This window comes from Drosophila ficusphila, unplaced genomic scaffold (assembly GCF_018152265.1).
Source record: "Drosophila ficusphila isolate 14025-0441.05 unplaced genomic scaffold, ASM1815226v1 contig_106, whole genome shotgun sequence".
NCBI classification, from domain to species: Eukaryota; Metazoa; Arthropoda; class Insecta; order Diptera; family Drosophilidae; genus Drosophila; species Drosophila ficusphila.
Genome location: NW_025063993.1, coordinates 1009040 through 1153218, shown reverse-complemented (window position 1 = coordinate 1153218; position 144179 = coordinate 1009040). Strand labels below are relative to the sequence as shown.

Here is a 144179-nt window from a genome sequence, read left to right as displayed (position 1 = left end):
TTATTGCGTGTTTGTAAAACGAATTTCGGACAAAATTTTTAAAATCTTATTTTAGGAAAAGTTTTCGCAGGAATTACTAAACCAATTACATTTTGCACTATGTATTTTAAATATATCTCAACCTACAACTTAAAAAAAATTTACGACGCTTGTTGACTGTCACGTCAATACATTTGCGCAGTCGAGACTACTTAAAGTGCTGTTTACCTCATTTAATTCGAAAACCGAGAAATTGCTGATAATTGGATTATTCTTGTTGGCCAGTCTATTGTTCAAACTCTTCCTCTCTATAATTTTACTCATACACGCATTGCAAGGGAAAAGACCATTACGTAAGCACGTAATCAGTATTTATCCTTAGCAAACAGAAGAAAAAGTCGAAGCTGCGTTGTGTAGTCTGAAAAAGAAACGCGGGAGGAAATAGCATAATGAACCCAAAATAAAAGTGCGCTCACAGAAACTTTGGCCTGCGCGTGAACTTTTCCCGCTTTGCCGCTTAACACTTTGCCACAACAATTTATCGTTTTTGTTTCTGCTGTCGTTGTCATTGGCGGAAGTGCTTGGCATTGCCAAAAAGAAAATGCTGGTGAACGGAAGATGGTGTTAAGATTCCGAGGACTAAGTTTTTTTGTAGAGCCAACAAATCCGTTACATTACTAATAATTTTGGTAAAAGACAAACTTGCAATGTGCATTCAATTTACAAATGCTATCGTTTTATACTTGTGCCCCAGCAAAGTGAAAAGGGGTTTCTGCACTGTGGCATAAGTATCGAACTAGTCATAGAAACAAATATATGGAGGACTTAATCGATAAGTTATAAACTTGGGCTGTATTTTGGCTTTTTATTAGTTGTTTATTGACATATATTACCTACAATTAATTTATTTAAAACAAGGAAGGAATCTAGCTTCGGCAAGCCGAAGCTTATATACCCTTGCAGTCATTACATATGTCGAAAAAAATACATAAAGGCTAAACAACATCGAAGCTATGACGAATTTAGTATACATTTTCCATATTGTTCATATGACAGCTATATGATATAGTCGTTGATGAAATTTAATTTATAACTCAAGACTCAATAGAAAACTCTATATTCCAAAAATCATGATTGTCTGATGAAAAACAACGAGGTTATAATTTTATTTCCGTTATTTCTATATAGATATTTCGATCTTTCCTATGGCAGCTATATGATATAGTACTCCGATTTTTATGAAATTTTTTTCTTGATTTAAGAGTATTTAAAAAACTTGATGTTCAAAAAATCATGCTCGTAGGTCTAAAAACAACGACATTATAATTTTTTTCCATTACTTATATGTACATACCTATATATTTTTTTTTATCTCTCCTATGGCAGCTGTATGAAATAGTTATCCGATTTTAATAAAATTTAATCCGAAATTGAATAGCAGTTAGAAAACGCCATCTGGAAGACATCAAGTCGATCTGATCAAAAACAGCTGCCTGAGATCATTCTCTCTTATAGGAGCTTTCCGATATAGTCGGCCGATCCGGCTCGTTCCGACTTATATACTGCGTGCAATAATTACACACGTTTTGCGAAAGTTTCAGCGAGATAGCTTTAAAACTGAGAGACAAGTTTACATAGAAACCGACAGGAGGACATCTTTGTATTGTGTTTTAGAATTTTACATAGGGGAGAGTGGTCCCATACCGACCGGTCGTACCATACCGACCCCCCCCCATGTTTCTCAGAGATGGCGATGCTAGCCGAATTGTCGGTAACTTCAGTGAAAAGCTGTTATAACACAGACATTTTGGAGATAGATAGCCAATTTGACTTCTTTTGTTTCACTGCAATTTTTCCGTTTGTTTTGTTTCAACGCCTGTGACATTCAGTTTTTTTTCTTTACTGAACTTGAGCTTAAATATTTTTAAAATTTTTTTTCTCCGCATAAAAATCGGAGGGTAAGGTTTTCTGATAGTTGATAGTCCTAGCTGTCATTCACGCTATTAGAATTACATCGCTCTTTGCGTCATTAGATAATGGCGAGCAGTTAATTAGAAAAGGTTGTGGTGGTCCGAAACCGACCGCGAAGTGATGGTCCGAAACCGACCCCCATTTATTGGCAGCTTAATATGTCATAGCGTATTTTTGAGGGAAAATATGAAAAAGTAAACAAGATTCAGTAAAGAAAAGTAACAGAAACATCAAAAACATCAGAAGAAAGCGAAGAGACAGTCATCAACGAGCGGCTTTCGAAAAACAACGCGAAAACAACGCGAAAACTTACTATGAGAAAGAGGACAACTCAGACTTCATCAATTGACTACAGTGCCCTTTATTTCATACATTAATTTTTATTTTCTGGAAAGAACCTTCAATATATTTCTTTATAAACGTCAAAATCATTAAATTTTATTTTATGTTATTAAATTTTTCTGTTAAGAAATAGGGGGTCGGTTTCGGACCACTACTTTTGAGTACGACCAAAAAGTGGAGTTTTATATTTGCCTGAATATCTAACGCTTCAAAGCACCTACGCACTTACTAATCAATTAGATGTATAATAAACTGATCCCTCTACATAGTAAATTTTTAAACTGAACTGAAAAATTGATTTTTCTCACCTTTATCGCCTTTGCCATTTAGGGGGTCGGTATCGCACCACCCTCCCCTACAACATTGTGCACATCTGTTGAGCCGCTAGCGACTTTTCCAGAAGGTTTTCCCAAAATTTGAGCCAGATCGGCCTAGCCGATCTCATGTGATGCGATTCCGCACATTTTTTGTCTCCATTTTTATATATATATAGATTTAATTTAAAATTCGAGAGTCATTAGAAAACTCTATATTCCATAAATTATGATTTCCTGACGAAAAACAACATAACATCGTTGCTTGAAGAGCAAAGGGTATTATACAGTGGAGGCCATAAGTATTTTGTCAAAATAAAAGTGAAATATACTCGAAACCCGAACTTGCTTCTTTTAACTTTTGGTATCAATGGAAAGGTAATTCAAATGCCTTTTGAATGATACCATACTTTTCTCAACTCATTCGATATTTATTGAACAGGGCAATTTAAAAAAAAAAAGTCAAAAAAAAACTTTTTCCCTCGGCTTCAAAACTAAAATTTTTGGATGCAAAAAGTTTCTTTAATCAAAAATAATAGGAACTGCAAAAAGAATTTTTCAAAAATAATTTTTCTTCTATTTTTTATGATTTTTTGAAAATGACTAGAAACACGCTTTTTAGCCATATTTTTCTCTTTTCCATACAAACTTTTTCGGACATTGTCACCTTCAAAAAATCATAAAAAATAGAAGAAAAATTATTTTTGAAAAATTCTTTTTGCAGTTCCTATTATTTTTGATTAAAGAAACTTTTTGCATCCAAAAATTTTAGTTTTGAAGCCGAGGGAAAAAGTTTTTTTTGACTTTTTTTAAAATTGCCCTGTTCAATAAATATCGAATGAGTTGAGAAAAGTATGGTATCATTCAAAAGGCATTTGAATTACCTTTCCATTGATACCAAAAGTTAAAAGAAGGAAGTTCAGGTTTCGAGTATATTTCACTTTCATTTTGACAAAATACTTATGGCCACCATTGTAATTTCAGTCAGAAGTTTGCAACGCAGTGAAGGAGACACCTCAGAGCCCATAAAAAATATATATTCTTGATCAGCATCACGATCAGAATTCAAATACGTATGTACGTCTGTCTGTCTGTCCGTCTGTCAAAACTAGTCTCTCAGTTTTAAAGCTATCTTGCTGAAACTTTATCAAAAGGTGTGTAGTTATTGCACGCAGTATATAAGTCGGAACGAGCCGGATCGGCCGACTATATCGAAAAGCTCCCATACGAGAGATTGAAAAAGAAAAATTCTCACTCCGTTGTTTTTTATCGGATCGACTTGATTTCTTCCAGATGGTGTGTATTAACTACTGTCGAATATCGGATTAAATTTTATCAAAATCGGATAATTCTATCGTATAGCTGCCATAGGAGAGATCGAAAAATATACATATATAGAATTAATGGAAATTATTTGATAACGTCATTGTTTTTCATCACACGACTATGATTTTTTGAGTATCAAGTTTTTTAACTAGCCTTGATTTATAAAAAAATTTCATAAAAATCGGAGTACTATCGAAAGATCGAAAAACTTATACAGAAATAACGGAAATAAAATGATAACATCGTTGTTTTTCATTAGACAATAATGATTTTTAGAATATAGAGTTTTCTAATGAGTCTTGAGTTTTAAATTAAATTTCATCAAAATCGGACGACTACATCATATAGATGTCATATGATCAATATGGAAAATGAATAGAAGAATCGTCATAGCTGCTATGTTGTTTAGCCTTTATGTATTTCGTATTAAATTTTATCAAAATCGGATAACTCTATCATATAGCTGCCATAGGAGATATCAAAAAATATATATTTAAATGATTGAAAAAAAATTATAATGTTGATTTTTTTTAATCCCACCAGCATGATTTTTGAAACATCAAGTTCTTTAAATACTCTTAAATCGAGAAAAAATTTTTATTAAAATCGGAGTACTATATCATATAGCTGCCATAGGAAAGATCGAAATATCCTCGTTGTTTTTCATCACACAATCATGATTTTTGGAATAAAGAGTTTTCTATTGAGTCTTGAGTTATAAATTAAATTTCATCAAAATCGGACGACTATGTCATATAGCTAATTAACAGAAAAATCGTCATCGCTTTGATGTTGTTTAGCCTTTATTTATTTTGTTCAACATATTTAATGACTGCGAGGGTATATAAGCTTCGGCTTGCCAAAGCTAGCTTCCTTTCTTGTTAAATGTAGAATCAGGCCTAAAAATATGATTTAGACTTCAAATTAAGAATATTTAATGGAGAAGTCTTGTTTTAAGCGTCATTTGTCACTGGAAAGGCCTGCAAAATGCTGCAGGAGACATTTAGAAAAAGAAAGGAATTGGAGGAAGGAAGGTATGCTTTACTTGGTTTGTCCCAAGAAGAGGGAGAAGTAAAAACTTTCGCAGCAATTTAGACCACTTTTCGCACTCTTCCTTTCAGCTGTGCTGAAGGGAATTGTCAAAGGAAAAGAAACGTGACACAAACGAAATGAAATGTAGCAGTAACAAAAGGAAAGTGCTTCAAGAAGGAATAGTAGCTGCTTTAACCTATTCTGTCTAGCAAAACTCTTTTCCTTGCAGGCGCACAATTTCATTTCCGCTTTTTATTTACACGGAGTATCTTAAGGCCAGGTCGACGAGTGGAAACAAGCATGATAGCCAATTCTTTAAAAACAGCATAGAAAAGAATTTCCTTTGAGTTTGCTTTTTCAAGTTAGCACGAGTGAGCGGACAGTTTCTTAAAAGCTATAAGTGTGTTAGGACAAACTTTTTTCCATTTCCAACGCCTTAAGGTGAGTTTAATGAAAAGTTCAGCATGGAGAGGAGTCCTTCATTCAGATCCAGAGAGACACCCGTTCAAGGGAAACCGTGATGCCCGGTACAATAGGTTAGCCGGCGCTGGATCAATATCCTGTTGCCATTTTGTGCTATTTACAAAATGAAATACGCCGCAAGTTTGGGGTAGAAACTAAAACAGAATGAAAAACAAGACCCAAAGTATCCACAAAAATTAAACTTTTGTCCTGCTTATATTTGCTGTTGCCGGCGAGAAAAAGAATCCTTAGTGTGGAAAAGTTTTCACAAAAAGCCAAAAAAAACGTCAAAATAATTAAAAATAAAAGTAAACAAGAAAAGAAGCTAGCCGAAGCTTATATACCCTTGCAGTCAACAAATATGTCGAACAAAATACATAAAGACTAAAGCTATGACGATTTTTCTATTAATTTTCCATATTGTTCATATGACAGCTATATGATATAGTCGTCCGATTTTGATGAAATTTAATTTGAAACTCAAGACTCATTAGAAAACTCTATGTTCCAATAATCATGATTGTCTGATGAAAAACAACGAGGTAATCATTTTATTTCCGTTATTTCTAGTACTCTTATTTTTATAATTTTTTTTTCTCGATTTAAGAGTATTTAAAAAACTTGATGACTTATATACTGCGTGCAATATCTACACACCTTTTGCGAAAGTTTCAGCCATGCTAAGCTGCAGTATTTAGATTCTTCTTTGGAGCTCTGTATTTGACTTACGCTTAACATGTCTGGCTCCATCAGACCCGGAAATATAAAGTTTGGACTCGTCTTCAAAATTAGTGTGTTCCAAAAACCTAGTTTCTTGCACAAGTGGTCGTTGGCAAATTTAAGGCGAGGAATCTAAATACTACAGTTAAGCATGGCTGCGGTAGTGTCATGGTATGGGCCTGTATGTCGGCAGCTGGCGTCGGAAGACTGCACTTCATAAAGTCTACGATGGACAAGGTTCACTATCTTGAAATTTTGAAAGCCAATTTTTCTTCAAAATGCGGTAGAACTTGGAAATCGGGAGGATTTTCGATTCAACCAAGACAATGACCCAAACCACAAATCGGATATTGTTCAGTCTTGGCTGATTTGGAATTGCCTACATGTGATGGAACCCCCCGCCTAGGCACCAGACATAAACGTAATGAAAAATTTCTAGGCAATTCCATACCAAAATATCAGAAAAAGCCAGTTTTTTAACAAATCTGCTCTAAAAAACGCTATAGTGACAGAGTGAGGAAAATAGTCCTATTGGGGAGAAAAAAGCTGGTGGAATCGATGTCAAAACGGCTTAAAATGTTCATTGACAACAATGGTGGCCAAAACAAGTATTAATTTTTCTTGTTTTTTCATTTAAGTCAGTTAAAAAATATATTTTCTCAGCTGGTTGAAATAAGCTGCTGCAGTATTTTAAGCAGTATTTTTGTTTACAAATTTTTATTAAATATTTAAAAAATGCTAAAAAAAAAATGTTAACAATGTTAAGTTAAAGGCTCACACTACAAATCCCCATTTGAATTTGTATATCAGCTCTCATGGTTTGCTAGATATATGGCTTCAAAGTTTTTTTGAGTGGCTGGTTGAAATCAGCTGCGTGCCACTGTACGTATTTGTATTCTGATCGTGATGCTGATCAAGAATATATATGTATACTTTATGGGGTCTGAGGTGTCTCCTTCACTGCGTTGCAAACTTCTGACTGAAATTGTAATACCCTTTGCTCTGCAAGGGTATAAAAAGAACACAAATCAAGGAAATGAACCATTTAAGCAACAAAAGCTCATGAAAAATGTAGTGTTATTTGTAAGTCAGCTAAGCATTTATTTTATTTTTTGAATGTGTGTAAGGAATTACTTGTTCTTTAAAATCAACTTTTAACAAGAAATGAAGCAAGCTTCGGCAAGGCGAAACCTAAACACCCTTGCAAACTTCAAATATTTCGAACAAAATACAGAAAAGGTCAAACAAAGTCGGAGCTTTGACGATTTTTCTATTATTTTTCATTTTTTTGTTCATATGACAGAAATATGAAATTGTCGACCGATTTTGATGAAATATTATTCGAAATTCAAAGGTCATTAAAAAACTCTATATTCCAAAAATCATGAATGTCTAAAGAAAAACAACGATGTTATCATTTTAATTCTATATCGATTTTTTGATCTTTCCTATGGCACCTGTATAACAACGTTAGGGAATTTTAATTTTTTTTCTCGATTCAAGGGTTATTAAAAACTCTGAATTTTAAAAACCATGCTTGTGGGATTAAAAACAATGACGTTATCATTTTTATACCCTTGCAGAGCAAAAGGGTACTGACTCAGTACTACTGAGGTCTGAGGTCTCTCCTTCCCTGCCTTGCAAACTGCTGACTGAAATTATAATACCCTTTGCTCTAAAGCAAAGATTGCATCAGTTTCCTTGGCAACGGCAAAAGCGCTTAGCAGCCGGCAGATAGGAATTTAACTTATCTACTTGAGTATCTTCTAACCACGTATCTAAATTTGCTTAAAACAGACTTTAAAGTTGTCTTATCCCTATTCAGAAATATTTCAAGAAATAAAATATGTAAGTGTATATTGCAAATTTAATTTCAAGCCAATCGTGCTTTTAAATGAACATTTAAATAAATAAACTGGCAGAAAAGGCGCAATTTAATTGTGGGAATGGTACAGACCTACGGCAACGATCGGTAACACTGGTTTATTATCTGAGGTGCGAATGTATTGCAGGTTTTATTAACGCTAAAAGAAGATTACATAACTGTTTAACCTTAGGCATTTTATTTTGTTCCCTTATTAGGAATGGAGCTCAAGGGGAAACGTCTAAAAGCAGGGTAGCAATTTCCATCTTGTGTTGACTTTGGTTTCATTTTTTGAGTTTCTGAGTAGTTTTCTGGCACGTTATTCGATTTTTTCCCACCAAAACAATTTACTTATAAAAAATAGATCTGCACGTCCCTTCCCTGTTATTTTCCAACCTCCAATTTTACGCCGTTCTTGGCACACTCTTGAATAGTGCCTTGCATTTGTTATGTATACTCAGACACCCCCTAATTCGTGTAGTACGGACCGGTTGCAGCCGGAATGTGCGGTGGGTATACATAAAATTCGTGCTGCAAGCAGTGGCGTGAGTTTAAAAATTATGCTGCATACTTTTAGCGCAACGCGTATTTTTACCCACGGGGATAACAGTAGTCGGAAAGGGCACGAAATGTGATAAAGGTGTGTAGATATTTAAAGTGGGGACGCTAAAATTGATTTGTGCGCGCTTGGTGAAACAATTTGAGCAACTAACCAGCAGACGAAAAATAGGATTTTGTGCCAAACCGAATTGTCAGTGGCACTTCCAAGCTCGCTCCCATGGGACAACACAGTTCGCTTTCTATCATCGTTAAAAGAATTAACTTAAAGGTCCTCATAGTTATTTATTGTGTCTAACGAATTCTGTCATAAAATAGCATCCACAAGTATTATTCAATTATGAATTAGTTGTTCCGGCTTAACGGTGGTGCTGCACTAAAGTTTTGAGCGAGCAAAACAAAATTTTTAATGGGTTGAACACCAATTAAAATCATCTTTAGACAAGAAATTTATTAAATTTAAATGGCCATAGAGCACGCAGATGGGGTGGCAGGCAAAGAGTGAGAGCAACTGGTCATGGGCATGTGTTCGGCAACTCATGAGAACCCGTGGATTCGCCTTAAAACCTGCGCTCAATAAAAACTCGAAATGAGAAAAAGGCACGCAGGCTAAAGTGAAATCGCATGTTGATATGTGTGGGCGCGCGCCACTTTGAAATATCCCACCGTACGCAGCCTAGCCCCAAAGAGGCCCCCTTGTTCCTATTGTTCGCGGCGGAAAATGCCGGCCACACGTCCACAAAATGTCCTCCTGCTTTCGGTTTGAGTTCAGAAAAACGAAACAAAAACATCAGAGTCGGCTCCCAGTGAGAGCCAACTTGGCAACTTTATTAAACGAGCTCGTCTAAAAGCTCAGAAGACATGTACTCTGACTCACCCATGTCCTTCGTCTCCCCACTCGCATCCTGTGCGTGAAATTAATTTGTGGTGTCGGCCTTTGGTCAACTACTTGCGGGCCGGGAATACGGATACTGGTCTGGCCTGGTCATAAAGCACCTGTTCGCTGCCCGCGCCCCTGAATATATGCTACAAAATGCCTAATTCGCTGATGAAAATAAGTTATTCCGTTTACGTTCAAACATGTTTGAGTGTGTTTGGATGTTTCCATCCCACTCACATGGGCGGTCACTACGTTTCCTGTGTCACCTTGGTCGGCTATGTTTTGAGTCTTTTTCTATTTTAATCTTTCTTGTGGTTAGTTTATTTTTAAGGGATTTCACACTCTTAATTATTTGTTGGAGGTCTATTTGCTATCTTTTTATTTGGATTACTGTTCGGAAATTGTTTTTAGAGTCTTCTTCAAAATGGATTAGGGTATTTTGTGCTTTGCATACGTAAGAAGTTTGATATATCTCATGGTCATGGTATCAGATTGTCCCTTTGTGAACAAGTTTTAGATAGGGGTAATGCAGTGGTGAACTTTTTATATGATGAACAATAATTTGTTAACATTTATAGAGGGTATTAAAAGATTGCAAGAATTGATCAATGACATATATATTTTTTAAGTGGCCCAACCCAAAATACAAAGTTCGTTTTTTAAAATTTGGTTAACAGCGACTTGTTTTAACGTCGACAAAATATTGAACCTAGAATTAAAATAAATACAGAATCTAACTGTTAAAAGAAATTTAAATTATAAAAAATACGCCCTCTTTAACTCCTGATTGAAATCATTTGATAAAAAGTAAGTAAGTAACAGGCCGAGAGAGCACTTGCGACCCTGTATTCTTGAACAGACGAATCGTTCCATGACTGTCTCTCTTTCTTGTTGTCCGATTGAACGTCGGCTTTCGGGAATTATAAGAGCTAGATTTGTGCAATTTAAATTGTGAATACTTATTATTTCTACGCAGCGCAAGTTCTATTAGGGCCACAAAGCCCAAAAATATGTGTCAGTTTATATAATACAAAATAAGAAATGAAGCTAGTTTCGGCAAGCCGAAGCTTATATACCCTTCAGTCATCAAATATGTCGATCAAAACGCAAAAAGGCTTAACAACATCGAAGCTATGACGATTTTTCTATTCATTCTGTCATTCCATATTTTCGACAACTGTTCATAAGATAGCTATATGAAATAGTTGTCTGATTTTAGTAATATTTAACTCGTTATTGCAAACTTCTGACTGAAATTATAACACCCTTTGATCTACAAGGTTATAAAAAAGCGACACATATTAGAATTATTTTTCAGGGATTTATGGAATCCTCAATGATAAGGATTTATTATAATGTCGACATTATATACCGAATTACTTTGATAGATTTTACATTACCTTTGCTGAAAATTTATGTACCATTCGCAACAACTTTAGTTTAGTCACAAAGAAAGGGTTATATGTAATTAATTGTTTTCCACGCTGGAAATAGGCGAAAACATTTGGTTGCAGGATTAAACCATTTATTGGCGCTAAGTAAACGTATAAAGTCCATATTTACTTAGTATTGCTTCATTTGTGTTTTAATCTAAAGATTAGATATTTTGTTTATTTAAAACTATCAAATTATTTTATTTTTATTATCTTCAGATTTTTAGTGCACCTTATCTTATCTTATAATTAGAACTATATGTTTATTAGTATACACAGCATAAATTTAACTGGCGCCTGCTTGAATTGCTACTCTGCTCGAAATTGATAAAACCGAAGCAAATCTTAAGGGTGCGAGGCATTGTAGAAAACTTTTCCCCTTGGCAATTGGGTGGGCTTAACAGACTTTTTTGTGCTAAGTTAGTGGATCAGTATGGGCGTGGCATTGGCTGATTTAGCCTTAATCAGCTTAACACGCATTTTTAATGCGGTTTCCTGCTTCGCAGCTGACAAAACTAAAAAGGTTTTCGTTTATTGCTTTTAAATTATTGCTCATTGCTTACACAAGTTTTCAGCTGCGATGGCTTTTGTGGGAATCGAAAACAGTTAGCCGGCGGAGGAATGAGTGTAACCAGTGAAATAAGAAATCAAGTCAAGTCTGAACAAAGAATCTATTTTTTTATGTTTCCTCAGCCGTCGGATGATGCCTTTTAGACATTTCAGAATTATTGGGGCATTAAAGCATTGACAACGAATGTAGGGTTCAGGCTCCTAACTGATTGAGTTGCGGTGGGAAAAACACCAGCGGAAGTTGAATTAATCAAGCAGAAGGACCAAGTTATTTCATGCTAATTGGAAGGGGTTAACATGAACTGGTCCCTTTGTTCCGGGTTATTTACAAATCTCAACTGTGGGCCACCCGCACAAAAGATTTTCTAATTCTTTTGGTTCCAGTGCCCGGTCAATAGTTATCCCACTCTGCTTGTCAAAAGCACGCATCAATTTTTCTTCTTATCCGTTTCCATCAAAAGGCTTCGAATCGAACCGAAAATCTGCCAATAACACTCAAATGCTTTTGTGGATCTCTGTATCAAAATGGGTTTGCCTGTCAACGTCAAACACTTCTTGTTAGCAAGTGTTATATAAGTTCACGCTGCTTTTCAATTCCTATACATTGTCCGGTCCCTTTATTGTTTTCTGCCGCATTGGCATTTTTCGACCTTTTCTTTTTTTCGATTCCCTTGCAATTTTCGACGGAATTTTCACGTAAACAGGGTGTTTAGGTAGTCTGTTGCAATTATTAAGTATGCATATGCTTTGATTAGCAGTTTTACTTTACATAGAAAATAACGATGAGCAGTGGCGGACTAAGGACTTTTGAGGCCCGGGGCGGTTTTGTCTTGGGCCCCCCCCCCCTTCTCATAAATTCGTCATATAATGATTATGAGATTATCAATAAATAAAATTCTTTAACAAGAAATAAATTTATTCACAATATGAAACTACAATTCGACACGAGCATTTTACATTCAAACAAATTGAAGTTTGTGTTTTCTTGCTTTAATTGAAGAGAATTTGTTGATCACTTCGTCGAAATCTATTGTGGACGCGATTTGTCTCTCGATGGACAAGATGGCCAGACTGTTCAATCTTTGTTCACTCATCGTCGACCTCAAGTAATTTTTAATCAGTTTCCATTTCGAAAAACTTCTTTCGCATGAAGCCACTGATACACATATCGTCAAAAAATACTTCAGAATGAGGCAAAGATTTGGCAAAGATTCATTAAAGTCCCACGTTATGATAAACTGAAGCGTTTCCTTTGTCGTCAATGAACTGGCTGCTTCGATCGTTGTCAGCGAAACTTTTTGATTTTTTATGTTTCATGATCGCACATGATTTTTAGCATTGCGAATGATACGTTAACAACATTTTTTTCAATTTTTCAATTAATTGGGGGCCCCTTGCGGGGCCCCCTTGATCGCGGGGCCCGGGGCGGACCGGGAAAAGTGGGAAAGTTTAAGCAAGATAGCTTAGTTTGCGTAGAAACAAACAGACGGACAGACGGACAGAAGTACAGACGTATTTCGATTCGGATCGTGATGCTGATCAAGAATATATAATATATACTTTATGGGGTCTGAGGTGTCTCCTTCACTGCGTTGCAAACTTCTGACTGAAATTATAACACCCTTTGCTATGCAAGTGTATAAACATACACAGTTCCCACGCGTTGGCCATCGTTACTTTGCGGAAAAATAAACGCGTTAACAACGATTTTATTGAATCCCCACTATAAGACGTGTAATCAAACTGGCCACGTTTCACATACCCCAAGAATTTCCACTCAGTAATTCCATTTGCTCGAATAAATTCACTTTAGCTGCACTAAAACGGCTTCAATTATGCTGTCAGCACAGAAGTTTTTATCTAGCCTGAGGTCAGGTACCCAAGCCCAGCACGATTTCTATTAGAGCCCATGACATTGGTGGGTCAAGCGGCTTACGACTTAATTTCCTGTTTCCACTCATAACCAGGTAGGTAGAACACGATTCCTTGCCTGCCATCCTTTTTGCTAGGCTCTTTGGACTTTGTCAAACACGCAAGGGGAAAAAGCGAAAAAGTCACTTAATTAAATGTTGCCCATACGCAATGGTGCTCGGGAAGCAAACAGCTTTCTACTCGCTCTATTTGTCTGCGAAGGGTTTCTTTGCAAATCCTTTGAGTGACTTTAAGCCATCGTCGCCCTATGCAAATACACTTGGCTAAACAAGCCAAAAAGGCTACACCTGAAGATCCTGGCACTGCAGCTGCAGCACGAAATCCCCTAATTAAATGTAAATTACAAAATGCTTCAATGAAATGCTGTAAAGGGCGGGTTAACTAGGATGGGGCGACACGGAGCGGGTTGAGAGTAAACAGCAAGTGGCGTTGTCAACCCAAGTTGAAAATTGTAATTTTCATGCTTATTACAATATTTATGCGCACTAAGCAGCTGCGGATCCATAGACGTGTCCTTGTCTGGTGGCCTTGTGTTTGACTTCTGCCGCCTCTCCTTTTTTGCGTTGTTTTCACCCCGTTGAATTGTTTTCTTATCATTAGTGCTGATGAAATGTAAGCCAACGAGGATGTCAAAGTTTTGTCTTCGCAGCGTAATGGCTGCCATTTCCGCTATGCCGAGACAACAAGAAAGTCAAGCTGGCGGGGCGTTTCGCATCTTGTAGATAGCGGATCCTCATTCCCAACTTTCAGCCACAGCATCCTTTTGCAGCGTTCGGTGCCTTGCTGCGTTGGCATCTCCGGGCTTGGCAGATGCAAATCCCCCGCACTGTACCCTTTGTCCAATGGCTCACACAAAAAGTATTAGTTTTCAAGAGGATTTCTTTAAAATGGTCATTTACCCCAAAGTGTCAATATAGCGACATATTTGCATTTACACATGGAACTTCTTGCGGGAGGGAAGCCAGAAAAAGTGGGGCAGTAAGCCCAAAAATTAGAAGTCTGGTGACTAGTTTACGTGCTGCGTGGGAAGCCACACTCGTACAATAAAGTTAATGGGCTAGTATATAAATAGGGTGTGGCCATAACCATTTTCGGGCCGGAGGGAGAGGCCCTGCAGGTGGCAGTCACTGGAAGTTTGACAGTTTTTCAAAAATTTTTACAATTAGATGCGAGATAATTGCAAAATGGTGGGTCGGTAAGATTTTAGCTCCAGATGGCTTCCAGCCACTACCAGCCACACCCGAAGGATTTGTATTGTCTGTGACACTTGTCAGTTGTAGCTCATGCGTTGACGGCAGCTCTTGTCGATTGAATTAGGACAGAACCCTTACCCTGACAAGAACCCTTTTGTTGAAACAGCCAAGTTAATTTTGGCTTATTAGCGAGGTGATTAGGGCACATTAATTTTCAGTTGAGCAGAAAAGTTGGTCTGGGGACATGTAAACTTTTATGAATGGATAAAACAAAACTGATCTTAGTTTTTTGATGTGTTGAAATTGACAATCCTTATCTCTTTTACGGAAATACACATTATAAATACTATAATACACATTATAACTTTGTTAGCGTATACACACATAATATGCGAAACAAGATTTCTTTGGGGTCCGTCATTACCTGAGCCACCATTGTGTTTTTGTGTTTAGTGGCTTAAACTTAAAAGTAATATATTTTTTTTTTAATTTTATATTAGCTAATTTTTTAAGTATAAATAAAAATAAACTTTAAAAATGATCAGGAAGTTACCAGATATAACGGGCAAAGTTTAAAAAATTAATTAAATACTTCATTTTTTAATTTTATGTTTGTAAATTTTTAAGTAATTAAGTAAGCGAAAAGGTTTTAAATTATACGGAAGTTTTAGACATAACACGGAAAGTTTAAAATTAGTTTTTAGGTTAGTAAGAGATAGTTAGAGTTAGTTTAGAGATACATACATAGTTTTGACATTAAAGACTAGTTTACATGGAAATGGAAGGACTTTTATGCCTAAATCGGTTCAGATGTTGATGCTGATCACAAATAAATATAATTTTAAATAATTAATTTTTTTACATATTAGTACAAAAATCATTAAATTATGAAATTGTCTTTTTACTACACAGGCATCATTTTTAGGGTATTGAGTTTTCTAAGGTTATGGACTTACGATTATTAAGCCAGGTTCTCACCTTGTGGGGGAAAAACGGGTTTTTTCGGCTTATCGAATAGATATACCGTATGTTCAAAAAATGTGCTCAAAAAATTTCAGATCAAAATTTGAAAAATTAAAAAACTGTTAACGCGTTTTTTTTCAAAACCAAGTTTTTGGACCTAACGGAAATGATTAATTATAATGATCTTTACGGTTTTTGTGATTTAGATTAAGCATGAATCACTTCCGGTAGCGGGACACCTCCTCGCCGACATGCAACCACTCACGATTTTCAATTTCAAAATTTTTTTTCTAAAAATAAATGTAAGATGTTTATATACAGAAAAAAATTTTAGTTCTGTATCTTTAACCGTTTTCTCAAATAATTTTCTAAAAACAAGAAAGAAAGCTAGCTTTGGCCGAAGCTTATATACCCTTGCAGTCATTAAATATGTCGAACAAAATACATATAGGCTAAACAACATCGAAGCTACGACGATTTTAGTATAAATTTTCCATATTGTTCATATGACAGCTATGTATATATAGTTGTCCGGTTTTGATGAAATTAAATTTGAAAGTCAAGACTCATTAGAAAACTCTATATCATTATTGTCTAATGAAAAACAACAATGTTATCATTTTACTTCCGTTATTTCTGTATAAGTTTTTCGATCTTTCCTATGGCAGCTATGTATATGTTATAGTACTCCGATTTTTATGAAATTTTATGAAATGATGCGCGACGTCATCATTTTTTTCCATTGTTTTTTTTCGATCTTTCCAGCAGCGGCTTTATAATTAATCCGTTATGCGATTTTGGTCAAATTTAATTTGAAATTCAATAGTAGTTATGTATTTTTTCCATCTCTTATATGGGGGCTATCTAATATAGTCCTCCGATATGGCTCGTTCCGATAAACTGCGTGTAAAACCTACATAAAAACAACACAATACACTAGTATACGTAGAAACAGACAGTCGGACAGACTTGCTGATCAGAGTATACATATGTATATATGTACATACATATGTGTATACTGTATACAAAAACAGATGAAACGTGAAGGAACTGATTCGCAGATCTTCGCAGCCGATTTTCAAAAATAATACTTACTAAATATTGATTTATTTATTAGGGGCAACTCAACTTTTACCTTTGCAGAAGATACAGTGGATGACATTTACTGTTACAATAAATTATAGCATTCATAATTAATAAAAATTATAAAAACACAATCTACGTACCTCTAACTTTAATGTTCGTTCCACTTTCGGATTTTAAATGTTTGTTTTTTATTGTTTATATATGGGTAAATAGATCCGCCATTTTTGAAATTAAAATTCCAAAATTTTCAAATGGATTTTTGGCCTATGGGACCGACCACTGTGCAGCAGTTTGAAACTACCCATTGCAGTCAAAAGCTTGCAGATGTTTTCCCAGCTGTAACGTCAAACAGTTTCGACGCAATTCATGGAACAAAACAATTTGATGTTTGATTAATTCTAAAGAACTTAACAATGATTGCAATTGCTAGGTATATAAAAGGCAAGGAAAAAGCAACTGAATCAGTTTGAGTCTAGCACTGTACAGCTACAAAACACGACTTTGGCAACATAATAAGCTCACAATGCAGTCTTTTTCAGTACTTGCCGTGCTCATCCTGGTCGCTTATACCGCCGCCACTCCTGTGGATCATGCTCACCACGCTGGTCCAGGCAAGCAATCGGGAAACTCCGGCGAACTTATTCACTGGACTACCGGAAGCCAAGCCAAGGGTGCGTCCACTTTTAACGAAACTAAGTCGGCCAGCTCCACAGATCAGCCAGCCACCAGCGTCGAGCCAGCGGAGCCAGCCTCTGGCGTTCCATCTCGCCTGAACTCTACCTCACAGCAGGAACCCTTGCCGATTGCCGAGGATAAGGAAACAGAGGTTCCCGGTATCCAGGGGTCTGCAGCTGCCCCTACCCCAACTGTTGAGCTTGAATCCACCACCTTAGCTCCACCTTCTAAGTTAGTTGATTTCTCCAAAAAGCACTAGGAAAAGAAAAGTGGACGCATAAATATTATAAATGACAATGGGAAAAACATAAAACAAAAAAACAAATCTTGTTAGACAGCAAAAGTAATAATTTTATAAATTCTATTTGTCAAAACGACTAATAAATAAAATAAAACGCGACAATGACCGAACACTTTCATTGCGTTTCCATTGTAATAAATTGGTAAGTCGTCGACACTATGCCGCTTTTTATAAATCAGTGCTATGTTGTATATGTGTAGATAGGTATAATATTTTTCCCAAGATGCTTGCCGGTTTGATATTTCCGTTTGATATTTGATGTTTCAGCTTGTTACTAGGGCATTCCAGAGCAAAGGGTATTATAATCTCAGTCAGAAGTTTGCAACGCAATGTCCCGCTGCCCCCTGTTTTCCTTTCTGTTTCTATGTAAACTAGTATCTTAGTATTAAAGCTGCATCGAAAAATCGACATATGTAGCTTCGATGTTGTTTAGCCTTTATGTATTTTGTTCAATATTTTTGATGACTGCAAGGGTATACAAGCTTCGGCTCGCCGAAGCTACATAGCTTCCTTTCTTGTTAATTTGTTTTCTGGGCGTACGTGCAACAACTACAAACCTTTTGGTAAAGTTTCAGCAAGAGTTTGAACTGATCTAAATACAGTAGAATCCGCTTATAGCGACTTTCAAGGGACCGACGATTTTTCGTCGTTACACCCGGAAGACGCACTAAGCAGAAGGATTTAAGTGTATAAGTCTGTATAGGGACCAATCAAGCCATGGAGTTTTGGTCGCAAAAACCGGACGGACACTATAAGCGGAGTCGTTATAACAGGATTCTACTGTATATAAATACATACAGCTGTGTTCATAAAAATAGCAGTGCTATGATGTAAATGTTTAAGATAGAAAAATCCTAGTATAAATACAAAAATGGGACAAATTTGGGTTACATCAACATAATATATATATTTATAATTATATTAACATTTGTTTCAGTTTAATTACTCCATTTTTTTTCGAAAATATAGATACAGTAGAATCCTGTTATAACGACTCCGCTTATAGTGTCCGACCGGGTATTGCGACGAAAAATCGATGGCTTGATTGGTCCCCAGACAGACTTATACACTTACAGTAGAATCCGCTTATAACGACTTTCAAGGGACCGACGATTTTTCGTCGTTATACCCGGAAGACGCACTAAGCAGAAGGATTTAAGTGTATAAGTCTGTATAGGGACCAATCAAGCTATGGAGTTATCGTCGCAAAAACCGGACGGACACTATAAGCGGTGTCGTTATAACAGGATTCTACTGTATATCCTTTTGCTTAGTGCGTCTTCCGGGTATAACGACGAAAACTTGTCGGTCCCTTGAAAGTCGCTATAAGCGGATTCTACTGTAGTAACAAAATAATAACGACAAAATATGGTGTTCATAATAATAGCAGTGTTACCAAAGAAATTTAAAAATTCAACAAATCTTAAAAATACATAACTTAATACAAATAACAATATGCAGCAAGAAAGCAACGCTTGAGGGGAATCTGCGCCCACGCGTTCTGTACAAATTGCCAAAGCTGCGGCTTTGAAGTCGTGGATTTCTTTGCCACATATCGCTTGATGTCCCCCCATAAATTTTTAATCGGATTTTAATCCGGGGACTGTGCTGGGCACGACATTAAATAAATGTTTTGTTGACTAAACCAGCTCTTAGCCAATTTGCTGGTATGCTTTGCATCGTTATCCTGCTGGAGTGTCCATTTTTTAAGGGCATATCCCACTGTGCATAAGGAAGCATAACATTTTTAAGTATGTCCACATAGACGTGTTGGTCCATGATCCACTGTACGAAAAAAAAAGCACATACCAATATTAAACTTTTGAAGAGTAATAGAAAAAAACTTCTGACTGAAATTATAATACCCTTTTGCTCTGCAAGGGTATAAATATTTAGAAATAAGCCTGTGGCTGTAAATCTTCCGAAGCACCTAAAGAAAATATTGTTTTGCGGTGAACATCATAACTCGTTAACGGATCATCTTAAAAAAAAAAGTGATATGCGCTGTAAAGATAATGAATTTCTCGAGGTAATCAGGAAGAGTGTTTTAATTTTTTTTTGTCTATTTTTGGGACCACTTGAAAATGAAAAGTCGGATTTTAGCTAAAAAATCGCTGTTAATTTATTTTTAAACAAGAAAGGAAGCTAGCTTCGGCAAGCCGAAGCTTATATACCCTTGCAGTCATCAAATATGTCGAACAAAATGCATAAAGGTTAAACAACATCGAAGTTAAGACGATTTTTCTATGCATTTTCCATATTTTCGACTATAGATCATATGGGAGCTATATGATATAGTTGTCCGATTTTGATCAAATTTAATTCGTAATTCAAGAGTCGTAAGAAAACTCTATACTCCAAAAATCATACTTGTCTGATGAAAAACAACGATGTTATCATTTTATTTATAAACAAATCTATATAGTTTTTTCGATCTTTCCTATGGCAGCTATAAGATATAGTCGTCCGATTTTTATGAAACTTTTTTCTCAATATAAGGGTTGTTAAAAAACTTGATGTTCAAAAAATCAAGCTCGTGGGATAGAAAACAACGATGCTATCAATTTATTTCCATTAATTCTATATATATTTTTCGATCTCTCCTATGGCAGCTATATGATAGAGTTATCCGATTTTGTTCAAATTTAATCCGAAATTCAATAACAGTTAGAAAACGCCATCTTGAAGAATTCAAGTCGATCTGATCAAAAACAACAGAGTGGGAATTTTTTATTTCATTCTCTTGTATTGGAGCTATCCGATATAGTCGGCCGATCCGGCCCGTTCCGACTTATATACTGCGTGCAACAACTACACAACTTTTGGGAAAGTTTCAGCACGATAGCTTTAAAACTGAGAGACTAGTTTGCGCGGAAACGGACAGACGGACAGACGGACAGACGTACAGACGGATTTCGATTCTGCTCGTGATGCTGATCAAGAATATATATACTTTATGGGGTCTGAGGTGTCTCCTTCACTGCGTTGCAAACTTCTGACTGAAATTATAATACCCTTTTGCTCTGCAAGGGTATAAAAATAGAAAAAATTAAAAATTTAAAAAAATTCTTCCTGATTACCTGCGTATTTATGTGGAGAATTTGTGTTAAAAATTTGAAAAGGATCGGTTGAGAATATTTTGAGTTCTGATGTACATACACCGACTTTTAAAATAATGTTTTAGGGAAAACGGATTTAAAGTATTTTTATACGTCAAAATACGGACAAATTCGGTCGTTTAAAACGTTGTAACTCAATTAATTCGGTTCTAATTGATTCAAATGTTTACAGAATGTTCTCGACGTATTGCTCTTTTTGTTAAAAATTTGTTTAAACCTTAAATAACTGATAAGGGACTCCTTTATAATTTTTACCAACTATGCACCTCCTATCCTGATGCCGTATTAAATTGCTTACCCCCGAGTATATGTACTTTCTTGCTGATACTCAGACAGTCATGGGTATAGTTTTCACATCTAATTTTTTCGGCTTTTTGCGCAACTCGATCATTGATTTTTTATGTGCAAATAGCGTTTCTGCGCAACTCGGACAATAATTTTTTATGTGCAAAAACGTTTTTTGCGGAACTCGGACAATTTATTGCAATTTTTTGCGCAACTGGACTAACTCCGTTCATATTGTACTATCTAATACAATTTTCAGCAACTTTGGCAGCTGTGCTCACCCAAAAATATAGTCAATAGGAGTAGTGGGGAGCCCACGGCTAAGCAATTCTACTTCAATCATCCGGGGTACCCACGCCCCTTACAATGTCGTCTTCCTTCGTCAAGCTGTAGCTATTCATCAATTTGTTTAAATTTTATGCAAGCCGCAGAACTTGACAGTTGGCTGTAAGTTGCGCTGCCGGGCAGCCGCAGTAACTTCTCTATTCCGCCTAGACTCGCTAACAGAATTACCCCCTGAACTCAATTTTATGGCGAAAAGGAGTGATGGCATTAGGGGGTGTTGCAGCAGCCTCTTCCTTTATTAAATCATATTTTCCGCCTCTTTCTACTTGGTCTGTTGCCAAACTCTAACTTCGGTTCGAGTCAGAACCAAACTTTTATTTCGTCAGCATCATATTTGCGAACTCATAGTCTTTCTTATATTCGCTGTCGATCCTTCTCCTTTCCTTTTTTTAACATGCCGATGAAATGCATTTTGTAGTTTTGCAAAAATCTTGTAAGAGCATTATCCTCAAAGTCTTTATGTGCATTTTAATTACACCTTCGCGCAAAGTGCCTTTGAGCAAGAAACGAAGCGAATGATAAAAAATGAAAAGGGTCGACAGCTTCCTTAGGCGGGCGTGGAACTATATATAATTTTATCCACATTGTGAAGTAAGAATCCATTGTTGCTGGCAATTTGCATCATTTTGTTGACACCGTCTAAAAGTCATGCTCTTTAAAAATTATGCTCGTGGGATTTAAAACAACGACATTATCATTTTTTCGTTTTTATACCCTTGCAGAGCAAAGGGTATTATAATTTCAGTCACCTTCAGACACCTCAGACCCCATAGTGTATATATATTCTTGATCAGCATCACGATTTGATTCGAAATACGTCTGTACGTCTGTCCGCCTGTCCGTCTGTCTGTTTCTATGTAAACTAGTCTCTCAGTTTTAAAGCCTTGTTTTCACATAACTCTATCATATAGCTGTCATAGGAAAGATCGAAAAATATATATATAAATAAAGGAAAAAAATTATAACATCGTTGCTTTTAATATTACGAGCATGGTTTTCAAAATATGGAGTTTTCTAATAACCCTTGAACTGAGAAAAAATTTCATTAAAATAAGACAACGTTATCATATAGCTGCCATAGGAAAGATCGAAAAATCTATTTGATGCAGACAAGAACTTTGAAGGACCCTTTGCTGCTTCTATATTACGATATTTGCGTATTAATAACTTTGACTATGGTATATACGTAAGTGGGTTGAAAACATATAACAAAATTTACAATAGTCACCACGAAAACAAACAACAATATACACAAACAAAACAAAATTATACAGTTGTTTTTCCTATGTTAATTTTATTGTGTCGCACAACGTGATCTATTCGGACTTTATTTTAAAATGTACGAAAAAGCGCAAAAGCAAGCGATAATTTTGCTGATTACAAATATACATAGTTGAATATTGCATTTTTTGTTATAACTTTGAACAACACAATCAGGTTATAAAAAACAAATCGAATGTTGTCCGCCCAGAATCGCTTTGCGGTTGCAAAGCGTGATTTTCACGTACAGACGCACGCCTTCTCCCTTCTGCAAACACAAATAAATATGCTCACGTGCGCACACAACGGGGTGCCCCTTAGCCCGCCCACATACTTCAGGAATAAGTATTACAATTTCATTTCAATTTCCTGCTGCTCCTGCCTGTTATGCACACTCTGAATGCAACTGTTCGGAGAAACTGGGCCCCCAAACCCAGAAAACCTCTTTCGGAGAGGGAGGAAGCTCTGCTTGTGTTTTGTTTACTTAGGGCTTAAGGTTTAAAATGGATTTGTTTGACTGGCAGCAAGCCGACTTGAGCACGACTACACACAAATCGTGGCTCTTCCAGCCTTCCGGCTGCCACCCAACATCCCATTGCATCTCAAACACATGTCGTACGCGCTCAACGCCATCTAAGCTATTTAACAGCTTCCTCGAGCTTTCTTGCTCGACGTTTCCTCTGCTAGTTTTCAATTTTCTTTAATTCCTCCGGCCGTTTCCATTTGCTTTCATATCTGGCATGCTTCGCACCATTCACATTTGCAATGGCTTAATTAGCTTTTGTTTCTTGGCAAAATGTTCCTTTTTTACTGGTCTTATTACTTTCAAGAGCTTTTTTTTATATGAAATTTTTATGCTGCTTGTTTTCTCCAGTGGTGCTTATTTAGCGGTTTCTTCTTTTTGGGGAACTCTGTCTTACTTTTTTTTGGTTTTTGCTGCATTCAGGATTTGCAATTGAGCCTCAAGTGTAATGGCGAAGGTTTAATGGGAATTGTCTGCTTATTTAGTGGCTTAAGCTGCATTTGGGGAAGGATAAATAAAATCGTATCTGTAGCTGAGCAAAGGGTATTATAATTTCAGTCAAAAGTTTGCAACGTTTCTTGATCAGCATCACGATCTGAATCGAAATACGTCTGTACGTCTGTGCGTCTGTCCTCCTGTCGGTTTCTATGTAAACTAGTCTCTCAGTTTTAAAGCTATCTCGCTGAAACTTTTCCAAAAGTTGTATAGTTATTGCACGCAGTATATAAGTCGGAACGGGCCGGATCGGCCGACTATATCGGATAGCTCCAATACGAGAGAATGAAATAAGATCGACTTCATTACTTCCAGATGGCGTTTTCTAACTACATACCATTGAATTTCGGATTAAATGTTATCAAAATCGGACAACTCTATCATATAGCTGCCATAGGAAAGTTCTATATAGAAATAATGGAAGTAAAATTATAACATCGTTGTTTTTCATCAGACAAGCACGATTTTTGGAATATTGAGATTTCTAACGACTCTTAAATTATGAATTAAATTTGATCAAAATCGGACAACTATATCATATAGCTGCCAAATGAGCAATAGTTGAAAATATGGGAAATCAATAGAAAAATCATCATAGCTTCAATGTTGTTTGGCCTCTATGTATTTAATTCGACATATTTGATGACTGCAAGGGTATACAAGCTTCGGCTTGCCGAAGCTAGCTTCCTTTCTTGTTATACCCTTGCAGAGCAGAGGGTATTATAATTTCAGTCAGAAGTTTGCAACGCAGTGAAGGAGACACCTCAGACCCCATAAAGTATATATATTCTTGATCAGCATCACCATCTGAATCGAAATATGTATGTACGTCTGTCCGTCTGTCTGTCTGTCCGTCTGTCCGTCTGTCCGTCTGTCCGTCTGTCTGTCTGTCCGTCTGCCCTCCTGTCGGTTTCTATGTAAACTAGTCTCTCAGTTTTAAAGCTATCGTGTTGAAACTTTTCCAAAAGTTGTGTAGTTATTGCACGCAGTATATAAGTCGGAACGAGCCGGATCGGCCGACTATATCGGATAGCTCCCATACAAGAGGTCAAAAAAATAAAGGATAAAAAATTATTATGCCGTTGTTTTTGATCAGATCGACTTGAATTCTTCAAGATGGCGTTTTCTAACGGTTATTAAATTTCGGATTAAATTTTATCAAAATCGGATAACCCTATCAAATAGCTGCCATAGGAAAGATCAAAAAATATATATAGAAATAATGGCAAAATAATCATAACGTTGTTGTTTTTTATTCCACGAGCATGATTTTTACAACATCGACTTTATGAACTACCCTTGAACCGAGAAAAAAATTTCATAAAAATCGGACAACTATATCATATAGCTGCCATATGAACAACAGTCGAAAATATGGAAAATTAATAGAAAAGTCGTCATAGCTTCGAGGTTGTTAGCCTTTATGTATTTTGTTCGATTTGTTTGATGACTGCAAGGGTATATAAGCTTCGGCTTGCCGAAGCTAGCTTCCTTCCTTGTTTTCTTTTAAATTATTCGCAACTGAGGCCAATTAGCCTATTGATCGGTAAATATCATCACAAAAGGGGCAAGTGCCAAATCTAAGGGGCGCAAAATCGTATTTGACTTACACTGTATGTTTCGAAAATTTGGGGCTAGCCGAGTTGAGCAGAAAATTGCAAAAAATTTTCCGAGTTGAGCAGAAACGCTTTTTGCACATAAAAAATGAACGTCCGAATTGAGCAAAAAACCGATAACGGTAAAAAAAACAAGAAAGGAAGCTAGCTTCGGCAAGCCGAAGCTTATATACCCTTGCAGTCATCAAATATGTCAAACAAAATGCATAAAAAAAAAAAATAAACAACATCGAAGCTATAACGATTTTTCTATTCATTTTCCATATTTCCGACAATAGATCATATGGGAGCTATATGATATAGTTGTCCGATTTTGATCAAATTTATTTCGTAATTTAAGAGTCGTAAGAAAACTCTATATTTCAAAAATCATACTTGTCTGATGAAAAACCACGATGGTATAATTTTACTTCCGTTATTTCTATATAGAATTTTCTATCTTTCCTATGACAGCTATAAGATATAGTTGTCCGATTTTTATGAAACTATAATATAAGAGTTGTTAAAAAACTTGATATTCAAAAAATCATGCTCATGGGATAAAAAACAACGATGTTATCAATTTATTTCCATTAATTCTATATATATTTTTTGATCTCTCCTATGGCAGCTATACGATAGAGTTATCCGATTTTGATAAAATTTAATCCGAAATTCAATAGTAGTTAGAAAACGCCATCTATAAGAATTCAAGTCGATCTGATCAAAAACAAAGGCCTGAGAATTTTTTATTTCATTCTCTCGTATTGGAGCTATCCGATATAGTCGGCCGATTCGGGTCGTTCCGACTTATATACTGCGTGCAATAACTACACACCTTTTGGGAAAGTTTCAGGAAGATAGCTTTAAAACTGAGAGACTAGTTTGAAGAGAAACAGACAGACGGACAGACGGACAGACGTACAGACGTATTCTGATTCTACTCGTGATGCTGATCAAGAATATATATACTTTATGGGGTCTGAGGTGTCTCCTTCACTGCGTTGCAAACTTCTGACTGAAATTATAATACCCTTTTGCTCTGCAACGGTATAAAAACATTCGAGTTGAGCAAAAACGCTTTTTGCACAAAGGAAATCAATGTCAGAGATGCGTCAAAATCATAATTTATTCATATATTTTTTATTTATTATTCACTTATTTGCAAATAAATGCGCGCGCACTTTTGCATTGATACATATGCTGTAATACGAATACGAGTATATGCATTATACCAGTGTTTCCCAAACTTTTCGGGACCGCGACCCACCTACACAAAAAATTGCAAGATCTATATGACAATTAGTACCCAGCAAAAATCTAACCGCGACCCACCAGTGGGTCGCGACCCACACTTTGGGAAATACTGCATTATACGGTAGCCTTTAATTGAGTAGCAACTATAAAATCATAGATAAGGAATCAGAAATTTGATTTATAATAATATCTATATTCCAATAGTGGCATTGAAATAAAAAGGAAAAATAGATGCTCTTATGAGACTCAGAAAATCCATATGTTTTGGTGTTAAAAAGGCCATATTTTTTGGAGTGCGTGTGTCACGTACAGGGTACATTTTTTTGTTTTTAAAAACCTTAATTACAATGACAATTTTTATTAAACTTGTAAAGCATTGTCAGGACTTATAAGACGGATTAGGGTATCAGTGATGTTTTGGAGCCCTAGTTCTCAATGTTCGAAACTTTCCGTTCAGTCTTTTGCCACTTTTGAAGGATGGAGTTATATTCTTTTTCACATTTACAGGGGGTAACGTTCTTGGCGCCTCAGTTGTCGTATTTAGTGCATCACTAAGCAAGTTAGCGTAAGCTAATCCCTGGAAGCTCACATGGGGAACTTCTACGTCGCGCTGTCGCCGAATTATATTCTTTAAAACTTTTGGCGGCTCTTTAAAAAAACTTCTATAAGCATCAGCGGGTGCCATGTTGATGCGATGTTCATCTTGTGTGGTTACCACCGTAATATAGACGAAAGCGAGAAGGAATACCAATTTCATGTTGTCAGTGGTCGCTGCAAAGAAAGAACTAAACTTTCAAGTCGACTAAGCTGCATTTATATAATAGAATCGTTTGTGATTATTGGTTTGTAAGTATACCTACATTGAGTAAGATGTCTGTGTTTGGAAAACAGGTGCTAGTATGTTTTTTTGCAGTTACTCTATTCATTCAAAGAGTCTAGCTTTCTATAAAAGGTGCGATTTAAGTATTTTCAGTCAGTACAGTTCTGGTTAGAGAGCGTTGGAGCGTTGTTGATTCATCATGCGTTCGATACTAGTCCTGGCTTACTTTTTAATTATTTCTTTCCTATTGGTACGGAGTAGTCCTGAGGCAGTTCGAACAGATTCGGTATCCTACGAGAAAGCTTCTCTGAGATCAAAGCCAGCTTCACAGACAAAGATCACAACTACAGCTCCGTCAAATTTGTTCTTTAAGGCCATCTCAACATCTGAAGCAACAACTACTGGCAGACCCAAGAATGCTAAAGGCAACACGAAAGCCCAAGCTCTTGCTAAAAAAACCAGTTTTCACGCAAAGACTCAACCAAAGAATAATAAAAAAAAACGTCCTAGTCATGCCAATGCATCTTATAAGAAGACTACACCCCAAAAGGGATTACAAAGTCACAGTACGTCAAACACAAAACCGGTTCAGACTGATCCTGTAGGAGCTGACATCAATAGTAGGTCATATGTCAGCGAAAAAAACCCAATGGCAGCCAACTCAACATTTGACGCTCTGAGGGTCAATCCCTGATGACTTTAGACACCTGCTTTTACTATATACATTTATATAAAACTGTAATAAAGAAATAACTAAAATGTTAACCTGCAATTATTATACAAAGAAAATGTTTTTGAAGTGAAACTTCTTTAGGCGCGTTATGGATTTTCGGGGACGGAGTAAAACCGATTCATGACCGTCACGAAAATTACCGTCACGAAAATTGCCGTCACGAAAAAGCGAGGATCCCCATCCCTTTCTAACCGCTGACGAACGATGTCTCTATCCTCCTCTATCCTTTCTCGCTCTCAGCGCGCTCGCACAAAGATGCAGTTGAAAAAGGGGTGAGAGGTGTGAATGTCAAAAGGAATTCAAATCGAACAGGTTGCATACAGATATTAATTGGCACCATAATTTCTATCCATTTTATTTGACCTAGAAATGAAAACACATATCGATATGTATTTGTCTTCTTCTTCTTCTCAATCGGTTTGTTAACTTTTGAGAGTCGCCAGCACATTTCGAGACCTCTAAAATGAAGCGTATAATAAGGCTTTTATTCGGTTTCCTACAGAATTTCAATTTTAACAAGAAAGGAAGCTAGCTTCGGCAAGCCGAAGCTTATATACCCTTGCAGTCATCAAATATGTCGAACTAAATACAAAAAGGCTAAACAGTATCGAAGCTATGACGATTTTTCTATTCATTTTCCGTATTTTCGACTATTGTTCAAATGTCGACTATATGATATAGTTGTCCGATTTTGATCAAATTTAATTCGTAATTCAAGAGTCGTAAGAAAACTCTATATTCCAAAAATCATACTTGTCTGATAAAAAAACAACGATGTTATAAATTTGTTTCCATTATTTCGATATAAATTTTTCGATCTTTCCTATGGCAGCTATAAGATATAGATGACCGATTTTTATGAAACTTTTTTCTCAATATAAACGTTGTTAAAAAACTTGATATTCAAAAAATCATGGGATAAAAAACAACGATGTTATCAATTTATTTCCATTAATTCTATATATAATTTTCGATCTCTCCTATGGCAGCTATATGATAGAGTTATCCGATTTTGATCAAATTTAATCCGAAATTCAATAACAGTTAGCCATCTTGAAGAATTCAAGTAGATCTGACGAAAAACACCGGCGTGAGAATTTTTCATTTCATTCCCTCGTATGGGAGCTATCCTTTATAGTCGGCCGATCCGGCCCGTTCCGACTTATATACTGCGTGCAATAACTACACACCTTTTGGGAAAGTTTCAGCAAGATAGCTTTAAAACTGAGAGACTAGTTTTGACAGACGGACAGACAGACAGACGTACATACGTATTTGAATTCTGATCGTGATGCTGATCAAGAATATATATACTTTATGGGGTCTGAGGTGTCTCCTTCACTGCGTTGCAAACTTCTGACTGAAATTATAATACCCTTTTGCTCTGCAAGTGTATAAAAATGAGTAGTGATGAAGAAGTTTCACTTCTGTCGTGCGTAGGCTGGACACACCCCTTTTTTTTTTTTTTGGCGGTTATCTGTATTCCTCTGTCCTTTTTGTCAAAGAGGAAAGAACATCTATGTCAAACAGATTTTTTCGTTCCGTAAGGTTGATCCTAAAAAGGACAGCGATAGCGACTTCCGTATAATATTTTTCTTGGTATTTTGAATTTTTAATTAATTTCCCAACTTTTTTGTGGCAGCTATTTAATAAAGAGAAAAGGTTGACTTTACCTACTACAGTAGAATCCGCTTATAGCGACTTTTAAGGGACCGTCAAGTTTTCGTCGTTATACCCGGAAGACGTACTAAGCAAAAGGATATATGTAAGTGTATAAGTCTGTCTGGAGACAAATCAAGCCATCGAGTTTTCGTCGCAAAACCCGGACGGACACTATAAGCGGAGTCGTTATAACAGGATTCTACTGTACAATTCATTCCTTTCTCGTTCGTTAGAAAAGTAGGGTTATAATGTTCAAATTTTAACAAGGATCCCTTTTTTTTCAAAATGAAATGTAGCCTAAAAAACTTGAGTTATAACTAGAGCTCGGATAGTCATGCAAATGCATTTTGCATGCATATTGTGCATATTTCATTCCTTAGAGCATATTTTGATCGAAAGTGCATGTTCGAGCATATTTTAATATTTCATTCATCAAAACTGATAATAATTTAGCTGTGACATATAAAAATCATTCTGATAACAACAAAAAACTTAATACATTCTATTACAAATCTATCTACATAATTGTGTATAAGATTATTGCGTGGAATTGAAAGTAAATTGACTTTCACGTTGTTTATTTTCATCAAATGATCAACACTAGGTACATTGATAACTTATTAATGGATTCTCAATGACTAATCATAATAAACGCTTTATTATATTCTTAAATTATCATTTGTCTCGTGACATTCAAAGTTATCGGTTGTTTCAAATCAACTTCAAATCAAATTTATATTGCATATGAAAGTCGAATTTCCCAATGTATGTATTTCGGTCTGATAGGTCAGTTTTATTTGTACGTATTGTAAATGTGCAGTTCACCGAAAAAAAAATTCCAAGTAAATTAGCATATTGCATCATTAAGGGGCTAGCCGAGTTGAGCAGAAAATTGCAAAAAATTGTCCGAGTTGAGCAGAAACTCTTTTCTGACATAAAAAATGAACATCCGAGTTGAGCAGAAACGATTTTTGGACATAAAAAAATGAACATCCGAGTTGAGCAGAAACGATTTTTTAACATAAAAAATGAACGTCCGAGTTGAGCATAAAACCGATAACGGTAAAAAAAAAACATCCGAGTTGGGCAAAATCTATGTCAGAGATGCGTCAAAATCATTACTTATTCATATAATTAATAATCATATATCATATATAATTATTAAGTAATTTTTCTAAAAAAATCTAAACTAAAAACTGAAATAATAACTGAAAGTAATTTTTCTAAAAAAAAAAAAACTAAACTAAAAACTTAAAAAATAAAATTTTTTTTTAAATTTAATTATTAAATTAATAATGAGTTTGTGGCATCTCTGACATTGATTTTTTATGTGGAAAAAGCGTTCATGCTCAACTCGGATGTTTTTTTTTTTTTTTTTTTTACCGTAATCGGCTTTTTGCTCAACTCGGACGTTCATTTTTAATGTTAAAAAATCGTTTCTGCTCAACTCGGATGTTCATTTTTTATGTACAAAAATCGTTTCTGCTCAACTCGGATGTTCATTTTTTATGTCCAGAAAGCGTTTCTGCTCAACTTGGAATTTTTTTTTTACCGTAATCGGCTTTTTGCTCAACTCGGTATCGCCCATCATTAAAACACAATGGCAACTTTGTGTTTGAGATAGAAGGAAGGAAAATGCCGATCAGGAAAGCCAATCGTTAAAATCGGATCTTGAAACAAAACCACACCAAATTTGTCGAAGTTCAATGTAAATCTGTGCAAAACTTTAGCTTTTAAATAAAGAACCGCCTTTTCCAACATATTATGACTATTTTTTGCATGATTCTTTCACATTTTATTGTACATATTTTTGAATGCATATTCTTGAGTATATTTTGCTATTTTTCGTGCATATTTGCATGCATATTTTGGCCTTTTTTCGTGCATAACTATTCGAGGTCTAGTTATAACATTTATTAGCTGCCCCTCCCAGACCCCCCCTTGGCGACGTCCTTGACCACATGGCTATGATTTGTCACCAGAATGATCCTTTTGAGTTAAGGCAGGTTCTCACCTTGTAGGGCCGAAAAATTGACATTTTTAAAAAAAATTGTTTTGAGAAAACAGTTAAAGATAAAAATCTGAAATTTGTAACTTTATTTGAAAACATATTTATTTTGCGAAAAAAAATTTCAAAATTGAAAAACCAAAAAAAGGGCGGGATTGGGCGTTGCTCAGTTGCGGATTTTGGAAAAAAAGGTGTCCCGCTTACGGAAGTGATTCAGCCAAAACGGGTAATCGGAAACACAAAAACCAAAAAGATTCTTAAAGTGTACAGTACTGTGCATAAAATGAACTAGGATCAGAAAAAAAAAATGAAAATTGCAAAAGTTATTAGCTTTTGAAACAAAAATTTCGATTTTCGCGCTTTTTTTCTCACTAATTATTTTCTCAATTTAACAGTTTTCAATATTTTTGGAATATCCTAGTTCATCAGTTAAAGGAAACAATTAGGAACATTTAAAAAAAAAATTGATGGCGATTGGTTAACCTCAGCGCCTTCAATTACTTCCGTAAGGTCCGAAAACGTGGTTCCGAGATAAACGCGTTTAAACTTTTGGCTTCCAATGGCCGGTGCTCGCCATGTGCTCCATGTAAGGTCCTTTAACTTTTGTAATATTTCAAACTCGGATCTGAAATTTTTTGAGAACATTTTCGGAACATATATCTATACGATAAGCCCAAAAAAAAAATTCAATTTTTTTTTGCCACAAGGTGAGAACCTGCCTTAATCTAGGTCGTCATTGACGTCATTCAATAGCTCTTGAGCGATGGTCAACATTTTGCAATTTCGGTACAAACTTCGCTGACACACGTCTCATGCCCAAAACGTTAGACAAAATTTCATGGCACGAGCCAGGCGATATACCGTCAACCTCAGCAACTTCTCTAATATTAGTTCGACGATTTTCCAAAATATTATTTTTCACTGCTTGAACGTTTTCATCAGTTCCTCATCAAAGGTTCGTTTGTACCACTTATAAAGTTTATTTTAATCAGAAGAAATCAGATCGTGATGCTGATCAAGAATATATATACTTTATGGGGTCTGAGGTGTCTCCTTCACTGCGTTGCAAACTTCTGGCCAAAATTATAATACCCTTTGCTCTGCAAGGGTATAATAAAAAATCGATAATCGATACGATAAGTTGCCCGCGAAATTTCACCTTACTTTTAAAAAACACCTTGTACAATCTCCAAAACTAAAAAAAATCTTCGTACAGTTTTAGTGAGAAAAAAGAATTAATAAATTAAAAAGAAATACATTCGAATCCCGATAATTCGTACCCCGCTAAATCGAAAATCGCGATAATTCGTAAAAAATTCTGTCCCCTTAAAAAAAACTCGTTAATTCGTAAAAATTCCATACATTTTGTTCCCCTCGTTAATTCGTAGTATTTGGCGCAACGCAAAGAATATTGAACCTCTTATAAGTCGTAATAGATTGAAGTTCATTGGGATAGAAAGGCGGATAATCAATTCAAAATGCTCAACCGTCGAAGCTGTATTGGCCGTGAAAGTGAGCAACGCAATTTTAGCGTTCAGCCTAGAAGTATACTCTTTTTGTGGAGCCGAACCCTGGCGTTTACTCTGATTGTTATTAAGCCAGGATTTTAACTGTGTAGATTTTTATTCCCCTGCAGAGCAAATGATATTATAATTTTGGGAAGAAGTTTGCAACGCAGTGAAGGAGACACCTCAGACCTCATAAAGTATATATATTCTTGATCAGCATCACCTTCTGAATCGAAATACGTCTGTACGTCCGTCCGTCTGTCCGTTTCTGCCCAAACTAGTCTCTCAGTTTTAAAGCTATCTTGCTGAAACTTTCCCAAAAGGTGTGGAGTTATTGCACGCAGTATATGAGTCGGAGCGGGCCGGATCGGCCGACTATATCGGATTCTTCCCATACAAGAGAACGAAATAAAAAATGTTCACGCCGTTGTTTTTGATCAGATCGCTTGATTTCCTCCAGATGGCGTTTTCTAACCACTATTGAATTTCAGATAAAATTTTATCAAAATCGGATAACTCTATCATATAGCTGCCTTACAAAAGATCGAAAAATATATATACATGTAGGACTGCCATCTTGCATGAGCGATTCCAGAAATCTTGATTTAACAGAACATCTGATTCTTAGCATTAGGTTTAACAGAAGAGAACGTCAAGAGAGGGAAATATAAGAAGTTGAGGAGAGTAGAGAATTAGATTGAAACGAAGAAGGTCGTGTGTCCTCTAAGAAAAGAAATTTGTAACACGAAGTGGAAAAACTGTAAAAGCTGTATATCATATCTATATTAAATAAAGTGCTTATATTATTAAATGTATTGGAGTGAAGAAGCGATTCTCTACAAATTTGGGGGCTCGTCCAGGAAGAATCTACGTGGAAAGTTAACGTGATATGCGGCCAACAAAAACCATTAAGTTTTGTGCTAAAAATCCATCGTTGACGCAGTAAAATGAGAAAAACCAAAGGAAAAAGCAAGAAGTTATGAAGAGAAGTGTTTTAATGCAGCAGCAGAGTTAAAGAAGAAAAAGAGAATTTTCATATTTCGCAACCGCCATCAAGCTTTGCGAAATATTCTGAAATTCTGGAGGCGTCGCGTCACTTACCAACCACAAAGCAGAGAGAAGCAGAGAAAAGCCGAGAAAAGTCGTGAGAAGAGGAACGAGGATCAGAAACTGAGCAGAAGGAGAAAAATTAAGAGGAAACAAGAATTCTCGTGTTTCGCAATTCCACAAAGCATTGCGAAATACTGCGAAATTCTGCGCGCTGGAAACGAAGACGAGAGAAGAGGAACGAGGATCAGAAGCAGAGAGAAGGAGAAAAATCTGAGCAGAAAGAGGAAAGGAGATTTTTCGTGTTTCGCAATTCCATCAAGCATTGCGAAATATTGCAAAAAATTCTGCGCACTAACAACGAAGAAGAGAGAAGAGGAACGAGGATCAGAAGTAGAGAGAAGGATAAAAAGCCAAGAGGAGAAAAGAATTTTCATATTTTGCAACCGCCATCAAGTAGTGCGAAATATTGCGAAATTCTGGAGCTACACACGCAAAGAAGTTCAAACGGAGGCGAGATACGAAAGCGGTGACGTCATTAATCCGTCTTCGCTAAGGCGACAAAAATTGGCTACAGTGACAGCTTGAGGAGGTTAAAGCTAACGTGGAGGTGCTGAAGAAGATCAGAAGAGGAAGTCGACCAAAGAGACGAAGCGACGAAGTTCAAGAAAAGGTGTCCTACGAGAGCAGCGACGTCATCAACATCGAGGCAAGAGGTGGCAAGCAGTTCAACAGGAGGCGCGCAACGGCTGCGAGACAAATCGCAACGACAACCCAAGCAGTCAAGGCATCCAGGGGTGCATCAACAAAGACGACCGGAAAGAAGCAGTGCGCAAGTATAAACTTTGGACGACTTGTGACATTTAATTGAATTTCTATATAACTTATTTTATTGCAACTTTAACCATATATTATTCCCATTTAAATTGTTCTTTAGTTTTAAGAGAAAAGTATTCAAAAAATATTAATAGACGAAATAGTGTTTTAAGAGTTAGATTTCAGTAAGAAGAATATGAATGTTGAAGAGATCACACGATTTTCTGTTGCAGAGCTTAGAGATAAACTAAAAGAATTGAATTTGAAAAGTTCAGGGAACAAACCAGAGTTACAGCAGAGACTAGTATCCTATTTTGAGGGAAATAATATAGACCCAGAGGACACTTTAGAGCACTCAGAGGACTCATCAGTGTATGAAGAATCACACACACTTAATACTCCTTCAACCATGGCGTTTACACTAAGAGACATTGAAGATTCCCTTTCTGCATTTACTGGAAGCGGTTCTCCCAATATCGATGAATGGTTGACAGATTTTGAACTAAATTCTATTACAGTTGGGTGGACTGATCTTCAAAAATTTATTTACGGCAGGCCGTTAGTGAAGGGAGCTGCGAAGTTATTCTTAGGCAGCCAACCAGGAATAAATGATTGGAATTCATTGAAAGAAGCCCTAAGAAATGAGTTTGGGGAAAAGCTCACAGCAAAACAGGTCCACAAGTTGCTGGAAAACAGGAAGAAGACTCAAAAAGAGAGTTTAATTGAATATTTCTACAGCATGACTGCCTTGGCTAATCAGTCCAAGTTGGATGAGGAAAGCATCATCGATTATATCATAGAGGGTATACCAGACTCAAAGCAAAATAAAAGCTGCTTATACCAAGCTTCTAATCTTAAGGAGTTCCGTGAAAAACTTAAGATTTATGAGAAGATAAGTGCGAGTCAGAGCTATAAGCAGAAGCCAAGGTTTGAAATTCCGTTAAACAGAGAGAAATCCAAGAGACAAGACGCTGTTTTAAGTGTGGCGGCAGCAACCACATCGCAAAGGACTGTAGAGAAGCAAGCATTAAATGTTTCAAGTGTAACCAGATAGGACACAAGGCAAATCAGTGCGGTACCAGAGAGACTCGTAGGGAAATAAAAAATGAAAATTCCAACCATCAACAACTGTCACAGTCGACCTACAATAGAGCATTCAAGAACATAAATATTGGAAACGGCCAGATTACAGCATTATTTGATTCTGGCAGCGATATTTGTACCATTTGCGAGACAGCTTACATGCGAATCCATCCAGACATTTTGAAACCAAATATTAAGGAGCTAGTTGGAATTGGGGCAAAAAGATCTACACTTTAGGCTCGTTTATGATTGCTACAAAGTTGGACGACGTTGCCATTGACATGTGTTTCCATGTGGTCCGCGACAAAGATACTCTTTATGAAGGTGTGATTGGCAGTGATGTTTTGGACAATGTAAACGCAACTATTGGAGCAAAGGGAGTGTTTTTCCATAAAGTATCATCTGCAAATGTTCATGATCGCACTGTAGTCGAGGATCGAGTAGTTAATAGCCGGAACAATAAGATAAACATCACTCATCAAAGTGATTATCAAAAAGTTGCTGAGGAAGCTTCAACTATACCAGACTTGACAGAAACGTTTCACCAGTTAATGACAGCAGATTTTTACGAAGAGATTGTGCCAGATTTAGATCTCATTCACCTGTGCCATGATTTAAAGTCGGAAGTGGTGGAGTTAGTTAAAACATATCAGCCACGGAAGCCTGAATCAAGCCCAGTAGAAATGAAGATTCTTCTGACAGATGAAATTCCAGTGTACCAGAGACCCAGACGTTTACCGTTCGAGGATAATGAGTAAGTTGTTAAGCAGATCAAGGATTGGCTCAAGGAAGGAATCATTCGCCAAAGTGTTTCGGAATACGCCTCTCCCATTGTCCTAGTGGCCAAAAAGGACGGTACTAAAAGGCTCTGTTGCGACTATCGGAAATTGAACCAAAAGATTATTCGCGATAATTTCCCAATGGCACTGATTGATGACGTTTTGCAGAAGCTTCAAAAAGGAAAAGTATTTTCAACATTGGATTTATCAAATGGATTTTTCCATGTCCCCGTACACGAGAGTTCCAGAAAATATACCTCGTTTGTCACTCAAAGCGGACAGTACGAATTCTGCTTCGTACCATTTGGAATTTCCAATTCTCCAGCTGTGTTCATGAGGTACATATTTGCGGTGCTCAGACCATTAATTGAAGACGGTACTCTGATTTTGTACATGGACGATCTGATAATTCCATCAGAAGATGAGCGTGAAGGACTGGAGAAATTTAAGAAGGTTTTGAGTGTAGCACAAGAGTCAGGTCTACGCATTAAGTGGGAGAAGTGTCAGATTTTACAGAAAAGAGTTCAGTTCTTAGGGTATATAGTCGAAAATGCCACTATCCAACCGTCAGCAGAAAAGACGTGGGCGGTCGAAAATTTTCCAGTTCCGCGAGACAAGAAAGGAGTTCAGCGATATCTTGGCCTAACTTCCTATTTTCGGAGATTTGTGTAGGATTTTGCCATTATTGCTAGACCATTGTCAAATCTGCTCAAGAAAAATGCTTTCTTTAAACTTGGCGAAGAAGAGTTAGCATCGTTTAACCAGTTAAAACTATTCTTATCCAGATCTCCAGTATTAAAGTTATTCGACCAAAAGAGTGCCACAGAAGTGCATTGTGATGCAAGCATGTACGGATACGGAGCTGTGCTCTTGCAAAAAGATTCTGTCGGTCAAGAATATCACCCGGTGGAGTACATGAGCCGCAAGACAACAGAAACTGAAGAGAAATATCCATCTTATGAGCTAGAAGTACTCGCTATAGTACAGGCTTTAAGAAAGTGGAGAATTTACTTGCTCGGAAAGAAGGTAAAGATCATAACAGATTGCAATGCCTTTGCCATGACAATGCGCAAAAATGATGTTCCCGTTAAAGTAGCCCGCTGGGCAATGTTCTTGCAAGATTTTGATTATATCATTGAGCATCGCCCAGGCACAAAGATGAAACACGTCGACGCCTTAAGCCGAGTTCATTGCTTGTTAACCCAGGATTCTGTCAGACATCGAATTCAGCAGGCTCAACTTCAGGATGAGTGGATAAAGGCTGTTGTGAAAGTTTTGGAGACAAATACCTATGACGATTTCTATCTCAAGCACGAAATTCTTCACAAGGATCCGATAAAAGAGCTTATCGTAATTCCGTCAGCCATGGAAGTCGAAATAATCCGCATAGCCCACCGACAAGGACACTTTGGAGTCAAAAAGACGATCGATCTGGTTCAGCGTGATTATTATGTCCCAGAACTAGATAGAAAAGCTCAAGCAATTGTGAAGTCTTGTGTAGAATGTATAGTTGGTGAGGCGAAGTATGGGAAAAAGGAGGGTTATCTTAATACGATAAACAAGTCAGATGAACCTTTACAAACGTACCATATCGACCACGTTGGCCCGATGGACTTGACCAAAAAGCAGTACAATCATATCCTAGTAGTAGTCGACGCTTTTTCTAAGTTTGTGTGGCTTTATCCTACCAAAAGCACTGGCGCCGATGAGGTCGTGGACAGGCTACAAAGGCAATCGGAAGTATTCGGTAATCCAAGCCGCTTGATAACAGATCGAGGAACAGCGTTTACAGCGAATGTCTTTGAGGAATATTGCAAGGATAACAATATTCAACATTTGTTAGTAGCCACAGGAGTACCCCGCGGCAACGGCCAAGTTGAGCGTATCAACCTGATTGTCATCACCCTACTGACCAAACTTTGTGCAGAAGACCCGAAAGCCTGGTACAAACACGTAGGAAGAGTTCAACAGTTTATAAACTCCACACCACCTAGAAGTACTAAACTATCTCCGTTTAAAATCTTAACTGGAATGAACATGAAGACTAAGTACGATACTGATTTGGGAAATTTACTGGAAGAAGACTATTTAAGTGAGTTGCAAGAAGCAAAAGAAAATATTCGTCGAGAAGCCAAGGAAAACATCTCAAAGATTCAGGATGAAAATCGCAAAGCATATAACAAGTCTAGGAAACCAGAAACAGACTATAAAATTGGGGATTTAGTCGCTATCAAACGGACGCAGTTTGGAGCCGGTTTGAAGTTGAAGAAGAAGTTTTTAGGACCCTATGCCGTTACACGCAAGTTGAGACATGGAAGATATCTCGTGGAAAAGGTTGGAGATGATGAAGGTCCTATCAAGACAAACACAGTTGCGGAATACATGAAACTATGGTCGCCGTCATTCGGGACGAATGAATTGTCAGAATAGCCGAATGTAGGACTGCCATCTTGCATGAGCGATTCCAGAAATCTTGATTTAACAGAACATCTGATTCTTAGCATTAGTTTAACAGAAGGGAACGTCAAGAGAGGGAAATATAAGAAGTTGAGGAGAGTAGAGAATTAGATTGAAACGAAGAAGGTCGTGTGTCCTCTAAGAAAAGAAATTTGTAACACGAAGTGGAAAAACTGTAAAAGCTGTATATCATATCTATATTAAATAAAGTGCTTATATTATTAAATGAATTGGAGTGAAGAAGCGATTCTCTACATACATATAAATAATGGAAAAAAAATTATAACGTCGTTGTTTTTAATCTTAAAAGCATGATTTTCATAGATTTGAGAAAAAAATTTCATTAAAATCCGTCAACGTTATTATATAGCTGCCATAATAACGATCGAAAAATCTATATAGAAATACGGGAAAGAAAATTATAACATCGTTATTTTTCATCAGACAAGCATGGTTTTTGGAATATAGAGTTCTATAACTACTCTTGAACTACTTATTAAATTTCATCAAAATCGGACAAATATATCATATTTGTAGCTGCCATACGAACAATAGTCTACAGCAACATGTATAGATATATGTATAGAAGTTCGCTATGGATAGCGATATTTGGATAAAAATATGCCGATACCGGCAAATACATAAGTTACTGTAATCAGTAGCAGTTTCAGCTGCGGCGAACATGGCCTCCACTAAAGGCCTCGCTCTATTTAAAATGATTTTTGAATGTAACCGGTCGTTGAAAGGCGGTCATCGAAACATTCGCAAACAAAAAGCTCGCAGGGTTAACTTACATGTCTAAAATTAAATGTATTTGATTCAACTGCATAATTTTCACATGCAACGAATGTAAATATTTTTCTTCTAATTACAAATAAAGGCTAAACAACATCGAAGCTATGACGATTTTTCATTATTTGTCTATATTTTCGACGATTGTTCTTATGAAAGCTATATGATGACTATACGTCAGATTTTTATGAAATTTAATTCGAATTTCGAGAGTCCTTACAAAACTCGATATTCAAAACATTATGCTCGCCTGATGAATGAACTTTATGAACTTGTTTTTATAATTCAAGGTTAGTTAAAAAACTTGATACTCAAAATATTATGTTATCAATATATTTCCATCAGGGGCGGACGCAGAAAAAAATTTTGGGGGGGGTCCGGTCGAAAAATTTTTTCGTTTGGGGGGGTCCGATCAAAAAAATTGTAGTTCATAAGGTTGAAAGGCCGTGTGCTGTAAGGGTATTTGAAAAAGTCTGAGATTTTGGGGGGGGTCCGGACCCCCCGGACACCCCCCCTGCGTCCGCCCCTGATTTCCATTAATTCTATATAGGTTTTTCGATCTTTCCTATGGCAACGGTATGATAAAGTTGCCTGATTTTTATGAAATTGTTTTCAATTCAAGGGTTGTTAAAAAACTTGGTATTCTAAAAATCATGCTCGTGGGATAAACAAAAAACGACGGTATCAATTTATTTCCATTAATTCTATATACAGTAGAATCCGGTTATAACGACTTCCAAGGGACCGACCATTTTTCGTCGTTATAACCGGAAGACGCACTAAGCAAAAGAAGGAAAAAAAATTTTTTTTTTGATTATTTTATGGTTGCTGTGTTTGTTATAGGTTTTTAAAATAAATCAAATAATTTTTTTATTTAAAACAAAAAATTTAATAAATTAAATTCAAAAACATAGCTTTTTCTAAATACTGAAAACTGAATGAGCTTATTATTGCACATATTGCATTTGGCAAATTCAAACATTCAGTTTTACTCGGAAAAAAAGCAGAAAAAACTAGAAATATAACGGGACATCTCATGGAATTGACTATGAGGTCTGCACACACAGTGTTACGTCGGCATTGCACTTCGACTCTCTCTCTCTCTCTCTCTCGCAGCAGCGTTGTTAAGGCGACAGCTAAAACTAACAGAAAGTTGTGCCAGTGCAAGATCCTTCGTGTCGCTGCTACGCACACAAGCAAGGGTGCCGATCACTGACAAATACATACATTTCTAACAGCGTGTTTTGATGCTTAAATTTTGAACTATGGCACTGTATTTTTTCCGGCACGACGCAATATCCGGTTAAATTTTCCAATTTTCCTGAAAATTTCATTCTTATAAGCGGTTTGTCGCTAAAAGCGGAAACGCTTTAAGCGGAGGCCCTTTCATATAACTTTGTATGGGGACCAACCAAACCATCGAGTTTTCGTCGCACAACCCGGACGGACACTATAAGCGGAGTCGTTATAACAGGATTCTACTGTATATAACGTTCCATTATCTATATATATAAAAATGGAGACAAAAAATGTGCGGAATCGCATCATATGAGAACGGCTGGGCCGATCTGGCTCAAATTTTTTTTCAGTCGTTTGTACCTGCCAGAAGAAGGTTATACCATAAGCAAATTTTGGGAAACCTTCTGGAAAAGTCGCTAGCGGCTCAACAGATGTTTACAATGTTGTATGTAAAATTCTAAAACACACTACAAAGATCATAGCTGCGTTGATATTGTGTATCGATGAAGCCGGTAAAAAAATATTTAAACAAAAAAATCGAGTGAGCTTAAACAATTGGAAATAATGCCTGCTGGTAGACGATTAAGACTTGGACGGCGTTCGCGCAATGTAATAAATAGTCCGAATTTCCGTAATAGTCGGACGCAAAAGGAACGTGCAGAAATAAATGCATCGACACGTGCCCGAATGGCACAGCTTCGCGCTGCACAAACCCCACCTCAAGCCCGACAAAATAATAGAGGATGAAGCGACCAACTATCCGACAGAATTTTTGAACTCACTGGATGTGCCAGGAACTCCGCCGCATAATTTGCAACTGAAGGTGGGATCAGTTATTATAATGCTGCGGAATCTAAATCATCCGAGATTATGCAACAGTACGGGGTTGCCCGTTAAGAAACTAATGAACAACGTGATTCAAGCGACGATCATCAAGGGTAAATTTAAAGGAGAGGAAGTTCTTGTCCCAAGAATTCCGATTATTCCAACAGATCTTCCATTCCAATTTAAGAGGATTCAGTTCCCAGTTCGATTGGCATTTGCGATGACAATCAATAAATCGCAAGGCCAGTCGTTGGAAGTCTGCGGGATAAATCTGGAAAATCAATGTTTTTCACTGGACAGTTATACGTAGACTGTTCGCGTGTCGGGAAGTCGTCATCATTATTTATTTTTGCACCGGATAACAAAACAAAAAATATTGTTTATCACATCGCTCTCCAATGATTTCGAGTCAAACAAATTTCACAAAAAATTTGAATTACCAGTGTTCTATTATTACTATGGGGTTATATGAAATCGTGAAATTGGGGAGAGACAAAGTTCACCGGGTCCGCTAGTTTATACATATATAAATTTTTTGATCTTTCTTATGACAGCTAAATGATAGAGTTATCCGATTTTGATCAAATTTAATCCGAAATTCAATAGTAGTTAGAAAACGCCATCTGGAAGAAATTAAGTCGATCTGATAAAAAACAACGACGTGAAAATTTTTTTATTTTATTCTCTTGTATGGAGGATATCCGATATAGTCGGTCGATCCGGCTCGGTCCGACTTATATACTGCGTGAAATAACTACGCAATTTAAGAGACAAGTTTACTTAGAAACAGACAGGTGGACAGACGTACAGGCCTATTTGAAATCAGATCGTGATGCTGATCAAGAACATACATACTTTATGGGGTCTGAGGTGTCTCCTTCACTGCGTTGCAAACTTCTGACTGAAATTATAATACCCTTTGCTCTGCAATAAAAACCTATTTAATAAAGTATAGTATTTAAAAACAAGAATGGAAGCTAGCTTCGGCAAACCGAAGCTTATATACCCTTGCAGTCATCAAATTATATCGAACAACATCATACATATATGTATGTACATACAACATCGAAGCCATGACGATTTTTCTATTACCTTTCCATATTTTTGACTATTGTTCATATGGCAGCTATTTGATATAGTCTGATTTTAATGAAATTCTTTTCGTAATTCAAAAGTCAGTAGAAAACTCTATATTCCAAAAATTATGGTTGTCTGATGAAAAAAAAACGATTTTATCATTTTATTTCCGTTATTTCTGTATAGATTTTTTGATCTTTCCTGTGTCAGCTATGTATGTCGGATTAGAGGCAGGTTCTCACCTTGTGGCAAAAAAAAATTGATTTTTTTTCTTGGCTTATTGTATAGATATATGTTCCGAAAATGTTCTCAAAAAATTTCAGATCCAAATTTGAAATATTACAAAAGTTACAGGCCCTTACACGGAGCACATGTCGAGCACCGGCCATTGGAAGCCAAAACTTTAAGTGCGTTTATCTCGGAACCACGTTTTCGAACCTTACGGAAGTAATTGAAAGCGTTGGGGTTAACCAATCGTCATCAATTTTTTTTTTAAATGTTCCTAATTGTTTCCTTTAACTGATTAACTAGGATTATCCAAAAATATTGAAAACTGTTTAATTGAGAAAATAATTAGTGAGAAAAAAAGAGCGAAAATCGGGGTTTTTTTTTAAAAAGCTAATAACTTTTGCAATTTTCATTTTTTTTTTCTGATCCTAATTCATTTTATGCACGGTACTGTACACTTTAAGAATCTTTTCGGTTTTTGTGTTTCCGATTACCCGTTTTGGCTGAATCACTTCCGTAAGCGGGACACCTTTTTTCCGAAATGTTGCAACTGAGGAACGCCCCCTCCCGCCCCTTTTTGGTTTTTTCAATTTTGACATTTTTTTTCGCAAAATAAATATGTTTTTAAATAAAGCTACAAATTTCAGATTTTTATCTTTAACCGTTTTCTCAAAACAATTTTTTTAAAAAAATGTCCATTTTCGGCCCTACAAGGTGAGAACCTGCCTTAATTGAATTTTTTCTCGATTCAAGGGTCATTAAAAAACAAAATTTTTTGAAAATCATTAAAAACAACGGCATTATAAATTTTTTTCCAACTTTTGGTAAAGTTTTAACAAGATAGCTTTAAAACTGAGAGACTAGTTTACATAGAAACAGACAGACGTCCATACGTATTTTGATTCAGATCGTGATACTGATCGAGAATGTATTATATTGACTTTATGGGGTCTTAAGTGTTTCCTTAACTGCGTTGCAAACTTCTGAATAAAATTAAAATACCCTTTGATCTGCAAAGGATATCACAAATGATCTTGTAATATGTAATTCTCATATATACCTATATTAAACATTTTTCGAAAGAATTTTAATTATACCTATATAACAAACATATTTAAAAACAAGAAAGAAAGCTAGCTTCGGCAAGCCGAAGCTGTCATCAATTATGTCGAACAAAATGTATAAAGGCTAAACAACACCGAAGCTACGACGATTTTTCTGTTAACTTTCCATATACGTATTCGACTATTGTTCATATGGCAGTTATATGATATAGTAGTCCGATTTTGATGAAATATAATTCGGAAGTGAAGAGTCGTTAGAAAACTCTATATTCCAAAAATCATACTTGTCTAATGAAAAAATAGGATGTTATACTTTTATTTCCGTTATTTCTATATAGATTTTTTTATCTTTCCTATGGTAGCTGATTTTTATCAATTTTTTTTTTGATTCAAGGGTTATTAACAACACCGTATTTTGAAAAAACAACGACGTTATAATTTTTTTTTCCATTATTTATATATATCATTTTCGATCTTTCCTATGAAAGCTATATGATAGAGCTATCCATTGGCATCTATATGATAGTTATCCGATTTTGATAAAATTTGATCCAAAATTCAATAGTAGTTAGAAAACGCCATCAGTTTTAAAGCTGTCTTGCCGAAACTGTAACTATATAGGATAGGATAGATAGAGATTGACCTGACTTCAAATTAAATTTTATCAAAATCGGATAACTATCATATAGATGCCAATGGGAAGACCGTTGATTTTTATCACACGGCCATAATTTTTTGAGTATCAAGTTTTTTAACTAGCCTTCAATAACAAACAATTTTATAAATCTCGGACAACTATGTATATCATATAGCTGCCATAGAAAAGATAAAAAATCTATATACAACAAGAAAGGAAGCTAGCTTCGGCAAGCCGAAGCTTACCCTTGCAGTCATAAAATATTTCGAACAGAATACACAAAGGCTAAAGAACATCGAAGCTACGACGACTTTTCTATTAGTTTTCCATATTTTTGACTATTGTTCATATGGCCGCTATATGATATAGTTGTCCGATTTTGATGAAATTGTATTTGCTATTCAAGAATCGTTAGAAAACTCTATATTCCAAAAATCATGATTTTCTGATAAGAAATAACAATGTTATCATTTTATTTCCCTTTAATTCTATATAGATTTTTCGATCTTTCTTATGGCAGCTATATTATATAGTTGTCCGATTTTTATGAAATTTTTTTTATAAATCAAGGCTAGTTAAAAAACTTGATACTCAAAAAATCATGCTCGTGGGATAAAAAACAGCGATGATATCAATTTATTTCCATTAATTCTATATATATTTTTCGATCTCTCCTATGGCAGCTATATGATAGAGTTTTCCGATTTTGATAAAATTTAATCCGAAATACAATAACATTTAGAAAACGCCATCTTGAAGAATTTAAGTCGATCTGATCCAAAACAACGGCGTGAGAATTTTTTATTTCATTCTCTCGTATAGGAGCTATCCGATATAGTCGGCCGATCCGGCCCGTTCCGACTTATATATTGCGTGCAATAACTACACACCTTTTGGGAAAGTTTCAGCAAGATAGCTTTAAAACTGAGAGACTAGTTTGAAGAGAAACAGACAGACGGACAGACGGACAGACGGCCAGACGGACAGACGGACAGACGTACAGACGTATTCTGATTCTACTCGTGATGCTGATCAAGAATATATATACTTTATGGGGTCTGAGGTGTCTCCTTCCCTGCGTTGCAAACTTCTGACTGAAATTATAAAACCCTTTTGCTCTGCAAGGGTATAATAAAATTATTCTCAACCTCGAAGGCCTCTCGAAAACTCCACGGACAAGGGGCCACGCTTTGGCTAAACGGAACTGACTGTAATTCGCAAACTAATATTTTTTGTTCCAAGGGAACTTAACCTGCAACTAATGAATAAAAGGTATCGAGAATGTTGTGATAAAAAATCTAATTTTTTTTTCTTGTTTATCTTGTCTATTCGTGATGTCATAAAGAACTTATACCATTTAAAATGGAAAAATGTAATCTCAAATTTTAATGAAATTAAATAATTGTAAATATAAGCTATTCGGTATAGTAGTCCGATACTCATAGAAATAACTTTTGGTATCTTTTTTAGTAACGAAATGTTGAAGGTTAACTACTTCGAAGCTATGTCGATTTGTCTGTTGATTGTTTCATTTCTCCGATTGCTCCTATGACAGCTTTTTAATTTGGTCGTCCGATTTTTATAAAACTTAATTTTGGGGGAGAATAAACAAGGTAAAGTGTCTGATTGCATTCAACTTGGTGGGTGCCAGCATGATCCTCGTTCCTTTTCTCCTCAAGTCGACGCACTACCTCCTCGTGGTTCCCTCTGGATTGTCACTAAACATCCGTTTAGTAGCAAACTAAAGCGCGCGGCGGGTTCCTAATACTTAAACTAGGTTATGGCGTAGGACTTGAAATCCACCCATGGAAAACTTAATCTTCAATGAAAGATGCAAGAGGAGCCTCGGAAAGGAATCTAACCAATGTTGACGACAATAGCAAACGTAAAAAGGACTATGATTTGAGAGTATGCACCTGGAATGTACGAACATTGTACAGACTGACTTTAATGCCAAGATTGGGCGAGAAAGTGTCTTTGGAGCAACTGTCGGGCAATTTAGCCTGCATGAGACTACCTCGAGCAATGGACTCAGACTAATTGGCTTTGCCGCATCGCACAATATGGTGGTACGTAGCACTGGTTTTCGTCATCTAGACATTCATAAAGCATCCTGGATTGCGCCCGATCGACTGACTCGTAATCAGATCGATCATGTTGTGATTGATGCACGGCATGCATCTAGCATACTTGACGTACGGTCTTTTCGGGGTCCCAATATAGACTCTGACCACTGGCTCGTTGCAGCCAAGGTTCGCACACGGCTATGTGTGTCGAAGATTGTACGCCGAGGTTTGTCAAGAAAGCCGGACTTCGAAAAACTGCACTCACAACAGACGAAGGATGCGTTCTCCACTCGACTCGCTGGCTTACTGAGCCAGCCCTCTCCAATACCTGAAAGTATTAGTGATATGTGGGCGCACATATCTCACTCCCTGCAAGCCTCCGCGGATGAAGTGCTTGGTTTCCAGGGCCCTCCCGTAGGGAACCCATGGTACGACCAGGAATGCCGTGAAGCTACAGCTGCAAAAGACGCTGCATACCAAAGAACGCTGCAAGCTGGAGCCACCCGTGCCCTGGTGGATGCCTACAGGATAAGGAGAAGAGAAGAAAAACGCCTTTTCAGACGCAAGAAACGGGAACTCGAAAGGCGTGAATGTGAGAGTATAGAGTGTAGTAGAGACAGGAATGATGCGCGCAATTTTTACCAGAGGGTCAAGCTTCTGACCCAAGGTTTTAAGACCGGTGGGTTTGCGTGTAGAGATGATGACGGAAACCTGGTCGCTGACAAGGACATTGTACTGAAGTTATGGAGGGATCACTTCTCCACACTATTGGCTGGCGATGCTCCAAGCCTCGGAGACAGTGATTCACTAACCCCGATCGATGATGACACCGATATACCGGCCCCGAGTCATATTGAAGTCGCAGCCGCCATACAGCGGTTAAAGAACAATAAAGCTCCTGGCGCTGATGGCCTATCAGCTGAATTGTTCAAGGCAGGTGGCGATGTGTTGGTAGGGTGCATGCACCAACTCATTTGCAGGATATGGCTCATGGAAAATATGCCCAATGATTGGAACCTCAGTCTGATCTGTCCCATCCTGAAGAAGGGTGATGCCACACAGCGCACCAATTACCGTGGCATTAGCCTTCTACCCGTCGCATACAGGGTCCTCACGAGCGTATTGTGTGAAAAACTGAAACCACATGCTGAGGCACTGATTGGACCTTATCAGTGCGGTTTCCGACCTGGTAAATCCACCATGGACCAGATTTTTACACTGCGACAAATCCTGGAGAAGTCGCACGAGAACCAAATCGACACTTATTATCTTTTTGTCGACTACAAAGCCGCATTCGATAGCCCGCGACGCGATCTCCTATATGCCGCCATGTCTGAGCTTGGTATTCCTGCAAAGTTGACGCGACTTTGCAGAATGACATTGAGCAACACCAACAGCTCTGTCAAGGTAGGACACGACCAGTCCGAAACCTTCAATACTAAGCTAGGTCTCAGACAAGGGGATTCGCTCTCATGTATGCTCTTTAATCTCTTGATGGAGAGTATTATAAGAAAGGCTGGTGTGCATACGCTGATGATATAGACATCATTGGTCGCACAAAGCGTGATGTTACCGCAGCTTTCGGAGCAATCGAAAAAGAATCGGCTAAAGTAGGTTTAGCAGTAAATATGGAGAAAACAAAGTTTATGGTGTGTTCTAGTAGAGAATCGCGGCGTCTCGATTCTCAGCTCACTGCAGCGAGCTATAGCTTTGAGTCCGTCAAGGAATTTATATACCTTGGTACTGCTGTGACTGGAAACAATAATGTCAGCCTGGAGATTAAGAGAAGAATAACACTTGCCAATAGATGCTACTTTGGGCTCGGTAGGCAAATCAGAAGCAGAGCTCTCTCTCGACAAACGAAAATAACACTTTACAAGACGCTCATCCTTCCAGTGCTTCTATATGGGGCAGAAGCCTGGACAGTAACACAACCAGATGCAGCAGCTCTTGAAGTATTCGAGCGAAAAATTCTTCGAAAAATCTTCGGTCCTGTTTGCGTTGGCGATACCTATCGTATCAAATGGAACCACGAGTTGTATGAGCTGTACGATGACATTGATGTAGTCAGCAGGATGAACATCCAGCGACTCCGTTGGCTAGGTCATGTGGTACGCATGGAAGAGGTAGCTCCAGCTCGGAAGGTGTTTGAAGCGGTGGTAAGCGGACAACGTAGGAGGGGAAGACCAAGGATTCGATGGCAGGACCAAGTGATTCAACCCATTGCATCACTTGGTATTGCCAACTGGCGTAGACGCGCCCAGGACAGGGACGCGTGGAGGGAACTAATGCATCAGGCTGTGACCCGTTAGGGTTGTAAAAGCCATTTATTATTATTATTATAACTCTAAAAGTTGTTATAAAAACTCTATACTCAATGTTTTTATTAAAAACACGTAAAGAAGCTAGCTTCGGCAAACCGAAGCTTATATACCCTTGCACCTTTTTATACCCTTGCAGAGCAGAGGGTATTATAATTTCAGTCAGAAGTTTGCAACGCAGTGAAGGAGACACCTCAGACCCCATAAAGTATATATATTCTTGATTAGCATCACCATCTGAATCGAAATATGTATGTACGTCTGTCCGTCTGTCTGTCTGTCCGTCTGTCCGTCTGTCTGTCCGTCTGTCCTCCTGTCGGTTTCTATGTAAACAAGTCTCTCAGTTTTAAAGCTATCGTGTTGAAACTTTTCCAAAAGTTGTGTAGTTATTGCACGCAGTATATAAGTCGGAACGAGCCGGATCGGCCGACTATATCGGATAGCTCCCACACAAGAGGTCAAAAAAATAAAGGATAAAAAATTATTACGCCGTTGTTTTTGATCAGATCGACTTGAATTCTTCAAGATGGCGTTTTCTAACGGTTATTAAATTTCGGATTAAATTTTATCAAAATCGGATAACCCTATCAAATAGCTGCCATAGGAAAGATCAAAAAATATATATAGAAATAATGGCAAAATAATCATAACGTTGTTGTTTTTTATTCCACGAGCATGATTTTTACAACATCGACTTTATGAACTACCCTTGAACCGAGAAAAAAATTTCATAAAAATCGGACAACTATATCATATAGCTGCCATATGAACAACAGTCGAAAATATGGAAAATTAATAGAAAAGTCGTCATAGCTTCGAGGTTGTTAGCCTTTATGTATTTTGTTCGATTTGTTTGATGACTGCAAGGGTATATAAGCTTCGGCTTGCCGAAGCTAGCTTCCTTCCTTGTTAAACATAAAATATATATAAATATATAAATTTGATCAAAATCGGATAACTCTATTATATAGCTGCCATAGGAAAGATATGTTTAATCCCACGAGCATAATTTTCAATATATGGAGTTTTTTAATAACCCTTGAATCGAAAAAAAAAAATTGCATTAAAATCCGACAACGTTATCATAACTGCTATTGGAAAGATTGAAAAATCTATATAGAAATATCGGAAACAAAATAATAACATCGTTGTTTTTATCAGACAAGCATGATTTTTGGAATATAGAGTTTTCTAACGACTCTTGAATTACGAGTTAAATTTTATGAAAATCTATATCATACCTATAGCTGTCATATGAACAGTAGTCGAAAATATGGAATGACAGAATGAATTGAAAAATCGTCACAGCTTCGATGTTGTTAAGCCTTTATGCATTTCGATCGACATATTTGATGATGATGATATAAAATTTAAACTTTAGGCATGTAAGATTATCAACCCATTAATAAAGCAATCAAACCAAGGGTATAGACAATTTATAATTTTAATTTTAAGTCTGTTTGGTCGAGCTTAAGAATCTCACTTTAATTGAATTCCTTAAAGATCACCGTTTAATGACTTAAAAAAAGTTCCGAGCTCCGTTGTCAGAAAGACATTTGTCTTCTTTTCTTTTCAATTCTTGTAAACAAAATTATCATAATTTCAATAGACTTTGAGTTTCTTATGCAGAAGTCTTACCGACAATCTTCAGTCAAATTCTCTTCAAAAATATAGCGGTCGAGAATAAAACAATCTTCGTGAGCTAGTGGAAATCTGAAAAGTTGAAAACAATGAACAAAAACCAAAATAATTTCTAAGTAGTTTAAAGGCCCAGAATTAATTTTTTTTTTGAATTTTTTTGTACATTTTTTTAACTGAAGAAAGATAACTTACATTTTACAAAATAATATCTCTTACAGAAATAAAAAGGCGTGACACACATTCAGATTACAAAAATTCTGATATGATTGTCATATAAATAAAAATTAAAATTCCACAGCTTGGATTCTGGTCAAGAGTCATTAGATGCGTGAGTCGAGACAAGAGTGTGTTTGCAGTCACTTGAAATAAATTACATTTTCGCTGAAGGCTACTGTGCCCTCATAGAATTTCTTTCTGTTATTGTGCCTTGACTTGATTTTGCCTATGTTACTGGGTTGCCATCTTGTGTGCGCATGCATATGAATAATTGACTTGGATTTGAGGTAAAACAACATTGTTTTGTTATTTATTAAATACATACAAAACTTTTTTATATAAAATATATAATACAACAAGAAACGAAGCTAGCTTCGGCGAGCCGCAGCTTATACGTATACCCTTGCAGTTATCAAAGATGTCGAGTTTCTATATTTTCGACGATTGTTCATTTGACAGCTTTATCATTTAGTCGTCCAAATTTGAAATTAAATTCAAAATTCGATAGTCACTAGAAAATCTATATTCCAAAAATTATCCTTGTCTGATGAAAAACAACGACGTTATATTTTTATACCCTTGCAGAGCAAAGGGTATTATAATTTTGGCCATAAGTTTGCAACGCAGTGAAGGAGTCACCTCAGACCCCATAAATTATATATATTCTTGATCAGCATCACGATCTGAATCGAAATACGTCTGTACGTCTGTCCGTCTGTCCTCCTGTCCGTTTCTGCGCAAACTAGTCTCTCAGTTTTTAAGCCATCTTGCTGAAACTTTCACCTGCGTGTAGTTATTGCACGCAGTATATAAGTCGAAACGGGCCGAATCGGCCGACTATATCGGATAGCTCCCATACGAGAGAATGAAATAAAAAATTCTCACGACGTTGTTTTTGATCAGATCGAATTGATTTCTAACTACTATAGAATTTCGGATTAAATTTTATCAAGGTCGGATAACTCTATCATATAGCTGCCATACAAAAGATCGAAAAATATATGTATAAATAATGGAAAAATAATTATAACGTCGTGATTTAAAAAGTATGGAGTTTTATAATAACCCTTGAATCGAGTAAAAAATTTCATTAAAATCCGACAACGTTTTCATATAGCTGCCATAGGAGTCTACATGCTACATTGCAGTATTCAACATCCTTACGTCTCTAAAGGGGCAAGCATACAGGCATGGTAAGAACTATCTCGACTGATGATGACTCTGCGACCTGTCACATACTTTTCATCAAAAACAGTTCACCTTTTTACTCTATGAGTAACGGGTATAATAAATTGAAAAAATATCCGTTACCCGTAAACTTCTAACTTTAATTGAAATACCCTCTGGAAGTGTATAAAAATTTAAAGTAATGTAAAAAAATACACTTTATAAAATTATCGTAGTCGTTCCGCTGTTAAAAAATAAGCGTGTATCGGTAAAGAGACTTAATATTTTGCAGAAGCGAGCCAAAGGAAACAAGACTGTTGGGTACAAGTTAAGATCCACTGATCCAGCTTGCTGCTGAAATATTAACTAAGGACGATATTTCAAAGAGAGTAGAGATAAAGGTTAGTTTAAGTCAACGCCTGATGGCCTTTCTTTGAAAAAGTAGCAACACAACAAACGAGCATAGTAAAACGAAAGCAGAATATTCGTTGGGCTGCATAGGGTTGTTTCTTTCACGGACAGGTGAGCCCGTTATGGACTGCTGAGCAGGTATCCTACCTTACGACCTTCGCTGAACAGTCGGTGTCATCTCACCTGCCGTAGAATCGTGGTAGTAGTTCGTTTTCTACTCATCATGCTGTACTTTGAGCCAAGTATTTATTTAGCTTCCTCTAAAATTTGAAGAGAACTAAAATCATAAAACTAGTCGTTCGAACTTAACAAAAATAATGTTGTAAATCTGAATCCTTAGGAACTAGTCTCTCAGTTTTAAAGCTAACTGACTGTCGGACAACTTTTTTTCGAATTGTCCCTTGTCAGCTACATGAAATAGTATTCGATTTTGATAAAATTTATTTCGATATTTAGTAGTAGTTAAAAAACACCATCAAGAAATCAAGTCAATATGATTAAAAAACGGCTTGATAGTTAAAATTTTGACCCATTTTTATTTTTGTTTTTATGGGAGCTATATGCTATTGTCGTCCGATTCGTCCGGTTCTAACTTTAATCGAGATAGCTTTCAAAATGAAAGACTAGTTTTCAAAGAAACAGGCAGACGTATACGTCGAGATCAATTCAAATGGTGAAGCTGATCAACAATAAACTTCACTGCCTTTTAGACTTCTTAATAAAATTAAAACACCTTGGCAAGTTTACAGTGCACACTACAACTTAAACATATATTTAAGTGGTATATAAATTTCAATTTTAAACTGCAAAAGTATATCAATCCGGCTTGCCAAAGCTAGCTACCGTTTTCGTTTAGGCAAGTAAATATTCTTAGTGAAATTTTTGCTATGCATTTTTTTGAGTGCCGACACAAGTGTTCTTTTTTTGATAACATGACTCTAAGAACTAAACTCAGCCATTTTTAGTTTGATTCGCTCTATTTATGTATACAATTTAAATGACCAAATCGGGCAAGATTTGTTCAAAATATATACCACAAATTCTGCGTCTATTCTAACGCAACATCTGCTGAAAAGTCTGTCAGAACCGGCTAACATGTGGCTGACGCGTTTGTCCCAAACGGTTGTCCGAAACACCAGCAGCTGCAAAGAAACCGAACGTCGACGCCACTGTAGGGGTTGTTTTTCCTGCCTGGCTAGCATTTGGCTCTTTGCCGTTGGCCACCTTGCTGCCTTCAAGTTTGTTTTAGTTTCAGTTCGAACGTCGAGCGGCAAGAACGTAGAGCGCGTCACGGTATCGCTCTTTTTATACGCTGTACAAACTGGGCAGAAGCCATTGAAACGCGTGTGAGCGGGATCCGAACGAAATATTTATATCTTGGGCAGTCGGTTTCAGTGGGAAACGCCAAAAAGCTAACTCGAAAGCAACGTGAGTGTAGGGGAATTAAAGCTGAAAAGGAAATCGCTGTCTTGATTACAATAAAATTGCCATAATAATCACTTGTGAGAAAATTCAGAAGAAAAATAATGTGGAAAGAAGTGAAGAGTACAATTTGAAAAGATCAATGTGAAAACAAAATAATTTAAAATAAATTAAAAAAATACTCCCATTCTGACCAAATATAATACAATGTGGTTTCATGTGTTTTTACATGCAGTCTAATACGAATGATGATCCTACGATTTAAGCCGTAGGTTATGTGTCAGCAACAAGTAAATCACCAAACAAAAGTTATATTTAACTATGAAAAAATTGTCTCAAAATAAAATTGGGCAACATGTGCATATTTTACGGAATGAGCAAATGTTTAAAAATTGTTTGGTAGTAGCAAAATAGAGAATCTTTTTATACCTATATGTGTGTGGACATATATACAGCGTTACATAAATATTTATATGTATAATTTGCGTATGCGTCGAAATATATACATGAGTGCCGGCTGAACGGAGGTCGAGCTAAGCGAAATTATATCACAACCCGAGTCCACTTTTAGAAACAGAACGCAAAGCATTTATCTGATTTCTCATTTTCCTTCACCAAAATATATGTACATGTTTGGCACATACATTTACATATATGTAAAATCTTTAAATCGCGGAATAATAAAACATTAGCAACTATAGTATACTGCGTTAAAATTAAATGAATTCAAAATTCATATTTAACTGTTTATTTCGAACATCTGTTCATAATAAATAATAATAAACGAAAAAGGATTTATCTAAAATGTATTGAAATTTTATTTTGTATACAGTAAAAATTTGGAATTCTTATACTTGTTTTGTATTACCTATTATGAAAATAAAACTGTAATGGATGTGTTTTGTATTCAACAAGAAAGGAAGCTAGTTTCGGCAAGCCGAAGCTCATACACCCTTGCAGCTAAACAACATCGAAGCTATACTGATTTTTCTATGAAGTTTCTATATTTTCGACGATTGTTCATATGACAGCTTAATGATATTGTCGTCCGATTTTTATGAAATTTAATTCGAAATTCAAAAGTCTCTATACTATATACAAACTCTATACATTAAAAATTTTGGTTTTCTGATGAAAAACAACGATGTTATCGTGTTATTCCGTTAATTCTATATAGATTTTTCGATCTTTTCTATGGCAGCTATATGATATAGTTGTCCGATTTTAATTCTAACAAGAATGGAAGCTAGCTTCGGCAAACCGAAGCTTATATACCCTTGCAGTCATCAAATTATATCGAACAACATCATACATATATGTATGTACATACAACATCGAAGCCATGACGATTTTTCTATAAACTTTCCATATTTTTGACTACTGTTCATGTGGCAGCTATTTGATATAGTCTGATTTTAATGAAATTTTTTTCGTAATTCAAAAGTCAGTAGAAAACTCTATATTCCAAAAATTATGGTTGTCTGATGAAAAAAAAAAGATTTTATCATTTTATTTCCGTTATTTCTGTATAGATTTTTTGATCTTTCCTGTGTCAGCTATGTATGTCGGATTTAAGGCAGGTTCTCACCTTGTGGCAAAAAAAAAAATTGATTTTTTTTTCTTGGCTTATTGTATAGATATATGTTCCGAAAATGTTCTCAAAAAATTTCAGATCCAAATTTGAAATATTACAAAAGTTACAGGCCCTTACACGGAGCACATGTCGAGCACCGGCCATTGGAAGCCAAAACTTTAAGTGCGTTTATCTCGGAACCACGTTTTCGAACCTTACGGAAGTAATTGAAAGCGTTGGGGTTAACCAATCGTCATCAATTTTTTTTTTAAATGTTCCTAATTGTTTCCTTTAACTGATTAACTAGGATTATCCAAAAATATTGAAAACTGTTTAATTGAGAAAATAATTAGTGAGAAAAAAAGAGCGAAAATCGGGGTTTTTTTTTAAAAAGCTAATAACTTTTGCAATTTTCATTTTTTTTTTCTGATCCTAATTCATTTTATGCACAGTACTGTACACTTTAAGAATCTTTTCGGTTTTTGTGTTTCCGATTACCCGTTTTGGCTGAATCACTTCCGTAAGCGGGACACCTTTTTTCCGAAATGTTGCAACTGAGGAACGCCCCCTCCCGCCCCTTTTTGGTTTTTTCAATTTTGACATTTTTTTTCGCAAAATAAATATGTTTTTAAATAAAGCTACAAATTTCAGATTTTTATCTTTAACCGTTTTCTCAAAACAATTTTTTTAAAAAAATGTCCATTTTCGGCCCTACAAGGTGAGAACCTGCCTTAATTGAATTTTTTCTCGATTCAAGGGTCATTAAAAAACAAAATTTTTTGAAAATCATTAAAAACAACGGCATTATAATTTTTTTCCAACTTTTGGTAAAGTTTTAACAAGATAGCTTTAAAACTGAGAGACTAGTTTACATAGAAACAGACAGACGTCCATACGTATTTTGATTCAGATCGTGATACTGATCGAGAATGTATTATATTGACTTTATGGGGTCTTAAGTGTTTCCTTAACTGCGTTGCAAACTTCTGAATAAAATTAAAATACCCTTTGATCTGCAAAGGATATCACAAATGATCTTGTAATATGTAATTCTCATATATACCTATATTAAACATTTTTCGAAAGAATTTTAATTATACCTATATAACAAACATATTTAAAAACAAGAAAGAAAGCTAGCTTCGGCAAGCCGAAGCTGTCATCAATTATGTCGAACAAAATGTATAAAGGCTAAACAACACCGAAGCTACGACGATTTTTCTGTTAACTTTCCATATACGTATTCGACTATTGTTCATATGGCAGTTATATGATATAGTAGTCCGATTTTGATGAAATATAATTCGGAAGTGAAGAGTCGTTAGAAAACTCTATATTCCAAAAATCATACTTGTCTAATGAAAAAATAGGATGTTATACTTTTATTTCCGTTATTTCTATATAGATTTTTTTTATCTTTCCTATGGTAGCTGATTTTTATCAATTTTTTTTTTGATTCAAGGGTTATTAACAACACCGTATTTTGAAAAAACAACGACGTTATAATTTTTTTTCCATTATTTATATATATCATTTTCGATCTTTCCTATGAAAGCTATATGATAGAGCTATCCATTGGCATCTATATGATAGTTATCCGATTTTGATAAAATTTGATCCAAAATTCAATAGTAGTTAGAAAGCGCCATCAGTTTTAAAGCTGTCTTGCTGAAACTGTAACTATATAGGATAGGACAGATAGAGATTGACCTGACTTCAAATTAAATTTTATCAAAATCGGATAACTATCATATAGATGCCAATGGGAAGACCGTTGATTTTTATCACACGGCCATAATTTTTTGAGTATCAAGTTTTTTAACTAGCCTTCAATAACAAAAAATTTTTATAAAACTCGGACAACTATGTATATCATATAGCTGCCATAGAAAAGATCAAAAATCTATATACAATAAACGGAAAAATATTATAACATCGTTGTTTTTATACCCTTGCAGAGCAAAGGGTATTTTAATTTCAGTCAGAAGTTTGAAACGCAGTGAAGGAGACACCTCAGACCCCATAAAGTATAGGGGAGGGTGGTCCCATACCGACCCCCTAAAAGGCAAAAGCGATAAAGGTGAGAAAAATCAATTTTTCAGTTCAGTTCAAAAATTTACTATGTAGAGGGATCAGTTTACTATACATCTAATTGATTAGTAAGTGCGTAGGTGCTTTGAAGCGTTAGATATTCAGGCAAATATAAAACTCCACTTTTTGGTCGTACTCAAAAGTAGTGGTCCGAAACCGACCCCCTATTTCTTAACAGAAAAATTTTATAACATTAAATAAAATTTAATGATTTTGACGTTTATAAAGAAATATATTAAAGGTTCTTTCCAGAAAATAAAAATTAATGTATGAAATAAAGGGCACTGTAGTCGATTGATGAAGTCTGAGTTGTCCTCTTTCTCATAGTAAGTTTTCGCGTTGTTTTCGCGTTGTTTTTCGAAAGCCGCTCGTTGATGACTGTCTCTTCGCTTTCTTCTGATGTTTTTAATGTTTCTGTTACTTTTCTTTACTGAATCTTGTTTACTTTTTCATATTTTCCCTCAAAAATACGCTATGACATATTAAGCTGCCAATAAATGGGGGTCGGTATCGGACCATCACTTCGCGGTCGGTTTCGGACCACCACAACCTTTTCTAATTAACTGCTCGCCATTATCTAATGACGCAAAGAGCGATGTAATTCTAATAGCGTGAATGACAGCTAGGACTATCAACTATCAGAAAACCTTACCCTCCGATTTTTATGCGGAGAAAAAAAACTTTTAAATATTTAAGCTCAAGTTCAGTAAAGAAAAAAAACTGAATGTCACAGGCGTTGAAACAAAACAAACGGAAAAATTGCAGTGAACCAAAAGAAGTCAAATTGGCTATCTATCTCCAAAATGTCTGTGTTATAACAGCTTTTTACTGAAGTAACCGACAATTCGGCTAGCATCGCCATCTCTGAGAAACATGGGGGGGGGGTCGGTATGGGACCACTCTCCCCTAAGCATAATACTCAATATCGGGCTCATACTGGAATGCTAGACGCAGTAATGAATCATATATAAATGCTCGATGTACCTGTTGTCGTTGATGGCATTTGTTCTGCCTCTATTGACTGTGACACGGCGTGGTTGTCGTTGTTCTAATCTTCTGACTTCATTGCGTTCAGCTTGTGTAAGTTCTGGCTCTTCTCTGACTTCATTGCGCTCAGCTCGTGTATCTTCTGGCTCTCCTTGATGCAATTGCGCTATTCTTTCGGATCTTCTATTTCGCATGTATCGAGATCTACTTGTATCACGGCTCAAAGTAGCCGCTTTGCGTTTTCTTGGCATAGCTCACTGGACAAAACATTCATAAATAGAATTAATAATTTTACTTAATGATGAAGGATTTTTGCCCCAGTTTAAATTGATTAAAAATGCTATGGTAGCGTGTTCAGTGTGGTGAGGTAGAAACTCACTTTATAAGCGATTTTTGGTATGTCGAACACGATTTAAGAGGATGAAAAATAGACGTTGGGTAATTGTCAGACTTACTCAACACGCTCACAAAATTTCATGAGAATCGGTATAGCCGTTTCGGAGGAGTAAGTTCACAAAAACTGTGACACGAGAATTTTATATATTAGATAATGGAAATAGAATTGTAATATCGTTTCTTTTCATCAGACAAGCATGATTTTTGGAATATAGAGTTTTCTAAACTCTAAAATTACTAATTAAATTTCATCAAAATAGGACGACTATATCATATAGCTGCCATATGAACAATAGTCAAAAATATGGAAAAATAACAGAAAAATCGTCATAGCTTCGATATTGTTTAGCCTTTATATATTTGGTTTGACATATTTCATGACTGCAAGGGTATATAACCTTCGGCTTGCAAAGCTAGCTTATCAGAAAAAAAATTATTAAAAAATATTTCGAAATAAGCCTGTGGCTGTTAATCTTCCGAAGCGCCTTAAGAAAAAGTTGTTTTGCGGTGAACATCATAGGGCGTTAACGGATCATCTTACAAAAAAACAAGAAAGGAAGTTAGCTTCGGCAAGCCAAAGCTTGTATACCCTTGCAGTCACTAAATATGTCGAACAAAATACATAAAGGCTAAACAGCATCGAAGCTATGACGATTTTTCTATTATTTTTCCATATTGTTCATATGACAGCTATGTATATGATACAGTCGCCCGATTTTGATGAAATTAAAGACTCATTAGAAAACTCTATATTCCAAAAATCATGACTGTCTGATGAAAAACAACGAGGTTATAATTTTATTTTCGTTATTTCTATATAGATTTTAATATAGTACTTCGATTTTTATGAAATTTTTTTCTAGAGTTATCCGATTTTGATAAAATTTAATCCGAAATTCAATAGTAGTTGGAAAACGCTATCTGGAAGGAATCAAGTCGATCTGATCAAAAACAACGACGTGAGAATTTTTTATTTCATTCTCTTGTATGGGAGCTATCCGATATCGTCGGCCGATCCGGCTCGTTCCGACCTGTACAGTGATGGCCATAAGTATTTTGTCAAAATAAAAGTGAAATATACTCGAAACTACCCAGCAGGTAGAGCGCTGGCCTCCGGTTCGGAAGGCCCGGGTTCAAGTCGAGCCCCAGGCTCCCCGAGAAAAAGAAACGGTCTCTTTTTCCAAATCTCCACCACTTCTATGCTCTATCGCTCACTTAACATTAGTAACAAATTTCGGCTCCCCGGACCCGCACACCCCCTCGTCCACGTTACTATGGACCCAACAATAAAACTTTCGTCACTCCTAGATGGCGCCAGGTGGCATCCCCACCGCTAGGATAAGTCGCTACTGGCTTATCACCGGTACGATCGAAAATCATTGATAACGAATCCTCTACAAGAAATTGTAGAGGCTCTAAGCTCCCGGGGTGGAGTAACAGAATGTAAAAAATACTCGAAACCTGAACTTGCTTCTTTTAAGTTTAGGTATCAATGGAAAGGTAATTCAAATGCCGTTTGAATGATACCATACTTTTCTCAACTCATTCGATATTTATTGAAAAGGGCCATTTTAAACAAAAAAGTAAAAAAAAAAGGTGACAATGTCGGAAAAAATTTGTATGGAAAAGAGAAAAATATGGCTGAAATGCGTATTTCTAGTCATTTTCAAAAAATCATTAAAAATAGAAGAAAAATTATTTTTGAAAAATTCTTTTGCAGTTCCTATTATTTTTGTTTAAAGAAACTTTTTGCATCCAAAAATTTTAGTTTTGAAGCCGAGGGAAAAAGTTTTTTTTTTACTTTTTTTTTAAAATGGCCCTTTTCAATAAATATCGAATGAGTTGAGAAAAGTATGGTATCATTCAAACGGCATTTGAATTACCTTTCCATTGATACCTAAAGTTAAAAGAAGCAAGTTCAGGTTTCGAGTATATTTCACTTTTATTTTGACAAAATACTTATGGCCACCATTGTATACTGCGTGCAACAACTACACAACTTTTGGGAAAGTTTCAGCAAGATAGCTTTAAAACTTAGAGACTAGTTTACATAGAAACCGACAGGAGGACAGACAGACAGACAGACAGACGGACAGACGTACAGACGGATTTCGATTTAGATCGTGATGCTGATCAAGAATATATATACTTTATGGGGTCTGAGGTGTCTCCTTCACTGCGTTGCAAACTTCTGATTGAAATTATAATACACTTTGCTCTGCAAGGGTATAAAGATGATATTCGTTCTATAGATAATGAATTTCGCGAGGTAATCAGGAAGAGTTTTTTTAAATTTTTTTGTCTATTTTTGAAAACACCTGAAAGTGAAAAGTGCGATTATAGCTTAAAAAATCGTTGTTAATTTATTTTTTAAAAATAGAAAAAAATTAAAAATTAAAAAAAACTCTACCTGATTACCTGCGTATTTATGTGGAGAGTTTGTGTTAAAAATTTGAAAAGGATCGGTTAAGTAGATTTTGAGTTCTGATGTTCACCGACTTTCAAAATAACGTTTTCGGGAAAATCGATTTAAAGTATTTTTATTCGTTAAAGAACGGCCAAATTCGGTTTGTTAATTAGTTTTACTCTAATTGACTCAACATTTTTACGCAATGGTCTCGACATATTGCTTTCTTAGAAAAAAAAAACAAAATCAAAAAAAAAAATTGTTAAAACCTAACCCCCCCTTAAGCGAATTTCATAAAAAGCGGACAGTACATCATACAGCTGTCATAGGAGCGCGCGCACTTTTGCATTGATACATATGCTATATGATAATTAAGTAATTTTTCAAAAAAACAAAACTGAACTAAAAACTGAAAAATAACCTTTTTTTTTAAAAAAATTTAATTATTAAATTAATAATGATTTTGTGGCATCTCTGAGATTGATTTTTTATGTGGAAAAGGCGTTCATGCGCAACTCGGATGTTTTTGTTTTTTTTTTTTTTACCGTAATCGGTTTTCTGCTCAACTCGGACGTTCATTTTTTATGTGCAAAAATCGTTTCTGCTCAACTCGGACGTTCATTTTTTATGTCCAAAATCGTTTCTGCTCAACTCGGAATTTTTTATTTTACCGTAATCGGCTTTCTGCTCAACTCGGTATCGCCCTCTTGATCAGCATCATCACCTGAATCGAAATACGTCTGTACGCCTGACTGTTTGTCCTTTTGTCCGTCTGTCTGCCGCTGCCATAGGAAAGATCGAAAAATATATAAAGAAATAATGGAAAACAAATTATAACGTCGAGTTTGGTTTTTACAACATCGACTTTTTTTGCTACCCTTGAACCGAGAAAAAAATTTCATACAAATTGGACAACTGTATCATATAGCTCCCATAGGAAAGCCCGAAAAATCTATATAGAATTAACGGAAATAAAACGATAACAACTTTGTTTTTCATTAGAGAATCATGATTTTTGGAATATAGAGTTTTCTAACGTCTCTTGAATAACGAATAAAATTTTATAAAAATCGGACGACTATATCATATAGCTGCCAAATGAACAATAGATGAAAATATGGAAAACTAATAGAAAAATCGCAGTGGCGGATCCACGGGGGGGGAAATTAGGGAAATTTCCCCCCCCTTGGAACCAGAGAACCTGAAAATTTTACTTGTTTGCTATGGTTGACTTTTCAAATATAACCACTTTGTTTACCAAAAAATTGGGATGGATAATTTTTGTTTTATAATTTGTACTGTATTTCTCCCGCAATAATAGGTTTGAACCCCAAATCGAAGAATAAGTTCAATTTCCCCCCCCAAGAATCGTCTCTGGATCCGCCACTGAAAATCGTCATAGCTTTGATGTTGTTTAGCCTTTATTTATTTTGTTCGACATATTTGATGAATGCAAGGGTACATATATAAGCTTTGGCCTTTCTTGTAAAATTTTTTTGTTTTTTATGTCTAGTAGTCGATTTTATAGGGCCAGCAGCTTGTAAAAATTGGTCATATAAAAATATAGAAGAATAACTCCCTATATAATATATATACATGTATATAAATACTTTTCCATGATTTTTCACGTATGGATTTTTTTGCCTGCTTTTTGCTAACGTACATGAATATATATATTTTTTCCAGTTCGTTCTCTTATACTAAAAATAGAGACGAACGTGGCACATCAAGTTGGCTGGCCTTCGGGTCTAATACAAACTCAGGGTGTCGTCTATTTTTTTTGCGGCATGAAAAACAAAACAAGAAAGGAAGCTACATAGCTTCGGCAATCCGAAGCTTATACATAAAATACATAAAGGCTTAACAAAATCGAAGCTATGACGATTTTTCTATTATTTTTCCATATTTTCGACTATTGTTTATATGACAGCTATATGATTTAGTCATCCGATTTGACAAAATTTAATTAAAAATTCAAGAATCAGTAGAAAACTCTATATTCCAATTGTCTGATGAAAAACAACGACGCTATAATTTTTTTTCTATTATTTATATATAATACATATTAGATTAAGAAACCCTTTCCTGTTTCTGGTAACCTTGGTGGCAATTTCGACTAGTTTCATATCCTTTTCACGATAAGCTGAAGTTTTTAGACGCTCTTTAGTGGAAAGGTATCCCCTTTAAAACACATTATTGAAAAAACGGTGTGTAAAGTTAAACACCAAATATAACAAGTAAGGAAGCTAGCTTCGGAAGCCGAAGCTTAAATGCAAGGGTATAATAAAAGGGTCATAAAATACAAGGTGGGCCATATACATTTGACCCATTTGGCAACCCTGTAACTTTTGACAGCGTCGACAGATCGTCAAATGTCATACCACGTTGGAAGCGTCAGTCGAAGACAATTGATACCATGGAAATATACACTCCAAAGGAACGCGCTCAAATTGTTCAGCTCTACATTGAAAATAAATTCTCAATTGTGTTGACCCAACGTGCGTTTCGTAAAATGAATAAAGTTAAAAGTGCTCCAGTTAAAAACACAATTAAGTCTTTGTACGCAAAATTTGTAAACATCGGTAATCTAAGTAATGCCAGTCATGTATCCAGGCAACGAACAAGACGTTCTAATGAAAATATCGAAGCTGTACGCGCCAGTATTGATGAGACTCCTACGACATCGACTTATTGACGATCTCAAGAATTAGGCATCGCTCGCACTACTCTCCGACGCATAATTCATAGCGATTTGAAGATGTTTCCTTACAAAATTCAAATGGCACATAAGATTAACCCAGCTGTTTATCCAAGACGCCTCAATTTTGCCAAATGGGCCATCGAAATGTCTGAAAACGATTTTGACTGGCCCCCAACATCACCAGATTTGACGGCATCAGACTTTTATTTGTGGGGTTATTTGAAATCCAAGGTATACGCTAATAAACCAAAAACCTTAAGTCAACTAAAAGACAACATTAGACGTGAAATAGCCGCCATATCGTCTGAAACATTGACCAAAGTCATGGAAAATGCTGAAAAATGAATGCATTCGGCTGTCAGAGCTAAAGGTGCCCATTTACGTGATATCATTTTTAATAATAATTTGTAAAAAATCTCCTTGGACCAAAATAAATGATTTTTGGAATAAAAAAAAAATTTTCCACTTTTTTTGTTTTTGTTTTAAGAATCAAGTGGGTCAACTTTAAATGGCCCACCCTGTATTTCGAACAAAATATATAAAGGCTAAACAACATCTAAGCTATGGCGATTTTTCTATAAATTCTCCATATTTTCGACTATTGTTCATATGGCAGCTATATGATATAGTTGTCCGTATTTGATGAAATTTAATTTGTTATTCAAGAGTCGTTAGAAACCTCTATATTCCAAAAATCATCATTGTCTGATGAAAAACAACAATGTTATCATTTTATTTCCGTTATTTCTATATAAAATTTTGATCTTTCCTATGGCAGCTATATGATACAGTTGTCCGATTTTTATGAAATTTTTTTTTCGATTCAGGGGTCGATCTGATCAAAAACAACGGCGTGATAATTTTGTATTTCATTCTCTCGTATGGGAGCTATCCGATATAGTCGGCCGATCCGGCTCGTTCCGACTTATATACTGCGTGAAATAACTACACAACTTTGGGAAAGTTTCAGCAAGATAGCTTTAAAATTGGGAGAATAGTTTGCGTACAAACGGACAGACGTACAGACGTATTTCGATTCAGATGGTGATGTTGATCAAAAAACTTTTGACTGAAATTATAATACTCTTTTGCTCTGCAAGGGTATAAAAATAAAATGACCTTTAATGCATTAAATTAATGTACATACATATGTATGTAACAATTTCGCTCAGCATCACGATGCATATGAACATATTCTCGATTATAACGGAACCTGTTTCGCTTTTAAAAAGTTCTTCTTGGAAATAAATATAACTTTTTCACGAATCTCTGTATAAAAAGACTTCCCCGAATTTGAATAGTAATATAAGGTGATTTTTTTAGGTTCCTTGTAAGGTGATGATTACCCAGAACATATGGTTATTCTTAATGAGGGGAAATATCCTTCACTGCGTTACGAACTGCTAAATAGTATTAGAAAACTTTCGCGAGGGCATACAAAAAGGGTACTTTGTAATTTCAAAACTTACTGCTTAATTTAAAAAGTTTAAAAAAAATAAATTTTTTTATTAACAGAATTTATTATAAGTATACATTTCTGAGATCCGTTTTACAAGTGGAAAATAAGCGTTACACTATTGACGACTTATTTTGGCGAACCGATTTCGATAATATTTTCTAAAACGTTGATAATTTTTTCTATTTTTTCTCCCTTTTTTCAGGATAAGCAAAAGCTCTTGGATCAAATCAAAAACAAATCGGAAACGAATAATTAATGAGTTATATTGCTAATTAGATTCCCTCTTGCATGCGCGGAATAAAAAAAAAGAAGACATTAAAAAAAGGCTTAAAGGCAGTCACGTTAGACAACTTCGCCAATATGTTGCTTAAACGCCAAAAAAAGAATGATCTCCAACGAAATCATACGCCATGGAGGGATGTATATCCATGGCAAGTGGTGTTGCTAAGTTTGGCTCTTGTTGGTCACGCCAGTGCCCAAGTTGGTAGGTATTTACAAAAATGTATTGAAGGGGAAAAAATTAAAGTTTAAGGTAAACTCGAATTTGAATAATATTAAAGATAACCTACAATATAAAGTTTTTCTAAAAACACCGGCACACACTAACATACGAGTAACGAAGAAGTGTCTCCCAGAAATGACACTTTGGAGTGACTTTCACGACTTTTTCAGAAGTTACCCAGAAAAGATTTCACACCTGAAAAATTAAAAAAAAAAACAACAATTTTTTCAGTATTTGATAAATTTGCTTTTATTAAGCTGAATTTTGTTGTTGTAAAATGTATTCTATCCTTCGCCCAAATGCTTGCAGGTAAAACATGGCATGGTACCATATCTCGGACCCTGTCTATGTACGAGGTGTGTTCAAAAAGTATCGCGAATTTTGAATTTTCGCGGGTTACCTCGTATCGAATTTCGATTTTTTGTGGCGTTATGTTGGTACTCATGTCTCTCACCTATGCCGACAAGCTCGGCCATTTTGAATGTTCACTTAAATGTTGACAGCTGCTTTGCTTGCACGTCTTTTGGATCGTCTTTGATTTTTACCTATTCAAAAAAATGGATCAATGAACCTGTATCAAATGTTGTGGGAAAAACCAAATTCAGTGCGTGGATGCACTCCGAATGCTGACTGTGGCATACGGAGAAGCCACCTTGGACCGAAGCAACGTTTATCGGTGGTACAAAGTGTTGCAAGGGCGTGGTGCATCATGAGTTCTTGCCACAGGGAAGAACGGTCCATAAGGAATATTATCTCCAAGTTATGCGCAATTTGCGCGAAGCAATCCGCCAGAAGCGCCCGGATTTATGGTAGAACAAAAATTGGCTTTTGCACCACGATAACGCCCCTGCTCACACATCGTTGCTTGTGCGCGACTTTTTGGCCAAAAACGACACACTAATGAAGCCGCAGCCACCGTATTCCCCAGATCTGGCCCCTGTGACTTTTTCTTGTTTCCTAAACTAAAGATGCCCATGAAAGGACGACGTTACGCTACGCTCGACGAGATAAAGACGGCATCGAAGAAGAGGCTAAACAAGATAAAAAAATGATTTTTTGAAGTGCTTCGAAGATTGGAAAAACCGTTGGCACAAGTGCATGGGGATCATGGGGATTACTTTGAAGGGGACAAAATAGATATTCATGAACAAATAAATAAATTTTGAAATAACACAAAGTTTGCGATACTTTTTGAACACACCTCGTAAAAAGCCGAAGAGGGTTCGACCTCCCAAGATTATAGCTGGCTGACTCTAAACTACATAAAATAAATTTGGCGGGACAAAGCTTATATAACTTATTTTTTGATTAATTGTATTTAAGTTCTTCGATTCCTCCTATGAAAGCTATAAGACAAATTCTTTTGAGTTTTACAAAATTTAATTCCTATTTCAAGTTCATTAGAAAACCCGAAATTCCAAACACAAATATACTAAAAAAAAAAATCATTAGTTTTATATAGATTTTTGAAGTGAAACTTCTTTAGGCGCGTTATGGATTTTCGGGGACGGAGTAAAACCGATTCATGACCGTCACGAAAATTACCGTCACGAAAATTGCCGTCACGAAAAAGCGAGGATCCCCATCCCTTTCTAACCGCTGACGAACGATGTCTCTATCCTCCTCTATCCTTTCTCGCTCTCAGCGCGCTCGCACAAAGTTGCAGTTGAAAAAGGGGTGAGAGGTGTGAATGTCAAAAGGAATTCAAATCGAACAGGTTGCATACAGATATTAATTGGCACCATAATTTCTATCCATTTTATTTGACCTAGAAATGAAAACACATATCGATATGTATTTGTCTTCTTCTTCTTCTCAATCGGTTTGTTAACTTTTGAGAGTCGCCAGCACATTTCGAGACCTCTAAAATGAAGCGTATAATAAGGCTTTTATTCGGTTTCCTACAGAATTTCAATTTTAACAAGAAAGGAAGCTAGCTTCGGCAAGCCGAAGCTTATATACCCTTGCAGTCATCAAATATGTCGAACTAAATACAAAAAGGCTAAACAGTATCGAAGCTATGACGATTTTTCTATTCATTTTCCGTATTTTCGACTATTGTTCAAATGTCGACTATATGATATAGTTGTCCGATTTTGATCAAATTTAATTCGTAATTCAAGAGTCGTAAGAAAACTCTATATTCCAAAAATCATACTTGTCTGATAAAAAAACAACGATGTTATAAATTTGTTTCCATTATTTCGATATAAATTTTTCGATCTTTCCTATGGCAGCTATAAGATATAGATGACCGATTTTTATGAAACTTTTTTCTCAATATAAACGTTGTTAAAAAACTTGATATTCAAAAAATCATGGGATAAAAAACAACGATGTTATCAATTTATTTCCATTAATTCTATATATAATTTTCGATCTCTCCTATGGCAGCTATATGATAGAGTTATCCGATTTTGATCAAATTTAATCCGAAATTCAATAACAGTTAGCCATCTTGAAGAATTCAAGTAGATCTGACGAAAAACACCGGCGTGAGAATTTTTCATTTCATTCCCTCGTATGGGAGCTATCCTTTATAGTCGGCCGATCCGGCCCGTTCCGACTTATATACTGCGTGCAATAACTACACACCTTTTGGGAAAGTTTCAGCAAGATAGCTTTAAAACTGAGAGACTAGTTTTGACAGACGGACAGACAGACAGACGTACATACGTATTTGAATTCTGATCGTGATGCTGATCAAGAATATATATACTTTATGGGGTCTGAGGTGTCTCCTTCACTGCGTTGCAAACTTCTGACTGAAATTATAATACCCTTTTGCTCTGCAAGTGTATAAAAATGAGTAGTGATGAAGAAGTTTCACTTCTGTCGTGCGTAGGCTGGACACACCCCTTTTTTTTTTGATTATCCTATGACAGCTTTGATCGTATACTCTAGCTGCTGGTATAGTTTTTCGTTTTCTAAATTGTAACTCATAATTCCTTTGCGAAAAAGGCCATATACAAAACAATACATGTTTTTAAAACAATTGCCTTTTATAAAGTTTCAGGGAGATAGCTTTTTAAGTAGACTAAACGGACATACCCACACATCTAGTCGAAAATATGTAAATTAATAGAAAAATCGTTATAGGTTCGATGTTGTTTAGCCTTTATGTATTTTTTTGACATATTTGATGACTGCAAGGGTATATAAGCTTCGGTTTGCCAAAGCTAGCTTCCTTTCTCGTTTAAATTTTCTTTTTCTCAGGCAACCAACCATGATAATTTACAGTCAGCAGCTACACAAAGGTGGGAAGATGGAGTATTTTTTGCAGATAACATTCCGGAGATGCATTTCCCATGAATGTGTAGAAAAGTAGTAAAGGAGAAACGACAACGGCCCCTGGTAGATATGAACATAAGCTACAGGTTGGGAAAATACTCATAACATTGATAAACTTACGTCTCCAGTTCCGAAGGGTTTTAAACAGTTATAGGTCCCCATAACGCAATAAAATGTTAGCTTTTTAAAAAAACAGTTTGTTGTTTTTTAAACAAAAAATGAGTTTAGAAATTCGTAGATTTTACTTGACAATTAGAAACTTGAGCCACTATGTTAAAAAAAAAAAAGGGGTGTGTCCAGCCTACGCACGACAGAAGTGAAACTTCTTCATCACTACTCATTTTTATACACTTGCAGAGCAAAAGGGTATTATAATTTCAGTCAGAAGTTTGCAACGCAGTGAAGGAGACACCTCAGACCCCATAAAGTATATATATTCTTGATCAGCATCACGAGCAGAATCGGAATACGTCTGTACGTCTGTCCGTCTGCCATCTGTCCGTCTGTCCGTTTCCGCGCAAACTAGTCTCTCAGTTTTAAAGCTATCTTGCTGAAACTTTCCCAAAAGGTGTGTAGTTATTGCACGCAGTATATAAGTCGGAACGGGCCGGATCGGCCGACTATAAAGGATAGCTCCCATACGCGGGAATGAAATGAAAAATTCTCACGCCGGTGTTTTTCGTCAGATCTACTTGAATTCTTCAAGATGGCGTTTTCTAACTGTTATTGAATTTCGGATTAAATTTGATCAAAATCGGATAACTCTATCATATAGCTGCCATAGGAGAGATCGAAAATTATATATAGAATTAATGGAAATAAATTGATAACATCGTTGTTTTTTATCCCATGATTTTTTGAATATCAAGTTTTTTAACAACGTTTTTATTGAGAAAAAAGTTTCATAAAAATCGGTCATCTATATCTTATAGCTGCCATAGGAAAGATCGAAAAATTTATATCGAAATAATGGAAACAAATTTATAACATCGTTGTTTTTTATCAGACAAGTATGATTTTTGGAATATAGAGTTTTCTTACGACTCTTGAATTACGAATTAAATTTGATCAAAATCGGACAACTATATCATATAGTCGTCATTTGAACAATAGTCGAAAATACCGAAAATGAATAGAAAAATCGTCATAGCTTCGATACTGTTTAGCCTTTTTGTATTTAGTTCGACATATTTGATGACTGCACGGGCATATAAGCTTCGGCTTGCCGAAGCTAGCTTCCTTTCTTGTTAAAATTGAAATTCTGTAGGAAACCGAATAAAAGCCTTATTAGACGCTTCATTTTAGAGGTCTCGAAATGTGTTGGCGACTCTCAAAAGTTAACAAACCGATTGAGTAGAAGAAGAAGGCAAATACATATCGATATGTGTTTTCATTTCTAGGTCAAATAAAATGGATAGAAATTATGGTGCCAATTAATATCTGTATGCAACCTGTTCGATTTGTATTCCTTTTGACATTCACACCTCTCACCCCTTTTTCAACTGCAACTTTGTGCGAGCGCGCTGAGAGCGAGAAAGGATAGAGGAGGATAGAGACATCGTTCGTCAGCGGTTAGAAAGGGATGGGGATCCTCGCTTTTTCGTGACGGCAATTTTCGTGACGGTAATTTTCGTGACGGTCATGAATCGGTTTTACTCCGTCCCCGAAAATCCATAACGCGCCTAAAGAAGTTTCACTTCAAAAAAAAACCAAGAAAGAAGCTAGCTTCGGCAAGCCGAAGCTGATATACCCTTGCAGTCATGAAATTATATCGAACAACATCATACATACATACAACATCGAAGCAATGACGATTTTTCTATCTTTTTTCCATATTTTTGATTATTGTTATGGCAGCTATATGATATAGTTGTCCGATTTCGATTTGTCCGACTTCCTATGACAGCTATATGATAGAGTTATCCGATTTTGATAAAATTTAATCCATTCAAACCTGACAGAAATTATAATACCCTTTGCAAGGGTATAAAAATGCATATAGCTGTGGACTTATCACTGGAGTAGAATTATTTCTGGGCCTGGCGCTTTCCTTGAAACGTATTTTGTTGCGAAGTTTTCACTCAATTCTGAAGAGCCTGTGGGACCTCGTATTTCAAACAATCAAGAACACCCCAAGGTTAGTGAGAGTTAAAAAGAGCAGGGTGAATTTTACGCTAATTGCTGAGTACTTATGGACTTAATAAAAATATGTTTTACCAATCGCTTAAACTGTGTGTGAACAGAACTTTGCTATAATTCCTAGAATTGGGATCGAAATTTGAATCGCAATATTGAAGTTTTTATAATTTCCAGGGTTAATACATTTATTCGGATTGACAAACAGAAATAGATCGTATCATAAGAAAACCATGATTAAGGATATAGTCACTTAATGGGCTTATTACTGTTTTATACTTTAAATAACTAAAATATACAGTTTGTAACAAAGTTTTATATTTCTACACAGCCATCTACAAAAGACGTTTGCCTAATATTTAAAATGTTTTGGTTGTTTTTAATCACAACATCTTTTTTCTATGACAAAATTCCTTTGCGTAATTTCTGTAAAAGAAAATAAAACTACCATAGCGAAATCGTGTTGACAAATAAGCCTCGACTTTGGGCAAACGTTTTACCTAATACATATATGAGGAGAACTCAAACAGAGTTAACATTTTAATTAAGTTAAGACTTGGGAAAAACGGACACTTCTCTCGCCAAACCCAATGTTTTTTTGAAATTGATTTCAAACAAGGATATACATTTCAAGTTTTTAAAATAAAATTGTTCCGTTCGTCGCTCCATTGAATATTAACAAGTGAAAAAACACATTCGCAATTTGCTTTATGACAAGAAATCACAAAGAAATATTACGCAATTTTGAGTATTTCAGATCATGATTCAAGACCACTGCATAGTGGTCCGGCTGTATGGAAAAAGTGGTCATAAATCAGAAAGTCAACGTAGAGAGTTCAAAATTTGAACTCGGGGGTTTTGGGGGTCGCTGCGTTTGCGTTAACGCAATATTGCGCAAAAAAGTTATCGGAAAAATGTTCGTAAATAAAAAAAAATTACATTATATTTTTATAGGATTTTCGCCACTTGTCACATTTAAGGTTTTTATGTAAACGGAATTGAAACTTTCTAATACTTCGGGGAATTATAGTTCAAATATTCGAGAATTGATGAGCATTACAAATTTTTAAATCGAAATTTTTAAACAAATTGAAAAATTGGATTTATGGCTGCATCCTGACCACTGTGCACTGTTAGGAGAAAGAAAATCAAAGACATTTTCATTGATACTATTTTTGAAAAATCATCTCTTGCTTCTATTTCTTGATTTTCTTTTTCATTCCAAATTTTTTTTTTAAACTAACAAACTGATCGAAGTTTTAGATCCTAAATTTGAATATTTTTAGATGCGGTAAATGCAACCGATTTTTCAACAGACTCATACCTCAACTCTTTTCCTGGCTGGAAATTTAACCATTCGAATTTCGAAGTCTTACAAATTTGTCAGCTTTTGCCAGCTTCTGCAGTTTCTGCTTGACTGCGTATGGTATAAATTTCGAATTGACACTTTCAGTCAAAGACTCCGATACTTCGTCAATGATTTGCAAAACTTCCAGAATTTGTTTGATTTTATTGTGAAAAACATTCATAATTGAACTTTTAAATCGCAATTGCAATTCCGAAAAATCATCTTTGAATAACCTTTCTAAAATCATTGGCCGATGGTTAGTGGATAAATTTGTAAAATTGTCATAAGAGCAGTGATGGATTACCGCCTAGGCCCGTGATGCCCGGGCCTAGGGCGGCACAGACTGGGGGCGGCCAATTTTTCAAAATGTCAAAATTGTAAATCTGATATAATGTAACGACAAATCATTTTTAGGATTTATTTTGATTTTTTTATATTACAAATAAATTTCTATGAAATAGAATGTAATTTATTTTATGATTTATTTTTTTACCCGTGAGTGCAATACTAATAAAAAATATTTTAAAACAGAAATAACTGAATATTGAAAAGCTGACGAATTTTCAAAGCTCTGTTGACTTGTTGTATCTTTAGTAAAGTTAATCTTACAATTGAGACGCTTCTAAATAAAATTGAACAATGTTTTCTGATTTTATTTTCAATGATTCCGGTGTTTCATATATGAATTGATATAAGTATTCATTTGAAATTCATCTTTTTGTTCGTAAATAAAAATATTTTTATTCTTCAAATATTTAAGAAGCTAGAGCGGTGGTACATATATCAATGGAGAGGGGAGGGATGCTGGAGAAAAGAAAGGGAATTTCAAGGTCACAGGTAACCAAAACTCGACATTAACATCCTAGAAGATGTAACCACCTCCATTAAAATGCCACACAAAATCATCACTGATTGCGGCACAGCCGTTCTATCCAAAAAAAAAGTTAAGCACACCTACTGTATGGTTATTAGCCCCAAGTTATTCTGAAGAACTCCCTGGCAAACGCATTTTAAGAAACAAGAGTTATTGGTTCCTTTATTGTTAGTAAGGTGCTGTCAAACGACAGATATTTAGTAGAAGATATACCACATGCCCAGAAAAAGAAAGTAGGCTTACTCGTCCAACACGATGAAGCGCTGGTGCCAAGTGCCACCGGATGACCCAGATGAAGGTTACGATTCTGAGAATAAACCAGGAACACTTCCCGAGCATTTCGAGGACGCTGCGATTTTTCCCCCGCGCACGCCATTTTAATGTGATAAGTAATCCTTCTTCAAGTTTGATCGACTGTTCGATTGGAACAATTATCAACTCAACAATTACCACATGTCTACCAGGGTAGAAACTAAATTGATTAACTTCCCTCAAAATACAAATTGCTTTATTCGTTTAAATTTGCTATGAACCGTGTTTTTATGTTTTTCAGATACCACCATCAGTCAGCAGGAAAGTCAATCAGTTGTTCTACCGTGTCCCGTTAATGTCGACAAGTGTGGAAAACTGCACTCACTAAATTGGTTTAAGGGCGATGATCGCATTGCAGCAATGCTCCTCGGAGACAGTAATGTGACAAGCGTTAATAAAGAATTTGAAAAAAGGCAAGAAGGAATACAAATAATTACATTTATTAAAGATATTTAATTTTTATCTTTTATAGAGTAACTGTTGAGCAAAACCCATACAGATTAGTTATCAGAGACTTGAAAATAGACGACGAAGATATATATCTATGTGATACTACATTTTTTATACCAGAAGAAACATGTGATAACTTTAATGGATATCGAATTGAATTAAGAGTCTTAGGTAAGAAAATCAACTAATAATAGCTAATTAGTGAAATCTCTTTTTAAATATTACATCCTAATTGCATGTTTAAAGTAATTTTAATGTTTTAATTTGCTCTACGGATTCGTTTGCTTTTGCTCAATTAAGTTTGCTTCATATATTATGTTAAGTGGATTCTTATGCTTAAAACTGTGATCGTTTATACTTTTTGGTGCTTTCTTTTTGTCTGTGAAAACACAATAGGGTTTTTCGCAACAAAGATTTATTAACCCCTTTTTAGAGAATACACAAAGATAAATAGAAGCTCTTAGAAAATTAGTTAGTTTTAGCGAGTCGAAGGTTTTACATGTACCCTTGCATTTAGAACTTCTCAAATCCATACAAACAATATTTTAAAATTTGTTAATTTTATACTTACAGCGTCATTAATAAAGTGTATTGTCTAGTACTTCATAAGTTTTGCCAGTTTTTTCCCATTCTGCATCAATTATCGGAACATTGCTTAATTAAATTTATTTATAGTTTCAACGATTGTGCCTATGATAGCTAAATTCTATCGTCGTCCGATTTTATGTAACATAATTAAATTTAAAAATCAAAAGTCAATTAAAATTTCATGCTTGTTTGTGTGTTACGATGGTTATATTTTGTTTCCTTAATTGAATATGGATTCGTCACTGCCGAATATGTTGAGCATGCCCTTGTCCAAGAAAATTTCATCATCCCACCTGCTTTGGTGCGTTTTGTAGCACTCCTGGGCAAACTTCTTCCTTACCTTCTCATAGCAAAGCCTTTTTCCGAGCGACTCTGCCGTTGTACCCGCATTCTAATGGTACGCTAAATTTCGGTTTCTTCTCGGTTAGTCAATTTTTTGTGTTGTCCTTTTTGGTTTAATTGACGCTGCTATTCCCTCATTTTTAAAGGCGTATTCGCCTTTATTTTTAGGTTATGGGTACCCTTTAAATGTAGCTGCAGCACAAGTTTGCGTTGCTCCAAGGAAGTATTTTTGATTTTTGGGTCCATTTGAAAATTCGGAGCTAGGTCTACCTTTTTCGGTACGTTTGCAATCAATTTGAGCTTAGATATTAGACTAGACAGTGCAATCAATTAAGAGTTTCCATGGGGTTCTATTATACAACTTCCCGAAAATACCGAATAATACACTAAATCATATTTTTTATTTATTTTTGTTTATAAATGTTTTACCTTTTAAATTAAAGCAAAATGTATGTAAATTAAAATATATGTACGTACGTATGTACATTTATTTAAGCTTTTTAAATTTTTGGTTTTTGTTAGTTTTATAAATTTTATTTTGATTTAAAGTTGAAAAATAAAAACGGACCACTAATGTGATTGTGTAATCATAATATTTACTTAATGTGTTTTTAGTAGTTGTTTAAAATGTCGATTTTTGAAAAAACTGTCTTGCGTTATAAAAAAAGAAGAAAGGAAGCTAGCTTCGGCAAGCCGAAACTTACATATATAACCTTGCAGTCATAAAATTTGTCGTTCAAAATGCAAAAAGGCTTAACAACATCGAAGCTCTGACGATTTTTCTATTCATTATACCCTTGCAGAGCAAAGGGTATTATAATTTCAGTCAGAAGTTTGCAACGGAGTGAAGGAAACACCTCAGACCCCATAAAGTATTTCAAATCAGATCGTGAGGCTGATCAAGAATATAAAGTATGTATGGGTGATTCCATATCAGATTTACAGTCGATATTGGGAAATTCGATGAGATATTTTTTCATGCTCTTTATCGAAAATAAATCGACACGTATTTTTTTATATGGCTCAGAAAATTTTTTTGACAATGTTATGATTTTTTGAATTTTTGATGAACTTTGAAAATTTGATGACAGTCGCGTTTTCCAGCCCCAATAACTCGATAACCGTAAGTCGCAGAAAAAAAATGTATAGGAAGTAAAAATTTCATCCTTCCTTCTTCTTTGCAAAACTTTCGTGAAATAATTTTTTTAAACAATTTTTCACCACAAAAAGTTCAAATGTTTACAATAAATTAATTTTTCTCCAATTTGGACAATTTTGATTTTTTTTTTTTTTATCACAATAAATCCTTCAAATTCTTCTGATGAACATACTTAAATTTCAGAATGGTATCAAAATTAGTTTGTAAGTTAAAGAATTAAATAGCATTAAAAATTCATTTCATTGACCCTTACTATGCGCGCGCGAAGGGAATTGACGCTCGTTAGAGTCGTTGGTCGGCGCACGCCCTGAGACCGATCGCGCGGAACGTGCATGATGATCTTGAATATTCTATAACTCACAAACTAATTTTGATACCATTCTGAAATTTAAGTATGTTCATCAGAAGAATTTGAAGGATTTATTGTGATAAAAAAAAAAAATCAAAATTGTCCAAATTGGAGAAAAATTAATTTGTTGTAAACATTTGAACTTTTTGTGGTGAAAAATTGTTTAAAAAAATTATTTCACGAAAGTTTTGCAAAGAAGAAGGAAGGATGAAATTTTTACTTCCTATACTTTTTTTTTCTGCGACTTACGGTTATCGAGTTATTGGGGCTGGAAAACGCGACTGTCATCAAAAAAAGGGCAGTTCATCAAAAATTCAAAAAATCATAACTTTGGCAAAAAAATTTTCTGAGCCATATAAAAAAATCGTGTCGATTTATTTTCGATAAAGAGCATGAAAAAAAATATCTCATCGAATTTCCCAATATTGACTGTAAATCTGATATGGAATCACCCGTATATACTTTATGGGGTCTGAGGTTTCTCCTTCACTGCGTTGCAAACTTCTGTCTGAAATCATAATACTCTTTTGCTCTGCAGGGTATAACAACGTTATATTATGTGTTTATTATTTTATAAAGACCTTGCGTGCCAACTTGTTGCAGTTGGAGTCGTTTACGGGAGAGACTTTATCGATGGCTTAGGGCAGACCTATGTATGTATGACCTGATAAAATAGAGTTGATTTCAAAATTGACCATTCTTAAACGGGCTACTTGCAATAGCAAAAAGTGCACCAATGCCTCTGAAGGTTGGGATTTGCGAAGATTTCCTCAACCGCATCCAGCGGTAAAGAAGTAAAACCTTTCAGCTTAGGGCACTACAACTCCGGGGAGTCCGTTCCTTGTCGAGGATCAAAGGCAGTAGTACTCAAAATAGCTTCATTGTGCAGCTGATGCCACGAGGATGGTAGCTACCATCACGTAGATCAGTTTTGGCCGTCGCCAGTGGAGCTCTCTAGTATTCCCACCGAATTTAGCCCTAATCGACACCTATCTGAAATAAGAGTAAAATTTAGTTTATTTTGCTAAGAATTCAATTCCTTACTTGTGCAAATAATTCCGCAGTTAAGCTCGAAAGTTTTTATGACACTGGCGTGTCTTATTCATTGCGTTCGAGTCGGACGACTAAATTTTATAGCTCATATAGGAAAAAAATTACAATTAAATTACAAAAAATTAATCGTATAAAGATAATTTTTGGCAGATGTTGATTCCTTTTCAAATATAAGATATAAATTATAGAAAAATCATTAACGCTTCGATTTTGTTAAACTTTAATGCGTTTTGCTTGACACTAAAAATGTTACGATAGATATTATCAGTATTATTTCTATAAAGATAATATAAATTACCCAATGTCGGTCAAATAGTATGATATGTGTTTTTTTTTAAATATTATATCCTGTATAAGTTTGTTATGTAGGGGAGAGTGGGGATAGGTGAACCATGGGGATAGATGAACCACTAGTAATATTTCACCTTCTATCAGGATTTTGTGCACCATCTTCATATGTGTTGTTTATCCAATCGGTATCTTAACATCACACATTTCAAAATATTCCATTAGCCTGAAAGGTGGTTCAACTATGTTTGTGGGGTTGTTCAAGTATCCCCACGGGTTGGGATACTTGAACCATTCGAGACAAAAATTTAAAATGCTCATAAAGTTCAAAAAACGTGACATATTATTTTCACAAAATACTTTAAATGCAAAGGAATGAATGCTCTTTTAGATTCCTATAAACAGCAGACCCTAACGTTGTATTGTTCAGACATAATAATGTTCAACAAAAAAAGTGGTTCACCTATCCCCACTCTCCCCTATATTTGTTTTTTTCACTTTATACAGTGTAATATAGTAATTATTCTGCGCTCGAAATGTTGGTAAAATTTAAATTTTAAAAGTCAAAAACAAATCCCACGAGCATAATATTCAAAATGTGGAGTTTTTTAATAACCCTTAAATCGAGAAAATAATTTCATTAAAATAATTTCATTATCGAAAAAGCTATATAACAAGAAAGGAAGCTAGCTTCGGCAAGCCGAAGCTTATATACCCTTGCAGTCATCAAATATGTCGAACAAAATGCATAAAGGCTAAAAAACATCGAAGCTATAACGATTTTTCTATTTATTTTCCATATTTCCAACTATAGATCATATGGGAGCTATATGATATAGTTGTCCGACTTTGATCAAATTTAATTCGTAATTTAAGAGTCGTAAGAAAACTCTATATTTCAAAAATCATACTTGTCTGATGAAAAACCACGATGGTATAATTTTACTTCCGTTATTTCTATATAGATTTTTCGATCTTCCCTATGGCAGCTATTAGATATAGTTGTCCGATTTTTATGAAACTTTTTTCCCAATATAAGAGTTGTTAAAAAACTTGATATTCAAAAAATCATGCTCATGGGGTAAAAAACAACGATGTTATCAATTTATTTCCATTAATTCTATATATATGTTTTGATGTCTCCTTTGGCAGCTATATGATAGAGTTATCCGATTTTGATCAAATTTAATCCGAAATTCAATAGTAGCTAGAAAACGCCATCTGGAAGAATTCAAGTCGATCTGATCAAAAACAACGACCTGAGAATTTTTAATTTCATTCTCTCGTATTGGAGCTATCCGATATAGTCGGCCGATCCGGCTCGTTCCGACTTATATACTGCGTGAAATAACTACACAACTTTTGGGAAAGTTTCAGCAAGATAGCTTTAAAACTGAGAGACTAGTTTGAAGAGAAACAGACAGACGGACAGACGGCCAGACGGACAGACGTACAGACGTTTTCTGATTCTACTCGTGATGCTGATCAAGAATATATATACATACGTTATGGGGTCTGAGGTGTCTCCTTCACTGCGTTGCAAACTTCTGACTGAAATTATAATACCCTTTTGCTCTGCAAGGGTATAAAAATAACGGAAATAAAATTGTGACATCGTTGTTTTTCATCAGACAAGCATGATTTTTGGAATGTAGAGTTTTCTAAACTCTAAAATTTCCAATTAAATTTACTATTTCATATAGCTGCCATATGAACAACAGTCGAAAATATGAAAAATAATAGATAAATTGTCACAGCTTCGATGTTGTTTAGCCTTTATGTATTCTGTTCGACGTATTTGATGACTGCAAGGGTATATATTCGGCTTCCCGAAACTAGCTTCCGTTCTGGGTTAATTTTTGTTTGCTTGATAGAGTTTTAAAGGGCTTTGCATGGCTTTTAAGCTGTTTAAAGATTGTGAGATCTAGTTTTACTTCAATAAACAAAATAAACAGTTTTTGGTAATTGCTTTTGCGTTGTATGCAAGTTTATTTATTTCTATGTCTAAGCCGTTAACACCAAAACCATTTACCTTTAACCTTTCTCTTTCTCTTTCATTTATTCTTCTATAAACTCATAATAATATTTTTCATAACTAATTGTTCTTTTTTAAAAACAACCACAAATCATATCAAACTGATCGTCAACAACGACATGGAAATCCTTGTATGCTTTTACCCACGTATTGCAAACTAAAAATGTGCTAAAATATTTTGAAATCACCGAAATACAACCAATGAATTTCCACGTACCACGAAAAAAAAAACAAACCGAATCGACGGCTTGCCACTGATTTTTTTTTTACCACTAATTTCAATGCTGTCTTCGATGTTTACCTTACAAATAAATTTAACCTTAACTTCATATGGATTCAAACTGTACACCATTGAAATACTCATTATACACGTAAACTTTCTGCAACTTAAATAAATACTTACTAAACTTAGAAAACATTGGTAAATAATCTCTATAAATAACAGTAAATACATTGGGTGTTTAGTTTGTAAGGAACAAAAAGATTGTTCACTGAGATAAACAAGTCTATGAAAAAATAAATTAGTTAAAATTACCTCAAGACACGTTATGTTGATTCTGTTTTTTTGTAATTACTGTTATTGGTTAAAAAAACATTGAAAAAGATGAATTTTATTTTTATTGATAACACTTACCGTATAATTACATTTCTTATTGGTTTAAAACTACTTTTCTTTCTATTTATATTATACATTATATATTTTTTAAAAGACTACATTTCAAATTGTTTCCTTCTTTTAAATTAAACGCCACTTACACACAATCAACACCACTTGACAACCAATTTTATATGTCGGATTTTAAACAAACATTCAGTGCCACCCACTGAGGTTGTTATTTTGGATGCAAAAGGAGATCGAATAGAGAATGGCAGCGTATTGGGACCCATGCAGGAACGTCAGTCACTTAAAGCGACCTGTACTGTGAAGAACACTCGCCCTCAACCAGAAGTGGGCTGGTTCCGCGGAACAAAAAGGCTGACAACTTGTAAGTATTATAACGACGCATTTCCGCGAATGTATCGTATGTTGAAAAATCAAATTTTACAGGAGAAGCTTTTTCTTTATTTTTGTATTTCGGTATTTTTGTGCGATTGCAGTATTTTCAGGCAATTGAAATAAAATTTGTATGGACATACGATAATTTCGCGCGCACATTGAAACATACGATAAAATTGAAACTTAATTTTTATCGGAACTATGTATAAGGCTTTCAGTTATAATATTACACAGGGTAGTGAGACATTAGGTGCCTAACAATTTTGCATTAAAATCTCAATTTCCAAAAAAAGCGACATACGATACTTTCGCGGAAATGCGTCGATAAATTTGAACTTGCTTTATTTTGCTTTACTTTTATGTGTATTAGTTTTCTCGTTGTGGAGGAAAAATTAAAAAAGATATTTATATAGTAGTCATTCCTGAGTGGTTGGAACGGAAAGGAAATCCCTTTGCTCACATTTTCTTCCGTATTTTACAGATTCACCCACACATGACCTAAACGGTGGTCTCTATACGTCGACACTTGAGTTGGACTGGCAATTGTCCCGCGAAGATCTTGCCCAAGATATCGAATGTCGTGTAAAATCTGCAGCAATACCAAATACAACCGTAGTACTATTCAGCTTGGACCTGCAAGGTGAATAAAATGATATCAGTAGAATCTTATGCCTAACATTGTTATTGTTACCTTTACACATTCAATATCCTGAACTTCAAATTTACAATGTTCTGATCAGTTCAATTTTACATTTTTATACCCATGCAGCGCAGTAACAAGTAACAAGTCCTTTAAGGTACAAGATGTGTTAAAATGTCGGAATGCTTTTAAAAAAAATATGTCGAGCAAAATACATAAAGGCTAAACGACATCGAAGCTTTGACGACTTTTCTATTAATTTTCCATATTTTCGACTGTTGTTCATATGGCAGCTATATGATATAGTCGTCCGATTTTTATGAAATTTAATTCGTAATTTAAGAGACGTTAGAAAACACTATATTCCAAAAAGCTTTTCTGATGAAAAACAGCGATGTTATAACTAGAGCTCGGATAGTCATGCAAACGCATGTTGCATGCATATTGTGCATATTTCATTCTCATTCTGATGCGAATAACAACAAAAAACTTAATACATTCTATTACAAATCTATCTAATTGTGTATAAGATTATTGCGTGGAATTGAAAGTAAATTGACTTTCACGTTGTTTATTTTCATCAAATGATCAACACTAGGTACATTGATAACTTATTAATGGATTCTCAATGACTAATCATAATAAACGCTTTATTATATTCTTAAATTATCATTCGTCTCCTGGTATTTAAAGTTATCGGTTGTTTCGAATCAAATTTATATTGCGTATGAAAGTCGAATTCCCCAAAGTATTTCGGTCTGATAAGTCAGTTTTATTTTGTACGTATTGTGAATGTGCAGTTTAAGGAAAAAAATATTCCAAGTAAATCAGCATATTGCATCATTAAAGGGAAGCCAATCGTTAAAATCGGATCTTGAACCAAAACCAACCAAATTTGTCGAAGTTCAATGTAAATCTGTGCAAAACTTTAGCTTTTAAATAAAGAACCGCCTTTTCCAACATATTATGAATATTTTTTGCATGATTCTTTCATATTTTATTGTATTTTTGAATGCATATTCTTGAGCATATTTTGCTATTTTTCGTGCATATTTGCATGCATATTTTGGCCTTTTTTCGTGCATAACTATCCGAGCTCTAGTTATAACTTTTTTTCTGGTATTTCTTTTAAGGCCAGGTTCCTCCAAAAAACGTACTTTTTTTCAATTATGTAATTTTATTTTTATAACAGAAAATGTTGAGTATTCAATTTTTTTTTTTGTGTTCTGTTTTGAAGTAGCTATGGCCTGAACCAGAATGAAAGATTTTCCATGAAAATTAAAAAAATTTGCGGTCTTTTGAATTTTTTCTTAACCTTTTTTTCACTTTTAATTGTTTATAACTTTTTAAAATAATAATGAATATTTCTGGTTCTGGTTCAGGCCATAGCCAGACATCTAAAGAGTAAAATGCCGTTAGGTTCAAATCGATAAGTGCAATAGTTCTGAAATGAGAGTGTCACTCATGCGAAAAAACGTGGTTCGGAGAAAAATCAGTTTGAAGATTTTAAGGCGTTCGAGCGGCCGGATTACCAGCAGCGCTCCTCACTCTTTTATACCTACTTCTCGGTCTTGCTGACCTTCGGGACTAATTCTATACTGGGTGATTCCATATCAGATTTACAGTCGATATTGGGAAATTCGATGAGATATTTTTTCATGCTCTTTATCGAAAATATGGCTCATGGCTCAGAAAATTTTTTGACAAAGTTATGATTTTTGAATTTTTGATAAACTGCCTTTTTTTTGATGACAGTCGTGTTTTACAGCCCCAATAACTCGAAAACCGTACGTCGCAGGAAAAAATCTATAGGAAGTAAAAATTTCATCCTTCCTTCTTCTTTGCAAAACTTTCGTGAAAAAATTTTTTTAAACAATTTTTCACCACAAAAAGTTCAAATGTTTATAACAAATTAATTTTTCTCCAACTTGGACCATTTTGATTTTTTTTTTTTTTTTCACAGTAAATTCTTCAAATTCTTCTGATGAACATACTAAAATTTCAGAATGGTATCAAAATTAGTTTTTGAGTTATAGAATTAAATAGCATTAAAAATTCATTTTATTGACCCTTACTATGCGCGCGCGAAGCGAATTGACGCGCGGACCGTGCATGATAATCTTTAAAATTCTATAACTCAAAAACTAATTTTGATACCATTCTGAAATTTTAGTATGTTCATCAGAAGAATTTGAAGGATTTACTGTGAAAAAAAAAAAATCAAAATGGTCCAAGTTGGAGAAAAATTAATTTGTTATAAACATTTAAACTTTTTGTGGTGAAAAATTGTTTAAAAAATTTTTTCACGAAAGTTTTGCAAAGAAGAAGGAAGGATGAAATTTTTACTTCCTATAGATTTTTTTCCTGCGACGTACGGTTTTCGAGTTATTGGGGCTGTAAAACGCGACTGTCATCAAAAAAAAGGCAGTTTATCAAAAATTCAAAAAATCATAACTTTGTCAAAAAAATTTTCTGAGCCATATAAAAAAATACGTGTCGATTTATTTTCGATAAAGAGCATGAAAAAAATATCTCATCGAATTTCCCAATATCGACTGTAAATCTGATATGGAATCACCCACTATTTCGACGAGTATACAGTATCAATTTATGAAAAAAAAAATTTTTCACTTTTTCAAAATTTTTTAGAGGAACCTGGCCTTAAAATTAAATTTTTTTCTCGATTTTGAAAATCATGCTCGACGGGTAAAAAACAACGACGTCAAAATTTTTTTTTCCAATATTTATATATATATTTTTCGATCTTTCCTATGGCAGCTATATGATAGAGTTATCCGATTTTGATCAAATTTAATCCGAAATTTTATAAGAGTTAGAAAACGCCATCTGGAAAAAATCAAGTCGATCTGATCAAAAACAACGGCGTTAAAATTTTTTATTTTAATCTCTTGTATCGGAGCTATCCTATATAGTCACCCGATCCGTCCCGTTCAGACTAATATACCGCGTGCAATAACTACACAACTTTTGGGAAAGTTTCAGCAAGATAACTTTAAAGCTGAAAGACTAGTAGAGAAACAGACAGACAGACGGACAGACGTATTTCGATTCAGATCGTGATGCTGATCAAGAATATACATACATACATATATACTTTATGGGGTCCGACGTCTCTCCTTCACTGCGTTGCAACCTTCTGATTGAAATTATAATACCCTTTGCTCTGCAAGATTTGATTTCTTCCAAATTACTATCAAATTTCGAATAAAATTTAATCAAAATCGGATAACTATGTATATCATTTAGCTGCCATAAGAAAGATTAAAAAATATATATATTTAAAATGAAAAAAAATTATATCGTCGTTGTTTTTTAATCATATTGACATGATTATGACTACACTTAAATTAAGAAAAAATTTCAAAAATATCGGATAACTTAAATACATGGCTGTCATTAAAATATCGAGCAATTTATATCGAATTAATGGAAAAGAGTGATAAAATTGTTGTTTTTAGAGTTTTAAAATGAATATAGAGTTTTATAAGACTCTTAAATTTCGAATTAAATATCAAAAAATCGGACTACTATATCATATAGCTATCATAGGAACAACCGCCGAAAATATAGAAACTTATTAGAAAAATCGACATATCTTCGATGTTGTTTAGCCTTTATGTATTTTGTTTGACATACTTAATAGGGTGGAGCGAAATTTTTTTTTTTTAATTTTAATATTCCTGTATTATTAATTGATGATACATAGTATTAAAAGTAATTATGCAAAATTTTAGTTTTCTCAATATATATCTTAAGGTGGCGCATTAGGTTTAAAGTTTTGAAATAATGAAATTTTTGACATTCACTTACATATATGATAAATTGAAAACGATATATGGACCTATTTATCAATTTTAAACATAAACAATAAAATAATAAATGAAATCATGATAAATTAACAAAATAAATTTTATTGCCGAAAATCAGTAGTTTCGGGGCGCTCGTTAACTCGAAAATATTGAGATTTGGTGTCGAAAACAGGTATGTCTTGTCGGGCTTTTATTCATGTTCAAATGAATCCATCTCTAGCTTCTGGTCCACAAACTGCTAACGAAGCTTCCGTTACAAGCTTGACACACCTTTCGACAGCCTGAGTGTGGCAAGGATACTTTTTGAAATCCATCAAAGCTCCTGAAGTAATCAGGTTTGAAATTTCTGTGTCGCTATATTTCATTGTCATAGGAGGTTCTGTAATCTTTTCTTTCGTCCAATCTATTAACTCATAATAAGTAGATGCGTCACCCCATAGTTCTGGGACTCGAAATTCGCGAACCTTCATTCCTTTGGTCTCTCGTCGTGCTTTTAACACTCTTCGAAGAGCCAGTTCCCTTATGTGAGACTCATCATCTTGCAACATAGCCAGCAACAAATTCTCTGGGTGTGCGAAGAATGAATTTCTTTGAATAGTTTTCAGTACAATACTTTTCAGGTTATCTGGTAAATACTGACATCTTTTAACCATGTTAAAAACATGAATTGGACCATATTTACATGATGATTTTGTCTTAATGTCGAACCAAGTTTGTGCATAAACTTTCATAATGAAAGTCGCGAGATCGCTCAAATTCTTTTTTGGTTTAGCTTTTCCAATATATAAAAGGAGAATCCTGTTTGCGCAAGTCAACCATCGGGAATGTACCAGTTTTCCTGGGTCTTTGCTAGCTAAGTTGAGCGACACCGAACCAGAAGAAATTGCGGTGCTAATGTCAAACAGATATTTTTGATCAGTACTTAGCAAATTAGGATTTAAAGGTGGCAATTCTGTGGAAATGGCTTCGAATTCCGCCACTTTAAAATCTAAAAAAGCTAGCTGTTTTCCTATATCGCCAGAAAAACTATTAGGGCCTGTTGTTGTTCCATCTAAGCTGGAAAATAAATGTCGAAGTGGTATTTCATTTGCATGTAACAAGCACACAAACCATTGCAATAGGCGTTTCAGGTGTTTCTCTAGTAAATAATAACTCCATTTTTATGTCCTGTATTCACAGCTGTGCCATCGCAACCAACACACATTAAAGATGTTTGATATTCGAATTTACCTTCAAGAAATTCAACAATACTCTTTTCAATCGTCGTCGCTTTCCCAGAATCAATGGAAAGATGTCCGATGTATTCAGAGTCTGGCTCTGATAATATTGAGATGTGTTCTTCTGTGACAGTCTTACGATGCAATGTTTTATCTGTGGTTGTTATCACTAAGGTGTTGTCTTTTCGACCGTCAAAGTAAACAGCCCATAAAGGTTTACTAGCAATAACACTCTGCAAATCTTGGCGTACTTTTTTTTCGCTCTCGACGTATTTTGCTTCGGTCTATAACTTGATTTGCGTTTTTTTTGCTGATTACATTTAAATCGACCAATGCAGCGTTCACAATAAATGCCGCAGATCGATCGGAAATTCCTGTTCTATCGCACGCTGAAGCTAGATTTTGCAGCTTACCTCTCATCTGCTGAGTTTCACTTGGGTATTGTTTAGAGGTTTCTTTTTCTGTAGACATAATACAATCTTCATCAGATTCTGTTTCTGTAGAAGAACTGTCAGACATCCCAATTATATTTGAAGCAGATGAAGAATTACTAGGAGCACACATGGATTTTTGCATACGTGACCAGTGGTCATACTTTCGCTTCCTAATTTCGCCTCGCTGGATAGATTGAGTCATCACCTTGTCAACAGTCCCTATATACCTACATACATTTTGCGATCAGTTCGTTGGTCGTGCAAGAATAATTCTTCAGCAACAGGCACTTTAGTTAGACATTTGCATACTTCTCTAGATATACATTTACATGTTCCGATGTCAAATAACTTTTTTAGAGAATCTTCATAAAATTTTTGTTTCTTGGAGTCATTACGCAGTTTTTTTACACCTTTATACTTGTTGTAATACACAATCAATCTTGCGACAACTTGTTGATGACTAACTGTAGGGATAGATGCTTTAGCCCATATATTTTCGATATCGGTAGCAATTGATTCACAAACATCTTTGATTGAAGGATCTTTTCTATTATTCAACTCTAGTAGATCGTTTTTGTGCCATAAGTAATATTTAATCACATCATTATACGTCGGTAGGGACACCTCAAATCTTTTCGAGTTTTTGGCATTTTGTAACACTTTACTTTCTATTTTCTTTTCGTCGCCACAAGCAATTAATTGTATTTACTTCAAATAAAACCGACTTATATACGAGACATCGGAGCCACTTAAGCTTAAAAATTAAAGTTTTTTGTAAACTTCCTTCAAGGTGCGTGTTAATTCGGGAACAGTTCCAGTTATTATCCCGATATAAATTGATACTTTGTAATTAACGTTGAGATTATGAAATGTGCTTTTTATTTTTCTTGTTCTTATTGTCAAGTGACAGTGTTGACTAATTTTAATGTAAATGTGTAGGACTGCCAACACAATTAATACAAAAGTAAAAGCGCAGGAGGCGCGATTGAATTCAAATGGTGAAGCAGTGCGCCACCTGAAGATTAATTCCTAGGTGTCTAGTTTTTGGTATGAACAGAGGTTTAACTTAGGATCATCGATTGATAATACAGAAAATTTGAAAACAAAAAAAAATGTATTTTTTTTTGCTACTTTCGCTCCACCCTAATACTTAAGCAGGTTCTCACCTTGTGTCGAAAAAAAATCGATTTTTTTCGGCTTTGGCTTTTCGTATAGATATATGTTTTAAGAATGTGGTTAACAAATTTCAGATCATAATTTGAAAAATTACAAGAGTTACAAGAGCACCGGTCATTTAAAGCCACAACTTTAAACGCGTTTATCTCGGAACTACGTTTTCGGACCTTACGGAAGTAATTGAAGGCGTTGGGGTTAACCAATCGTCATAATTTTTTTTTTAAATGTTCCTAATTGTTTCCTTTAACTAATGAACTAGGATTATCCAAAAATATTGAAAACTGTTTAATTGAGAAAATTATTATTGAGAAAAAAAGCGCGAAAATCGAATTTTTTTTTCAAAAGCTAATCATTTTTGCAATTTTTATTTTATTTTTCTGAGCCTAGTTTATTTTATGATAAACACTTTAAGAATCTTTTTGGCTTTTGTGTTTCCGATTACCCGTTACTTACTTCCGTAAGCGGGACACCTTTTTGCCGAAATGCCGCAACTGAGCAACGCTTCCTCCCGCCCCTTTTTTGATTTTTCAATTTTGAGATTTTTTTTTCGAAAAATATATATGTTTTCAATTAAAGTTAAAAAATTCAGCTTTTTCTCTTTAATTGTTTTCTCAAAACAATTTTTTTAAACAGTGCCATTTTCCGATATTTTGTCGCACTCCCCAATGGGAGCTATCTGCTATAGTCGCCCGTTCCGACTTAGGTATATACTGCGTACAAAAACTATACAAATTTTTGTAAAATTTCAGTAAGACATCTTTTAAACTATGAGACTGAAATTATAATGGAATACTTATACTAGCTATACATGCTTAATACTGCTGAAATTTGTGAAATTCGAAAAACGATTTAATTTCGTAAAAAATTTTGAAAACATGAACTATATAGTGCACCTAATGGTTGCTATATTTACTATGTGATTAGAATCTTGCGGATTGATAGAATTTAGATTAAGCTGCAGGGCTAAATAAGTTAGGGTTTTGCTAAAGCTAAATTAATTATTTGTTATTCGCAGCTTTAATTGTTTGGTATTGTATTTGAAACTTTAGTTAGTATCTTGTTTAAAAATACCGAAACGTTTTTTCGTTTTACTCTACAGTACGCCCAACAAGTATCGATATTAATGGAGTACAACATCATACAGTACAAGGCAGTAAAGTGGTTTTAACATGTGATGTAAGTATTTAAAATCAATCGAACAAAATTTTTTTTCGCTGAATACTTATTTGAACACCAAGCAACCATAGTATACGCTTTTTTTTACCCTTTCAGTGAGTTTTCATTTTCATTAGAAGATTGCAACGCAATGATCTTGCCACCTGCGTTTGTCTAATCTACCTCACTTAAACTTTTCCAAAAGTCGTGAACCTATTGGAGTAATATGTATTTTAATAAATATGTAGTTCACCTCATACTACATATATATTAAAATACATAAAGTAATAAAAGTAATCTTATACTACATACACCTTTTACTACTACTTTTAATATTACATATGTATCAAAATACATACATAAAGTAATAAAAAGAAAGGCGATTTTTCAAAATATCGCGGATAGAGCTCGATTATCGACTTTTTTGGTTGTGCGAGGCCTAAAGATTATAAGTATGTATTTTGCATGCTCGGCGATTTTTTACTATCGAAAAATATGGATCTGTTTGATAATCAACTCCGTGCCCATAATTCCCTTTCCATTATTTTTGCTATCTTTCCTATAGGAGCTTTATGATATCGACGCATTTCCGCGAAAGTATCGTATGTCGTTTTTTTTTCGAAATTGAGATTTTAATGCAAAATTGTTAGGCACCGAATGTCTCACTACCCTGTGCAATATTATAACTGAAAGCCTTATACATAGTTCCGATAAAAATTAAGTTTCAATTTTATCGTATGTTACAATGTGCGCGCGAAATTATCGTATGTCCATACAATTTTTTTTCATTTGCATGGAAATACTGCCATCGCACAAAAATACCGAAATACAAAAAAAAAAAAAGCTTCTCCTGTAAAATAAGATTTTTCAACATACGATACATTCGCGGAAATGCGTCGATATAGTCGTCCGATCCGGGTAATTTTACTTTGGGAAAGTTAAAGCGAGATCACTTTAATACTGAGAGTCTTGTGTCTGACTGACATTCAAAAAGTCACTGCAATGGTATAAACAAGGATTCCTTTCTTTTTTTGGCTTTAAATGCTGTGTTTAACGCATCTTAAGCAGTAATAAATAAGAAATCAGTTGAAGTAGTTAAAGTTGTGGCGTCCTTAGGCGTTCACCAGAATAACTAGCTTAGAGATTTCTGATCTATTTATATTGCTTTATCGGTCGCAGCCGAGAAGAGACCGCCTGATACTGAAGCCTTTTCTTACTTCTGCTTTTGAAACGCATACGGAGTTTAGTCTTCATCTTACTTTCCATTATCATGTTCCAAATTAATATACAAACCTCTTTCCTTTACTTTATAGATCCACGGGGCTCGCCCAGCTGTTAATCTTACTTGGTATAATTCGACTTCCTTAATCAGTGCTGATGAAAACGACCAAACGGAAATTCGGATTAAAGCGGTAATAGATATTAGTTTAATCGATCTTTATTAGTTAGACCAAATATGTTTCCATAGCTCGAAAAAGATGATGGGACGTATCACACTCAGTCAGAACTCATCTTTAATGCAACTCGCTTTGAGAATGACCGCGTTTTTCGTTGCGAAGCTGAAAACGTTGTTTTGCAAATCAATCGAGAAAAACCAATTTCATCTGCCCTTACATTAGAAGTTTTGTGTAAGTATGTGTTTCTAAGAGTGGTTAGAAAACTCTATATTCTAAAACAAAAAAACTGGATATTATGAAAATCATGCTCGTGTGATAAAAAAAATTATAGCCTTGCAAATGATGGATTTTTTTATGTAACTTTACAGTGGTGTAATATAACTTAATGATTTTTTTTTCTGTTTTACTTACTGGTAATACAAACTTAAAAATAATGAAATCAACATTTTTGCATATGATTTCGAAAATCTATAAACTAAAGTAAAGTTCATGTGGTGGCATAAGTATTTTGACAAGTACCTTTTAATATTAATAAGAAAGCTTAAACTCAAAAAAAGTAAAGAAAAAAAATGAATTTAGTAAAATATGATATATATAAAATTTTCCTTTGGTTTCAATAACTTTTTGCAGGCGTCGTGGTACTGAATCTATTAAACTTTGGATGATCTCTGGAGATATCTTTTCCCAAAGGGAAGTGATCTCAAAAATTGTCTCCTCTCTCGTTTTATTTCACGATACAGTTCATTTGCGTTTAATAAGAGACCAGACGATTTCAATAATACATATTTAAATCTGGACTTGGAGGTGGCTAATCCAAGGATGTAATGCCAACATCCTTCAAAAATGTTGCCATCATCTTGGCTTTGTTGCATGGGCGTTATCCTGTTGCAGGATAAAGGATTGTCCAATAAGCCGGTCTCCAGAAGTAAAGGCGTTTTCGTTTAGAACCGACAAATATTGGTGTTGGTTCATGGAGCAAGTGACAGGAACGAAGTCTCCCAGTCCATTATATGCCACACATCCCCAGAACATTACAGAGCCTCCACCGTGGCTTACTTTTTGGCGCTTTTTGCCTTTCTACCGTTGGCAATCTTACAAAAAAATTTTTTTTTTTTTGAGGAAATATACTTTGGTCTGTCCATAAAACGCTTCTCCAGAACTCCTTTGGCTTATTGATATGTTTTTTTTTGCAAAGGACAGTCTTTGCTTGTTTTTTTTTTGTTATGTATGGCACGTCCTTGGCTTTATAGGTCTTAAAATCACTTTAATTTAATCGTCGACGGACTGTGCGCTCACTAATTGGGGTCGGCAGCAGATCAGGAAAACATATTTTTTAAATTCCCGTACAGTGATTCGGTCTTCACTGGGTTCTGTTTTGCGCTTAGCACCTCTTCTTCTTAATCTTCTTAAATTACTCAAGTCATTATGCTCTTTAAACTTTTTAAATTGGTAGTGCACTGTCTGACGCGACACATCAAACTCCTTGGCAGTGTCCTTGACTGCGATTCCAGCGTTAATCTTTGCTACCATTGATGATCTGAAAACCAAACTTAGCTCAGACGTTTTACCCATGTTGTTTAATAATTTTTAAAAATTTTATGTTTTAATTACATTTACATACATAATTTTAAGCACAAAAAATGTATCATTCTTGAGTGCTCAAAAATGTGAAAATATGTTCATAAAGATGCTGTCAAAATACTTATGCCATTCAAAAAGCCGTTGTCTGCATGCATTCTTATCACCAGAGAGAGAGAATACAAAAGTTAAGCGAAACAAAATTGGGCATGCTAAAAATATATAGTAAGAGGTGTGTTCAAAAAGTATCGCGAATGTGGAATTTTCGCGGGTTACCTCGTATCGAATTTCGATTTATTTTGTGGCGTTATGTTGGTACTCATGTCTCTGACTTATGCCGACAAGCTCGGCCATTTTGAATGTTTACTTAATTGTTGACAGCTGCTTTGCTTGCACCTCTTTTGGATCGTCTTCGATTTTAACCTATTCAAAAAAATGGATCAAAGAACCTGTATCAAATTTTGTGAGAAAAATCAAATTAAGTGCGTGGATGCATTCCGAATGCTGACTGTGGCATACGGAGAAGCTAACTTGGACCGAAGCAACGTTTATCGGTGGTACAAAATGTTCTCAGAAGGCCGAGAAGATGTGAACGACGAAGAGCGTGCCGGACGCCCGAGCACTTCAACAACAGACGAAAAAATTAATGAAGTAATGGTATTGGCCAATCGTCGAATCACCGTTAAAGAAGTTGCTGAGGACCTAAACATATCGATTGGCTTGTGCTATTCGATTTTTATCATTGATTTGGGCATGAGACGAGTCGCCGCGAAATTCGTACCAAAATTGCTCAATTGAAACCAAAAACAAGAAAGGATGCTAGCTTCGGCAAGCCGAAGCTTATATACCCTTGCAGTCATCAAATATGCCAAACAAAATATATAAAGGCTAAACAACATCGAAGCTATGACAACTTTTCTATTAATTTTCCATATTTTCGACTATAGATCATATGGCAGCTATATGATATAGTTATCCGATTTTGATCAAATCTAATCCGAAATTCAATAGTAGCTAGAAAACGCCATCTGGAAAAATTCAAGACGATCTGATCAACAACAACGGCCTGAGAATTTTTTATTTCATTCTCTCGTATTGGAGCTATCCGATATAGTCGGCCGTTCCGGCTCGTTCCGACTTATATACTGCGTGCAATAACTACACACCTTTTGGGAAAGTTTCAGCAAGATAGCTTTAAAACTGAGAGACTAGTTTAAAGAGAAACAGACAGACGGACAGACGTATTTCGTTTCAGATCGTGATGCTGATCAAGAATATATATATGTAGTTTATGGGGTCTGAGATGTCTCCCTCACTGCGTTGCAAACTTCTGGCTAAAATTATAATACCTTTTTGCTCTGCAAGGGTATAAAAATTTTTTTTAAGAGCTTTGAAGATTGGAAAAACCGTTGGCACAAGTGCATAATATCTCATGGGGATTAGTTTGAAGGGGACAAAATAGATATTCATGAACAAATAAATATTAGGTGCGCAACTAAGTTCTCGCTGTTTGTTAGTAGATGGCTCTAGCAGTAAGAGTTGGTCGATTTTGACATATCCAAAACTTCACAAACCAAGCTTAGACATATGGTAATCAAACTGCTGTGACACATAAGTGATTTCGTTTTCGCATTATATACTTCTGGTTAAGTAAAAATGCTTAATGTTGTGCCAAAAACCCGTCATTTGCGGGAAGTGTTGATTTTCTTCTTCCATTTGAAAAAAGCGGCAGCTCAAGCGCATCGAGAACTCCAAAAAGTGTACGGAAATGCTGCTCTGAGCGAAACAAGACGTCGTGATTGGTTTCGTCGCTTCAAAGACGGGGATTTTGATGTTGACGGCAGTCCTAGTGAAGGAAGAACTAAAACCTTTGAAGACGCTAAGTTAGAGGTCTTGTTCGAAGAGGATTCGTGCCAAGCTCAAGAAGAGCTTGCTTCAGAACTAGGAGTTACCCGTCAAGCCATCACTGGGGAACGGTATCGAACTCAATTGATGCGAAAAGCGGTCACAATGGCAAGTCCTACCCCACCCGCCGTATTCCCCAGATATTGCGCCGTATGATTTTTACTTGTTCCATTCGATGGCACATGGCCTGGCTGATCGGCAGTTAAACTCATATGAAGACATCAAAAAATGGCTTGATTCGTGGATAGACTCAAAAAATGAAAACTGCTGGCTTTAAGGTATACGAGCTCTGCCAGAAAATGGGAAAAAGTAGTGTCTAGCGATGGGCAATACTTTCAATGATTCAGATGTAAAAGTTTTTTTTTAATATAAAGTTACATTTTTATCGAAAAAACAGCGGGAACTTAGTTGCGCACCTAATAATTTTTGAAAAAACACAAAATTCGCGATACTTTTTGAACACACCTCGTATTCTTCGCTTTGCGCCTCAATTTCAAACCGTTATTTGATGAAAGAAGAAGGGAAACTAGGTTCGGCAAGCCGAAGCTTATATACCCTTGCAGTCGTCAAATATGTCAAACCAAATATTGTACATAGAGACTAAACAACATTGAAGCTATGACGAATTTTCTATTATTTTTCCATATTTTCGACTATTGTTCATATGGCAGATATATGATATAGTCGTCCTATTTTGATTAAATTTAATTCGTAAATCAAGAGTCGTTAGAAAATTCTATATTTCAAAAATCATGCTTGTCTGATGAAAAACGATGTTATAATTTTATTTTCGTTATTTCAACATACATTTTTCGATATTTTCTATGGCAGCTATATGATAACGTTGTCGGATCTTAATGATTCAGGAGTTAATAAAAAACTCCATATTTTAAAAATCATGCTTGTGGGATTAAAACCTACGACGTTATACATTTTTTTACATTATTTATATAAATACATATATGTTTTGATCTTTCCTATGACAGCTATATAATAGAGTTATCCGATTTTAATCAAATTTAATCCGAAATTCACTAGTAGTTAATAAACGCCATCTGGAAGAAATCAAGTCGATGTGATCATAAACAACGATGTAAGAATTTATTATTTCATTCTCTCGTATGGGAGCTATCCGATATAGTCGGCCCGTTCCGACTTATATACTGCGTGCAATAACTACACGCCTTTTGGAAAAGTTTCAGCAAGATAGCTTTAAAACTGAAAGGCAAGTTAACAAGTTTACTTTTGCACTGCAAGGGTATAAAAATGACATGGTAAATCCCTGAAGTTTGGAAAAAAAAAACTTCGGTCGTTGTTCCATAATAAAAATATATGTCATGGATAACGATTTGTAACTGATATAATATATTTATATTTTACAACAGATCCCCCCGTTGTTAAAGTAAGTCCATCTGATATCGTCGCCAACACAAGTGAAATAGTTCTTCTTAATTGTGAATATGTTGCGAATCCCGCTTCCTTAACCCAAGTCGATTGGTAAGTAATTTTTTTTTTACAATTTTTGATTAGCAAAATGTCATGACAATTAAACCAGAAGAACATACCATTATAACCCTGGGTATTATGATTTTATTTAGAAATAAACAACGCATCGATTCCCCCTCCGACCCCATAAAGTAAAATATAGGTATATATTTTGGATCAGCATCCTCAGGAGGGCCGATAGAGACATGCCAGCCTGTCCGTTTCGAGTTTTCTGCATCCAGTTTTTAACCCTCCTTGAAACGATAAAAATATTTCATAAAAATCGGACAAACAAAACATTAAATCTCTCCTATGGCAGCTATATGATAAAGTTATCCGATTTAGATAAAATTTAATCCGAAATTCAAGAGTCGTTAGAAAACGTCATCTGGAAGAAATTAAGACGATCTGATCAAAAACAACGGCCTGAGAATTTTTTATTTCATTCTCTCGTATGGGAGCTATCCGATATAGTCTGCCGATCCGGCCCGTTTCGCCTTATATACCGCGTTTTAGCAGGTATAGCTTTAAAACTGAGAGACTAGTTTATAGACGGACAGACTTACAGACGTACATATTTCGATTCTGAACGTGATGCTGATCAAAAATATATATACTTTATGGGGTCTGAGGTGTCTCCTTCACTGCGTTGCAAACTTCTGACTAAAATTATAATACCCTTTGCTCTGCAAGGGTATAATAATTCGACGTAGCACTTAAAAAAACAAGTGTTAGTAAACATACAGTGGCGAGCAAAAGTGAGTGCATGTTCGCAAATCTGACTTTCGTCGTCCAAAAAAACGGAACGGTACGAGATAATTTAACAAAGTAAATTTTTTTATGTTTATTACTTTATTTGTAACAAATGCGAAAAAGAATCAATATTTTAAATTTTAAAAGTTAGAAAGAAAAAACCAAAAAAACACGCATAAACTCACTTTTGCACGTTTGAACCAAATTATTTAAATATATCCATTTTAATATTTAGTCCACAAACCCCTATTAGCCATAATTTGATTAATGCATTTTGGCATTCCCTCTACCAAATTTTGTATAAAATCTTCAGGGATTTGATCCAATTCCGATGTTACGCGTTCCCAAAGGTTAGCCATGTTTTTTGGGGCTGCTTCTTACTGCCCGTGCCGTTTTTTTCAAAATTGATCAAAGATTTTCGATCGGATTGAGGTCGGGACGTTGTGCTGGCCACTCCATCAGCTGAAAATGTTGTTTGCCAAACCATTTTTTGACAATTTTCGGTGTTTGCTTTGGATCACCCATCTTGTTGAAAAACAATTTGGTCTTCGGGATAAGCTTATTTTTCCATAAAATTGGGAAGATTGATTTTTTAAATTTTTAGGTTGTCCTCTTTTCGCATTTTACCTTCTACCAAATGCAGAGGGTCAACATGCCACCATTTGAAGCATCCCCAAACCCCTATGTTTCCGCCGCGATGTTTTACAGTTTGCTTTACATGATGCCTTTGAAGACGTTCACCGGGCTTGCACCAGCAGTATTTCTTTTCATCTGATTGAAAACGGTTAAACTTGGATTCATCAGACCAGATAACACGTTTCCAATCATCAGTAATCCAGTTTTTGTCGTCTTTAGCATATTTCAAACATGCTTTAACGTTCTAGGCAGATAATGGAGGTTTTATTTTTTTAACGCTTGACACATAACCAATGTTATGCAGTGCTCTCCTGGCTGTCCACTGGCTAACATTTTTATTAATGGCCATAGAAGCACCCTTTTGTGTCAGCAACTTGACTTTTCGCATTTTGGACATTAATAGTCGAGCATCTGAGTCTGTCAATAATTTTTTTTACCTTTGACTAGCGGTTTGGGAGTCACATTTCGCCTTTTTTGAGCTGCAGTCCCAGAAACACACCGAAAATTGTCAAAAAATGGTTTGGCAAGCCGAAGCTTATATACCCTTGCAGTCGTCAAATATGTCAAACCAAATATTGTACATAGAGACTAAACAACATTGAAGCTATGACGAATTTTCTATTATTTTTCCATATTTTCGACTATTGTTCATATGGCAGATATATGATATAGTCGTCCTATTTTGATTAAATTTAATTCGTAAATCAAGAGTCGTTAGAAAATTCTATATTTCAAAAATCATGCTTGTCTGATGAAAAACGATGTTATAATTTTATTTTCGTTATTTCAACATACATTTTTCGATATTTTCTATGGCAGCTATATGATAACGTTGTCGGATCTTAATGATTCAGGAGTTAATAAAAAACTCCATATTTTAAAAATCATGCTTGTGGGATTAAAACCTACGACGTTATACATTTTTTTACATTATTTATATAAATACATATATGTTTTGATCTTTCCTATGACAGCTATATAATAGAGTTATCCGATTTTAATCAAATTTAATCCGAAATTCACTAGTAGTTAATAAACGCCATCTGGAAGAAATCAAGTCGATGTGATCATAAACAACGATGTAAGAATTTATTATTTCATTCTCTCGTATGGGAGCTATCCGATTTAGTCGGCCCGTTCCGACTTATATACTGCGTGCAATAACTACACGCCTTTTGGAAAAGTTTCAGCAAGATAGCTTTAAAACTGAAAGGCAAGTTAACAAGTTTACTTTTGCACTGCAAGGGTATAAAAATGACATGGTAAATCCCTGAAGTTTGGAAAAAAAAAACTTCGGTCGTTGTTCCATAATAAAAATATATGTCATGGATAACGATTTGTAACTGATATAATATATTTATATTTTACAACAGATCCCCCCGTTGTTAAAGTAAGTCCATCTGATATCGTCGCCAACACAAGTGAAATACCAAATGCAGAGGGTCAACATGCCACCATTTGAAGCATCCCCAAACCCCTATGTTTCCGCCGCGATGTTTTACAGTTTGCTTTACATGATGCCTTTGAAGACGTTCACCGGGATTGCACCAGCAGTATTTCTTTTCATCTGATTGAAAACGGTTAAACTTGGATTCATCAGACCAGATAACACGTTTCCAATCATCAGTAATCCAGTTTTTGTCGTCTTTAGCATATTTCAAACATGCTTTAACGTTCTAGGCAGATAATGGAGGTTTTATTTTTTTAACGCTTGACACATAACCAATGTTATGCAGTGCTCTCCTGGCTGTCCACTGGCTAACATTTTTATTAATGGCCATAGAAGCACCCTTTTGTGTCAGCAACTTGACTTTTCGCATTTTGGACATTAATAGTCGAGCATCTGAGTCTGTCAATAATTTTTTTTACCTTTGACTAGCGGTTTGGGAGTCACATTTCGCCTTTTTTGAGCTGCAGTCCCAGAAACACACCGAAAATTGTCAAAAAATGGTTTGGCAAACAACATTTTCAGCTGATGGAGTGGCCAGCACAACGTCCCGACCTCAATCCGATCGAAAATCTTTGATCAATTTTGAAAAAAACGGCACGGGCAGTAAGAAGCAGCCCCAAAAAACATGGCTAACCTTTGGGAACGCGTAACATCGGAATTGGATCAAATCCCTGAAGATTTTATACAAAATTTGGTAGAGGGAATGCCAAAATGCATTAATCAAATTATGGGTAATAAGGGTTTGTGGACTAAATATTAAAATGGATATATTTAAATAATTTGGTTCAAACGTGCAAAAGTGAGTTTATGCGTGTTTTTTTTGGTTTTTTCTTTCTAACTTTTAGAATTTACCTTATATGATATTGATTCTTTTTCGCATTTGTTACAAATAAAGTAATAAACGTAAAAAAATTTTGTTAAATTATCTCGTACCGTTCCGTTTTTATGGACGACGAAAGTCAGATTTGCGAACATGCACTCACTTTTGCTCGCCACTGTATGTAATATATAATATACATACATAGGTAAATGAATAGGTGTATAGATAGTAAACATTTTATGCTGACATTATTCGTTCGAGGCTGCACACATGATATTACTTAAAACTAAAAATGTATTTAAATTAAGGGTTCATTAAATTCGTCAAACAAAGGAAAATTCAAATTCAATTTTAAATTAGCAAAACATTGGCAAAATTATCTGACACAAGACTTATTCTCAGCGCACAGTGGTTGCACCCAAAAGACAAAATTCAAAAAAATTATAATAAAAATTTGCGAAAAGTTACCAAATTCCTCTTTAAGATGACCAAGCTTCTTATAGCAAACAGGTTTCAAATGGGTATCTAACGGGACTTCATAAAAATAGATTTGAAGCTGTGATATATACGAGGTGTGTTCAAAAAGAATCGCGAACTTATTTCAAAAATTATTTATTTGTTCATGAATATCTATTATGTCCTCTTCAAAGTAATCCCCATGACATATTATGCACTTGTGCCAACGGTTTTTCCAATCTTCGAAGCACTTCAAAAAATCATTTTTTTTACATTATTTTCTTTCCTCGGAATGTTTTTCGTGCAAGAAGTAAAAAAGTGAAAAAAAAAGTTTATTCTAAAAACCAAGATAAAGGTAAGTTATAACATAAATATTTTTCTTTGTATATCCTAATTTCCGCGTGAACATAGGAATTTTTACTAAAACTAAATATTTAGTAGTATGTAAGTTTTTTATTTAAACTTGGATTTCAATTTTACAAGAACAAAGTAAACAAGTATTCGATTGGAAAGGTCGCTAACACCCACAAAGAACAAACAAATATTTTTTTTTAGAATTTGTAATAGATTCGACATCAAAGATTCTGACCCATATGTCAATATAAACGGAAAATCTGAACGTGCGCAAGCGGACATTTCCGATTTCGTCATTTGAAGAACTCGGCCATTTGGACTCCGATGCCGAAGCCAATCCAGAAGCCTTTGTAAGTACTCACTAAATTTTTAATAAGTTCCAATAGCCCTGTGTTCTTATGCTTGTTACTATGTAATTACATTTTTTTTTTAAATTTTCAGCTAATTTGTGTATAAACTGATTTGTTTTAAATATGTAACAAAATGTGAATGTAACAAAATTATTATTCCTCTAAGGTTCAGTCCTTGGACTGTAAATAGATTAATAAATGCATATACCAAATTAAAAAAGTATTGTTTTTGTGGATTAGGGAGGGGGTCGTGGAAAATCACCTATTGCACTTAAATGGAAATTCAATATTGCAGTTCAATGGAAATGCTTATATTGCGGGAAGGCCAAAAACCAGTGGATCTCTGGCTGCTGAATGCAGTCCAAATTCAACTGGTTTTTGTCCGGCATTCAGCAGCCAGAGATCCACATAGGTACCTCCTTTACCCCTTACTTTTGTGTGTCACCCCCGTGTATTTTGAAAGGAGAGATGGAAGAAATGTAAGGGGTGAATGAGGTTTTTTCCCTACTGCTTGTATGAAGAAACCTCTGGAAAATAGCATATTTCCCGCTGGGAAAATAGCGTACACACACAAGCCCGTATGAGATTTTAGCAAATTGACCTCCAACAAGTATACATATACATATGTAAATCAAATCACTCTTTTGGTCTCCTGATTGCTGCGCAAAATATGTATGCGGTTCTCCGCCCACTAGCCGAAAATGTTTAAATTTAAGCTGGAGCAGTATAGTTGCTCTTAAAGTACGGTCCGTAAAATTTTAAAATCTTGTCTTTCTGTTCACTGGCCACTACAAGATCAGCATTTGATCAGAAGTTTTTTGTAACCCAATTCTTTTGGATTTCGACATAAGATTCGCATTACCATACAAACAATATTGAACGCATATGGTATGTAATGGGCAGGACGAGGAGGCAAATTACTTAACTACAAAGAGTTGCAAGTCAGTGCAAGGGGTGCAGAAAGCTATCAATTTAAATGTGCATGCACTTATAAATAAATTTTCGCCTAAGCTAATATTATTAAGATGAACAATAAGCTGATCACATCACAAAGCTTCAATTAACAAAATACGGGAAGCTACAAGGAGAGAGCATTTTTGAACAATTTTATATGAAGTTCTTTAGTACCTAGACAAGGCGAGCCTGCCGTTGGCAAAAATTCTTAAACACGATTAAATTTTATAAACAACAGATTGTTGTTGGTTTATTTGAAATGTTTAAGCTATAGATGATATTTGTGAGAACTATCTTAAGTGTATTTGTAACAAGTAACCGTTTCCATAATATATTATAATTAATGTGTTTTTTGTCTTCAGGTATCGAAATGATAATCTCGTAAACGTTAACGACACGGACCATTATAAAGGCGGTAATTCAGAGAACGTAGCCCTAATTATTAAATCTACAGATAAAGACGACATTGGCAATTATTCTTGTCAGTTGTCAAATACTATTGGCAAGGGAATTTCTGATCAAAAAATTTATCTTGATGTGCAGTGTAAGAATTTTTTTCAATATTTTGTTTTGCCTAATCTAATTTACCTACAATATTACAGATGTACCAACTGTCGAGATTTTAATGATACCAGAAGGTCCCGTTAAAGAAAGCGATGAATCCAATGTTACCCTATTTTGCAACATATTGGATGCAAACCCGCAAGTTCTCACTAAAGTGAGGTGGTACGCTAACTCGACGCTTCTTAAGGAGCTTCCAGACTGTGAAGAAACCAGGGTAAGAAACTATGACTAAAAACAAGAAAGGAAGATAGCTTCGGCAAGCCGAAGCCTATATACCCTTGCAGTCATCAAATATGTCGATCAAAATGCATTAGGGCTAAACAACATCGAAACTATGACGATTTTTCTATTAATTTTCCATATTTTCGATAATTTTTCGTATGACAGCTATATAAAGATTTTTGATCTTTTCTATGGCAACTATATGATAACGTTGTCGGATTTTAATAAAATTTTTTTCTCGATTCAAGGGTTTTTAAAAAACTCCATGTTTTGAAAATCATGCTCGCGGGATTATTTTTATATACATTTTTCGATCGTTTCTATGGCAGCTATGTGATAGAGTTATCCGATTTTGATAAAATGTAATCCGAAATTCAACAGTTGTTAGAAAACGCCATCTGAAAGAAATCAAGAAGTCGATCTGATCAAAAACAACTGCCTGAAAATTTTTTATTTTTTGACACGTGATGTTAAGATTTCAGATTCTAATTGGTAATCTGCACGCAAAATCCCTAAAAATTTCTAAAGTTTGCCTGGTGCTAAAAAAAAAGTGTGTTTGTGATACCTTCGAAGTCGATAAAGAAGTAATTCTTGCAACTAAAAATATGTTTGTTTTTTTTTGTTTAAGGAGGACCTATGCCATATAGACCCGAGTAAACTTTTATTGGAAAGTATTGGACGCGGCTTTTTCTACAATTACTCCTGTGAGGGTTTCAATTCTGCTGGCTGGGGTCCACGTAGTGAGGACAAAGAACTAATGGTATGTTAAAGTTTCTATTATTCCGAATTTTCGTTGATACACTTTTTTAATAGGTGCACTATGAACCGGGGTCTGCTGAACTCACTCATTTTCCCTTGGTCGCCGTGAAAAAAAAGAGCGTTACGTTCTCGTGCTCCGTGGAAGATCCCGGATATCCAGACTCGAATAGGTTTGTAACAGACCAAGGCAACCAGAATCACAAAACCAAGAAAACACAACACGCACGGTTCATCAATTTCCATTCGGTTCAAGCTTTGCAACCACAGGAAGCCGATTTAGCTTTCGAAGCACTGCTCTTGCACAAACATCGAGAACATCTACAGTCCAGTGCTCCATCAAAAATATCATCCAGAAATCTAGATCCTGAAATTAAAGAAACTCATGCTTTAATTGATTTACATATAAACCATTCCCTTTGTACATTACTCACGCTCACCACCTACATGCCACAAACGCAAATCCTAACTCTTTACACGGGGGAACAGTTAAAGACCGATTCGTACGCCTCCGCATCATCCTATGCCCTATACCGAAAATTGGGCAAATTTTCATTTGTTGCTCAAATAGTTTCGAAACCCAACAGATTTCGTTGGCTACGTGGCGGTCGAGGTCCGCTCCAGGACATTGTGACAAAGGACTGGACGGTGGAACCGGTTGGGTTAGACAGCCGTACCAACTATTCCTGTTACGCCTACAACGAGGGAGGCAAAGGTGAAATGGCTACCATTAACTTGGAGGTACATGCGCCCCCATTTTTTATCAAGAACTTGCCACCTTACACGGGAATACTACACACATCGACCAATGCGACCTTAACATGTCGCATTGAATGTGTCCCGCGTTGTGACATTTCTTGGCTAAAAGATGGGGAGACAATAGATAAGAATGACACTCGATACTTCATTAAGGAGAAGTACATGGAGGCATCACCTGCTACAGGAGATTTTGAAAGCATGCTATCAGTTTTGGTAAGTACGACTTAGTTAAAACAAAGAACAAGAAAAGAAGCTAGCTTCGGCGACCCGAAGCTTATAAACCCTTGCAGTCAGCAATTATTTCGAAGAATATACATAAAGGCTAAATAACATCGAAGTAATAACGACTTTTATATTAATGTTTAAATTTTCGACGATTGTTTCTATGACAGCTATATGATATATGAACTTGAAAATCGAGAGTCATTAGAAAACTCTATAAAGTACCTATTCCAAAAAATTATCCTTGTCCGATGAAAAATAACGTTATCATGTTTAGGAAAATATATACTTTATCCTAACAATAGCGAGCTAATTTCTTCAAAATCTGTGACTAGGTCTTTCGACTTTAATTATTTTCAAGTCGTGATAACTTTATATTCAAAACATCTTGCTTGCATCGATGCTAGTACGATTTTTCTATTAATTTTCCATATTTTCGACTATTGTTCATATGTCAGCTATATGATACAGTTGTCCGAAATTTCATTCGTTTTTCCAGAGTCCTTAAAAAACTTTATATTCCAAAAATCATGCTTGTCTGATGAAAAACAACGATGTTATGATTTTATTTCCGTTAATTCTATATAGATTTTTTCGATCTTTTCTATGGCAGCTAAAGCTGTCCAATTTTTATGAAATTTTTTTCTCGGTTCAAGTGTAGTTAAAAAGTCAATGTTAAAAAGGTAAAAAGCTTTCTCGTGAAATAAATACAGTAGAATCCTCAGGGGCGGACGCAGAAAAAATTTTGGGGGGTCCGGTCGAAAAATTTTTTCGTTTGGGGGGGTCCGGTCAAAAAAATTTTTAGTTTATATGGTTGAAAGGCCGTGTGCTGTAAGGGAATTTGAAAAAGTCTGTGATTTTGGGGGGGTCCGGACCCCCAAACACCCCCTGCGTCCGCCCCTGAGAATCCTGTTATAATGACTCCGTTTATAGTGTCCGTCCGGGTATAGCGACGAAAACTCGATGGCTTGATTGGTCCCCAGACAGACTTATAAACTTATATCCTTTTGCTTAGTGCGTCTTCCGGGTATAACGACGAAAACTCGTCGGTCCCTTGAAAGTCGCTATAAGCGGATTCTACGGTACATTGCAACAGTGCCAAATTTAAGCATCAAAACACGCTGTTTTTAGTATTATGAGAAACCCATGCTTTTGAATTAAATTTATTAAGTTTTTCGTTTTAATTAAAAAACTAATTTGATTTATTTTAAAAACCTATTACGACGGAAACCATAAATAAACAAAACAAAAACACCGGTAGCACTCCGGGAGTGCCGGCAGAAGTGAAAACTTCAATATTAACGTTGTGTTTAATTATAAGTATAAAAGTAGGTACTATCATTTATGAGATAGGTAGAATACAATGTTTATTTATTGCGCTATCGTACACAAATATGGCAATTTATATATTGTTATTTATAATATTATATCGTTATTTATATATTACATTAAATTTTATCTCTCAGAAAAATCAACTTCCATCCATAATTTCGACGACTTTTACACCATCGTTATTATCAGAATCATCATCGCAAATTTTTACAACTGATACAATTGGTTTATGATAACTGAAGTAAGAAACAAACAGTTTTGATTCGAACCTATTTTAGTGTAAGTACAAGGTAGTCTCGTCGGCTTTTTTTTCCCCCTATTGGGCACTACAATGAGTGCGAGTGAGGGGTGTTTTCCCGTAAGTGCGAAAGAAACAGAAGAAGATGATGTCGTTTTACCCTTATGCTGTGCACGGGGTTTAAAAAGGACTGTTATATGACCATGAGTATTAATTTTTCCGAAATTTTTTGGTTTTTACACAAAGCTGCCCTTCAGGACTCGATCCCATATTGTTCACATTTCAAAATATTTTTCTGCAATATTACATGTTACGCCTTGTATGTGCTTGCTGCAATAATTGCAACAAGTATTTTTCACAAGCACACAAGGGTTAACGTTTTGAGAAAAAATCGTCCGCGGACAACCTCTCACTTCGAAATCCCGAGCGCACTGAACCATAGGGGAAAAAACAGAGCGATTTTGCAGCCGACGAGACTACCTTGTATAATTCTACCATGACTCAGGCACGCTAGAAAGAGTGGGAGATACTAGTTCCTCTCCCTTCCCCTCGATCTTACGCTTTTTCGATCAGCATAACGGGACCCTGACGCGAGTTTGAATGTTTTTACCCTGCTCAGCGCCGCTAAAGAAGTTTTCACTTCAAAACATTTTTTTTTTCCTTTTGCCTAGTGCGTCTTCCGGGTATAACGATGAAAAATCGTTGGTCCCTTGAAAATCGCTATAACTGGATTCTACTGTATATAAATTTCTATATATATTTTTCGATCTTTCCTATGGCAGCTATACTATAGAGTTATCCGATTTTGATAAAATTCGAAATCTGAAATTCGATAGTAGTTAAAGAACTCCATCTGGAAGAAATCAAGTCGATCCGATCAAAAACAACGGCGTGAACATTTTTTATTTCATTCTCTCGTATGGGAGCTATCCTATATAGTCACCCGATCCGACTTATACACTGCGTGCAATAACTACACAACTTTTGGGAAAGTTTCAGTAAGATAGCTTTAAAACTGAGAGACTAGTTTACATAGAAACGGACAGTCGGACAGACGTACAGACATATTTCGATTCATATCGTGATGCTGATCAAGAACATATATACTTTATGGGGTCTGAGGTCTCTTCTTCTCTGCGTTGCGAACTTCTGACTGAAATTATAATACCCGTTGCTCTGCAAGGGTATAAAAACAAGCATGTTAAAATTTAGTATATAATCGCAGCTTTATAATATTGGAAACCGATTTGAATGTAATTTTTTCAAGAATCGTCAAAAATCACCATCTATAAAAAATTATAAAAAACAACTCCATTGTATTTTTCTCCCGTTATATTTTCGATTTTCTATGGAAGCAATTCGGTATAGTCCGATCCAGGGCGTTTCGCCTTATATAATGGATGCAATAACTACTCCACTTTTACAAAAGTTTCCTCGCGGTGATTTAAAAATTAAAAGATTAGTTTACATAGAAATAGATTGAAGTACAGATGAACACGTCTAGATCGATTCAGAAGGTGACGCTAATTAAGCATTTAAAAACTTTGTGGGGTCTGAGGTGTCGGCTTTACTACGTTGCAAACTTCTGACTGAAAATGTAATATAACTCTGCAAGGGTATAATAAAAGTTGGCTTAGTCAGATTTAAGCATTTGAAGGTCAGCCATTGTAAGAAAGAAATTAGAGAAGATGGAACGTGTTAACCGTTTAAAGTTTTTTTTTTACTCCGCAACCTAAATTTTAGCACTTCAATATGCAAAATTGGCCTCTGGGCAAGTTTGATATCGAGGTCGACAATGCAAACTACACATGCGTATCTTCAGGAAATACAGTTGGCCCTAGCATCAGAAGTCGCACATATTTTGGCATAGAATGTGAGTAAAGAGTAACTAGCTTTGCTACATACATATATAAATTTATCCTGCGAAATAGACGCACCTGAAAATACGACGGTTTCGGAGAATACAGTTTATGTACAAGAAGATACTATACCAGGACGTGTAATATGCAAGTCCCGTGCTAATCCAGGTACGTTTTTTTAAGACCTAAAAACGTTGTTACCTTACAATTTGCCTTCTATACAGAGCCTTCATACAAGTGGATTTTTAAAAATGAAACAACAGCCAACGGAAATGCATTAATTATCAACACGGCCATGAAACGAAGCGATGATGGAACTTATACTTGCCTCGCATATAACAAGCATGGTAGCAGCAAAGCTCAAACTATAATCATAGTGCAATGTAATTATCTCGGTGTAACAAATAAATACCTTCTTTATTTATTTTTATATATTTATTAAAGTTAAGCCACGGTGCGAAATCGAGAGACGGCAAATTGACGATCAGGACACACTTATTTGTACTGCTTACGGAAATCCTATAGAGGTAAGCTTTGAACGATGCAATCATTTTCTGTCATAACATGTATTTAAAAGAATAGTTTATTAAACTCTTAAAGTAGAAAGGAAAAAAAAAAGAAGAAAAAAACACATTTTTATAATTTTCCTTAAGTATGTAAAAATGCAAAAAATATAAAAAAAGGCAAAAGAGAGAAATTGCAGGGAGCTTCATGGGACACAAATAAATTAAACTAAGTGACTAGCTTTTCGTCTTTTGAAAATTTAATGTTTAATTTAAGTTAATTTATAATATATAATTTTCTTAAGAAAAAAGTTTAATTTTTATATTTTATTAAATTAAGGTAACATTTTTATACCCGTTTTTCGTCTCTATTGGCCATCTGCACAAACCAGAAACGCAACAATACTTATCTCGTTTTCTCAACGCAACACTGAACCACACTGACGACTGCAAAAAAATAATGCTTTTCTGATTAAAAAACAACGATTTATCATTTTTTCCGTTACTTTCCGTTAATTTTATATAGATTTCTATGGCAGCTATATGGTAGAGTTGTCGATTTTTATTAAATTTTATTATCGATTTAAGGTAGATAGATACATAGATAGATATATGGATTTAAAACTGGGAGACTAGATTGGGTAGAAACAGACAGACGGACAGACGTACAGACGTATTTCGATACAGATCGTGATGCTGATCAAGAATATATTCATTTTATGAGGTCCGAGGTGACTCCTTCACTGCGTTGCAGTGACTTCTGTCCAAAATTATAATACCCTTTGTTCTGCAAGGGTATAGAAATTTCTGTTATCATAATTAATCTACATATATAACATTTTTTTCAGGCTGACTTTTCTTGGTCCATTAAAGCTGAAAATGAAACAGTTGAAATATTAGGCAGCGGTGACAAAAAAAGTTTTTCAGAAAAGAGTTTTTACGTATTGCAAACTGACTATGCAATTTCCAGGACTTACAGATGTGTGGCGAATAATACAGTTGGGTCTGGATCGTTTTGTGAAATCGAAGTAGCTGGTATGTATAAAAGAAACAGAAAAAAACTTTACATACTCGTAAGCATGTACATATATATATGAATAAGCAGTAAAAAAAAGGATCAGTTGTTCTTGTTAAGAAAATATTTTAGATTAAACAAGAAACGGCCGAAACATTACGATTTGTTACACTGGGTGAGGGCGGGGGTCAAAATCAGTCAATACATGCGTTACGTAATACTTGAAGTATGTCGAGCAAAATGCATAAAGGCTAAACAACATAGAAGTAATGATGATTTTTCCATTAATTTTTTTATATTTTCACCGATTGTTTATATGACTGCTTTATGAATTAGTCCTCCGATTTCCATGAAATTTGCTTCAAAAGTTTTTAGAAATCGGTATTCAAAAAATCGTCAATTTTTGATAAAAACATAGATAGTATAATTTTGCTTCATATATTTTATATGGATTTCTCGATATTTTCTGTGGCAGCTATATGATATAGTTGTCCGATTTTTATAAAATTTCATTGTGTTTCAAGGCTAGTTAAAAAATTTGACACTTAAAAAATCATGATCGTGCTTAAATATAATTTTCGATCTTTCCTACGCTATAAAATATAACCATCCGATTTTAATAAAATTTAATTGAAAAATTTAATACGTAGCTAAAAACACCATATCGAAAAATTTCTGCAAGATAGCTTGTAAACTGAGAGACTTGTTTTCATAGAAACAGACAGACGAACCCTTCCAGTTTAAATCACAACTTGAAGCTGATCGAGAGCATAACTTTATTGTCTGAGGTATCTCCTTCAGTGGGTTGCAAACTTCTGACTAAATTTATAAGTCCTTCTGCTATACAACTCTTAAAAGAAATCAAAGCAAAACAAGAAAGGAAGCTAGCTTCGGCAAGCCGAAGCTTATATACCCTTGCAGTCATCAAATATGTCGAACAAAACTCATAAAGGCTAGACACCATCGAAGCTAAGACGATTTTTCTATTCATTTTCCATATTTTTGACTATAGATCATATGGGAGCTATACGATATAGTTGTCCGATTTTGATCAAATTTAATTCGTAATTCAAGAGTCGTAAGAAAACTCTATATTCCAAAAATCATACTTGTCTGATGAAAAACAACGATGTTATAATTTTATTTCCATTATTTCTATAAAGATTTTTCGATCTTTCCTATGGCAGTTATAAGATATAGATGACCGATTTTTATGAAACTTTTTTCTCAATATAAACGTTGTTAAAAAACTTTATATTCAAAAAATCATGCTCGTGGGATAAAAAACAACGATGTTATCAATTTATTTCCATTAATTCTATATATAATTTTCGATCTCTCCTATGGCAGCTATATGAGAGAGTTATCCGATTTTGATCAAATTTAATCCGAAATTCAATAACAGTTAGAAAACGCCATCTTGAAGAATTCAAGTCGATCTGATCAAAAACAACGGAGTAAGAATTTTTTATTTCATTCTCTCGTATGGGAGCTATCCGATATAGTCGGCCGATCCGGCCCGTTCCGACTTATATACTGCGTGCAATAACTACACACATTTTGGGAAAGTTTCAGCGAGATAGCTTTAAAACTGAGAGACTAGTTTAGGCAGAAACGGACAGACGGACAGACGGACAGACGGACAGACGTACAGACGTATTCCGATTCTACTCGTGATGCTGATCAAGAATATATATACTTTATGGGGTCTGAGGTGTCTCCTTCACTGCGTTGCAAACTTCTGGCCAAAATTATAATACCCTTTGCTCTGCAAGGGTATAACAAAGAAAGCTAAAGCTAGTTTCGTCATACCGATACTTAAACACAGTTGCAATTAAAACTCAAATGTTTACATTAATTTTATATAGGTTTTCGATCTTTTCCATGATTTTCCATTCAATTGTATTCTTTATTAAATCGTTGGTAAATAAGTCTATATTATAAAATTCATGCTTGTGTAATACAAAACTACGGGCAATCTTTTAAGTTGATTTTAAATCTCTAAATATTCAATTAACTTGGGGGTATTAATGGGCAGGAGTTATAGATATTTTGATTTTGCGGTAGAGCAAAATTTTTGACATTTTTTTAAAATTTGTTTTATTAACAAGGATGTAGCGATTAAAAAAATACGAATTACCGTTGGAACATTTTTCACATTTTAAAGATGGGAAAATCAACTGCAAATGTATACTAAAAACATTAAATGCTTTATTTTCCAAAAAAAGCTTTTGACCTAATAACTTGCCTAGACAATCTAAATGAATTCATAACTATTTTAAAAGATCTTTGAAAATAAAATGTGCATTGGCCAAGTTGATTTAAATTAATCAATTTTACTATCAACTTGTGTTAGAAAACAAAGCTAAAAAAATCTTAATTTAAGCCACATATTTGTATTTTTATTTTGACAGCTGCTTCATCGCTTTTAATTTGGTGGCAAGGTAAATGCCAATTAAAATACTTAATCCTAGCTTCCTATTTTATGGTGATTCAATGCATAAAATGCCTAACAGTAACATTATTTTTTTAACTAACTCACTAATTCATTCTGTTCTTGCCTGTTTTTCCCTTAACATCGATTTTACATTTCCATGCTAATATAACTAAAAAGTTCGACCGAAAAGTAAGTAAATAATAAAAAAACATGTAACATTATTATATTATAATATGATCATAATTTAAAACTTACAAAGTGTGGACAAGACTAACGTTTTAATAGGGATTTTAAAATAAGTCTATCGTGAAATGCTTATTCGACAATTTATAGCCACAGCTTGAGATAAAAAAGAGTGAAAAAATCAGTAAAAGTGATTTTAATTTCCGCGAGTCGAAGCTTATATACCCTTGCAGTCATCACAAATACAAATACATATACAGGAACAAGAGTGTTTTTCTATTGTTAGTTCGATCCTTGCAACTTCAGCGATAAAGAGTACTTAGAGATCATCTCTAGTCTTGCGAATTTTTCACTTATTTTCTCATTTCTATGGCAGCTATACGACATTGTAATTCGATCTTTATGTAAATACTTATTTACTGTCTATTGCTAAAACGGCTTGCTTAAAATCAAGCTTTATTTATATAACTACTCTTGAACTTTGAGTTATAAGGCATTTACTACTCTTGAACTTTGAGTTATAAGGCATTTATATATGTAACTCAAAGTTCAAGAGTAGTTATAGAAAACCTTACATCCAACAATTTTTTTAAAAAGAGCTAGTTATAATTTTGGCACATTAAAAAAATATAATTACATACATATTCTGATGATTTATGGTACGGCATAGTAAAATACTCCGATTTTATTGTAGTTTTTGTCTTGATTCGATAATATGTAGTTAAAAGCTCGATATATTAAAAATCGTGCTTATGTGATAAAAAACTAAAGACGTTTTAAATTTTGTGTCATTAATTTAATACAGATTTTATGATCTTTCCATCGCATTAACTTAATATAGTAATCCGATTTTGATGAAAATACAAGCTCAAGGGTCCTATGAAAACACCACCTGGAAAAATCAAGCCAGAAATACATTTTTAATATTATTAAATGGGGGTCATTGACTACATCGACCCAACTGAGCTTAGAGCTCACCTATCAACCCTGTTCCTCTGATAAAGTCAAGGAGCTTTGCTGGGTCAATGCTTCCGAAGGTCCCAAGTATAAGGGACCGGAAACCAAGGGTCCTACTTCTGCTTAAGGCTGGGCAAACAGAAATTATTTGCAGGGAGGTTTCATACTCGCTACATGTCTGGTTTGTGATTGTGGACAGAATCTGTATTTGTATGTCTTGCTTCTCACAATCCCTATTTTACATAGGTGACTCCTTAGTCTGCAATGTCCGGTTAGTATGTTCTTCTCTGTTGGTACAAGTTTCTTTAACCTCGTCATGTCATAATTGACGATGAGGATTTTAGCTTGTCTTTGGCCTGTTGGGTGTTATTCCAGCATTCTTGCCTCATATGTACCTCTTCCTTTCTCAGATAATATTTAATTGTGTATGCCTATTCTACAATAAGGCTAGGGGCCGTTCTGCCCCTAGTTTAGCTTGCCTGTCGGTTAGTTCGTTCCCAGATACCAGTGCCTTGGCGCGTTAGGAACCCGTCCGTATACTCAAATGAGCAGAGCAATACTTTTCGAAGATGAATTCTACTGTCATTTCGTCCCTGGGATGTGAACTCAGGGGAAACTCGAATAGCAGTTTCGCTGCATCACTAGAGTTGAGGATGCGGCCACTGTCAATACCCTCAGAAGTGATTCTTCGCAGTGGAGCGGAGTAAGCACCATGAGAACTTCCAGTGCCATAGTGGGACCGGTCCTCATTGCTCCTGTCATACATACGCACGCCAATCTTTGCAGCTTTTGTAGCCTTTTCTTTGTTTTTTTACTCCAAGCTACTGAACCATATGTGAGTATTGGCCTCACAATCATAAGGTATAGAAATCTGATGAGTTGGGGTGAAGTCCCCCGTGATAAGTGAAGAGCGCCCTTAGGCACTTGTCGACTGTCTTTTGCATGTGGGTCAGCTTACTGTCGTAAACGATTACGACTTCTTTGTAAAAAGAACATGACTGTTTTTGAGGGGCTGAGGTTAAGCCCAACTTCCCTGCACCAATCAAGCGTTATCTGGAGTCCGAGTTGGACAATGTCACGAAGCGTTTCTTCACATTTCTCTCTGGCTACGATTACTATGTCATCGGCATAGCCCTGACATTGAATTCCTCTATCAGCGAGTTTTCTTAGTAGTCTTAGTTTGTTGTCGCATCATTATTCCTTTTACTGAGGGCCGCTAAGACCGCATCGTGGGAAGCATTATCAAAGGCTCCCTCTATATCTAGAAAGGCGCAGATTGCTACTTCTTTATTGTTTATTGCGCCCTTTAAGAGTATGGCAAAGTTGGTACAGTGCTGTGTCTGTATAACGACCTGCTCTGTATGAGTGCTGCGCGGATTACAGCGGACAGTCCTTGAGATCTGTGTTCGTAATATGGTAGTCTACCAGCTTTTCCAATGTTTTGAGACAAAACGAAGTTAAGCTGGTAGGTCTGAAGGACTTGGGGTTAGTGATGTCTTTCTTCCCTACTGATGAAGACCACCTTAGCTCTATGTCATGTATTTGGGATGTGCCCAATTACTAGCTAAACTAAACTAACATTAGTTTCCTTCAGCGGGTTAGGAGTAAGATCAGTCCCTGCTGCAGGAATGATGGTGAGATACCATCCAGACCTGGTGACTTTATTGGTTGGAAGGTCCCAATTGCCCATTTAAGTATCTCCGGAGCGACTTGAGACTTGGCAATCGCCCAGTCCCTTGCACTTGGTCTGGGGCGTCTCGGAGTGGACACTACACTACAACGATAACATGTTTTTAAATTCAGTCATACCTTTATTAAAAATTACTGAACGTTTAAAAGAAAGCTTTTTTTAAGTAAAAAAAATTATTTGGTATTTTAATCTAATATTTTAATACAAAACAACATTGTTTATAAATATTTGTATAACCTTTTTCCCCATACTCGCGTTGGTATACATTTTAGCATGTCGAGGCTTAACTATAAGACTAAATAGAATTATGATGGCGGCAACAGTTTTAAGTCTAAGTGCCAAGCCCATTATAGAATAGATATAAAGTAGAGCTGAGCAAAATCAAGTTTTAGAGCATCGATTCTTTTCGATCTTTTAAGAAAAAAAAACTATAAAATCTAAATTTTATGTGGAGCGAAATGCATAAAGACTAGTCAACATCGTGTATTGAAGTTGTTTGCAGTCATGGCAAATGCCAAGCAAAAAATAAAGGTTAAGTAACTTTGATGTAATGCCTTTAGTTTTTTTATGTCCCCCATCTTTGTTCTCTTGCCAAGCCTTCCAGTGTACAGACTTCCGCTTCTGAGAAAGGCTGTGAGGGAGTACTGTTGAAATGTAAACTAATATACACTGTACTAGTCAACATCGTGTATTGAAGTTGTTTGCAGTCATGTCAAATGCCAAGCAAAACCGATGTAATCGATGTTAAATCATTGTTTTTTCCAGCTTTAACTGAAAGGTTGTATGGAATACAAAGGACATATGCATATTGTACATGTGTATTGTGTGCAAATAAAAAAATGAATTAAGCTAGCTTCGACTTACCGAATTACTATTGCAGACATAAAATATGTCGAAAAAAAATACAAAAATTCTGAACAACATCGAATCTTTGACGATTTTTCTATGAAGTTTCTATATTTTCGAAGATGGTACATATGACACCTATATAATATATTTGTTCGATTTGTGTAAAATTGTATTCGAAATTCGACAGTCATAAAAGAACTCTATTTTCCAAAGATTATTCTTGTCTGATAAAAAGTCCACGATGTTATCATTTTTTTCCTGTTTATTTCCGTTAATTCTATATAGATTTTTCGATATTTTTTTTATGGCAGCTATAGGGTCGTCCGTTTTTTACAAAAAAAATAATAATTTTTTTTTTCATCGTTATGCTGATCAAGAATATACATACATACATATATACATTATGGGGTCTGATTTGTCTCCTTTACTGCGTTTCAAACTTTTGACTGAAAATAAATAGGTATAAACATACTTGTTGCAACACATAAATTATATGAAATTTGTATTAAATTTTGTACCAAAACATACAAAAGAAATTACATTTCAGATTGACGTTCGTAAAAAAATTGTTATATTTTTATTAAAAATATTAACATTGAATTTAAAATCTTAACTCCTAACTTTTTTTTACATTGTTAAGCCACAGTTTTTAATGCATTTATTTCTGCATATAATAACAAATTATTTTTTTCTTTTGAAAAAATTAGAGCAACTCGCGTGGTGGCAACTCTGGGAAAAGACCACTCTTATTATACTAGTGGCTGCTATATTGGGATTGCTGCTGACAGTCATCATCATTTGCTGCATTATTATATGTATTTGCCGACGTCGCCGGCGTCAGGATAAATGTAAGTATTTAAGGTTCATGTGGTTTATAATAACCAAAGAAGAAATAATACTTTAGTCTTGTAAAGCGAACAACAAATAACCTTAATACATAAGTAGATCCTAAATCATTTATTTTGAATCCAATTATAGTTTTGTATTTGGGTTTTCAGAGAATATATTTTCTTTAGATAAGAGTATGGACGGTGTGTTTCAATTTTTTTGGCATGCGATTGAAAGAGCTAGTTCTTTACAAAACTAAAGGGGCGCTTATATCTTTGCATTTTTTTTGTGCTTTCTTTACTAAACTATAAACTATTTATTATAAAAATACGTCATTTTATAATACAAGTTTTAGAAATAAATCAAATAGAAAACTGTTTGCAACTTCTGGTTAAAAGGTTGCTAACGTTCCATACAGGGAGTGCCGCTTAAGTCTTTTTTTTTCTGAAAAAAGTTTTAAGTTTTAAGTAACAACTGCGTGAGAATTTTTTATTTCATTCTCTCGTATGGGAGCTATCCGATATAGTCGGCCGATCCGGCCCGTTCCGACTTATATACTGCGTGCAATAACTACACACCTTTTGGGAAAGTTTCAACAAGATAGCTTAAAAACTGATCAAGAATATATATAGGACATTCTTTTACAAATCGTACACCTTTTTTTGCGTCACAATTCCGATTTTTGTCAAAATTTTTTTCCAGGTGTAGGAAGCAAAATAAAAAGACACGTGTATCGGTATTTTGCTTAAAAAATTTTTTTTACAAAGTTATGATTTTTGACAATATCAATGGTTTTCTCTATCCTTGAACACGTTAAATCAATTATCTCTTGTTCTATTAATCGTATCGTTACAATTTTTTTTTTTATTATTTAGTTCAAGAATTAAGCTTTCAAAAAGTAATTTTATTTTTTAATTTAATTTTTTATTTATTTATTAGTAACAAATTAATCATTATATCGACGTTTCAATGCCGATCCCCACAACTTATTTAATTGAAAAAACAAGAAAGGAAGCTAGCTTCGGCAAGCCGAAGCTTATATACCCTTGCAGTCATCAAATATGTCGAACAAAACGCATAAAGGCTAGACAACATCGAAGCTAAGACGATTTTTCTATTCATTTTCCATATTTTTGACTAAAGATCATATGGGAGCTATACGATATAGTTGTCCGATTTTGATCAAATTTAACTCGTAATTCAAGAGTCGTAAGAACACTCTATATTCCAAAAATCATACTTGTCTGATGAAAAACAACGATGTTATCAATTTATTTCCATTAATTCTATATATAATTTTCGATCCCTCCTATGGCAGCTATATGATAGAGTTATCCGATTTTGATCAAATTTAATCCGAAATTCAATAACAGTTAGAAAACGCCATCTTGAAGAATTCAAGTCGATCTGATGAAAAACAATAGAGTGAGAATTTTTTATTTCATTCTCTTGTATTGGAGCTATCCGATATAGTCGGCCGATCCGGCCCGTTCCGACTTATATACTGCGTGCAACAACTACACAACTTTTGGGAAAGTTTCAGCACGATAGCTTTAAAACTGAGAGACTAGTTTGCGCGGAAACGGACAGACGGACAGACGGACAGACGTACAAACATATTTCGATTCTGCTCGTGATGCTGATCAAGAATATATATACTTTATGGGGTCTGAGGTGTCTCCTTCACTGCGTTGCAAACTTCTGACTGAAATTATAATAACCTTTTGCTCTGCAAGGGTATAAAAACAATTTATTATCCCTATGTTTCGCTTAATAAACAGTAAAAGGAATTAGAGTGGGGTCTTCATCAGATCAAGAGAAATTAAATAATTTTCGACTCTTCGCGCAGCGCGCGCTCCACATGCTGCCGCAGCGCGATCAATGTTATTTTATATCTTATTACCTAATAGAGACCCCACTCTAAATCCAAGTGTTTGTTCTTAGGAATGACGTATAGAATTAAATTGTAATTTTCCTAATTATATATGTTGTGGGGATCAGCTTTGAAACCATTAAATTGTTTATAATTTTTTTTTCTGAACAAATAAAAAAATTGCAAGTAAAAAACTTGAAAGGCAACATTAATACCTATTGAATAAAAAAAAATTTTTATTATGCGACTACTGGAAGCGGAGATAATATATTTAATATATAGAAAAAATAAATAAAAAACTATTTTTTTTGAGTAAAATCCTTTTATACGTGTGGAATAAAATCTTCCATAGAAGCTGAAAAAAAATTTTCATTCAATTCTGAGATATGAAAAAAAAATTTTTCTCGAATCCGTACGGTTTGTAAAAGAATGTCCCATATACATTATGGGGTCTGAGGTGTCTTCTTCACTGCGTTGCAAACTTCTGACTGAAATTATAATACCCTTTTGCTCTGCAAGGGTATAAATATATAGACTTTTTACAGAAAGGGGGTGCAGGTATAAATGATTACAAAATGGTATGTTGCTAAAAGAATACGAAATAAAATTTTTGGCGCGCAACGTAACGTAATTTAAATCAGACGAGTGGATCTAGGTCTGTATGAACATCGAGATCTCGGAATTATAAGAGCTAGAATATTGGAATTAAAAATTTATATTCTTGCTATTGCTTACGCAGCACAGTTTGTTAATTTGTTGTCCCACGGGCACTATTACGCGAGCAGACCGCAAAAATATGTTGCGTACTTTTAAAATACTCGCCAATCCCAATTTTACGATCATCAGCTTTGAAGACGTGTCCTTCTTCATATCCGGAACTCTATCCAATTCCCAATGCAGGCACCTAAGACAATTTTTGCACCTAAACCAATACCAGTTTCTATAAAGTTCTTTACTTTGTTTTTTATATCCCACTCGCGATCAGTATAGTTTTTAAACAGACCCTAATGCCTTTTGCTCACAGAGTTACACAAGTCAAGCCCGTGTCCAATTTGTTAAAAAGCATGTAAGAGGTATGCAGGCACTTGCGATACCAGAAATGTATATATACATTCTTAATCAGAATCATCAGCCGAGTCAGCAAGCATTTTTAAGATAAATTGGTTAAGAGTCTTAGAATGCTGTACCCAATTTGTTTTTAAAAGTTGCCAAGTCCTCAAGCGCCGAAATTTTGTAGCGATCCACCATTTTGAATTGATGATCTGTATTCTAGTTATGCAAAAATAAACGTTTAACTGATTCGGCTTTTTGACTGTTTTTCATTTCTTTTTAAGCTTTCTATAAATTCTACCGTTCTTTCTAAGGCAGATATATGGGATAGCCGTCCGATTGTAATAAAATTTTATTTCTAATTCAAGAGTTGTTAAAAAACTATATTTCTAAAATATGCCTTTTCTGCATCATGCATATAAATTTTCGAACCTGTACTCTCTATATAAAACTTTGCATATAAAGACAAACATGTCTAAATCAATTTGCTGATCAATTATAATAATAATATTTTTTTTTTTTTTTTTTTTGATGCCTAACGCAAATCCCGTTTGCCGTCGCAAAGCGAGGTATGTGGGGCTTTCGCATTACTTCGAGGTGGACCCAGTTAAGCGCTATGCGCTCTCATCTTCTTTCTGCGTCCAGATCACCCAGCTGTCTCATCCAGATCAGGCTTCTTCGCCCTGAGGATGTTCTCAACGAATCCTGCAATGAGTTTCCACGCTGCTTCGCTGTCTATCATCTTCATGATGATGTTTTCCGGGGTTATTGTCCCAACAACTTCTTCCAGCAAATGCGCGCCGGTCCGAACTTTTCACATTGGAAGATGGTTTGTTCGGCACTGTCGATCTTCGCATCTCCGTATATACATCTGGCGCCATTTCTTTTCCCTGTTGAGTATAGAAAGGCAGCCTAGTAATCCACGTCTCCCAGTTTCCTTGTAGACCATGTTACCAGGTTTGGCCTGGTCTTCAAGGAAAGCTAGCAGCAGCCTAGCTGTCCATCTCCTCGTTCTTCAGCTGCCCAGCTTTCCTGCCATTGTAAGAGGGTTTCTTCTCTGGTCCTTTCGATTACCGCTCTCGTCGTCTCTCCTGTCGGTCGCCTCTCATAGATCCCTTTTCACGCTTTAGCAAGTAAGTCGATTGGTATCGCGCCTGTGATTACTAGTGCAGCAAGGCCGTTCGATACGCGCTCGCGATTCGAAGTGCCATGGTTCTTTGCAACTCCAGTAGAGGTTTTGACCTACAGGCTGTCTCAAGCGTTCCTGCCCACACCTCACACCCATAAAACATGATTGCATGGTTTATCTTCATCAAGAGTTTCCGTCTTGATTGTAAGGGGCCGCCCACGTTTGCCATGAGTCTGCTTAGCGCCTTTGTAGTCTCGGTCGCTCGCTTTCTTATCTTGTATGTGTGCACTGAATGACAATTTTGAGTCCAATCTGACTCCTTGGTACTTTATAACCTTCTGCGTCCTTAGTTAAGTTTAGTTTAGCTAACAGAAGCTCGGGTTTTTTCGTCCGCCAGTTTCAGATCGTGTGAGTTTAGCCAGCTTTTTACACGTGTCATTATCTGCGTCAGCTTGCGCTGTGCGTATTCGGTATTTCGAGCCGTAATGACTGCGACTATGTCGTCTGCGTATTCCACGATAGTCGTATCCTTAGTCATGTATAGGTGGAAAATTTCGTCGTAGCTGATGTTCCATAGCTCCGGTCCAAGTATAGATCCTTGTGCAGCTCCTAAAATTATCTGCATACATTTCTCTCCTGCTTTTGTTTGATACAATAGTCGTCGGTTGTCAATATAGTTCTGTATTATTTGCATCAGGTAACCTGAGATTTGGAATCGTCTGTGCAAAGCTTCAATTATGTTGTCCCATTTAACGTTGTTGAATGCGTTTTTAACGCCCAGAGTTGCTAGTAGTACTACCGGTCTTGAGAAGTGGTTGCCTTGTTGGCTGCTGAGCGCTTGGTTTACTACTACATGGATTGCTCCAATGGTCGATCTGCCTGGTCTGAAACCATACTGCTCGGGGAGAGTCCCCCACTTCTTTCGATTGCTGCTGATAATCGTGGCTTGATCATTTTCTCTAGTAGCTTCCCGGTTGTGTCGAGCATGCATAGTGGCCGATAAGCTCATGGGGTCAGGGGATCTCCTTTGCCTTTGCTTATCAGAACCAACCGTTGCACCTTCTAGGTGTCTGGAAATGTCCCGCTGGTAATGCACGCGTTATACATATCCAGTAGTATTTGGGGTCTGTTCTCGACGATCACTCTGAGGACTTCTGATGGGATTTTGTCGGGTCTTCTTGCTTTTTAGAGTTTTCGCCGTTTTCAGTAGCTCGTCCACTGTTAAGGGCTCTATCTGTTCTTCGGCTATTGGTGGCGTAGGTCTTGCTATGCTATATGCTATACTCCAACCCCCATGGGTCATTATTGGCATCGTTGCAGGGGCATTTCCATTTCTCCGTTTTGCTTTTTCGGATAGAACCATTTAAGTCCTTCTTGGATTTCTTATATTGGCTCTCCTGCTCTGTGAAATCACCCCTCCGTCTGTTTTTAACACAGGCTTCTTTTATGTCTTCTGTCCACCAATACGCTTCTTGTCCTTGTCTTCGAGGGTTGCCCATTTTTGGCATTGCAGCGTTGCAGGCCTGTTTTATGGTTGCCATGTTGTCGTTTACTATATTACCGCCTCTCTGTCGGTTTTGTCCAGTGTCATTTTCCTGTATCAGCCTTGCCTTGTTCATTCGGTTAACGTTCCATTCTTTACTCGTTGGTGCTACTGTAGTCAGTTCGTTTTCTGCTGTGTCAAACATTATGTAACTATGGTCACTTCCGTTATATTTATTGATGACTTTCCAGTCGGCGATTTTGTGCGCACTGTTTTCTGTCACTAGCGTTATGTCGGGGATTGTGCCCTCGTTCCCTACTGGATTAAATGTCGGTATTGCTCTTGCATTTGCTGTTGTCATTCCTATTCTAGCAGCCATGTTTAGGACGCTACGGCCTCGAGGGTCATTTGATGCCATACCCCATTCCTGCGCTCTTGAGTTAAAGTCTCCTGCTTTTATAACGTTCCCTCTTATTTGCCTTGCGTTGTCTTCGATATCTTCGAGTTTCGTCTGGAAGGTCTGAATGTCGTCATTTGGAGTCAGATAGCAGCTAAATATCGTCCAGTTTCTGATGTGTGTTAGGACGTGGCATCTTCCTGTTTTGTCGCTCACATATGATACCGTGATAGGGTTCGGAATCCATATTGCCTTGTCTCTGTGTTGTCTTCTATCTAGACCCCGTCCTCCCGTTTCTTACATTGTTCGCTAATAATGACTACATCGATTTGGTTTTCCAGCATAATTTGGTGCAGCAAGTCATTTGCAGTTCTGCTTGGAGCATCTTCATATTTTTCCTTTTCTGGCCACGCTAAGGCAGTACGCTGTCCCAGGGAGGTGTCCAACGTCGCTCCTGTTCCCTGATGCGCAAATACAGCATCTCAGAGCTTTAGCGCAGGTCTTCATTTTATGACCACTTTCGCCACATCTGATGCAGAGGTCTCTTCTGTCCGGTCCTTTGCAGTCCTTTTGCACGTATCCAGTCCCGAAACACCTGAAGCATCTCTTTGCATTGAGACAACGCTTCGCACGGCTCCGGGTCCACCCTATTTTACTCCTTAGTTCCGTCAAAATCTTCGACTCGTCTTTCATTGGTAGTGTGACGAAAGTTCGCCTCTGTTATGTTATTTGAAATAAAAACAAAAATTTACAAAAATCTTCCAGAGCTGCCAGAGAAAAGATCGAAAAGTCTCATTAAAATGAATCACTTTTTGGGTAGAGTTTTCTAAAAACTCTTTAATTTTGAATAAAATTTCATGAAAATCGGACGACTATATCTTATAGCTGTCATAGGAATAATAACATAATTTTTTATTATAATATGACTATAAAATGTATGACTACTGAGAGATTGATTGCTATTTTTATAATCAGTTTAACCATATAATATATATAATAAAGTGACTTGAAACTTAAAAATTATGGTAGTAGTTTTTGGAAAAAATACCGTCATTATTTTATTTTCATTAAGTCTATATAGAATTTTCCAACTTACCTTGGCGGCTTTATTAGTCTTCCAATTCAACAAAACTTAATTCAAAATGCAATAGTAATGAAAAACACCATATCGAAAGAATCAAGTCGATGTGATCAAAAACAACGGCGTTTTCATTTTTTTACCGTAATTTTTTCGATCTCTCTTATGGGAATAAGTCGACCGATCTGGCTTTTTGCTACTGCGTGCAACAAATTTTGGTAAAGTCTCAGCAAGATAGCTTTAAAATTGAGAGACTAGTATACATAGAAACAGACAGAAGGACCGACGTACAGACGTATTTCGATTCAGATCGTGATGCTGATCAAGATATACACTTTATGGGATGTGAGGTGTCTCCTTAACTGCTTAGCAAACGACTGACTGAAATGATAACCTCTGCAGGATTGTTATTGCCTCTATGCCACTTTTACTGAACAGGTGAACTTTAGGGAACGATTTTAAGTTGATTTAATCCCTAAAAGCTACGAGCAGAAGAAATTCGTAAATTAGAGTGTGGTTGGCTGCTTTATTGTATATTAACCCATTTGGCTTAGCTGGAGGCAGACACACTTAGGCAGTACATTTTGTGTCGATACGAAGATACACTCGAGCGTACTTGTTATTTGATCGAAAGAGTAGATAATAATACTGTAATAGTAACTATTTCCTTGAAAAAACGTTCATCAACCATGTTAGGTCTACTCAAGAATTTAAAACTTTTCCGTTACCTTCGAATTTTTTAAAACCTTATATGTTGTATTAAATTAAAATTTTTTTAAAGTTTCTACCAGTTTATATAACTTTTTTGCTTGTACTCTCAATGTATCTATTGCATATGTACGCTTTGCTTCACAATTACCTGGTTCTTCATCATTGCACGCTGCATTTACTGCTTATAACACGCATGAAACGGTAACTACTCTGTGCTTCAACTCCACGAACATCCCTTATATACACAATTACACCAATACGTACAGACCTCACGGAAGTTTCCCTAAGTGCGCACCAAAGGTAAGTCCAAAATTACAATAATAATATAATATTGAACAAGTAATTAATCCTGCAACAATAGTCTATATATGTTCATTGTACTGTATTTGTTTAGAGGAGTTACTGATTTCTTTCCCACTTCGGCCCACTTGACTTATACCAAAAACCGGAGCCTTAATTTGTTTCTGAAATCATTCCTTTTATATATTATGTTTTTGTAGTATGTTAAAGTTTCAAGATCAGGCCTTTTACTTTCTTCTAGTAGCGCTGCGGGCTCGTTGGAGCACCATTTCCAGTTCGTAAAATAACCTTTTGCTAGAAGCTGCTTCACTGGCAGGCGGATTGGAACAGCTTTCTCGACGGAGTTCATTCCAAAAACTGCTGAGACCAGTTCGTTTTATTTCCTTTCAAGCGACTGGGCAACGCTATCAGTAAACATGTTGGTGGTGATCGTTGATTCTCCTATACCACATACTAAGCTTTAAAGCTTAAGTTACCTAAACGAGCGGTGGTTAAATTGTAAAGGTCGTGGTATGTATGGGGGGTGTTTGTTGTGCTTTAATGCAGTTCAAGCTAGGAGGCATTAGCCATGCTCAGCATGGATGTCGAACCACTGTCCATTTCTATGCCATTTCTACCATTCACAAGGCTCGTTGCAGTTAGCGAGCTGAAGAGGGCTTTTTCTAACTTTCCTACGTACTATGGTCAATATTGGTCAAGATGCGTGGTTATGTGCATTAACAATAAGTCAGTCGATTCCAGGGTAGTTGCTACGGTGGCAAGTGCTTGCAGATGTGAACTCTCCACTTCACTTAGATCTTTGCCTTTTCGTCTTTGTACATGGCTATAAAATCCAGGAACAACTGTAATTCTGGCCGTCAAGACTACGTGAATTGAGTTGACAGAAAACAGTTGGATTGTCTTCACAAGGGGGAATGAACTTTCAAAGCGTTAACAGACTTCTTTGTTCTGTTTGTTTAAAAAAGGTAAAACAAAAATGACCACCACCCGACTTACAGCCCAAGGGCCGCAGCCGTGTATCTTTCGGCACGATTGGCGGAAATTTTGAACGCAATACTAAGGAGAACAGAAAAAAATTAAAAAGCGATGCAAAAAATAAAAAGGATTGCGGAAAAAAATTTGAATTATTAATTTTACGGCCTAATTTTGTGCTACAAATGTTAGTTTTAATTACAGCTGGAGAGAGTCACTATTAGATACTTTAGAAAACACTATTACAGTCAGAACAAAGTACTCTGAAAGGTTCACGCAAGGTAAAATTAGATCTACAATGATTTAATACCAAAAGAACAAAATTTCTCGTTAATCTACTTGGAACCAAGAAATAAGGTCCACCCAATAAGACAGGACAAGACAAGGTTAAAAATAAATACAGTGCCAAGCATCGTTCTACGATTAGTAAGGGAGGGCAAATTAATAAGGAGCAATCTATTGGAATAGGATGGTAGGTAGGTCAAAAAGTAAAAAGTTTTTTTAAACTGATTCTATACGATCAGTGTGGGCTCCGATTTGAGGACTCCAAACAGGTAAACCCATACTCAAGGATTGGCCGGAGCAGAGATATGAATAAAGTCATGGTAACGTAAGGACCATCAAATTCCGTCGACTATCGTTTAATAAACCCAAGCACTCCCCCATCTTTATTAACCATGTTCGAAATGTGAAATACTTTCCAAAGTATTTTTACTTAGCGAAAGGACTCTTTGTGTCCGGGCACTGCGAAAACTAAAGAACCAACTTAAATGATCAGCTGGAAACCCTATCATGTCAAGTTTGCGTATCAATAGTGTTGTGTTCGGATTGAAATGAAGACACTATCGGGATGAATGTTGAACTGTTGAGCTTTATTTAGTAACTTCCTTTTAATCGAGGTGTGTTCAAAAAGTATCGTGAATTTTGAATTTTCGCGGGTTACCTCGCATCGAATTTCGATTTTTTTATGGCCTTATGTTGGTACTCATGTCTCTCACTTATGCCTACAAGCTCGGACATTTTGAATGTTCACTTAATTGTTGACAGCTGCTTTGCTTGCACGTGTTTTGGATCGTCTTCGATTTTTACCTATTCAAAAAAAAGAATCAAAGAATCAAATTTTGTGTGAAAAACGAAATTAAGTGCGTGGACGCATTCCGAATGTTGACTGTAGCATACGGAGCAGGTACCTTGGTCCGAAGCAACGTTTATCGGTGGTACAAAATGTTCTTAGAAGGCCGAGAAGATGTGAACGACGAAGAGCGTGCCGGACGCCCGAGCACTTCAACAACATACGAAAAAATTAATGAAGTAGAGAAAATGGTATTGGCCAATCGTGGAATCACCGTTAGAGAAGTTGCTGAGGACCTAAACATATCGATTGGCTCGTGCCATTCGATTTTTATCAATGATTTGGGCATGAGACCAATTGATCAATTGCAATCAAAAACAGCATCGCATGAACATTACTAGTGAGATGTTAAACGCGACGACCCAAATTTGCTCCAGAGGGTCATAACTGGTGACGAATCGTGGGTTTATGGTTACGACGTGGAAACCAAAGCTCAATCATCTAAATGGAAGCTGCCGCACGAACCAAGACCGAAAATAGCGCGCCAAGTTCGGTCGAATGTGAAAGTTTTGCTGACAGTTTTCTTCGATTGCAAGGGCGTGGTGCATCATGAGTTCTTGCCACAGGGAAGAACGGTCAATAAGGAATATTACCTGCAAGTTATGCGCAATTTACGCGAAGCAATCCGCCAGAAACGCCCGGATTTGTGGATGAAGAAAAATTGGCTTTTGCACCACGATAACTCCCCTGCTCACACATCGTTGCTTGTGCGCGACTTTTTGGCCAAAAACAACACACTAATGATGCCGCAGCCACCGTATTCCCCAGACTGCCCCCTGTGACTTTTTCTTGTTTCCTAAACTGAGGCCCATGAAAGGTCGACGTAACGCTACGCTTGACGAGATAAAGACGGCATCGAAGGAGAAGCTGAACAAGATAAAAAAAATGATTTTTTGAAGTGCTTCGAAGATGGGAAAAACCGTTGGTACAAGTGCATTATATCTCATCGGGATTACTTTGAAGGGGACAAAATAGATATTCATGAATAAGTAAATAATTTTTGAAAAAACACAAAATTCGCGATAATTTTTGAACACACCTCGTATAGTTGTGAGGTACTAATAATATTATTTAAATGCTAAGGTACGGCTAAAAACCTTATCATCTGATCCTCTGTTACATTTTCTGTCTTGTGTTATTTCTGAACTAGGGTGGGCGCCTATTCGGGTTAGGCTTCTTGACGTTATGAAAATAATTTTGTTTCTTTACAACATAAATGCATAATCATTTTAAGTCAGTATAATCAGAACAGTCAAATCATGCCATGTCTGTATGTCTTCCCGTCTAAAAATTAGAGATCTCGGGGACTAAAAGAGCTTGAATACTAAAATTAAGAGTGTAGACTGAAGTTATTCGTATACATTACACTTTGTATGCTTAAAAACCGAAAAAATTGTTTTGATGGTTCAACAATTTAGAGTATTTATTTTTGTTTTACTGATATTTGGTCGGTATCGTTGGCACGTGCACACAAATTTTGGCTTATTTAAACTTTTTGCTAAACTTGAAGTGTGGATAAATTAAAATAAAATTGAAATGGGGCGTGGCACTTTACTATCTGAGTCGGAAACAGAGAAAACACAAGCTTAGAAGGATTCCGGCCTTTCTATTGCCAAAATAGCGGAAAAACTGAAGAGACTAAAAATCAAGAAAAAGCCACCTTTTAACCCGGCTCTAAAGTTGCTACGCCTTGATTCTTCTCGATAGGCCTTTTGGGCGCGAAAAAGATTATTTTGGGGGGTTCGGATGGTTACAGCTTCTATTTTCTTGATCTTTGAAAAGAACGACACCATCTTGGAGTTCTAAAATGGATTTTGCAACATAATAATGCCCCGAGTAGATTTATTAAAATGGCCACCCTATTTGCCGGACTAAAACATTAATAAGAATATGTGGTCAGCAATATTCAAATGTGCCCGAACGATTTGCAGCTATGAAATTAGCATGGGGCTCGATTTTTTAAAAATATTTTGGAGAATGTATGTATCCCTCCCGGCCAATAGTGTGAAATTTTTGAAGTTTTTGGAAGTAAATTTTTTTTTGTAAAACATGTAAAAATAAAATCAGATTTAAATAAACTCCTCTAGAAAACAAAAATATTTTTCTAAATGGCTTGGTTTAGCAGCAATTAACTATAAAAAAATCGACTTTAAAAATGTTTTTTCAAGTGGCAAGCAGTGTACGTAGCAAAAGAAATTTTAAAGAGGCAATAAATATTAAAATAGGTTAGCTGAATAATGAGTATCTGAAAGTCGGGCACTCGATTTAAGCATTATCTATTGCTTTTATTTCGGTTGAATGACAAAATTTGAATGCAAAAATTAATTTATAATTTGAATAAATCTGCGCATGATATTCTAGAACTTTGTTGTTATTTTGCATGTATGTACATATGTATTGTATATTGTTTTCTTTTTGTATTACTTAATGTTTTTTTATTTTCACATGTACACACTCATCGCCTTATTACTACCCGAAACTCTGCACCTTAATATGCGTCACAACACCACACACTGCTTTCAGGGTGCTACCTGATCAGCCAAAACTTACACAAGCAGGTGAGACCCAATCAAATCAGGAAAAGTGCGAGAACTTTTTAGCAAAACAAACTTCCAAGTATTTTAATGGGCATGCCCCGAAGTCCCCTCCCCGCTGGCCCATTCGGCCTGGAGTAATGCTTCACGTAAGCAGCAATACAAAGGAAAACCTAACTATAAATCGAAGGGCATTGAACTCGGATCTAAGCGGCAATGCTAGGAACATTAGCCAGCCGTCGAATCAAATGGAAAGCCATGTTAACTCCGATAGTACCATTGTGACGGAGCTATCCGTGACTTCTAAAAAAAAAGCAACGTCAGACTTATATAAAGTTGCAACACCCCAATTGAAAGTTTCGAAGTCACCAGCAATACAAGTCAAGGGTTCTGAAGCTCAAATAGGGCCCTCAAACAACTTGCCAGACCCAGTACCAAGTACTACTTCTGGCAGCCATAAAACGGATAATATTTTGGTGTGGCTTTTTAAAAGAGCTAAAAAACCTTCCCAGGACTGCACTCGAGAAAGTCAGCGAGGTCTTTTAAAAACCTTTTGGCGTGGGGTTAAAACTAACGAAAGTACATCGGAGTTTGGAACTGAGCATCGTCTAAAAGGCATACGTTGCAGCGGAAGTGGTAGAGTATTTTTTTTACAATATTGGTTTCACTTTTTATTTTTTTCCTCTTATTTATTTTTCCCCAAATATCCTGCATCAATTAACAAATATTTATCATATAGTGACCTATAAAAAAACCAAAGAGAGTATTCGTACGACGGCAAACGCAGAAGCAACTGAAAAATCCTCTCCAACAAACAAGCCCATCGATTGTCAAACAAAATTCTCTGTCGCGTTTCAAAAGCCTTTATTAGAAAAGGAGGCAGGCTCGAAAAATAATATTATTTCTGCTGAAGAGGAAGATACCATTCACTTAGAGGCTGACCCCTGTTTCGTGGGGAAACGCTCTTCGATACCTTGTCAAAATATGGAATATATATCTTCAACACAACCTCCACCGCCTACTTTATTATTACGGAGGGACAATAATAAAATAAGCGGATGCAGTCCAGGCAACTCATCTTCGGTTATATCAGGTACACAAAACATGTATAGTAAGACAAAAGGGACTAACTTTTGTCATTATACCGATCGGCCATCAGATATCCGATTGCCAAAATATTTGCAGAGTTATAAGGTTTTAGCTGTAAAAATGTGTGAAAAATTATTTACTTCTGTGGAATATATAAGAACGCAATACACCTAAAAATGAAACAACATGGGAAATATTGAAAAAAAAACAATTCTTGAGAAAGTGGGCTGGTTTTTTTATTTACCTATGAGGTCAGAATTATCATTATCAGGGCTAACAGAGTTATGTTCTTAAAAACGTAAAAATATGTATGGATTTATGGACGAAAAAATAGAGAAATATGGACGAAATATGGACGAAAAAGTTGACAAATATGGAATAAAATGGATAAATATAGGTAGTATAGACGAAAAAAGGTATAAATATGTATAGGTATAAAAATGGATAAACGTAGACGATTATATCGATCATATAAACTTTTTATGACAATGAACAATTAGAAATCGCTACAAACAAAAATGCGCCGTTTGTCTCAAACATTACATTACATTATTTATTATCGAGTATACGGCAATCGACAGAAATTTCATAATATTTGAGCCAAACATATATTTCTATAGGTTTTCAGACACTTTAATGCTCAAAATATGGATTTATTCAAGTGATTGTGTAAAATATGGATTTATAGGAAAAAAGGCGAAAATATGGAAATAAATATTTTTTCATTTAAAAACATAACTCTGTTAGCCCTGATCATTATGTATAAAACCAGATATTCTTTTCGTAACAAAAAAGCGTTTCTCGACGCCAGTATTTTATCTTCTATAAATACTTCCTTTAACAAAAATCGTTTGCCCACCCGTAAAAAGTGTTTTTTTCTTAAAAAACATTTGAATACTGCACAAAAATCTAACTGGTGGGCAAACAAGAATCAAACGACTCCTCTTTTTAAAATTTCGAAAACTAAAACTTTTTTTGACCCAGCTTCTTTAAGATAATTTTTCTATACCGAAAACTAGTTACAAAGTCCTGTTATATTTTTATTATTAAACAAGCTTTTAAAAAATTCTATGCGATCAGATATCTTTAATACTTCATATTTCTTCATATTCATATAAAGTTGAATATGTTAACCCTTAACACACTTCAAAAATCCAATTCAAAAGGGATTGTTCAGGAACTTTTTCAGGCACTCGAGAAACTGGCCCTTAAGTAGAGGCCGATCGTAAGTATTATTGTAAGCATATATAGTACAAGCAATTTAAGGAATCTTTTAACCGTTGTAGATTTTTAATTTTCGAACTCCATGTTATCGTTTGCATGTTCTTTTAAAAGGCTTAATAGTCCATAAAAAAGCAATGCATGTTTGAACAGTTTAATATAAACAGCTAATTAAAATTAAATAGAAATAAGACTTATGAACATATTTTATTGATTTTTTTCCTCAGAAAATGTACTTATAATTTTTTTTAATTTTTGTCTTCTTATTTACAAACAAAAATAAACAAATTCGTCGGAAATAAAATATCGCCTTGATCGTTTGAAAAAATAACCATACAATCCGTATCGTATGTGCCTTACTTAGTAAACGACAAGTCATCTTCACTGGGGGAACCATTGACGGAACCTGGCGAGTATGAGAATCTTCCGTTTCATGGTCTACAAACGGCACCTAACAAGGTATAGTTTATATTTATTTGAACTCCCTAACACTTGATACAAATTTCATCGCTCAAAACACTTACTTTTAAAAAAATAATAAAAATTTCACGATTTCTATTATCATGTTGTTATGCATTTATTTTATTCATGCACTGCAATATTTAAGTTTATTAGTAGGAAAAATAGGTTGTATTTTCCATTAATTATATTTTGTTCTGAACTTAGTTTATAAAAGCGTTTACTGACTCAAAGGTAATTGCATTTCGATTCATTCCATGCTCCCATATTTTCATTTTTTAAATAATAAAAAAATATGAGATAAAATGCTGCCGCCAATTAATTTTGAGTTTTATTCTTTAAATTTCTCTACATAAATTTATAAGTTATTCTAACAAAAAATATAATCATAAGCAAAAGTGAGTTGTTTTTGCGAAAGTTTTAAGTCAATGATAAAATTTATTGGACTTAATTATTTTTCTTTAACATATATTTTCTGTAATAATAAGTGATTATACTTAAGTAAGACATCAGTTGTATAAAATTAATAATAAGGTATTCAAGAAAAATGTACCGCTATGATTTCAATGACCCTTACGTTATTTAAATATGTTGTTGTTCGCTTAAAAAAAAAACACTTTAATATTGACAAAATTTGCAATTGACTAAACTTAAAAAAAAGCTGATGAACTATGCCCAACTAATAATGCTTTTCCCTTTACATTGTTGTTTTTGATTGCTCTTCCTAACGAACGCATGCTGCTTTACAATGGATTCAATGCTTAGTTCTCTACTACCCTTACAAATTTTAATAACAACACAAATGGGGTGCCCGTTGCCCCGCGACCCAAGAGACTTTATGGAAATGCAACTCAGAAATCGGCCAACCAGCAGATAGATCGTCAGACCTTTCAAGGTTCACAATCATACCAGCAGCAACATATTTGCGACCAGGAACTCCAGCAGCCTCACAAACCACAGTACAACGCCGCGTACCGGCCACAAACTACTGGTCAACATCATCAAAACTTAGCAAGTCCAGATTCCGGTCGCCAAATACACCATGACCTTAGTAGTTGCTTCCCCAAGAGTTACACAGAATATTACAAGCAACATCAGAGACAGCATGAAATCGAAATTGAATTGCCAGCAGGACCAACTCCGAAGTTAGACAGCAATGCATTGACCAGCGCTCAAATGTTAAATGCTGTAGAGGCTGATAGTTTGCCCACCTACGCCGTCATAGGTCGACCACCTCATATTTCACGATCGACTCTTTTAAACACTAATCCGTTTTTGACTGCAAATAACTTCAAGAAATACGGTACAACGGTTGAAGAGTCACTTCGAAGTATGCCACGTGTGAAACACAGCAATGGCGCACTGGATATGGAAAAAAGTTTTATTCGCTTAAATTTTCGGGCGGAGACAACCTACCAAATCAGTCACATTTTATTAACTCCTCGATAAGTTCTACCGCATCACCAACACTCTTTGCCAATGAGCTAAACTCCTTATCTAAATGCAAGAGACATAATTCCATTGCCGGACATTGTCACAGCGATATTAAACATAATGCACATCAAGTGCGCCTTAATGATCCACCTTCTTACAATTTAATGGTTGTGGAAGGCAAAGCCGATCAAAGTTCACAATTAAACACCGGGGACAGCAGTCTTAATTTTAATCAAAATCCGGCTATACAGGTGCATCTTCGCCCAGGAGAAGACATAAAAAAAAAACATCAACATCGTCATCACAACTTTTACCACCAGCCACATATGAATGAAAGAACTGCTTCTGAATTTCAATTAATAGAGCCTGAGCGCATCAGCATCTATAGAAGCGACTCCGGAATTTCTAACAGTTCTTACGAGTCCCAGTTTCCAATAGCTTTGCCTCAGAACCGATCACTTAAAGAAAAAAAAGAAACTGTTGACACATTAAACTCTGGCCCAATACCTAAAAAAAATAATCACAAAAATAACGAGATACAAAAGAAAATTTCTGAAAGTGGTGCAGCATTACTTATTGATCAAACATCACTTACATCCTGTACGCCGCCTGTTGCTGGTTCTGCTGCTTCACCGCATTGCAACCGTCAGTGTAATAACAATGACAAGACTACTCAAGAAGACTATGAGCAGTATCAACTTGGTCACCAATACACGAATTCCGTTTCTACAGTTTTAAGCAGCGTTAGCACCTCCAGCAAATCCAAATTTACATCTATGGTTCCTGGACACAGCTTGAGTGTTTCATCACCGAACGAGGTGCGTATTAAAATAGTAGTTGTATAGAGAATTACACAGATCTTTTCATTTCTATTGAGCTTATTAAATATGAATTGCTTTAACATTAACATTATTATTTAATTTTAAAGCAGGAGCTCAAAGTATCAGCAAAGACAAAGAAATGTCGAAGCTTTTTTTATACCCTTGCAGAGCAAAGGGTATTATAATTTCAGTCAGAAGCTTGCAACGCAGTGAAGAAGACACCTCAGACCCCATAAAGTATATATATATATTATTCTATATCAGCATCACGATCACAATCCAAATACGTCTGTACGTCTGTCCGTCTGTCTACCTGTCTGTTTCTATGTAAACTAGTCCCTCAGTTTTAAAGCTATAATTTTTTCCCATTATTTATACATATATGATAGAGTTATCCGATTTCGACAAAATTTAATCCGAAATTCAATAGTAGTTAGAAAACGCCATGTAGAAGAAATGAAGTCGAACTGATCAAAAACAACGGCGTTTGAATTTACAAAATTTTAATCTCTTGTATGGGAGCTATTCTATATAGTCGCCCGATCCGGTCGTTCCGACTTGTACATATACTGCGTGCAACAACTACACAACTTTTGGGAAAGTTTCAGCAAGATAGCTTTAAAGCTGAGAGACTAGTTTGCGTAGAAACGCACAAACGGACAGACGGACAGATGGACAGGCGAACAGACGAATTTGGATTCAGATCGTAATGGTGATCAAGAATATATATACTTTATGGGGTCTGAGGTGTCTCCTTCACTGCGTTGCAAACTTCTGACTGAAATTATAACACCCTTTGCTCTGCAAGGGTATAATAAGTGTGTGTGTTTTTTTTTTCGATTTTTAGACGATTGGCTAAGATTGATCAGTAAGTAGAGCTCGCTGCAACAATTAAAGCATTTTTAAATTAAAAAAAAATGTTTTTTTCCTGTTATACTTAATGTGCTATTTTTTTTTACTTACATGATTTTTGTATCATTTGGGATAACCCCGGCCACAACATCGTTAAAACGAATTTTTCAACCCACCTTTTGTGCTGCATGACACTAACAATTCAATGACTAACGGCAGAAAAATCAATCGCTGCCTATTAATCCATTTCTAGCTAAAACTGGGAACAATATCAGAATCGTTGCCGACAACAATAAAGAAAAACTGCTACGACGATCCACCAGCCTCTCAATCGAACACCTCCAAAGGCATGAATATGAAAGCCTTACCGACAACTGCGATGTCTCCAGAGAATCTCAAGGCTACCGTTCAGAAGACGTTAAGGCTAACAGTGCTGGCTCCAAACCTTTCTCGGGTGATTCACAAACATCACCAGCAGAGCAATCGCAAATTATCAACAATGCCAAAAAAATTAGGAACAGAGAGCTCAGTGCCAATCGAGAACATAATAAACGATTGTTAGTTTCACATGAATTGCTAGCCAAGACATCCCGAATCGGCTCCCTTACTGACATCGATATTTTAACGTCTGTAGTTCCCTCAAACGTTCTGGATGACTCTACGGCAGAAGGGGCTTACGATTGCCTAGTAGTACGTCGACCTATACGCCTTCCATTGCGTAAACATCACACGTTCCATTTTCAAAGCACTCAAACGGCAAAGGGTAAGCTTCAACAGCTGCGTGAGCGACTGCAACTTCAGCGACATGAACGGGAGAAGTTCAATCGAGAAAAGTTTTCGACGGCATTTTGTCCGTTAGAATTTAGTGAACAGCACGCCTTCAAGCCGATCTCACCCACACCTAGAATAACAACATTTATGGGGCAAAAGTCAACGGATCAAAACCAAACTGCCATTTTATCTTCGCAATCTAAATGGATGACAGAAGACGATGAGGACCTCGGATATAGTTTCTGTGAAGAAGAATGTTTGGTCGATAACGCTAACTATCCCACCTCGGACAATCCTAATACTGCCCTAGGCAATAGCTCTAGTTCATCGAATGCTATTGAAATCGCGAATGCAGATGCTTTAAGGACTTTTGTGTCGCAAAGCTGTTGTGAAGTACACATTTAGATATGACAAAAAGAAAATGAGAGGAAACAAGCCTAAGTGACACAAACAAGGTATTTTATATTAATTATATTAAGAATAAAAAACATGTAAACATATTTCACAAAAAAAAAAAAAATACAAAAATTTTAAAAATTGGTAACAAAATAAAATTTTAATTAAATTTGATAATTTTTAGGGTTTATAATAGTTTTGTTGAAACACAGTTTCTTGGCAAACTAACCTGTACAAAAAATTTGAAAAACTCAACAATAAAATGTAATAAAAATTGTCAATGCCTGTGGATTTATGTTAACTTGGTATAGTTGTTAACACAACAAGAGAGAAAGATTGCTTCCGCGAGCCGAAGCTTATATGTATAAGTTAAAACTTGCTTCTTAAAAGATTTTTTGGTTTTGGTATCCCGAAGTTCTGATGGTTATTCTATGGATTTTGGTAAATAAGTCCGATTGCTTATATGCAAGCTTAATGATATAATCTTTCGATTTTAACAAAACTTCATTCGTAAGTCAGGAATCGTTGGAAACCTTTATATTCCGAAATTTTTGAAGTAATGATATCAAAATAAATTATTTTTTGATCATTTATTTTGTATACGCTTTATTATTTTAATTGTTTAATATAGATTTTTCGATATTTTCTGTCATTGAAATCCAACACTGATCATATTTTCATGAAAATTTAAAAAACACCATCACGTTATTTATTTAGCTCTACTATGAAAGCTTTACGATATAGTCGTCCGATTGAGACCGTTCAGATCTATAAACTGTTCGCAGCATAACTACAAAACTTTTGGTAAAGTATCAGCGGGATATCTTTTAAACTGAGAGAATAGTTAACATAGAAACTGACTGACGGACAGAAGTACATGTCAAAGTCAAATCAGCTGGTAATCAAGAATTTACTCGTATACATATGCGCATTTATCCGTCCTGGTAGAAAGCATATAGGGGACTTTCCCCTCACCATAAGTGAGCCACCACAGTGGCTTCGTTTATGGCAAGTCTGCCTTGGGTGCCTAGGATCCCTCCAATACTTTTGGTTACCGTCTGGGCCGTCCAAATTAAACTTTTTTCATCGCTAAAAATCACTTTTTCAAATTCATTCTTCCAAAACTTATACTTTTCATAAAATGCAAGCCTGGCCTTCTTATGTCTTGGTAAGAGCTTTGGCTTGTGCACCTTTGCACCATACTGCAGGCTGAAATCTTTGTTGCAAATCTGGTGCACTCTTTGTCTGCTTATTGGCAACTGCAATTCCGCTTTTATTTGTGCACAACTCATTGTCTTAGCTGTTCTAGGCTTATCTCCTTTTCACTTAATCCGAGTGCACGCGGAATTTTTAATCAATAATGTTAGAAGTCTCGCAAAAAAGGTAAAAAATGGCGACAATATAAACCTTTTGTATTAAGAAATAAACACTTTCTTTAAATAAATCACTTTTTGCTGGAGGTGCGTTGACGTGTCGAGCTCAAAATCTAAATGCAGAACTTTGCACAAATATGTCTTCTTTTAAATCCTTACGGGACCATAGATTAAAAGCAGATAAGAAATAAATGCACAGGAACATGTCAAAGCATACGAGAAAAAATCTGTATACTCGAAAGATTAATATAGTTATTCCAATAACGATTATATCAAAAATAAATTTTGTACAAATATCAATTTTACTGACTGTACTTTCCGAGACATATCCTTCACTTCCATGAACTAACTGAAATCACAATACCTTCTAAAAAATAGTTTTTCAGTATATCTAATATATAAAATTCTCGTGTCACAGTTTTTGTTACCATACTCTTTCGAAACGGCTATACCGATTCTCATGAAATTTTGTGAGCATATTGAGTAGGTCTGAGAATCTACCAACCTCTATTTTTCATCCTCTTGAATCCTGTTCGACATACGAAAAATCGAATATAAAGTGAGTTACTACCTCAGGGAAATAAGTATATGTACATTGATATTTTTAACAAAAAAACGATTTAAACAAAACAAATCAATCCAACTTTTATTGGGGTATGTAGTACTCCTATGTGCAAATAAAAATAATAATAACAAACCTTTTATTTTCTTAAACTTATTAAAGAACTGAATTAATTAATAATAGTTCATAGGAAATAAGTATATGTACAAAAATAAACTAGCGTGGTTTGAATGAAGAGTGGAAGTCTTTTGGTCAGCAAATTAGTCCGGAATTGTTTTTTTTTAAGAGAAGAGCTTATTTGCAAACCAACAAATGTAAGTTGATTAGTGTTTGTGTGAAAAATGTAAATATAAATACGGTTTTACCATGGCATGCCACGCGGAGACCATTTGTCAGCCGAAGAACGCGGAATAATAACAGCAATGAATGAAAACGGATGTAAAATTTCCAAAATAGCTGCTAGAGTTTCTCGACACCGACATACCATTATAAACTTTATTAAAAACCCGAAAAAATATGGTGAAATAAAACGCTCTGGCAGACCTAGTAGCATCGACAATAGGTGCAAACGCGAAATCGAGCACCTAGCTGTAAACAAACAAATGTCGTGCAACGAGATCAAACGTCATTTACATCTTAATGACACTAGGGGACGGGTCCATCAACTTTTAGTTGAAAATAAGAACCTTAAATATAGTTCCCGAGTGCCTGTACCTAAGCTGCTACCACGCCATCTAAGCGCACGATTATCCTTCGCGGAAAAATATAAATTTTGGACAGAGGAATTTCGCAAAGTAATTTTTTCGGACGAAAAAAAGTTTAATTTAGATGGTCCAGATGGGTGTCAAAAGTATTGGCGCGACATAAGGCAACCAAGGCAAACCCGGCATAAGCGAAACCATGGCGGAGGCTCCTTGATGGTTTGGGCTGCTTTCGGGTATGCGGGAAGGTCTCCAATTTGTTTTATTCCTACAAGAACAAATGCAGAGATATATACTCAATTGTTGGACAATGTCCTTATCGAGTTCGCTGGAAACCTTTACGGGGATAATTGGACTTTCCAGCAAGACAACGCACCAATCCACACTACACGGACCACAAAGGAGTTTTTTTCGTCAAGAAAAATTCCACTTTTAGAGAGGCCAGCCATAAGCCCCGACTTAAATCCTATTGAGGATCTCTGGGGCATCCTTTCGGCCAGAGTTTATAAAAATGGCCGACAATTTGACACCATCAAACAACTGAGAGACGCTCTGGTCGTTGAATGGGAACAAATTAATGATAATATTCTTAAAGGATTGGTGGATTCTATGCCGGATCGCCTTAACAAAGTTATAATAGCAAAAGGAAAGCATATAAACTATTAAAATAACTAAAAAGATAAAAAATACTTACATAGATATTGATATTATAGGAATTACTGAAAATGTATATATACTTATTTCCTATGAACTATTATTAATTAATTCAGTTCTTTAATAAGTTTAAGAAAATAAAAGGTTTGTTATTATTATTTTTATTTGTACATAGGAGTACTACATACCCCAATAAAAGTTGGATTGATTTGTTTTGTTTAAATCGTTTTTTTGTTAAAAATATCAATGTACATATACTTATTTCCCTGAGGTACCTCATCACACTGACAAAAACACGCTACCATAGCATTTTAAATCAATTTAAACTGCGGCAAAAATCATTCATCATTAAGTAAAATCATTAATTCTATTTATGAGTGTTTTGTCCAGTGAGCAATGGCAAGAAAATGCAAAGAGGGAGATTTGAGCCATGATACAAGTAGATCTCGATACATGCGAAATAGAAGATCCGAAAGAGTAGCGCAATTGCATCAAGAAACGCCAGAAGATACACGAACTGAACGCAATGAAATCAGAGAAGAGCCAGAAGATACACGAGCTGAACGCAATGAAGTCAGAAGATTAGAAAAACGACAACCACGCCGTTTCACAGTCCAACGACGTTGTTGGAACATAGGTCGTAGTACAGTGATTGCTAGAAGAGAACGTTGCCATCAGGTGGCGAAACGGAGTTCGCCGGGGTTTGCTAGTGTATATAGAATATCCTATGGCTTCCACAGAAAAGATCGAAAAAAAATAAAAAAAAAAAATTATATCGTTAGTTTTTATCATACAGTCCTGATATTTAGCAGATGTCGTTTTCTTACTACTCTTGAACTCTACAAAATTTACATGAAAATCGGATGATTATAACATGGCTGCCATAGGAAGACTTGTAAAATCGATATAAAAGTAATAGATTCAAATTAAAAGATGGTTGCTTTTTAACACATTCCTCATGAATTTCGAATACATTTTCATGAAAATCGTAGGATTATATCATATACGTACATGTTTGTCATTTAAACAATCGGAGAAATCGAAGAATCTTAATAGAAAAGTCCTTATGTTAATAAGCCTGCATTTTGTTCGATATTACGCAATCCGTTACGATAATATATAATAAAAAGTTATATTTATAAAAATCGGACTACTAAAATTAAAACCTCAATATTTCGAATATTACGCTGGTATAGTAAAACACAACAAAGTAAAACTTTTGTCCGATTAATTTCTTATTGATTTTTCAGTACTCGTCCGAGTCCGAAATTAACAATTATATTTTAAGAGGCATGTTCATACGGTTGTTTTTTTTCCGCCCTATTATCTGTCGGGGCTAGCCGAGTTGCTGCTCAACTCGGACATTCATTTTTTATGTCCAAAAAACGATTCTGCTCAACTTGCAATTTTTTTTTTTACTGTAATCGGCTTTTTGCTCAACTCGGTATCGCCCCTTCTTTCGTCTTGTCCTTGTATTTTTATATCGCCGACGTGACGCATTTTAATTAACATCGTTGTATTGCCACCGATTTATTTTGAATTGGATTATATCAACCACCATTAGAAAGGTCAATTTATTAATATATTTAGTGATATTCGACATATTATACGTTAAAGTTAAAATTTTTTTGAGAAAGAATGTGTTTTTCATGGATACTAGAGAGTTGAATATGCTAATTTCCGTTATCTACTGACGAGTTACCTTACATTTCAAATTCATTTCGTTTTTTTACTGGTTATGTATTAAACGACAAGAACAAAAGTATATAAAATGTTGTGTTTTAACATGCCACCCGAAAAATGTAATAACAAAAATGTTGTAAACTGTAATGACGTATCAACAAATGTAAGCCCGCCCTTTTCTACAAACACGCGACGGTCGACTTAAACCCCTGTCATCGTTTTTTATATAATGTACATTAAAAAAAGGAGAAACTCTACATATTCTACCCGTCGTTAACCAATTATTTTTTGTTAAAATCATATATAGAAAGGAAATCAAAAAAACTAAACATGTCAGTTATTCACTGAAAATTCCGTTTAGGATTTCAATGTAAGATATTTAAAATACCTACAGTTTGAGTAAAAGTTGTTAAAGTGGTTTTTGTACTCAAGTGAATAACAGCATTTTGAAGAAAAAAATTATCATTGCGTATTAAAATGAAAAATAAACTTATGAACTTAGATTTATTTAAAGCTGAGACAACTTTTAAACATTTACATTATTTTGTAACATAGTTTAGCTGATGTCATTTTTAGGAAAATAGGTATAAAACAATCAAATTTTTTCATCCATAAATATTGGTTAAAGAACTTATATTACTCTAACATGGTTTAGTTTATAAATAAACTACATGAGACAGACTGCGTCTATTAAGTTTGAAGTTATGTGCGTATAATGCAGGTAGTTATACGGAAGTATATTCTAATGAATTAAGAAATGGGTGATTACATAGCTTCATTAACCTATTGCTACTTAACAACAGATTCCAAATATGTAATATTTTTAAGATAAATATTAAAAATTACTTTATCTTAGGAGCTAATATTTAATTGAAAATTTGCTTGGCGGCACACCTTTAAATAATTAAGTTCCCATAGCCCCCCAAATGGAATCATTCGCAAAGCCTACTGATAATTTCAAATAAAGTTTTTATACTTATCCTTAATGAAATCAATTATAATTTTTTTTAGCATCTTTCCGACTTTGAGGATCCTTACAAAAGCAGCAATACTTATATTTTCTAAGTTTTCATTTGATTAAATTTTCCATAAGAAAGGTATAAGTCCTTATAGTCCCACTAAAAAAAGGTAAATTTAATAATTCATAATTTTTGTTAAATTATTGTTAAATATTTAGTTTTTAAATTGATAGTACACTAATATTAAATAGCTTTTATATACGCGAAAAATTTTCGCTGTTTCTGACAGTCAACATATATTAATACCACTCATTATCAAAATAATGCAAATACAGGCGCTCTCATTTAGTCATTTGCATGACAAATGCTATGGTCAAGATTATCAATAATTAATTTTATACAGGTTTTCGTAAACTATTATATATCTTTTTTTCCATATCCATACCACAGCCATTAAATGCCAAATCTTTTGATGATGAATTCATTTATGCTGATCTCGAGAGTCAACATTACGGACCCATTAATTACAAGGCGGCTTCTTTATACTCCCAGGTAAAAAAAAAAAAAAACGGGAGTTTTAGAGGATTTGAAAAAAAACCCCTAGTTATTTTTCTTAAGATTTTGAAATGCATTTTTTAAAAATATATGTAAATTATGTTCGACAATAAAAAAAATAATAATCAAACAATTTTCCTGCACATATGTGTTATTTTAGTACAAAATGTGTCTACATATAAAGTGTATGAAACCATATAATTTAATATATTTGGTTGCGCATACAAGTTTTTCTAAATTGCACAGAACTTGTTTAAAAAAATGTTAGTTTTAATTGAACCTTTTTTAATTGTGTAATTAACACGGCAATAATATTTTTTAGCATTTGTTTTTAGGTATTTATTTTAAATGAAATGTAGGTTTAATAAAATGTCCAGAAATTATAAATAAGCAAATCGAAAGTTAAAAGCTTTGAATAAAGAGTAATTTAGAATAAAAGATAACAAAGAGCAATTTGAAACATGGTTTTTATGTGTTTCAGCATGGATTTTTAATAATAGCCTATTGTTGGATCATCACAGAAACATCTCTATTAAAACTTATAATTCGTTTCGATAAACCTTTTGAAATGTATTTAAATCTCCCGCGTATTATTTCTACATTCTTTGTATTCACCATTCTTGCATTCTTTGTACGAGGTGTGTTCAAAAAGTATCGCGAATGTGGAATTTTCGCGGGTTACCTCGCATCGAATTTCGATTTTTTTGGGGCGTTATGTTGGTACTCATGTCTCTCACTTATGCCGACAAACTCGGCCATTTTGAATGTTCACTTAATTGTTGACAGCTGCTTTGCTTGCACGTGTTTTGGATCGTCTTCAATTTTTACCTATTCAAAAAAATGGATCAAAGAATCTGTATTAAATTTTGTGTGAAAAACGAAATTAAGTGCGTGGATGCATTTCGAATGTTGACTGTGGCATACGGAGAAGCTACCTTGGACCGAAGCAACGTTTATCGGTGGTACAAAATGTTCTCAGAAGGCCGAGAAGATGTGAACGACGAAGAGCGTGCCGGACGCCCGAGCACTTCAACAACAGACGAAAAAATGAATGAAGTGGAGAAAATGGTATTGGCCAATCGTGGAATCATCGTTAGAGAAGTTGCTGAGGACCTAAACGTATCGATTGGCTCGTGCCATTCGATTTTT

At 35.4% G+C, this 144179-nt stretch overlaps 2 protein-coding genes across 2 annotated transcripts; both read left to right on the top strand.

The window, feature by feature from the left end:
* The first annotated feature begins 47165 nt into the window (after positions 1 to 47165).
* Positions 47166 to 49633, top strand: LOC122319764. The gene is made up of 2 exons (XM_043207484.1): positions 47166 to 48795; positions 49218 to 49633. Exons 1-2 carry the CDS (start codon positions 47166 to 47168, stop codon positions 49631 to 49633), a joined length of 2046 nt encoding a protein of 681 aa, XP_043063419.1.
* A 4661-nt stretch (positions 49634 to 54294) lies between these two features.
* LOC108100738 lies at positions 54295 to 136824 on the top strand. Its single transcript, XM_043209056.1, is given in 28 exon segments — positions 54295 to 54505; positions 66316 to 66597; positions 74818 to 74989; positions 75049 to 75197; positions 81656 to 81826; positions 82319 to 82477; positions 90234 to 90310; positions 91603 to 91701; positions 91758 to 91917; positions 96555 to 96666; positions 102790 to 102971; positions 103030 to 103205; positions 103842 to 103973; positions 104027 to 104142; positions 104557 to 104941; positions 108264 to 108393; positions 108452 to 108547; positions 108604 to 108762; positions 108824 to 108906; positions 109731 to 109917; positions 116721 to 116861; positions 124829 to 124862; positions 129490 to 130136; positions 130240 to 130593; positions 132175 to 132269; positions 133035 to 133641; positions 133644 to 134521; positions 135596 to 136824. Coding segments are annotated over 27 exon segments (6654 nt in total). The 5' UTR covers positions 54295 to 54505; positions 66316 to 66401; the 3' UTR covers positions 136553 to 136824.
* The last annotated feature ends 7355 nt before the right edge of the window (positions 136825 to 144179 follow it).

What these genes read in the sequence shown, in the direction of transcription:
- LOC122319764 (XM_043207484.1), top strand. Translation starts at nt 47,166, where the DNA reads ATGCACCTGGAATGTACGAACATTGTACAGACTGACTTTAATGCCAAG. An exon ending in ACAAGGGGATTCGCTCTCAT is followed by an intron (nt 48,796 to 49,217) that starts GTATGCTCTTTA and finishes TCATCCTTCCAG; the next exon opens with TGCTTCTATATGGGGCAGAA.